Source organism: Drosophila miranda, chromosome XL (genome assembly GCF_003369915.1).
Source record: "Drosophila miranda strain MSH22 chromosome XL, D.miranda_PacBio2.1, whole genome shotgun sequence".
Taxonomy (NCBI): Eukaryota; Metazoa; Arthropoda; class Insecta; order Diptera; family Drosophilidae; genus Drosophila; species Drosophila miranda.
The window spans coordinates 24716504-24855830 of NC_046673.1; the positions used below are offsets into that span (position 1 = coordinate 24716504).

At 49.6% G+C, this 139327-nt stretch overlaps 12 protein-coding genes and 1 long non-coding RNA gene across 23 annotated transcripts; 9 read left to right on the forward strand and 4 right to left on the reverse strand.

Moving 5' to 3' along the window:
• Positions 1-9954: 9954 nt before the first annotated feature.
• On the forward strand, positions 9955-14854 carry LOC108164673 (cytochrome P450 18a1). Its single transcript, XM_017300526.2, has 5 exons — positions 9955-10888; positions 12158-12279; positions 12426-12855; positions 12975-13239; positions 13742-14854. The coding sequence occupies exons 1-5, from the start codon at positions 10495-10497 to the stop codon at positions 14148-14150; spliced, it is 1620 nt and encodes a 539-aa protein (XP_017156015.1). The 5' UTR covers positions 9955-10494; the 3' UTR covers positions 14151-14854.
• A 506-nt stretch (positions 14855-15360) lies between these two features.
• On the reverse strand, positions 15361-17921 carry LOC108164672 (cytochrome P450 306a1). Its single transcript, XM_017300524.2, has 3 exons — positions 17402-17921; positions 17188-17336; positions 15361-16865 (listed from the first exon to the last, which is right to left on the reverse strand). Exons 1-3 carry the CDS (start codon positions 17796-17798, stop codon positions 15486-15488), a joined length of 1926 nt encoding a protein of 641 aa, XP_017156013.1. The 5' UTR covers positions 17799-17921; the 3' UTR covers positions 15361-15485.
• Positions 17922-43569: 25648 nt separating this feature from the next.
• Positions 43570-45830, forward strand: LOC108159024 (zinc metalloproteinase nas-7). The gene is made up of 4 exons (XM_017291978.2): positions 43570-43793; positions 43862-44035; positions 44112-44548; positions 45642-45830. The coding sequence occupies exons 1-4, from the start codon at positions 43604-43606 to the stop codon at positions 45807-45809; spliced, it is 969 nt and encodes a 322-aa protein (XP_017147467.1). The 5' UTR covers positions 43570-43603; the 3' UTR covers positions 45810-45830.
• On the reverse strand, positions 45031-48793 carry LOC108159417 (serine/threonine-protein kinase fused). Its single transcript, XM_017292678.2, has 4 exons — positions 48413-48793; positions 46933-48326; positions 46289-46863; positions 45031-46217 (listed from the first exon to the last, which is right to left on the reverse strand). The coding sequence occupies exons 1-4, from the start codon at positions 48521-48523 to the stop codon at positions 45856-45858; spliced, it is 2442 nt and encodes an 813-aa protein (XP_017148167.1). The 5' UTR covers positions 48524-48793; the 3' UTR covers positions 45031-45855.
• Positions 48794-48813: 20 nt separating this feature from the next.
• Positions 48814-52802, forward strand: LOC108159409 (C-mannosyltransferase dpy-19 homolog). 2 transcript variants are annotated; one of them, XM_017292653.2, is made up of 8 exons: positions 48814-48897; positions 48959-49058; positions 49182-49443; positions 49529-49850; positions 49921-51390; positions 51466-51659; positions 51769-51894; positions 51972-52802. In XM_017292653.2, the coding sequence occupies exons 2-8, from the start codon at positions 49013-49015 to the stop codon at positions 52174-52176; spliced, it is 2625 nt and encodes an 874-aa protein (XP_017148142.1). In that variant the 5' UTR covers positions 48814-48897; positions 48959-49012; the 3' UTR covers positions 52177-52802. The 2 variants fall into 2 exon arrangements, with proteins under 2 accessions (XP_017148142.1, XP_017148152.1); XM_017292663.2 differs by lacking the exon at positions 48814-48897 and having other exon boundaries at positions 48904-49058.
• A 920-nt stretch (positions 52803-53722) lies between these two features.
• On the forward strand, positions 53723-56255 carry LOC108164717 (inhibitor of growth protein 3). Its single transcript, XM_017300601.2, has 2 exons — positions 53723-53939; positions 54007-56255. Exons 1-2 carry the CDS (start codon positions 53840-53842, stop codon positions 56139-56141), a joined length of 2235 nt encoding a protein of 744 aa, XP_017156090.1. The 5' UTR covers positions 53723-53839; the 3' UTR covers positions 56142-56255.
• A 183-nt stretch (positions 56256-56438) lies between these two features.
• On the forward strand, positions 56439-57667 carry LOC108159964 (glucose-induced degradation protein 8-B homolog). The gene is made up of 2 exons (XM_017293644.2): positions 56439-56776; positions 56945-57667. The coding sequence occupies exons 1-2, from the start codon at positions 56659-56661 to the stop codon at positions 57508-57510; spliced, it is 684 nt and encodes a 227-aa protein (XP_017149133.1). The 5' UTR covers positions 56439-56658; the 3' UTR covers positions 57511-57667.
• LOC108159958 (nucleoporin Nup35) lies at positions 57568-58778 on the reverse strand. Its single transcript, XM_017293631.2, has 2 exons — positions 58628-58778; positions 57568-58566 (listed from the first exon to the last, which is right to left on the reverse strand). The coding sequence occupies exons 1-2, from the start codon at positions 58776-58778 to the stop codon at positions 57752-57754; spliced, it is 966 nt and encodes a 321-aa protein (XP_017149120.1). The 3' UTR covers positions 57568-57751.
• A 206-nt stretch (positions 58779-58984) lies between these two features.
• LOC108159941 (rab11 family-interacting protein 1) lies at positions 58985-72028 on the forward strand. 5 transcript variants are annotated; one of them, XR_001775378.2, is made up of 7 exons: positions 58985-59376; positions 67121-67265; positions 67355-69417; positions 69926-70080; positions 70161-70321; positions 70771-71055; positions 71330-71992. XR_001775378.2 is itself a non-coding variant. In XM_017293597.2 (7 exons), exons 1-7 carry the CDS (start codon positions 59346-59348, stop codon positions 71334-71336), a joined length of 2598 nt encoding a protein of 865 aa, XP_017149086.1. In that variant the 5' UTR covers positions 58985-59345; the 3' UTR covers positions 71337-72028. The 5 variants fall into 5 exon arrangements, 4 of the variants coding, with proteins under 4 accessions (XP_017149086.1, XP_017149098.1, XP_033249375.1 ...); XM_017293597.2 differs by having other exon boundaries at positions 70771-70806; positions 71330-72028; XM_017293609.2 differs by lacking the exon at positions 70771-71055 and having other exon boundaries at positions 71330-72028.
• A 234-nt stretch (positions 72029-72262) lies between these two features.
• On the forward strand, positions 72263-73891 carry LOC108164716 (protein valois-like). The gene has a single exon (XM_017300600.2). The coding sequence runs from the start codon at positions 72359-72361 to the stop codon at positions 73490-73492; it is 1134 nt and encodes a 377-aa protein (XP_017156089.1). The 5' UTR covers positions 72263-72358; the 3' UTR covers positions 73493-73891.
• Positions 73892-75028: 1137 nt separating this feature from the next.
• LOC117194315 lies at positions 75029-76038 on the reverse strand. Its single transcript, XR_004474793.1, has 2 exons — positions 75449-76038; positions 75029-75396 (listed from the first exon to the last, which is right to left on the reverse strand). It is a non-coding gene; the product is annotated as an uncharacterized LOC117194315 (long non-coding RNA).
• A 446-nt stretch (positions 76039-76484) lies between these two features.
• LOC108164595 (tumor necrosis factor receptor superfamily member wengen) lies at positions 76485-88747 on the forward strand. 2 transcript variants are annotated; one of them, XM_017300422.2, is made up of 5 exons: positions 76485-76664; positions 82601-83183; positions 83259-83493; positions 87070-87249; positions 87766-88747. In XM_017300422.2, exons 1-5 carry the CDS (start codon positions 76495-76497, stop codon positions 87882-87884), a joined length of 1287 nt encoding a protein of 428 aa, XP_017155911.1. In that variant the 5' UTR covers positions 76485-76494; the 3' UTR covers positions 87885-88747. The 2 variants fall into 2 exon arrangements, with proteins under 2 accessions (XP_017155911.1, XP_017155912.1); XM_017300423.2 differs by having other exon boundaries at positions 76486-76975.
• Positions 88748-97677: 8930 nt separating this feature from the next.
• On the forward strand, positions 97678-110452 carry LOC108164975. 5 transcript variants are annotated; one of them, XM_033394404.1, is made up of 9 exons: positions 98337-98440; positions 99124-99180; positions 103597-103661; positions 103736-104664; positions 104726-104815; positions 104886-105810; positions 105955-106050; positions 106188-110191; positions 110248-110324. In XM_033394404.1, exons 3-8 carry the CDS (start codon positions 103598-103600, stop codon positions 110018-110020), a joined length of 5937 nt encoding a protein of 1978 aa, XP_033250295.1. In that variant the 5' UTR covers positions 98337-98440; positions 99124-99180; position 103597; the 3' UTR covers positions 110021-110191; positions 110248-110324. The 5 variants fall into 5 exon arrangements, with proteins under 5 accessions (XP_017156480.2, XP_033250295.1, XP_017156481.2 ...); XM_017300991.2 differs by lacking the exon at positions 98337-98440 and adding an exon at positions 97678-97845 and having other exon boundaries at positions 104886-106050; XM_017300992.2 differs by having other exon boundaries at positions 104886-106050; positions 110251-110452.
• Positions 110453-139327: the final 28875 nt, after the last annotated feature.

The window sequence follows — 139327 nt, forward strand, 5'->3', positions numbered from 1 at the left end:
AATTACTCAGGCAGTCTATGACGCAGTTGATGCGATTTGTTTTCGCACTCGTTGACCGGCCAATCGGCCATTGGCTTGATAGCAGCATTTCCCACCGAGAATGTCGCAACTAACCCTGGGGATCGAGTAGTGTAGTGGCGGTTGGGTTGTGGCACTGATCTGGCTCGCATTATCCTCCAAGTATTGGCTTCCACTCAATTGGCACTGGCTGTGCGCTATTGTGGGGTCAACGGTGGTGCACCCCCACAGCCACACACACCCCACACCGGAGCCTCGTGATTTGCGCCCCGTCTGCGAGAACGGAGCGACGTGCCTACGGTGAGTGAGTGAGTGCAGCTTTATGTTGTGCTGGGCTGTGCACTTTGCTCGGTCCCCGCCTCCATTGCATAATCCACTGATTGACAACGGTGACTAAGGGAGCACCATTTTTAGAGCCAGTACGAGTCTCAGTCCCAGTCTTGCACTCTAGAGCTATGACTCATGCGAGGCTTGCGAAATGCTTCCTAAATTCGCAGTTCCAATGCAATGGGAATGACCATCCGTCCAGTTCTCGCTGATGCATCAAATGGAGGCCCGATAATGGTGTAGGGGCAGGCATTTCCAGCAAACAGCCAACAGATTCGATTCCTTTGACCGTTTATTGGCCCCCCGCAGTGGCAAAGGGGCTTCCAAGGCGGCTTCCAGAACACAACCATCAAAGCCCGAAAACACCAAAAACTGACAAAAACAACGCCTCTAGCTCCCCCTGCCGACCAAGCCGAAGCTCATTTGCATGCTTGTAAAACCAAATAGGTCAATGGACATGAAAACAAGAGTAACCTTGAATGCCAAAATCTACCTATAAAAAATCTACCTATCAGAAGCAAAACGTAAACACTTCAGATACAGATAAAGATAATCGTACCCGCAGCCGTGGGGGAATTGGGATCGATTGTGATGTGGCACGGGGCGGGGGGGAACGCGCTACTGTCGTTCATCCACGCGGTCTCTGTTTTGTTCTTTTGGCAGTTTGATGTTCCTCTCGGATAGTTTTTACAATCTGCCTGATACGAGAAGTTTCAATGGAGCACGAACACTCAAGAGGTCCGATCTGGTTCCATGCGAGCACTATACCATTCAAAGAATGTGGCAAAAAACCCAGAGAACATTTCAGTCATGTTCATTTTGGCGCGATTCAAAATTCGAACGATAGAAATCTGCTGATGGCATTTCGCAGATGGCTGACAGGTCGGTCGTAATCCGGAAATCTACGACCGGGCTGGGGCTGGGCTCATTCACAGGTGCCAAATCAAGTATGCCCGATCTGCCCCGATCTGGCCAGCAGAAGCTAGCAGAAGCTTGTTTTGTTTTCGACTTTGGGGGGAAACAGGAATCTGAAATGAAATTGAATTTCATTTGTTTTGCCAAAAAAAGAATTTGCATTCTATACTTTTGTTATTATCAGTGGCCCGATCGCGATCGCTGCCTTTGATCATCGTGACGAAGATGGTGATGGAGATGGGGATGGGGATGGTGAAACCCCTCCTCCATTAGCCAAACCAATTGACGCAAATTGAGCGGACTTAGGACTTGGGCAGATACAGATTCTATACAGGCACAGGTACAGGTATAGATACATATACAGGTACAGGTGGAATATTTAAATTTATTCTTGAGTAAGTTCCAGCGGCAGGCCAGTTACCACCCCAAAGGTGCTTGAACCCACAGCCCCCCACCCGAGAGCCAACCCACACCAGACCACCCCATTCGAGCCCGCTATGGCGCAATAGCCAGAACAGCCACAGCCACAGCAGCAAGAATGATCAACGAAACCGCTTGAGATTGAAGCCGCATCGACGTGTTGCCAATTCTGGCCACTGAAGCTCATGCTCATGCTCATGCTCTTGCTCGAAACCGAAGCTCAGCTCAACGGAGCCGTTGATGATGATGATGATGACGATGACAATGATGATGATGATGCCTGGGCCGGAGCGATGTCAGCGTACGCGCTCAAGGTTGTTCGTCTATAGAGTGGCGCATCGCTTGGCATTATATAATCGGCGGCAGCTCATTTGGTAATTATAATGAGACTCTTTCGGACCCACCACCACACACCACACACATGGGGATGGGGATCACAACCGGGAATGTTTCGTTGAAATCGTTGGAATTTTTCGAACCCGTTCGAAAAGTCGTAGTCAAGACGCGCCTGCCCAGAGTTCATTGCCACCACCACCCCATCCATCTCATCATCTGTAGGTAGTATACTGAACATACTTTGCTGGCAGAACGAAAGAGCTTGACATCTGAGAAGGTTAGCGCGATCCACCTTCCCTCTCTTTGCTTTCTTTGCTTTCTTTGCTTTCTCTGCTTTCCTTTCAGTCAAAACAATATTTTGCTGAATGCCGATGCCCATAACCCGAAATCCCATAATCCCAATAAAAGATATACGAACAGAACTTCAGTGAACTTCCGAAGCTCCAGCTTCTGCTTCAGCTTCAGCCGCGTGTCGTACGTAGTAAACACGCACAGCTGAGAGATTGCGTAGGGCTGGGAGGCTCCCCCATGGCATGAGTCAGCCCCAGCCCCAGCTTCAGTCACCAGGCTGGCAACAGGTTGAACAATGTTCCGCCCCTGCCCGCCCTGCCCTGAACTTCCCTACCATTCTCCTCCGTTCTCGATCGCAGCCTCCGATCGGCGAGCGAGCGGGCGGTCGGGCCCTTTGGCTCTGACGTTTCTGTTGTTGTCGAACATTTTCTGTGTTTATCGATCGATTGAGAGCGTTCGGTAGAACACGAAAAGTCGCAGTTTTTTTGTTTTCGGTTTCAGCCGGGCCCTTACGAACCGATCGTCAACAGTCAACAATCGAACCGTTGATGGTTTAATGAACTCCACTCCCCGACTGTCGACAGCCGACGGCAGCACGCACATTCTGCGCATATTTACGGTCATGCTACTGTGGTTGTTCTTCTTGCCTCCTCCTCCTACCCCTCCCAGGGCCTCCCAGGCAACAAAGGTTACATCATGAAGAGCATACGATTTTCCAGGTTTGTTTCCCGCCATTACGACGGGTTCAATGAATTCAGAGAATTTTCGCTTTGAATGGGGCTGGAGTGAGTGGTGTGTGGTGTGTGGTGTGGAGCTCGTATCCGAGCTCTCTTGATTCAAGACAGAAATCTGAGCAGCTGGGAAACGTGATGGCAAACAGGAAGGGCCTACGCCAGCGAAATCTGCTAACACTGCGCTTTCCGGGTGGGTCTTTCACGCCCGCCATGAATGACTCCACTCCAGTCCCCAGTGGCCACAGTTTTTGGACAGGCACTTACGTAAAACAACATTTTTGCCCTTCATGGAAAAATAGCCGCTCACTAGAGGCTCGGGTACGGTACGCCAGGGTCTCCGTGTCCGTGTCCGTTTCCGAGTCCGGGTCAGGCTTCCATCTTCCAACCGAGTCTTAGTAGACATTCTGGCATATACATATAGACACATTTCAGAATCCGATCTTGAGAGACAGAATCTTCGCTGAAGTGCATCAAGTCTGTCGCGAGAAAAAATACAAGAAATGTACGTCTGAGATAATCCATATTCCGAATAGTTGTAGATCAGTGGCTCTCCCTAATGATGATGGGTTGATATTTATCAGCCATTACGGTTCGGTGTTCCGAGTAGCGCACCTGACAGATAGACAGAGGGCAGGCATGCCAGCACGAACCGAACCGAACCTCTTCACATTGCTGTTGTCCCCTCAATTGCCGTGAAATTATCAAGCTGTCTCGAGTGGTAGTGTTCTTTTTTTTTTTTTGATTCTGTTTCTGCTTTTGTCTTTCTGGGTTCTACCCCCCTCTCAAATTCTTCTGCGTCGTCACTCGCGACATCGCGACATCCGAGGGTGAATGAATGCGAGTGAATGGGAACTAATGAATTTTCAAGGCCAAAAGGATGAACTGAGCCGGGGGCGTGGGGGAAGAAACTCAAAAATATGTAGATGATACGCAAATCGATCGATCCAGCGCCGGAGGGACAGACGAACAGACGAACAGACGAACAGACGAACAGACGGGCAGTGGTCAAGATTTATGTTTGTTTTCGTCGCAGATTTCATAATATTCCACTCCATTCCATTCCCGTTCGGCAGAGTCCAGATCACAGGCACCCGACACCGACACCGACACCGACACCGTTCATGGGAAAAGGTGGGAGCGAGGGAGCATGGGAGCGAGGTGGAGAAGCGCGAGTGGCGCTGTGACGGTGGTGTGACGGGGGTGGCACAATGGCTACTGCGTCGTCTTCTGGCCAAGTTAGCCAGTAGCTGCGTTGTCATGAGGCTCTCAGTTATTTCTATATGTGGGTATCCGTTCATATGTATGTATGTATTTTTTCTCTTTTCTTCTTTGTTGTTTATGATTTCGTGGCTTACCAGGAATTCGTGAAGCTTTTTCAAGTTCAAGAGCACCATAACCATAAGCCATAGCCATAACAATAGCCAAAGCCCGATGAAAACAATCTATTTGCTGTTTTTGTTGCTGTTTTGCATATTCATGTGCCACAGCAGCAGCAGCAGTAGCAGCAGTACCAGCAGCGTGCCTCTGTGGGTGTCTGTGTGCTGCTTGGGTCTGCTCTGCTCTGTTAGGACTATTTTACGCATTCTTTGGCGTAGAACTTTCGGGAAGCACAGCAGGAATTATTTGCACCTGACCACTGAATGTTTTCGGAGCACAGAACAGCGCAGAACATTCCCCAGGCAGGGTCCAAGGGTTCCAGAGTAATCCCGAAACATTGTGGAGAGCTCTGCCAGGATTAACGCTATCTGCCACTGGCTCTGCCCCTGCCACTGCTACGGCCAGCATGCGAGAGTGCTTCAGAGCGACTTCATTGCCTGCATCATTTATTCATTAAACCTTAATTGTTTTTTTCTAATTTTAAATAGAATTAACCTTGGATGACATGCACATGCAACAGCAGCAGCAGCAGCAGCAATCGGCACATTCGAGTGGAAAGTTTTCATTTTACGATAAATAAAATATGCCATTGTTTGTCCTGTCCGTCCTGTTCTGTCGTTAAGCTGCATTTTGTTTAGGTAATCATAAATCTTAAACCATGAATACAAATCTCTATTATTCATACATATATGCCTGGTCTTTCGTCCTGCTCTAAACTGCGCTTCCCACACCCACACCCACACCCACGCCCACGCCCAAATATTCATTAGATGCATTAACGAGCAATTCCTGCATACATATGGAATTAATTGGCGAATAATGAGTATCGTATCCCTTAACAATCGAAATGCCTATTGTTTGGCTATTTCCGTACTGAAACTACTCTAAGTTCTCTCTGTGATGGATTGCAATTAATTGGCATGTGGGGAGGGGATATTCGTCAACCCCCATTCCCCCATCTCGAGTCGCATCCCGTTCGCATCCCAATCAACTTTTGGTAGTTAAGCCGGGTATTTTTTGGCTGAAGCCGGTGCTTGTTCTGGTGTTGGTGCTGCGGCAAATTTGTTATTTATTGCGTTTTGTGCTTAAGTATAGAATGCTGCTTTGTTCGGCTGCCCAAGGTCGCGCCGCGCACTAAAACAGCGCGGACAGCAGCGGAAGGAGGTGGGGGCGAGGGGGCAAAACCATTCTAAATATTGCATCACGAGTGGGAAGGAACACAAAAAGCAACGCGTGTGCATAGGCGATAGGCAGCCAATAGCGAAGAGGCGATACTCTCTCCGCCATCCAATTTCAGGCAGCGCGGCGCATAGGAGGCTCCGTTTTTGGTTGGGGATCCCATCCCACCCTTCCACTCGATGTCGATGCTTCAAGGAGCCAAGGGAGACCCACTGGAGAAGGGCTGGAGATTTTAATCGCAGAGAAGAGTATGCCGCTTTGTCGGAATGCGCCACACAGAACAGTGCACAGAAATGTAATCAGCATTGGAATACGAATAATGAAATAATTGCGTTCACAATCGCTGGCTGCGCCACAAGGGGGATAGGGGAGGTGACAGCAGTGAAATCACGTTATTTATAGTACATACATACACATGTACATACATATATGCATATCAAATTAAATCAAACAATGCGTACTTAGAGACACAAAGTGAGCAGGTCTCGTTATCAATCGGAAGTGTGGTCCCACAAATGATGATCAAATGATGATTTTTCTTATTTTCGACTCCTGCGTGCAGCGAGTGCGAGTGCACGCGTCGAGTGCCTCAGGGAACGACAGCCAGAGCGCCAAACCAGTCGTCAGTCGATAGCAGTAGTGGGAATTGCCCACGACGATTCCTGGAACCGATGACTGGTGACTGGAACGGAAGCACAGCACGCACTCGCCGTTTATCTGCTTGCAGGCTCCGCATCACCGCATCACCGCATCACCGCAGCACCGCATTCCAGACCTACTCTGGTGCCCTGCCATCACTAGAGCAGTCTTCAGATTTCCTGATTTTATACATATTTCTGCACTGAGTCATATCCTTGACGTAGACCCAAACCCAAACGCAAGCCCAGGTCCAGGCATTTCGTGACTGTACGCCCAGACCAGCGCCAATGGAAACTATTGCTGCCGCCTGCCGCCTGCCGCCTGCCGCCTGATGCCTGATGCCTGCTGCTTGCTGCATGCTGCCTGTTGCTGCTTGCCTGCGTCTGGCTCCACCTCCACCTCCACCTCCGACACCATCTCAACCGAGTTTCGCCTCTCGCATTGCGCATCTCTGCGGCATCTCGCCTAGCAGTCATTAGCCTTTCGGCAGCAGTTCCTGGAAACTTCTTCGGAGTCAAACCCAGCGCCAATGACCGCACTCAAGGCCATGGAGAGAGAGAGAGCACGAGGTATGATATGAAACAGTTTTCCTGTTCTCGTTTTTCATTTCTCTGCTCTGTTCGTTAATCCTTACTCCGCTGAGCGCTGCTGAGTGGACAGGTCCTGTTCCCCCGTGTCATTGACCTCCTGGGCCATTGTCTCTGTTTCAAGTGCTTTGTTTTTGATTTCCTAGGCAATATTTTAGCTCTACTACGACTGCGGCTGTTGCGGCGGATGCATCTCCGACTGATGTTCTGGCCTGAGCCACTTGAAGTGTCCTAGGCTGTAACTGGAGATCGAGTTCAATGACTGTATCTCACAATCTCGAGCCCAGCTTGTATCTGTACTTGTATCTGTACCTGTATCTCTGGTCTCTGGTTCGGCTGCAGCCATTGCCCTTCCCTCTGGGCTATGTTCCCTATCCGCTCCTTCCCCAATATCCAAATGGAATATGGACGGCATATTTTGGCTCGTGTTGGCCTTGATACTCGCAGCTCACATTTGGGACTGCGATTCTCGACAGGCCAAGCTGTGAGCCCCAAGATTTCTCTGGCGATCACTGACTTCTTTCTAACGAATTCCGATCTGGAAGTATCGAAGCATCCCCTCCCCCTCTCCGAGCATTATTTCGCTATGCTCGATGCCCAATGACCGATGACCGATGCCAATGATGGGCATCCTAATGAAAATACAAAAAATATTAGCAGATGCAAATTAGTTCATTGGCAGCATTCAAAGGCGATGCGAAAAGTATATAAATTGTTCAGAACAGAACCAACAACAGAACAAATACAAAAAGTATAATCTGTTGCAATTTGCATAAATATTTTGTTGAAATTTTTCTGGATATTGCGACCAGTCCGCAGCCACAACCGGATCATAGCTGTGCATTCAGCCTTTGCTACTTGGAAGTCAGTATTTGAATTCTGGAACACAATTGATCCACTGACAACGTACTGAAACAACATTCTCAAAAAGGTGTTGGAATTTTGTAATATGTAAGATACAGTGATCTCATAATTATATACCTTTCGATTACTGATGCCCAAGCATCCAATCTTCGATCCAATCTTAGCTTTGCCTCCGCCTCTGCCTCCGCCTCCGATTTCTCTTGAGAGTTTGAGAATGGGGTCAAAGGCACAGAAATTTCTAGGGCTTCCAGAGAGACACGACCACGACCTTCGCAACATCATTTTCATTCCGATAATGGTCTTGTCTTGCCTTGTCATGTGTTGTTGTCCAATATCTTGTCCAATCCAATTCCAATGCCAACATTTTCATATGCATATTCGTACAAATATTTCGAAATTTCTTGGCCTGTTGGCTGTACCGCTTTTTTCTGTGCGTATTTTCCGTATTTCGACGTCAATGCTGAGGGTCGGACCTTGTCCTTTAGCCAAAAGAACCGGCATCTTTATCGCTCTGGTCGTTTCTTTTGCTCTTGGCTTCGCAGATGAATATTTAAACCCAATCCGAACCAAAATAAAATCCAAATCAAACGAAACGAAACGAAATCGCAAGCAACAGAAACTTCTGCAGAACTGATTACAAATGCATGCATTTGAATTTCAATTTCGAAAATAAGATCTTTCGATTCTTCGATGGGACTGTGCAGCGGACTAGGGGGGACTGCGATGTTGTTTGTTTCAAATTATTATTAGTTACGTTTTGAGCTTTAATGCGTTACACATTTGACGTCAGAGTCAGATCAGAGCCTTAGCCCCAGCATCAGCACCAATTTTAATTGATTTGATTGAGTGTAGGGGAGTGGAGTCCAAATACAGCCCTAACCTGCCGATCGGATCCCAGTTTGCAAGCCATTTTCAAGCGCACCGGAGAAGAGTCTCCGCTCTAGGTCTTAGATAACTCGATGAAGGCTTCGCTATTGACCCAAAATGCAAATTTTGCATCGGAATTCTGTGTGTTCGATTCCGACAACAGATCAACAGAAGCCACAACAACAATGAGCTGCAGACAGTCTTTTGGTGAGACATCCACAAAATGAACGAGTGCAGCAGCTTCCGCCTTGTGGCCCGCGACAATTTATAAAGAAGTCAATTCACCACTGGACGCCAAAATTCAATCCAGATCAGATCGGATCGGATCAGATCAGATTAGAACGAATCGAATCGGATAAGAGCAAGAGCAGGTGCAGTGTGGAGTGCAAGTGTTGAAAGTGAGTCGTCTCCGTCTTATCGGAGCCATTCGTTTCATTGATAAGTCAGCGATGGGATGGAAGAGAAAGAGAGAGTGAGAGTGGAAAGAGCGCGGGCAAAAGATCGGAGCATGTGTAGCGTCGTCTCTCAAACATGTTGGCTCAAGCATGTTGTCTGCGGCTCGATGCTTGGAAACTTGTTGAACCGTTGGCGCTGCTTCGTCTGCAGAGCCCAAAATCAGTCAGCGAGTGGATGGTGGAGGGAGGGGGCCAGCATCAACGGTTCGAGCACGGGGAGGTGGGAGGTGGGAAACCGGGGGTCGGATAGAAGAGAGCCTTCTCTCAGGCTGACATGAGCACGATGTTGGCATCGGGAGGTGGGTGGTACGGGGAGGTGAGGTGAGGTGGGCTTTGATATGGCGGGGGCAGGGCGGTGAAATTGAAGCTGTAGCAGCAGCAGAGGATAGACAGACGGGTGGAGCCCGGAGCGGGAGCGGAGCGCCAGCTGCTGTTTCTGTGGCCGCTGTCGTTGCCGTTGCCGTTGCGGCTGCTGCTGCTTAGGCTGCGTTGGGGCTTCTTCAAGTTTGGAGTTCTGTCGATGTCAGCGACGACAGCGACGCCAGCAGCGATGCTCAAGCTTCGTTTTCTCTCGGCTCAATTCGGTTTCTCGAAGTCATTCCATGAAACGCAAAACTGAGCATTCGGCCTCTCTTTTGCTGTCTCACTCAAATTGAGTGTGATGACTATGCGTCCCAATACAAATAGTCATAGCACTCAAAACATAAGAATCCCACTCAAAATCCCAATCAACAACGCCAACGACGACAGCGACGCCAGCAGCGATCAGCGATCAGCGACGGCGGTGGTGATATTGGTGGGTATAGGGACTGTGCATGCCTCAATATTTCAATATCTCGGCCGCGCGGACAACGAAAACAACAAAGGCGCTTGGGGTTTGGGGTTTGAAGCCGAGCCCGAGCCCGAGCCGCGAGACAGAGCCCGAGACCGAGCCGCGCCGCCGCCGTCGATCATTCGTTCGGCGCTCTGCCGCTCGCTCGAAGCGGGCTCGAATTGTTATAAAAGTGGCAAGGACATACGGTCGAGCCATTAGTCGAAATTTATAAACGCTCGACGCGAAATCGTCTCCGGGTCTCCGTCTCCGACCAGCGCCCCGAGCACGCAGCAATTTTTAGTTTTCAACACCACCAAAGCAATTCATATATTGCGATTCCAAAGATTCCCAAAAAGAAAAGAAAATTTAATTATAAATCTTTTTTGGCCCAGACATTACTTGAGAAACATTTTTTTAAGTGCCAAGTCGCAAGTAAAATACAAAGTGACAGACAGACAAATGGCCGAGCAGTGCAACAAATAAAAGACACTTGAACGCCCGCCGCCCGCCGCCCGCCGCACTCACTGCAATCCTCGAGATCGAGAACAAGATCGCACACCAAAGCCAAGATCCCAGGACCCTAGGATCTCCGTGTGAGATCGATCACCGTGAGAAATCGTTCGTCCAGTCAAGTCCAAGCCAGAGGCTACAGAGGCTACAGAGGCGACAAGATGCTGGCCGACTCGTATCTGATCAAGTTTCTGCTGCGGCAGCTGCAGGTCCAGCAGCAAGACGCCGGCGCCCAGCACCTGTTGATGGTCTTCCTCGGCTTCCTTGCTTTGGTCAGCCTGCTCCAGTGGATGCTGCGGCACTACCGCGAGCTACGCAAGCTCCCTCCCGGCCCTTGGGGACTCCCCGTCATCGGCTACCTGCTCTTCATGGGCAACGAGAAGCACACCCGCTTCATGGAGCTGGCCAAGCAGTACGGATCGCTCTTCTCCACCCGTCTGGGCAGCCAGCTGACCGTCGTCATGAGCGACTACAAGATGATCCGCGAGTGCTTCCGGCGCGAGGAATTCACAGGACGACCGGACACTCCGTTTATGCAAACCCTCAACGGTTATGGTGAGTGTTAAACACACAAAATCTAAAGGACTTAAGACCTCAGACTCAGATACAGATACAGATACAGATACAGATACAGATACAAGGGGGAGTGAGCAATACAGAAATCGAGCTGTTTAATCTGAATGATCGAAAATCAGAAGGCCCTAAATCCCGGGCGACCTTTGGGTTACACTCTTTCGCTTAGCCAGCGGATATAACGCGGCACCTACCATATTTTACGAGTGCTCGTTCGCGTATTGTGGAAATGAGTCCCTTCGAGCTGAACCTTTACGACTGCATATACTACACACCACATACCACATACTACATAAAGAATCCCGACTACAGACTACAGACTACAGACTACAGACTACATATGAGATGATGGGGAGATGCACCTTTAGTTGAGGCTTACAGCCTCTTCCAGCAGGGAGAAGGAGTCTTGGGGCCCTCTGCCTCTGCCCCAAAGTGAAGGTGCAATTAAGCTCGAAAGTGCCACAGCCACAGCCGAAACAGCGAAACAGTGAAACAACGAAACAGCAGGTCGAAAATTGTAAAATAATAATACGACAAAATGTTTAATACTTGATTAACCGAAGAAATTCCGCGTGCATTTCTTTGTTGGGGCCGTTTACTTGATTTTATTTTGTCTTTCTTTTCTGTCTCTCTTCTTTTCGGCTTTTATTTGTTGTTTTTAATTTTGTATTTTGATTTCGATTTCGACTCTTTCCCTTTTTGTATTTTTGTATTTTTGTATTTTTGTTTTGTATTTTTTGTGTTTCGTTTTGCAGCTTAAGCTGCACTTATTTTATTCCAATGATAATGCATTGCAGAATTTTTCCCTTATGGTTGCCGATTCCCCATATAACCATATAGCCATATAACCATTTTTCTTTTTGTTTAATTTTTGTATTTTGTATTGAGTTGTGTTTTTGTTTTTTTGGGTTTGCTTGAGTGTTTTTGTTGTTCATTATATATTGATCTCCGGCTGGGATGGGATTTCTTTTCTGGTATTTCGTTTTGCTTGAACCCAAACAATACTCAAAAAGTAGGGCAACCATTACGACCCATCCTCCTCCCCACCCCCGGTCGCAGCAGAGGGGAGAGCAGAGCAGAGAGAAAGAGCCTACCTCAATTAAATGATAATAAAACACGACACGACAGAAATTACACAAATTAAGAAAAAGAAAGATAAGCGCTCTTCTGTGCCGCCTCCTCCCAAACCGATCATAAGACAATCACTCACCGCCTCTACCTTCCTCTCTTTCCGTCCTTTTCTGCGCGTAGGCATCATCAACAGCACTGGGAAGCTGTGGAAGGACCAGCGCCGCTTTCTGCACGACAAGCTCCGGCAGTTCGGCATGACCTACATGGGCAGTGGCAAGCAGCAAATGCAGAAGCGCATCATGGTGAGTGTACCTCCCGACCCCTGCACTCCCCCACAGGATACTCGTAGCCTCCCCCCTGGCGAACAGAACAGAAATCTCTAAAGATCCCCTTCTTCCCTTCTCTTCTGCTTCTCCCTTCTCCATCTCCTTCTCCTTGCTTCGTATAGACGGAAGTGCACGAGTTCATCGGGCATCTGCACGCGAGTGACGGCCAGCCGATTGATCTGTCGCCCGTAATCTCAGTGGCCGTGAGTAACGTGATCTGCAGCCTGATGATGTCCACACGGTTTAGCATTGACGACCCAAAGTTCAGGCGCTTCAATTTCCTGATCGAGGAGGGCATGCGACTGTTCGGGGAGATCCACACGGTGGACTACATACCCACCATGCAGTGCTTCCCCAGCATCTCGACGGCCAAGAACAAGATTGCCCAGAACCGGGCCGAGATGCAGCGGTTCTACCAGGACGTGATCGATGACCACAAACGCAGCTTCGATCCGCACAACGTCCGAGACCTGGTCGACTACTACCTATGCGAGATCGAGAAGGCCAAGGCCGAGGGCACCGATGCTGAGCTTTTCGATGGCAAGAATCACGGTGAGTGCCAGATCTAGATCCAGCCAAGAATCCCTGTCTCAGAATAACAACTCCCGCCGTGCAATGCCCTGACCCTCCTGAGCATCCTTTCACGCATATCCTTGCTCGTTTCCTTGCAGAGGAGCAACTTGTCCAGGTGATCATCGACCTCTTCTCCGCTGGCATGGAGACCATCAAGACCACCCTGCTCTGGATCAACGTCTTCATGCTGCGCAATCCCAAGGAGATGCGTCGCGTCCAGGACGAGCTGGACCAGGTGGTCGGACGCCACCGCCTGCCCACCATCGAGGACCTTCAGTACCTGCCCGTGACCGAGTCCACCATCCTCGAGTCGATGCGCCGCTCCAGCATTGTGCCGTTGGCCACAACCCACTCACCCACAAGGTAAGCATCCAAGCTCCCCAACCCCCAGTCCCCAGTCCAATCCACAATATATAAGCATCGGCAGCCCCTTGGAAATGCTTACGCACTTACGCGAAGTCCGTTCATTCACACCAAGATCTCTGATCTACGCTATGCCATGCGATTGCCATTCATTGTCGTGGCTTTTCATTCAATGCGGAATTTTCATTGTCCCCCTCCGTCTCCATCACCAGTGGCCACCAGTGGCGCAGTGGCCCACTTTCTCGGCACGCACTTGGCTTAGCAGATTAGACTTTAGGCTCCCAGCCGCAGCCGCAGCCCCAGCCCCAGCCCCAGCCCCAGCCCCAGCCCCAGCCCCAGCCCCAGCCCCAGTCCATGCCCCAGTCCAGCCACCAGCCCCTCATAGCTCGCGTGTGGTTGCTTTGCTGGTAATCAGCAACCACCAGCGATTATCAGCTGGCAGTTGTGGCACGCTCCTACTAATCACAATCTCCCTTTCCCCTCTACTTGATTCGCTTTACAGAGATGTAGAATTGAATGGCTACACCATACCGGCCGGCTCCCATGTCATTCCCTTGATCAACAGTGTCCACATGGACCCCAATCTGTGGGAGAAGCCCGAGGAGTTCCGCCCCTCGCGGTTCATCGACACAGAGGGCAAGGTGCGCAAGCCAGAGTACTTCATACCGTTCGGAGTCGGACGGCGGATGTGCCTGGGCGATGTTCTGGCCAAGATGGAGCTTTTCCTGTTTTTCGCCTCGTTCATGCACTGTTTCGACATTGCCCTGCCCGAGGGCCAGCCGCTGCCCAGTCTCAAGGGCAACGTGGGGGCCACCATCACGCCGGAGGCATTCAAAGTGTGCCTCAAGCGTCGCCCCCTGGCACCCACTGCCACCGATCCCCACCATATGCGCAACGTAGGCTCCAACTGATTGGGCGCGCGATCTGGATCGGCTTGGATCGGCCTGGATGAAGAGCACGGTTTTGTTCCTATATAAAAAAAACCACAAAACACACACTCACAAAACGCAAAAGCAAAAGCAAATGCCACCCACGAGAAGCACGTTAAGCCGCTTCCATCGATGACTATAGCTATTGCCGTATAAATTAGCTAGTAATCTGTCTTCACGACGTGACCCGCCTCCCCCGTGTGGCAGGAAGCCACTCGAAGGATCCTCGCGTGTCCATGCAGAAGAGAAGGAAGGCGCCAAGTGCCCGGATGCCCTGATGCCCTGATGCCCTGATGCCCTGATGCACCCACCATCAGATCGACGACTGCAACCAATTCTATTCTTTCACCCCCAAGAAGCTGTGTTCAATTAATTGTAATTCTACCCCCTAATGAATACCTTAGTTACGATCCACTATCGTTAATGTTTTTTTATTATTATTATTAATTAATATTAATTAATATTATTATTATTATTATTTGTATGCTATTGCTATTGCTATGTTTTGCTGTCGTCCAGCTGGCTTCGGCAACCTTAGCTGATGGGTTAGCTAAGGTTCTTGTTTATTTCATAGCATTAGTCCTAGCTTAATGTCCAAACAACAAAACAAACTGTGGTTTAGTCTTACAAGCTCACAACAAAATAGGAAACAAATCGAAAATAAATCAAATAAAATACAATTATACTATAAACAATTTGATCTTTCAATGAAAGCTGAGAAGAAACACAGAAGCTTTAACCTTTTCAAAAGAGGCTAACAAAAGCCATTATTCGGTCCTGAAACGTTCTGTGTGCTCACAACAGAACACAGATCGGAAACTATTGGAAAATGGGAGGAAAAGTAAAACGGAAAATTCGACGAAAATTTCCCATCCCTGAGTAACATTCTTTATCCTTACTAAGCATATTCTTCTGTGATAATAATTGAATTTTTAGCAAGCAAAACAAAGCGTCTCTGTTTTATTTTAATATTAAAATATGCAATGTTAAAAATCCCAACTCCCCAAATTTGCGGACACCAATTCGTGAACAACATTCGGGAATAGCCCCATTAGTAGAATATTCATACATTTTGTATTCTTTCCCATAGCATTGTATCCCTAGAGCATTTAATTCTGCTGTGCGGCCATTCCAAGGGAATGATGATTGTTCCGTGGTTTCTTATAGTATTTTAATGAAAACAAAACATTGATAAAGAAGGATAACTTCACCAATTAGCAAATATATTTCAAAAGATTCTAATTACAAAAAAAACACACTTATATGTATGCATAAAAGGGAAAAAGAGCCATCACTCCATCTCATTCTCGCCTAGCCCTAGGCCTGCACCAGTGGCTGCTCCTCCACTTGCAATTCCATGGGCGGAAGCTTCGTGAAGCGCAGCTTGTAGGGAGCGGGTGCCAAGGTGATGCCGCACTCGCCTTCCATGTCCGCATCGCAGCCGGGGACCATCTCCACGTGAAAGCGTCTCAGGATGCGACCAGCGAAAAGGGTTAGCATCATGCGAGCCAGCTCATCGCCAGGACACATGCGCTTGCCCGTCTGGAAGGGGACAAACTGGGGCGGCGCCGAGTAGTGTCCTTCGGCATTGAGAAAGCGATCCGGACGGAACTGCTCCGGCTCCGGCCACACCGCCGGGTCCATGTGAATGGCCCACTGAAGTGAGACGATCATGCTGCCGGCCGCGATCCGGTACTTTCCCACAGTGAAGTCCCGCTCGGCTCCGTGCGGAATGCCTAGCGGCACCACGCTGCGTATACGCTGCACCTCCGAGATACAGGCCCGGAGGAAGGCCAGCGGCTGCAGCTCCTCCAGTGTGGGCGTGGCACTTAGGGGAAGGAGCAGCTCGTGCAGACGGCGCTGGGAGCTCTGCTCGCGGGCCATGTAGAGCAGGAACCAGCGGAGCGTGGCGAGGGAGGTGTCCACACCGGCGCCGAAGAGGTCGGCGAGGAGATGGCGCAGCTGCTCGTCGCAGTATAGCTCCGAAAAGGGCACTCGGTTGATAAGAAAATGCTCCAGGATACAAGTAGGTTCATACACGTCGTCGTCGTCGTCCTCCTCCTCCTCCTCCTTCTGATCCTCTTCTTGCTCTGGGCCTTGCTTCTGTTCATGCTCGGTGACCCGGTCCCCTACTTGCTTCTGTTCTGCGTGCTGATTCGGATCTTGATCTTCCTTCTTTGCTGGGACTTGTTCATGGGGCACTTCTTGTGCTGCTGCTGCTACTTGCCTCTCCCCTTTTTGTTCTGTGCTCTGCTGCAGACTCTGCTCCGATTCAGATTCAGGCTCTGGATCCTGCTGTAGGTCCTGCTGTGGATACTGCTGTATATCCTGCTGCTGTTGGCGCTGGCGCTGCTTCTCCTGATATTGCTCTTGCAGCTCCTTAAGCTTATTCTCGCAACTCTCGACGATGCGGTCGTAGATGGCGTGCGTCCTGGACTTGCCTTCCATCAAGAAGCATATGTTGCGCCGATTCCACGGCAGGCGTCGCAGCCAGGGCAGGAAGTTGACCACGCCCGAGACGCCGATCAGCTTGACCCCCTCCTCCTGCAGTCGTTGCAGGTACAGCCAATCGGCGTCCTGCCGCTCGTAGGTGACACCGAAGACCAGATCGTTGATGATATTCCCAAGCGTGTGCTGGAGGGCGGGCACCGGGTCGAACTCCGACGAAGGACTCACATCCGCATCCGTTTCGTACAGCTTTGATGGAGAATGTGGCGCAGGCAGAGGCAGAGGCAGAGGCAGAAAGCGAACGGGAAAGAAGAAACGAATGAAGGAATAAACAAATGGAAAGCGGGAGAAGCAAAAAAGCACGCAAGAAATTAGCAAGTGATAGCCACAGCAGAAAGTGAATATCCACTCATTCATTCTTTTGGCATTCACATTTACACATTCCCCGTCGAATGAACACACAACACAGAATAATTGATCGATCTCACTGTGCCCAGGGGAAGGACCTGGACATTCGCCTTCTACATTCGAGGAACTGGCCGCTTAGTCACTCTTAGGCTTAGGCACTCACCTGCACACACTCGTCCACACCCCTCCCGATCCGCTGCTCGAGACGGCTTCGCGTCTCTCCCGGTCGCCGCGTCATCCCCAATGCCTTCAGCCAATCGATAAGCTCTCGACGCTGATGTTTCCAAATGGGACCCGCGGCGCAGATGATGCCTGCAGAACAGTCAGACGTTGGTCAGAGTCAAGCGCAAGGCAGATGTTCATATCCATATCCTTACCATATCCGCCCATGATGCCGTGTGTGAGGTAGAGCGGCGCCCGAGCCGCCATCACCTCGTGGCGGAAGAACTCCCGGACCAGGGTCACGTCCGAGAGTATCACTGCCTTCACGCTGCCCATGCGCAGTTGATAGATGCCCCCGTAGCGGCGGGCCAAAGCCTGCAGCGATTTGTGGGGTGCCCGGCGGCTTAGGAAGGGCAGGTAGCCCAGCCACGGCAGACCCCATGGCCCTGGGGGCGGACGTCCCAGTACTCTGTCGTACTGGTGGTCGCACAGCCAGAGGATGATCAGGATAAGCAGCCCGGGCACCACCAGCAGGCAAAAACTGTGTCCTGACAGGGGCAACCAGTCGAAGACGGAGGCGGAGGCGGAGGCGGTGGCGAAGGAGGCCGACATCGTGGATCACTTTTGTTTTCACTTGCTCTCCAACAGGAAGAGGTGGTTCAATCGTGGCGCTCAATCCCTCTCGAATCCAAGAAACGTCCAGTCGCCAGCAATGCTCATCATTTACTGGAATTTCTTTAGAATTTGAAACGAGTCTCGGCCAGAAATGCAAACGTCTGCGTCTGCGTCAGCAACGAGGAACAGAGGAACCAAAGAAACACAGAGGAGCGAAGGAAAGGAGGAACGGAGCAACGGAGAAACGGAGAAACCGGCGAAGGCCATCGCCGGCAACATCAGCAATATCTGACAATAACAAAACAGTCCGTCCAGAGTTCCGTTCGGGTTCGCTGCGGGATGGGCGGCGATAGAGAGGTTCGGCGGGCGGGATGTTATGGGATCTTCCAGGGAGCGAAAGTAAAATTTGAAAATAAAATCAATGCTGGGAAATCAGATGCACATACATTACACCCAACAGATGTCGCACACACGCTGAATCGGATTCGAAATCGGATTTGGAATCGGAATCGGACTATAGCGGCGGAAGTGATGATCTTTCCGGCTTAGATCTGCTAACAGAGGGTATTCAGCAGCCCTTCTGGCCTGGAGTAGACCGCCGGCCTTTACCTACGATCATCTTCGGGTAGATCGGGTAGATCGGGTAGATATCGGATTTTCCCCAGTCCTCATGAGAACATGCATATAGATCGGACACACAGCACACACCTCAGGCAATCAGAGAGACAGACATACATAGGTTGTGTGTACAGATATATGCATATTAAGGCCGATTCGATTTGGAAAGATACATTATTCCATTGGCTGCGGCTGCCACTGTCACTGCTCCCTTTCCATCGGCCATCGTCTATTTCTGCGAAATTTGCGTTTTTGTTCTTTCGAATTTCTTGCTGCTGCTGAATTTATTACCTTTTCGCCGCCTACCAGCGAGATCTTCAAGGGCATTCATCAGAAGATTTGAAAATGCCCACTGAAATGATTGCCTCAAGAGTGTCCGCAAGGGTTTCTTTCTGGACGTTATGCTGTTTCCTCAATGTCATGACGGGATTTTCCCTGCGAAAATTCGAGAACCTGTTACGGTTGCGGAATGCATAGATGAATGCAACGCGACGCTCGATCGATCCCTTGGGATCCCTGGAGCGGCAGGGATTTCCAGAATCCAGAACTGAGTCATGGCAGGCCGACAATGGGAGATGGAGCTATGCAAGTGGAGTTGACTGGAGTCAGCAAACAAGTTCAGGGCCAATGGCATGCGCTAAAATAGACCCGCAGGCCATTGACTCCTCCTCGCCATGCGACCGGCACAAAGGACCGACAGCAGCAGCAGCAGCAGCAGCAGCAGTAACAAGATGTACGACCGCCATGGCAACGACTCTGGAGCTCCATTTCCAGCTCAGATACAGCTTTAGCATTTAACTTTGAAGTTACCTTTACATTTTAATGACCCGCCGGCAGTGGCAGTGGCAGTGGCAGTTGCAGTGGCAACAGCCCCAACAGTCTGCCCTGCCAATGAACCGCAACTGCAACTGCCGCTGCATCTCTCGGCAAAGGGCCAGCCTGCTACAGAGGAGCATCGGGACAGCAGATGGAACTTGGCAGGGTGCGAGGGCGAGTGCGAGTGCGAATGCGGCAGTCGCCGAACCTTTTTATTGTTGCTGTCCAGAGCAGAGCAGCCTCTTGCAACCAATCTAGACACTCAATGCTCCTGAGGCCCAAAGGCGAGTTCAACAGACGACAAGATCATTGGCCTGCCAGGGCAATATCCTATCGAAAGGACATGAACCTGAGCGACGACCGACGAGCGGATGCTGGCTGTCAACGCCGCCTATACAGGGCCCCCGCACCCGCACCAGCCCCAGCCCCCCTCCTCTGACTTATTTTTAAACCTTTTCGCAATCGTTGGCCTGCCAAGTGGCCGAGTGGCCAAGTGGTACGAGTATGTGATCGCGCGTCTGGTCAATAAACCCAGTGGCAATGGTGGCACCCGAGGATGGTTCTAGCAGATGAATAAGAGAATGGAGATTGGATTGGAAATAGGAATGGGAATGGAAATGGGAATGGAGAGGGCTCATGCTGATTGCTGCGCAAGACGCAGTTCCCTCCGCCCCACCCTCCACTGGGCATGACTTGCACTTGCACTGATACAATATTGCGTCTAATCAGCGGATCGCACACGAAATTTTGGGATGGTATTGGAAATGGAATTGGAATTGGAATTGGAACTGGAATCGGGGGCAGCTATGGATGTGGGTACGGGTATGGTCGGACCCTACAGCTCACGTGGCGTGTATTCGCGTTCCCTTATCATTTCCAAATAGAGACAGACGGACACACATTGAAATATATACTCGTATATTTCGTAAAGCTATTTTTATTACAGTTGCAACAGATTATTGATATGAGGTACGGGACACTCAGCTCGACTCTCTGAATGGCGGATAGATGGCCAGGCCACACCTCCATCTCCATCTCCACCTCCACCACCACCTCTACCTCTGGCCTTGTTCCTGCTTCCCCTCTGCGCTTCCACTGTTTGCTTTGTGCTTTCGAAAGAGTCCAGCGCACATCCAGCCCCAAGCCGTACCCCATGCCAAACCATCCATTGACCACTCCACTCCGCTCCACTCCGCTTCGGGGAAAATGTGTCAAGGTAGTTTGCGTGCTTTATTTTTTAACCCAATTTTCACACTGCGCTCTCGCTGGTGATGTTTATGCCCGAGTGTAAACATCTCGTGTGCCTGTTCATGTGAATGTGCCTGTGTGTTTGATTGGCTTTTTTGTGGCGTTGCTGCTGATATTGCCGCTTCTAGTATGTCGAGCTATTTTGTATATGGCACACAACCTGCGAGCGGAATGGAATGGTACGAGTAATTCAAGCTACCCCCTAAAAAATGTGCTGCGTCCGATCATTTTGCGCCATTAATGGAGCATCTCCAAGGTTGAGCCCCAGAACCAGAACCGCAAGACTCATTCCAGAGTGCCCTTTCACCGGCTGTCAGCTATTTCCCACTCGGATTCCCACACACCCAGAGAAATAAAGTGCCCTGAGAATTCAATATTTACGCCATGCTATTTTCACCGAGAACGGATATTGTCAAAAGGTAAACTAATTTCACTTACATTTTGACACTAATATACGATCGAAATAAATTGAATTGAATATATTAAAGTGTTTTATACTTAGATTCGACTATTTGAATTCTATTTATTTTCTTTAGATTTGTATTGAAAAACCAAATATTTAATTGAAATACGGATGGATGGGTGTGTTTCCCCTTTCTAGTATTCCAGTTTTTTCTCTGAGTGTAGCTGACAGCTAATTTGTCCCTATGCCATGCCATTGTGGAATTTGTCGAGCTGGACGAAATAAAAAAAAGACACCGCCATATATGTACACACGTCCACACGGCGGGGATAAAGTCCGATCCCGTCCACCAGCCTGTAGACCAACAGACCCACACATGACCCAAAAGAGTGTGCGCTGGAAAGCTCCTACTCCTCCCCCCACCCCTGCGACAGATCCTCCTCCACCTCCATCAGACGTACGTACATATGTACATGGGGTGTCCAATTGCCTAATTAGTCGCTTGGGATTGCTTTATGTTTTTTGTGTGTTTGTATGTATGTGTGCTGTGACGACTTGTGATTTGTGTGTGTCTGTGTATTCGAGCTGCGCGGCTCCAGTGTTGGCGCTCGTTTGTTTGTACAAAGTGGATGTGATTGGCGTACGAAATCAAATACAAATTTTACAGATACCTTGACATCTTTCATAGACCAAGCGAGCGTTCATTTAACCCCTCAAACACAGCGCAATAGCAATAGAAATAGCAACAGCAGCAGTCGTCACAGTCACAGTCACAGCCAAAAGAACGTGCCAGTAGATTCCAGTAGCTGCCAGAATCTAAGAACAGCAGCACCAACAGCAGCACCAACAGCAGCAGCAGCGGCAATACAATTAAAATAATTTACATTTGGTCACATTTTCATTTCATTCTCGATTTCAACGGCCACAGCCGCAGCCGCAGCCACTGCTACAGCTACAGCCCCAGCCTCAGCCACAGTCTCAGCCGTAGCTCAGGTCTTTTAGCCGGACTTAGAAGTATCACCCAGTCAGAGGGTACCATGGGCATGACCAGACACACAGAGGGGAGAGCAGAGGAGGGAAGAGTAGATTAGTGATGATGGAGGGACAACTGTCCCTCTTCGTTTCCCCATTTCCTTCCCACTTCAAGGCCCCACATCCCATCGAATGTAGGGTATGGATGGGTCGAGTCGTGGCCAAGTGTTCTTAGAGCCAGGTTCTTGGGTGTCTAGAGTTTTTGCGGGCTGCTAGAATTAGCATACAACATTTTGAGCAGCAGCAGCAGCAGCAGCAGCAGCAGCAGCAGCAGCCTGAGTTCTGTAAGGTCCGGAGACTGAGGCAGAGACAGGCCGCCGGTCCGGCTGTTGAAGTCTGAGCAGTAGCCAGCAGTTCAACGGCTTTTGAGCCATTTTAAGAGCAATGCACCCCACGGCTGCTGCGGCTGCTGCTGCTGCTGCTGTCGCTGGTAGCGGGTGGCCAATGGCCATAGATCAGTTGCTGCTACTGGCTCAAAACCGACCCGATCAAAAACCTTGCGCATGAACGGATCCATGGACACACCAGCCCACAAGCCCACCGACCCACTAGTTGGCCGAGTCGGGGGCCTGGGCCCGGTCCAAAATCAAAAAATTTGTGAGCTCACGGAAATTTGTGTCCCCTGGCGGTTGAGTGTTGTTTTGCTTCTGTTTTCGTTTCTGTTCAGTTCAGTTTTTTTCGGTTTCTCATATGCAAGAAAATGCATTTCGAATGCAAAGTGGGGGCATTGGGAGGGGGATGGGGCGACGGGATCCGGCCGCGTGTCTAGCAGCCGGTTGCCGGTTGACAAATTGCCTCCTCAACTTGTTCTGACATTTTTATTTGAGAGATTTTGTTGCTGGCTCTACACACAAATGTGGCAACATTCTAATTAAGTTGCGCTCCACACATTGTTTCGACACCTGCCCAGCGCACACACACACACACACACACACACACACACACACACACACACATATGCCTGCCGCTCACAGATGCAAACAGTGGCTATGGCGATCTAAAAGATACGCGTTCTGAGGCAACATCGGGGTGCGTTTTGGCGCCTTAATGAAGTCATCGCAAAGAATACTCGAATAAGCGCATGTGACTCTATCAATGCGATCCAATATATGATTGCTGCGGGGATTTCTGAAATGTGATTTGTGATTTCTGATCGAAAGCGAAAGCGAAAGCGAAAGAAAAACCAGCCAGGGGGAAGTACATAGATCTTGGCCAGGGTCCAGTTTAAGCCATTAAGCCACATGGAAGTACATGGGAGTACTCTGATCGACACTGATACTGATCCCTCTGAACCATTAGCAAAGCATCCCCACGGAGTAGTCCCAATCCCCTATCCCCAATCCCAGTCCCAGTCGTCAACCAGTCAGAGCTGATAGAGAGCAACAGTAACGTTTTATGCTAATTCCAAGGTTCTGCATCGCTTGGGTCAACGAATCGAGTGGATGCCGCGTGCCGCGGCAAATCCAATCGAGAGCTGAATGGAACTGAATGGAATCGAAACTGAATCGAAGTATAATCGCTTATAACCAGCCCACTAATTATGGCATTTATCAATAGCTGATACCCAGATAGCCAGATACCAGATACCAGAGATACTTAAAACAGAAACCAAAATACGAGTAGCAGTGGAATTGGAGACGAGCGATGATGACAACGAAGCAACAGAGACTGAGACAGAGCCGTGATTTCATTTCATTTTTAGATTTCGATTTCAATTTCGATTTCCTATTGAAAGCGTTCATTGATCTTATGAGCTCTGCTCTGCCCTGTCTCTGCTCCATTGGCAGCTCGCTGGAGTTCTTGGATCTCTTCTCGGATGGGGCAGCCGGCAGCCAGCCACTAAAGCCACCTCTTACAACAAGAAATGAGAAATCCCCCAAGGTTGTAGCGTCATTGTGGCTCAGCAGAAAATTTATGGACATTTCCTACTGGGGCAGTGGAAAACATCCGAAGGTCAGTCGCGACGAGGGCAAGGGCAGGGCAGGGCACTGCCGGGCATTAGAAGATCGTGATGGAAAACTACCTACCCAACGCAGTCGCAGTCGCAGTCGCATCCAACCAATCGGATCGGATCGGATCTCTCTCGCGGATTACGCACTCGCATAGCTTCTATAATAATAATATGATAATTTCGAAATTGTAAATATGACTCAGGCCTTGGACTAGGCATTGGATAATGCCAGTGCCAGTGCCAGGATCGATCAGTCGATCGGTTGATCGATCGATCGATCTATCGTGCGAGCGACTTGCTGACTGACAAGCTCAATGAAACTCGCCGATTCTGATTCTGATTCTGATTCTGATTCTGACTGTGTAACGCTCCACGGACTCGCATTGAACGCGCTTTGAGGGCAGAGGGAGGCATAGAATATGGGGGTGGGGGTGGGGGTGGGTGGCGAGAGACGGGGGCGGTTCTACTAATGAGAGGGGGCGGAGATTAACGCATCTCATCTCGATCACTTCTATTTCCATTTTTCATTTACATGAATTGCGCTTGAGCAATTACAATGCCACCGATTGGCAATTGGCAATTCAATTACGGCGACAAATTTCGATTTAAATGGGAGGGAGACGCTTGAATAACTCAGACAGACAGACGGACGGATAGACGGCACGAGTCAAGCACGTCCATCCATGTAGATGGAGCTGCTCCTACCCTAGCAAGGGGGTCTCCATCGAATGGGGAGAGTAGATCGAGCTGCAGCCCTGAACTACGGGGAAGCACTGAACCTCTGCCGCTGCTTCTGGTGCTGCTGCTGCTGCTGCTGCTGTGACAAACATCAAACGACGGTCGACTGTCGACTGTTGACTGTCGGTCGGTGCATGCTAATCAGCATCAGCATGCAGTTGCGATTCAGCTCGATTCACGCCCCGCATGCAAATGCTGCAGCCGCAGCCCCAACCGCAGCCTGGACAGAATTGTGGTGGGTGCTTCGATGATTTTGACTGCTGCTAGCCCTAGGACCGTTGCCATTGCCCAATGCCGTAATGTCCCACAGCCCGTCGCAGACACGTGACCGCATCAGCATCAGCAACATCAGCAGCATCAGCATCACCATCGCTCCTGCCACAGCCGTGTTAGGTGCGGCTCTTCACACCTGCCACCGTGAGTGGGTCACGCACGCATCTCTGACTGGCCGCGTGCCGAGCCGACCGGTGCGTAATGCAAAGTGGCAAAGTGGCGCAGTAATTGATACATTAGGCAACCAGTTCTGCCGCTCCGCCGTAACGCCATACCGCCACACCACGATGGGGTTCCCATTCTTGGGATCGCATGGCCCTGGGGCTTCAACAATGTTGCATTAAATGCATAGACGCCACTGACCCCAGGCGGAATTTTATTGCAGTTGACCCCGCAGTGACTGCTGGGGTTGGGGCTGGCAGCCACTCCAGGTTTTCACTTGGTCGCAGAACTAAGGCTTCGATGTTGCCACGCTGCTTTTTTGAGGCCAAATTTAATAGCCACAACAGAGGGCACCGGCAGCGGCTGCATCTGCAACTCCATTGTGAAATGTAGAAAATTGGTATTGGGGCAAGGCTGGAAGGCGCGAGTCGGGAGTCGAGAGGAACGGAAAGTAAGAACGGCACCCAAGTGGCAGGCAGACACGAGTGTCCACTGTCCAGTTTCCAATATCCGAATCTCTGAGTCTGAGCTCGATTCTGATTTCTTAAGGTACTTTCCCTCAAAGTCTTCCCCATCTCTCAGAGCTTTACAGGGAAGAAAAGCTCCCCAAATTGAAGTGGAGCTCAGAACGCACATCCCGCGGATGAACGCCAAGAGGTATGCTACGGGTCCTATACGGGTCCGTATCGAGCTGCATTCAAAGCAGACTCCAAGCAGACAAGCTGGAAAGGTGGCAAGGTGGCAAGGTGGCAAGGTGGCAAGGTGGCGATGGCACTGACAAATTGCTGAAAGGCCATTAGCTGGCTCCGACTCCGAGAGGGATGCGTGTGTAATTGCCTCATAACGGTAATGGCCAAAGGTGCCATGGGGCAAGCTAATTATGACTGCCTCCCGTCTCAGGACATGGGATTGGGATTGGGGATCGGCTGGAGCAATGGAATCGGTGTTGGCGGTGGCGGTTGCGGTGGCGGTTGCGGTGGCGGTGACGGTGCAGCAGCTCTCGGCGACATGGTCAAATGACAAGTTGGTTCAGTGGGTCGTTCAACTGGTTGGAGCCGAGCTGCTGTTTTTTTTTCTGCCGCAAAGCGGCGGCTGCTACTTTTTGTCGTTGCCGCTGTGGCTTTGGCTGTGGCTGTGGCTGTGGCTGTTGCTGCGACTGCCGGTCGTTGACCGCTGGCCTACAACCGTAGGCTATGGCAGCAGCAGCAAAGTACCGCCAGCTCTGCTTCGCCGCCGCCCACACTCATCTGAACGTATGGGATCGAAAAGAGGGGCTTGACTCGGCCTCCACCAGCAGATACTTGGCTTGCATTCTAAGAGCAGGGCATTGGCAGGGGCCGGGGCAAGGGCAGGGGTAGGGGCGGGCTGGGCAGGAGGAAGCATTGATTTTGAAAAACAAAAAAAACTCTGTCATTAAGTCAATCTGTTTTCCGGTCACTGTGCCAACGACATTGTGTCATGCAATCCCAACACACATACACACACACACAGAGAGAGTCAGTGGCCGACACGGACACGCACACACGCACACACGCACACACGCGACCATCCGGAGTGAAGCCAAGCACTCGCTTGGTCGGACTCAATGGCGAGAGATCAATGCACTTAAGCGGGCCACTATGGAGCTGGAGCTCTAGAGCTGCGCCAGCGGGGGTAGGTGGGGCAAGTGTTGACAGTGAGGCGGTTGCCTAATGCATTGCAAAAAGGTTAGAAACAGCAACAACAATCCGGCTGGCTAGTTGGCAAGTGGCTTACCTACATTCCCAAATGCATCGGTGTTGGTGCGAATTCCACACACAATCAGCAGCAGCAGAGCAACATAGCCACAGCTACAGCAGCAGCAGCATCGGCGAGACGCCCCCACGGCAACTGCTTCTCCGCCGCTGCAGGCAGATCCGATCAGATCCGATCCGATCCGATCCGATCCGAGCATCAGCATCAGACGGGAGCGGGAGTTCATTGACTTTTGCGCAAACGCAAACGTAAACGCACAAGCCTCCAACTCCAAATCAATGCAATGCACAAAACGCAGCGAACACTCACGTAGGCCGTCAACTTGTCCAACAAGTTGGGTAGACGACAACATCGCTGCTGCCGCTGCAGCTGCGCAGAAGCAGAAGCAGTAGCAGTAGCCCCGGCAGAAGCAGAAACAGAAACAGCAACAGCAACAGCTAATGTTGTCGTCATCAGTGCTGGGACGTTGTTTGGCCCCCACTCCCTCACGTGTCCATCTCTCTGTCTCTGTCTCTCCCTTTCTCTCCGGCAGCTTTTGCCCAAGTTAGGTGGCAGGATAACAGCAACATCGACAGCGACGCAGCAGCATCTGCAGCAGCAGCAGCAGCAGCACATCCGCGACATCGACCATGCCAATGGCAGCGGCGTCAATGCGTCTCAGCCGCAACGGTCAATGACCGACCGACTAAAACACAGCATTGGTATCACATACGCAGACACGCACACACAAACACATTCGCTCAAGTTTCTTTCGCTGTCGCTGTTTCTGTTACTGCCAGCGTCGCTGCTGCTGCTGCTGCTGCTGCTGCTGCTGCTGCAACTGCTGCTGCTGTCACTTCCGAGGCGAGTGCATGGCGGGGCCAAAATCCTTGCTTCAATGTCAAGGAAGTTGAAGCACCAGCGCCAGCGACTTCCTTGTGCACACACAAGCACGCCACACGCCGCACACTTCCACGAAGACTCAATGACTCAACCCCAACAGCCAGGCAGTGGCAAAGTGGGCCCTGGCTGCGCGAACGCCGTACGCAGAGCCCACATTTTGAGGGAGTGCGCACGGGTCCCACTGTACGTTAGCCGCCAGGTGGGTTCGTGCCTTCCTTCCTTCTCCCTCCTTCGGCCCTCTGTCACGGTTTGGCCTCTCTCTGTCTCTCTGCTTTATCTTTCGGCCCGTGCGTGTGTGTGTGTGTATGTGTGCAAGAAGCATTTGAAATGTGCGCAACAGTGTATTCGTCGTCGACGCCGACGTCGGCGTTGCCGGCAACAGCAACGTTGACTTGTAAACAGAAAAGTTCGTAAACCTTTAAAAGTGAAAGTAAAATCGGACGTAGACCTACATATACAAATGCAGATCCGCGGCGACGAAGACAGCGCGATGACGGAGCTGGTGAGCACGGTCTGCGTGTGTGTGCGTGAGAGTGAGTGTTCCCGAGAAGCAGCAGCTGCCAAACCAGAAAACTCCACACAGAAAGCGGGAGCTGGCAGAAGAAGGGAGATGGAAGATGGGATAACACCGCAGTGGAGGTAGAGCTGGAGATGTTGATGGAGACAGCGACGAAGACGGAGACGAAGTCCATATGCGTTGGCAACGGGCTCGAGCTGATTCGACATCTCCCTCCCTACCTCCCTACCTCCCTACCTCCCTCCCTCCCGTGGGAGCTATCGCTCCAGAACATTTAGCGCTCCGCTCCCACTCTGTTCGCCATGCAAACGAAAGACTTCAATCGTACGAACTTGCCAAACACAGCCACAGAGAGCAATATGAGCGATATGTCGTGTCGCAATCAGAGATCTCAACGATATAAGGGCTGCCCTATTGGAACATCCCGTCTTGCCCCAAAGATTATTCAACTTGGGGACTTCCTCGTGATGCGCGCTCGCCAACCTTGAGGCCGCTAAACAGCAAGCACGCAGCACGTGCCGCATGCTGTCATGCTGGCGGAATCACAACAAACCCGGCAACGACCCCGATAAAATCAAAGACCGACACGGCAACGGCAACGGCAACGACAACAACAACAACAGCAGCAGCACGAAACTGGAACCGGGAGCCGGCATTGAATGAACTCCTGCGACAGCAAACCGCATCCACAGCAGCGGTAGCGGCAGCAGCAACGACAACTTCCTGTCGATACCGTTACGTATGCATTATGAGCAGCAACAACAACTGCAGCAGCAAAAAGCAGCAGCCAGAGAGAATGGCAGCAACAAAAATACAAAAACACAAGAAAACTGGCAAAAAATGCAAAGAAACACAAAAAATAACCATTACCCACCCCAACAATAATGCGTTGGGATCAAAAGTCAATAAACTTTATGCCGTATTCAATGAATTTTTCGACTGCTGCCGCTGCCGCTGCCGCTGCCGCTGTCACAGTTGTTGCCTGTTGTTATTGTTGCTGTTGTTTGTTAATATTTATTTTTCGGGTAACTTTCTCGCTGGACGAGCAGACAGGGGACAAGGGGATCGGAGATCGAAGATCGGGGACCAAGACCGTTGCCATCCGAGGGTCGAAAACTTTCATCAATCGATGGTCCAGCGCCAGCGTCGACTTCGATGCCTGCAGCATCAGAAAAGCCGACAAACAAAAACAAAAACCCCCAAAATAACACACACCGAACTGTGCAGTCAATAAACTTACAAAAAAAATCACACGCTGGATTGCGTTGACTTTTTGAGTTACATAATAAGCAGAAACGAAGCAGCAGAAACGATGGCGAGCAAACAGCGGGCACAAACAGCTGATCGCAGGTACGAGAGAGCGCAGGGTTTGTCAACCCCTGAAACTGAAAATCAAAATCAAAAATCAAAAACCAAAAACCACAAAAAAAATCCCATAAAAAGCGAATACAAATTGTCACATTTGTGTGGGTGGGTGGCGAGGCAAACACAGGGGAAGAAAATACCAAAGGGTCGTCGACGCCGCGACGCCGCCACCGGAAGAAGAAGCGTGCCAAAAATATCTAAGCGCCGCCTCCAAAAATATCCACCGAGAAGCCACCACACCACACAGTTTGATATTGTTGATCCGAAAGAGACGTTCATTGATCTGCCTCCCTATCTCATCTCAACACGATGTCCGGTCCAGGTCTGGTCCGGTCCGATCCGATCTTAGCGCCGCCCGCCGCGAGAGTTTAGTTAACTAACGAACCGCAACGGCGGCGGCGAAAGGCAGCGAGCGGCCCAGACGAGGCATTGAACGGAGCCAAGGCGGAAGCAGTCGGCGGTGTTGGTGTTGCTTGGTGTTGTCGTCACTTAGAACAGCTGACGGAACAGCTGAGCGGCTCATACGAGAGAGCAAGATGTCCCACAGGGGGTAGGGGGCAGAGAGAGAGGTACGGCAACGGCTACGGCTATGTTTTGTGGACTCTCTGTTCCTGGTTGCATATTTGCCATGTACCGAAAGCGGGGCCAAGCGGACAGCGACCAAACGCAGCAATAAACTTCAAAAACTTTGCCGGTCAACGAACCCACCTCATACGTATACTTATTCAACGCTTGGCTCAAAGCCAAGACAAACCCAGCAGCAGACAGCTTGCTGCCCAGTCGTCGTTAACGTGCAGTCGCTGTCGCAGTCGCAGCTGACGTTGCCGCTGCCGCTGCCGCTGGCGTCGCTGTCGTCGTCTCAGTCGTTGGTGAGCGGCACTTTTGCCAATCGCTTGGGCTGTCTGTCTGTCCGCTGCTGGAACTTCTAATCAGCTGCTCAGGTGCTCAGCAGCTCCCAGCTGGTGGTGGGCTAACAGCAACAGCAGCAGCAACAACAATTAGAAAGCCAAGCCGCGTCAAGAGCCCCGTCAGAGCCAACGTCATCGCCAACTCTCGCTTCTTCACTTTTTAGTGGGTCTCGGGTTGGTTTCCAACGAAACTTTGAATATGAAAGCAATCTGCCTCTCAGCTTTAGGTCAGCCGAATTGGAGCACGATCGGGGGACTGCGACTGCGACTGCGACTGGGACTGGGACGCAGAAAATATTTTACTCGAAACATCTGTGAGCTTGGGAGAGCAGCCGCAGTCAAAGCCTAGGCATACGAAAATATCATTTAGCACCCTTCTAGAATCTAGATACAGCCCCTTGGAAATCGATTTATGGCCAATAGAAAGCGTCTCAGGCATAAAAGCAGCAGCCATTGTCAGTGCCGCTTCATACAATACTCGAATACGTATAGAATCAAATTCAAAATCAGTTTGAGCTGGAGCTGATGCTGGAGGAGGCCGACAAAAACGAAAGCTAAAGTTCAAAAACCTCTAGAGCAGCAGCGGCAGCAGCACCCCCATCTCCAAGATTCTTTGTGGAACCATAAAGGTTGATGGGTTGTATGATGATGTCTTTTGGTTTCTGATTACTTATTGCCGGCGATGGGTAAATGGGTAGATGGGTAGAGTGGCAGTAAGCAGTATGAGGCATTTCACCTGGCGAGAGCGAGAAAGTTTCGGCTCGAATCGGAATCGGAATCGGAATCGATTGTGCACTGCCACTCTGCCACTTGGCGAAGACAAATGACACTCGAATGGGGTCTCGTCTCGGCATCTGAACTGAACAGAGCGGAACTGAACTGAACTGAACTGAACTGAACGATGTGTATCCTATCCTGTGCAGGAAGTCAATGGTGGGGATGGCTGGCCAAACGGGTAATCTCTGCCAGTCTCAGTCTCAGTCTCAGACTAGTGGCTTTCAAAATGTGCGCACAGGTGCAGCCGACCATGCGCCATGCGCCGGCGACTACCAGTAGAGGGTGGACTGGGAGTCATTGCACTCGCTGGCCAGAATGCCATTGCTCGACTGCGGAATACCCCTTCCAGCCCAGGCCCCGACCCCAATCCCGCCACGGTCACGCATCTTGCGTTTTGTGTGGGCTATAGACATACATCGCGCATACGCAACGTGGACTCGGAGTCGGACTCGGACTCGAACTCGAATTTTGATTAGAATTCGGTCTTGGATTTGGGTTCGGATCGATATACATATTATTCTCATTCTCTGGGCTGTTCGCTTGGCTAACTCGAGGCTGTGGCTGTGGCTGTGATGGCGGTGGCGGTGGCGACGAGTGGAGCTGCTCCCCCTGCTGGTTGCTTGACAAGAACTGCATTTTGCCTTACACCTTACTGCAACAGCAACAACAGTAACAATGTACACACATGCTAAGCATACATACCGGGTATATCTGTCTATCTGTCGCTGGGTGTGTGTATGGTGTATGCGTCTGTGTGTTTACCTGTTTTAAAAGACACTTTTTTAGTTTATTGAACTTTTGTGCACTTTGAGCGTCACCTCGCAGCACCTCCACCTCCACCTCCACCTCCACCATAACACCGCACCGCATCGGATCGCTCTCCATCGACTTCTCACGCGTTGGCGTTGGCGTTCACGTTCGCTCAATGAGCGGCAAGCGGCAAGCGGCGAGCGAGTGGCCAACAGCAGCTCCGCTATTGCGCATGCCTAGCCTCGTTCGGCGATCATTTTCATACCGAAATGGCCTTCAAAACGATAATTCAAGCGCTTAATTTGTATCCACACTCTTTGCAAAGTTTGTTCAACCCGCTCTGTGCTGTGCTCAGCTTCGCTTGGACTGACTCTGACTGTGACTCTGACTGTGACTCTGACTGTGACTCTGAATATGTGGAATGACTCGGAATGGAAATAGGAATGGACTGAGATAGTCATGGGATCCTGTCTCCTTACTGTTCCATGTGTTCCCCTTGGCAATGCCTTTCACTAGGTAGAAGACAGACCTGTAGAACGCGGCTCTGTCCAACCGTTTGCTGAAACTGACATATCATAAATCATCATAAGAGCCGTGCGACAGACTCAATGCGGATGTGGGTCAGTCAGTCCCTTGGCTTATTGCTGTCTGGGATCTAGGGTTCGCCAATCTTTGCGCTTTAATTACTCGACAAATGTATGTATAATTTCGTCCAAAAAATTTCTCAAATCCAAGATATCCCATCTGCTGCTTGTTAAACGGTTTCGTTTTGCTCACACATGTGGCAATATCTGGCACATTTCCAATATCCAATACCCTTTCAAAGTTACACAGTCACAACCCGAAGCGATTATTTAATTTAATTTTAATTGGAGAAAGTGCAAAGCCCCTTAATATATGTACCTATATAAAAAAAGCAAAAAATCACATGCACACACACACACACACAAACATAAACTAAAATTAAGTCGGCCGAAACCCAAAAAAAATTAAAAACCAAGCCAAACAAACAGAAAAAAACAAAAAAAATCAAAAAATCAAAAAAACCAAAAAAAAACCAATGAATACGAAAATGCTTAATCACTTCAAATTACAAACGCATTCGATGACAAATTATGAATGTTGACAGCGCCCCAAACCCAAACCCAAGCCCAAAACCAAGTCCAAGCCCAAGCCCTGGCCCAAACCATGGCCCAAACTCAAGAGCAGTCGGGAGACTCAACGACAAACAACAGCAAACACTCGCCAGCGCCCAACAGCCTAACAGCCCAACAGCCCAACAACCAGTTTTGATTTAAAAACCGAAAATAAATAAAATTAATGACCGCAATGGCAACGAAATGCAAATAAAACACAAAGGCAAACCAATCCAAGCCAAACTAAAAAAAAAAAAAAAAATTTCTACTTATGCAAAGTAGAAATATTGCCTAAAGAGCTGCCAGTGCCAGTGCCAGTGCCAGTGCCAGTGCCACTGCCACTGCCGGGGGCGACCCTAAAAGCATGTCACAATCTACTACCCGAAAAAGTGCCCTGTCGGTGGAGGAAGGGGGAAGAGGGGAAGAGGGGAAGGTACGGACTGCCTGATACCCTCTGCCTCTAGCTGTCCCGACTGTACCGATGCATGGTGGTATTTTTTGTCCTGGGATATAGAAGAGATCCGATCCTGCTTGGACATTGGCGATCCCGATCTTCCCACGTTCTTGTTGTTCTTCTGGGCTTACGATCGGATGGATATACCCTTCAAACAGGCAAAGGCATAGGCATTGCAGGCGCGCATCCAAGCACCAGTTACATTAATTTTTGTCTAATGATTTGTCTGTCGTTTTGTATCGTTTGGTTGGTAGGCATTTGTATTATGCAAAACATGGAAAATACTGAATTTTAAATCGTCAAACTATAGTTTAGTTTTTTAGATCCAGTTCGGCCGTTGATCTGGCACTTGGAGACGAGCTTGGAGCAGCTTGGAGCTACTTGGAGCTGCTGCTGTGGGGGGTGTGCGCTTAACGATATAATGGGCTGGGATGGATAGCTAGCTGCTGGGGCGTTGGTTGGACAATATCCGACAATCAAATTAAATTCATGCGCATTGTGCACAAAGGGCTCTAAGCCTTAATGCGGCCGCGCTTCATTATTGTTGGATCCGATCGTTTCGTTTCGTTTCGTATCGTATTGGCTCAGTCTTTACGTAAGGCCCTTGAACGTGCAGCGATCGTTAAGGTTAAAGCGGTGAAATTTTTTCTACTCTCTGTCCGTATGTACGTTTGTTCGTGTATGAGCGTGTGTTCAACCATTTTTTTTTTCTTTTTGTCTGTAACGACACTTGAATCTCTGTCCGTCCGTCCGTTCCGTCCGTCCGTTCCATCACTCAGTTAGTCACATAATCGATTGGGGGACAGGCTGTCCGATATCCAATGTCCAGACCTCATCAGACAGACATCCGACTGCTGAATAGGCTCTGATCCTCATCAGATACTGAAGCAGCGGCTCTCGGTTCCTGTGCCCTGCCCCCCACAATCTGATCGCGAAAACGGTCACGTGGAGACACGCAAAGGGCCCCTGTGTCACGTTGTGTAATATGGAGGAGACCCTCCATAATATGGGGGAAGCTCTCTGCTTATCACGCAGACAAAAGCTTAAATTACTCCCTTTCTGGGGGCTTGGGGCTGGGGACTGCGACTCCAACTCTCACGTTGGCCAGCTCAAATATTTGTGGTGAACATTTTGACCGACTTTTTGGCTGACAGTCACTGGAGCGTTCACTTCAGTTGGGCACTGATAGCAGCTGATAGCAGCAGTTCCGAACAAACAACAAACAAGGAATTCCAGACCGAAGAAGGCGCCAGAATCAGTCAATATACAGCCTTCCACCCCCACTGCCATCCCCACTGTCCTGCCACCGATCTAGACTGAATTGATAAAAACTGCAGATTCTTCTACGACGCCAGTCCACTCCATTCCCGGCAGGGGGGCGGGGCAGTAGGCAAACACTCGGATACTCGGATGACGACTGCGGAGAAAGTCTCGTGCGTGATGTGATGTGATGTGATGTGATGTCTGTCGTAGAGCGTACCGCGTAGAGCGGTAATGATAATGAGTATGGGGTCGGTCGGTCGGTCGGTCGGTCGGTCGGTCGGTAATAATGATGAATGATAATAATGATGACCAGACCAGACCAGACCAGCAGAAGCAGCAGCTACCACCGACCAGCTGAGAGCCAGCTGAGAGCCAGCCCAGAACCGTGAAAGGTTCAATAAACTCAAAAGTTTGCTAAAAAAATACACACACACAGACACAGACACAGACACAGCCAGACAGAGAAAAAAGAGCCGAAAATCCAAACCAAAAACCTCAGCTGCGGCGCATGCGTCGACCGAGCGACCGACCGGGCAGCGGCGGCACCATGAGGCAACGTGCAACGTTTGTGAAAGCCGCAGCCAGCGCAAAAGAAGCGAAGCAAAACAAACCCAAACCCGGTCCCCAGTCCCCCATGCCCCATGCCCCATGCCCCATCCCCATCCCCAGTCGCAGTCCCTAGTCCCAGCAACAGCCTGGGATTTGAGCCAGGCCCAAAAGTTGTAAGTGCGTTTATATTGCAATGCCGACGACGACGACATCGTCCAGTGGCAGTTCCCAGTTGCCAGTTCCCAGTGCCAGTGCCAGTTTGAGTCAAAGCTTTTTCTTGCTGCCACAGCCAAAGCCACAGCCAAAGCCACAGCCAAAGCCACAGCCAAAGCCGCAGCCTCAGCCGCCGTCGATGTGGCCGCCGTTGCCGTTGCTGTCGTGGCCGCTGTCGGCGTCTGCGCGACTGCGTTCGTTGACTTAACGCACTACTAACTCAGTGCCACAGTCACCGACTTTTGAAATGTGTGTTGTAAACACACACAGATACAGACAGCACACAGGCAAGCAGGCAAGCAGCCACACAGCCAAACAGCCACACAGCCACACAGCCACACAGGCATAACAACGGCCAGAGAGACAGAGCCGCAGAGACAGATACAGATACAAAGCCACAGAGGCACACACCACACAGATACACGTAGACAAGTGCCTGTGTTCCCTGTGTGTGTGTCTGTGTGTTCATTTTTCACCATTATTTATGCTAATGATCCACACATTCACGTTGTTGCTTTTGCTTTTGCTTTTGCTTTTGCTTTTGACTGTGGGCTCTGAGCTTTGCCTCTGCCTCTGCCTCTGGGACGGATTTGCACCTGCCCCCTGCCCTGGCTTCAGGCGAGCCCTCGTCTTCTGTGGCAATAGAAGTCCACACACACGACCAATTGCTGCAGCATCATCAGAATAGGAAGTCGCTGGGAAGCAGCTTCCTATCAGCATATGGATGGATGAATGGATGGATGGCCGCGTGTCAACACTTTCGTTCCATCTCAGGCAGTCAGCCAGCTTGTTAGCTGGACCATCCAAAGTGCTAGTCAAACAGCGTCCATGCGGATGCAGCATGCAAATGCTGCAGCTGAGACTCTGCTGCTGCTGCTGCTGCTGCTGCTGCTGCTGCCTCTTCATACGGAAGAAGCAACCACTGGGAGCGGCAGGCAGCAAGCAGCTGCCAAATTGTTGGCATGGAAGTGAAAGCATCTCCGAAAGTTGTTAAATATGAATGTGCTGCAGACTTGCACAGCGGGTGAGACTTTCGATCCGATCCGGGTGCCAGGAGAAAAGGGTGCCAGCCGTTTCATGGTATCGTATCTAGTTTGGATCGCATGGATGGAATACGATCGTCCCCCACAGAACAATCCAGAGAGACTCAAACACTCTCGCTCTTGGGAGAGCGCTTTTCAGCTCGAATTCATTTCATATTCAGAATATACATATTTAAGTCGGTTTGAGGCCTTCTTCTGAAGGTAGGTCATGACGATGCTTTCGCTCTCCCGCACGCACACATACACATACACATACACACATGCCGGGAACACAGGAGGAAGAGAAATTTCGCGCTTCGCCGCTCCGCTACCCCCCACCCCACATCTGTCCGTCTGTCTGTTTGTATCCGCCTCTCACGCCCTCTGAGCCATCGCCTCTGCCACTGCGCCTGTTTGTGTTGACCAAATAAAAACTGAAGCGCCGCACAAACCAAACAAAGCAAAAAACATTTCAATTCATCTCTCGATTCAATTAAAGCAAATCAAACAAACCCCCAGCCTCTATCCAGCACCCGGCACCCGGCATCAGAGGGAAAACAATTTTCCGCAATTTTCAGTGCAAATTGGCAAGCAATCAGCCACGCCCACTTCACACTGATTGTGCAAATGCAACAGAGGAGGCACAAGTGGCACTCGAGTGTGGCACGCTTTTTCCCCATGCCACGCCATGCCCTTTGCAACGAGCGGATTTGATCGAGCGGAAGAAAGCCAGCGCCCGCGGTCTGCGGCCCAACCCGATCTCATCATCTCACGATAGGCCTATACAAATCAGGGCCCACATACACATCTGGCCAAGAAGACAACGGTACATTTTTGGCCAAACAGAAAAAGCCGTAATACAGTAATACACACGACGGACAGACAGTGGGACAGACAGACGGACGGACAAAAAGACAATCGACAACGCAGCTCGACAACTTTTAAATTGCCCTCAAAAACCCGACTCCAAAACTCAAAATCTCAACAAAAAATTAAATTTACAAAAAAAATTAATAAGCGAGGGGCACTTAGAGGGGCCGCGGAGGAGGCAGCGGCTGCGGCAGCGGCAGCTCCGCATCGTAGACGGGGGCCCTCAACAACGACAAACCACAGCAACAAAAACAACAACACCGAACAAGCCATCGTTTCAGATAGGCCGTACAAATTTCTTTATGGTGTTGCCTGGCCCTGATGCTCCTGCTGCTGCCCCTGTCGCTTCCACTGCTGGGGCTGCAGATTCTCCGCGCAGCAGCAGCCAACAGTTTACGAGCCGCACCGCGAGTTCTTGTTTAATTTCAATGTTTCTGATTTATTTTGTTCTGTTTCATTACTTTTTCACACTTTAGAAAGTTTGCTTTGCTTTGCTTATAAATTTGCCTACAGCTGTCAGCCGATGCTGATTCGGATGCTGATCTTTCCGTTTCGGAAGCAGCTAACAGTGTCCTAAAAGTAAAAGTGGCGTCGCAGATGATGGACTGTGCATTATGGAGGCATTGTACATTATACAACCGCGCTACGGCATGTCCTCGTCCATTTCGACGTCCAAATGTTGCACCTCGCATGCAACAGTGCTACAGCGCGCACCACAGGCGGCAGCAGCAGTATGTTTATGTCAATTTTAATTCGAATTTGAATACAAGTAGGTGAAATGTCATTGAACTCGCAACCAGCACCAGCAACAGCAGCCAGCAGCAGCAGCCAGCAGCAGCACCATCAGCGGCACCTGGCTGGCTGGCTGGCTAGTGTTGCTGCCGCTGCTGCGTCAGCGCTAACGCCGGCAGCAGAAACAGCAGGGACAGGGGCAGCGGCAGCAATCATCCGGCATGAAAACCGCTTGAAAAGCGGCAGGATGCTCTGCCCCGAAGTTTATCCTGCTTGCCGCCGCCGCTTATCCAGCTCTTGCTGCCGCAGTCGCAGCTTCAGTCGCTGCCGCAGCTGGCTTCGCTGCCAGTGGCACTACCTCTGCCTCTGTAAGCAGCAGTCGTGGCCCCGCTCGAGTTCAATGCACTTGATTTGGCATACATTTGGCATTCGGCTTGTTATCAGACGCAACTGGTGGCAGCGGCGGCAGAGGTGGCAGCAACCACCGTGGCGGTGCAGTGCCTGCCTGTTGCCGATCTGTTGCCGAACGAACAGCCCGCTTTTGCATCGTCTTATCAATGATATATGTACATACATATGTATATGTATGTATTATATATATTGTTCATCATATATTTTTAGCTGAATGGGTATCTTGTTTTTGAATAGGGGTTTTCCTAACTGCAGAAATAAAATTCAACACTTTTTTGCTGTGGTCCACAGTGTTTCCACATTTTCACAAAGTTTCCCATACAGCCATCCGCCGTCCGGCGTCAGCCATTCAAGTCGTCGAGTCTGAGTGTGATTGCTATTTTTTGAGTGTGATTGTTATCATTCAGCTTCGGCTGACTTCGGGTTTGATGATTTCGTATGAACTGCTTCGTGTTTGACGTTGGGTTTGTTCGTTCTCTTGGCTCTTCACTCTCAAGAGAGCGTCAACACGCTAAGAGCGTAGCCGAAGAGGCGAAGAGCCCCAGAGACCGACTGGCCAGATCTAAGAGAGGGAGAGCAATCGCAGCAGCAGGCGAAACAGCTGATCGCCGGAGCACGCGGCGTATGCGCAATGCTGGCCCAGGGGGGCAGCCGCCGAAAAATGCACAAAATGGGGCAGACTGGGGTTCGGGCTCGGGCTCAGACAATGGCCATAGGCCGAACGATGGTTAGGTAAGGTGAACTTTGCTGCTCATTTGGGAGGCAAGTGCAACAGCAACAGCAACAGCAACAGCAACAGCAGCAGCAGCAGGCGCCACGATGTTTCAATGCCAAATGCCCAGAGGAGAGCCGTGTGCCACATTTTCAGATTTGGCACAGCAGTACGAAAAATACAAAAAAGAAATGATTGCCGTATGCAAAAAGCGAAATATAAAAGCAGCCGCTTGAATGGACAGTCACTGCAAGGCGGATGTGGCAAAGCGATGCTGCAGTTGCTCCTGTAATTCATGCACGCCAAGTTCGTTAACATTTTGTGGCAGTTGCGGCAGAAGCATAGGCCGGCACGTCAGACGAGGGGCACTCCCGGCACTCTCGGCACTCTTGGCACTCTCGGCACTCCGCACCGACTATTTCTATGTCTATGTCTCTGGATGTGGCAGTGGATGTGGTTTTGGCTTCACTCGATGCCACAGAAAATGTTCAAGTGAAATGTTCTGCTTTCGCTCTGCGGCAGCATTTGAACAGCCTGCCTCCAAGCACATGCTGCCTGCTGCATGCCCCATTCGGCTTCAGAATTATTTCCAAATTGCAGATATTATAATCTCTTTGGAGAGTAGAAAGTTGGTAATCAATCAATGGCGGGGATAACTTTCGCTCTGCTTGCAAATTGTTGCAGCTTTTCTAGCAAGTTCGTTGCCTAAGTCTTTCGTTTCGTTTCGCTGTGCGAAGCCTTCTCCCTCCCTCCATCCTCCCAGTGGAAATCGTGTGGAAATTGAGAGAAATTCAATTGAGCAAACCAGAACCCAGCCGAGTGGAAGATGGCAATCGGAAGGACTGTGGATGCCATATAGCATATCATATCCCACGTTCAAGATGACCATCAGCCTTGACCATGTGGCAGTTTGCTGCCACCCCTTTCTGGGTGGGGGAGTGGAAGTGGGGCCTGCACCAGATGCGTGCACAAAGACGCCTAATTAATCAGGCCCCTCGGGCCGCCCACATATGGGCATACATATACTTTCGCCGAATGCGTTTGCGACCAAAACAGAAAGAGCAGCAACAGCAGCAGCAGCACAAAACAGAAACAAAAACCAAATCCAAATCCAAGTCCGAGTCCGAGTCCGAATCCGAGGTACAAACACAAAAATCAAAACCAATTTCACCAATTAAACTAATGTTGAATTGACGGTAGAAATTTCTTGGAAAAGTCTACCCAGTCCGCCAGTCTACCGGTCTGTCCGGCGTGGAGTCCGTCCGTCTGCCGTCAGCCAACAACTCGACCAAAATGTCACTAAAGCGGCAAGTGGCAAGCAGCAGGCAGCAAAAGGGGAAGCAGCGAACAACGGCTGCAATATCGGAAAAGCACTTGCAAAACAAGGCAACAGCCACCGCAGCAAACTGCATCGAAAAATGTGTAAAATTGCAGCGTGCCAGCAAACCAGCAAACCAGCAGCAAAAAGCCAAAGCCAAAGCCAAATATCCAAAACCAAAACCAATCCCAAACTCAAGCAGAAAACACACAGCAGCACACAAAACGAGGCAATCAGAGTCGTGACGCCGCTTTTGCTGCCACATCCACAGCCACTACTGACACACTGACTGTTGACAACGGCCACTGTTGCATGTTGTTGTTGCTGCCGCTGCAAATTTGTGACCATGAACGTGAAAAATCAGCAAAGTGAAAAATAATTGATTCCGGAAGGAAACTGCCGCAACTGGTTTTGGGTTTCAGTTTGGATTTGGATTTGGGTTTGCTTTTGGCTTGTTGCTGCTGCTGCTGCTGCTGCTGCAACAGCAAGTGTTGCTTGTGGGGCCCGTGTGGCGCGTGTGGCGCGTGTGGCGCGTGATGATGTTGATTTCATTTTTGCTCCGCGTCTTTGGCTGCTACTGCTTCTGGGGGCAGCCCCCTCCTACTCGCTACTGTTGCCAATGCCAATGCTGCACTTTGCATTTGGTGCCGTAATAGTGGAAAGCAAAGCAGCTTTCCTGATGGAAAGCCAAACATTTCTGGTCTATTAAGCTTCCATCCATCCACCAGTGTCTTTGCCCTTTCTGTCCCTCTGCAGATTGGATCTCCCATTGATGGGATTGGACTCTGGATTCTGCATTGCGGAATGGATTGGATTGCACTTGGCATGTACCACAGCCGCAGCAGTCAAAGTCGCAGCAGCCACAGCCGCAGCCGCAGCTGCAGCCGCAGCCGCAGCAGAGGCAGCTGGCTGATATCTTGATGACAGTTTTGTGTCAGCCAAAAGGAAGTGGAGAAATCGGCAACTCTTGAATGATTTTTGGCGAGAAGTTAACCCCACCCCCCGAAGGAGGAGCTGCTAGTGCGCATTCCTGCAGGCTGCCCCTAAGCTGCTTGCCTCCTCCTCCTCAATGGCTGTGCAAAGCGACTCTTTCTGGGTCATTGGCGCAGAAAGTGACTGCCAGCCTTCGGCCAAAAGTGAAAAACAAACAAGAAGCAAGAACAAACACAGCCCATGTCCATGTCCGTGCCGTGCCAAGACCAAGAGCACTGGAAAGATCAGCATCTGCAACAGCAACTGAAGACCCCCCACCCCCATTGATGCATGCAACCATAATGACTGCAAACGCTCTCAGCACCTTGCAGGAAGTCAATTACCGCCTCTAGGAAGAGACTCGGTCTCGCTCCGCGGAGGCATCTAACTATGCATCTTCTGTATCTTTTGTATCTTCTATATCTATGTATCTACGCGGCTGCATAGTGGATGCCGGGGCCCGGGCCCTGCTTGAGCGCTTGTCTCAAATTTGCAATCTCTGCCGCTAAACTTTCTCAATTGAAAATTGCATTTGAACGGTGCTGATGATGACGCGACTGCGTCAGCGATTTCCCTCGAATTTTCCGCTGTGGATTCCGCTGCTGCTGGGCTGGGAGAGGAGGGAGGAGTCGTTGCTTTGCCAGCCGTTGACCGAAAAAAGTGTGTCAAGTTTTCGACAAAGATCAAGTACATCTCAGATAGTACGTCAAATGTGTTTTACAGTCGTTGCCCCCGTTGCCATTGCCGTGGCCGTGGCCGTTGCCGTTGCTACAGTTGCAGTTGCCACGGTTGTTGTATCCGCCGCTGGCCGGGCATTTCCAGTTGCCATGACCAGAATGTTCTCAAAATCATAGCAATGTGTCTTAGATTTTGGTGCAATTTCGTAGTGAAAGTGCAGCACCATCGGCTGCGGGCCTGCTGCCTGCTGCCTGCTGCCTGCTGCCTGCAACTAGTTGCAACTAGAAAGAAATGTGTGGCACTCACTCGCTGGTAATTGGAGATTGCAGATTGCAGCAGGCCAAATAGTCATAGTCGTAGGAAGCCGAATAAATTAAGAGAGAAACGAAAAGGAGGCAGAATTTTATTTGGCCTCCTCTTCTGCCTCCTTTGTCTCCTTTGCGTCTGCCTTCTCTCCTCGTTAGTGGGTTAGCGGATTCGTGTTCTTTGGATATTGTGGGTGCCAGTCCCAGCATCAAGAGTAGAGTTCATCGATGCTGCTGCCGCTGCTGCTGCCGCTGCTGCTGCGCCGACCCACTTTGGCTGCAGTGACTGACCGACCCACTGCTCAAGTGCTCGGCACCTATCCGGGTCTGGGTCAGAGAAAGGGAGAAGTCTCATCTCATCTCTGGTTTGCGGTAAGCGTTCACTTTTGCCACTGTCACTGTCACTCGTATCGACTGGTATCTGGCATCTGGTATCTGGTATCTGGTATCTGTATCTGGCAGATGCCACCTCCCATCACATCCCATCAATCGGTTCAAAGAACTTCTTCTATCCGCTGCAGGCAGGTGAGAAGCCACCTCCCTCTTTCTGCCACGGGCAAGAACCAAGAGCCAGTGGCATGGGCGCCGTCCAGAGGGGCGGATCGGTTCGGTTTGGATCGGGTGACTGTGCTATTTTCATATGCGCACACCGTTGCCACTGATAACCCAATATCCCAGTTAAATTTTAAAATCCAAAGCCGTAAATGCGGCCAATTTGAATACGCGGCGCCGAAAGAGAGAGCACAGCCAGTGCTCAAAACACGCCAGTGACAATAAATCCGTTATGCATAAATCCAGCGGCTTGGGCTTGGGCTTGGACTTGGGGCTTGGGCGTGAGCGTGGGCGGTTCCCAAACCCCAAGCCCCAAAGAGTACGCGTACTTTCGATTGAAATTGCCCCAATCGACGCCGCCCTGAGCGCTGCGTGAGCTGGGGCCCGGCCCAAATATAAAAGCGACAGTGCGGCCCAGCCGGCGTTTCTTTTGGCCACACAATGCCGAGAAGCTCGCTTATCACTCGCTGCCTGACAGTGACACTGATACTGACAGTGACACTGACCCTGGGCTCCTCCTCTGAGCTTGAAGCGGGAATGGTAAGAAAAGCAGCTCGCCCTCGCCTCAATCCGACAGTGCCACCCGCACCGCGCTGGGGCGCCAATATGCAAATGCTGCGCAGGCACAACAGTAGGTCCGGGGACTGGGGGGGAAGTACCAGAAGATACCAGCCGCTAATAGGGAGGGAACTCTTTCAGGTGCTGCCTTCAACTTCTGGACGGAGGAGAGCGACACGAACATCTGGGAGCACTGCGGCCTCTTCGAGGGCGACATAATGCTACACCGGGAGCTGCTGCGGAACGGGCTGCTGAACGAACGCTTGACCTGGCCCGAGGCGGCCATACCCTTCTACATTGATCCGCAGGATTTCAGTGCGTGCATTCGATCTTGAAAGAATATTCATTCCATTGATTTGAATTGATTCAAATTGATTCATTGTTCAAACAGCTGCCAACGAGACGATGGTCATACTGAAGGGCTTTAAGGAGTACCACGAACGCACCTGCATCCGCTTCCGGCCGTACGAGCAGGGCGATAAGCACTGGCTGATGATCAAGGGCAACTACTCTGGCTGCTGGTCGAGCGTAGGCCGGCGGCAGGGAGGTCAGGTGCTCAACCTGAACACCCCCAAGTGCGTGACCCACGGCGTGGTGGTGCACGAGCTGCTTCATGCCCTGGGCTTCTACCACCAGCAGAGCGCCACGGAACGGGACGAATACGTGAAGATCAACTGGGAAAACATCCTCGACGGGCATGCGCACAACTTCAACAAGTACGCCCGGACGCACATCACCAACTTCGGCGTGGAGTACGACTACCAGAGCGTCATGCACTACAGCTCCCGAGCATTCAGCAAGAATGGTAAGGCGACCATTGAACCACTGGTGAGTTATTCCTCTTATTTTTCTTAGAGAGCATCAGTCGCAAGTCAGCAGTCAACAGGAGATATAACTTGTGCTGCCCAGCTTCCCAGTACAGGACAGCTGCAGAGCTGCGATAAAGAAGGAAATAGATTTATAGCAAAAAAATTCAAGTCGAAAAAAGTTACCTACACTCAGAGAAAAATGGCAGTGAACTTAAAATTAACACAAAAATTAAATATAAAAATAATAGTAATTTTTCAATTCAAAGCGAAGAGGCAATTGTCATAGTCGGAGATCAGCTCCGAACTCGAGATATTATTCTCCATCGATAAACCAATCAGTTGTTTGATATCCTCATTTCTTATCCGTGCAACCACAATGTGGGCAGGACCCGCTAGTTTTTTTTATAGAAAGCCGATATATTGTATGTTTGTGATCTAAACTTCAATACCTTCGTTTGGTATGCAGTGTGTCCTTGGACACAATGTATATAGGCCAAATACTTTCATTCTGAGAGCTTACTTTTATCAACGTTAAGCTTCCATTAGTCGAATATTCGATTTATTTTTGTTATTTTAAACAAAATAGGATTCCAGTTTGCTCGCTCGTTTTTGAAGGCGTCTTCTATATCGTCCTTTCATCATTTTCCGCTTCGCTGACAACTTGATCCATTAATTCGGAGTATATTATATTAAACATTAAAAAATAAATTACTTCTAATATCTATTTTCGAATCGTATAGAAATCGGAAATTATTTTTCTGATTTCTATAATCTAGAATCCCTACGATCTCTTATTTATAACATAGATGTATGGGTATAATGGCTTTGCTACGGGAATAACAGATGGTTGAATCCTTAGTTATTTATACTAAGTCGCCACAAACCTATCCAAAAGAGACCGCTCTTTATATGCCGATTGCTTAAAATCTAAATCAGGGGTATTCTATAGATAGCAGAGAGTTAAGTAAAACCTATTCGTAGAGGAGCATCGCATAGAACGATGGAGGGGTCACAATCATTAACTGTTTTAGAGATTCCTTTTGTATTCCTTCGCTTTTTTTTATCCTATCCTGTTGTCCCATCTGTTTTTAAGTCTTACAATTTTCCTGCAGGATCCATACGCCTCTCTGGGCCAGCGGCGTGGTCTCTCCGACAAAGACATCTCGAAGCTGAATGAGATGTACGAGCAGGACTGCAACGAGGGATATCTGCTCAATTTCGACCGCTTCGGGAGCTACATCGACGAACTGCTCGACTACTTCCAGGACGTGTTCGGCTAGGACGGCTAGGGCTAGAAAGGATTGATGGAAATAAAGCAGTGGGCTGCTAGGCCACAAAGAAACTGAATTGGCTCAGCTCGTCCAGTGTCTGGGCAGACTCTATGCGGAGGGCAGGGCAGAGCTGCTCGTCGGCCAGTGCCTGCAGGGCGCCCCTCAGGTCGGCGCCCCACATGCAGTGCACACCGCGGAGACTGAACCGGGCCAGCAGCCGGAGCAGTTGGCAGGCCCGCTGGCGCAGCAACTGATGGCGGCTCTGGAGCAGCGTGGCAAAACGCAGTCGCGGATTGAATGCTATCTTCTCTACCAGCTCGGCGTTCTCGGGCAGTTCGCGTAGCACGCAGCTCATCAGCGCCAGCATGCAGCCCGCCAGCCGCACCGAGCTCGAGTCCGAGTCTGAGTGCTTGAATTCTGTAAAAGATTGGATGTGGATTGGGGATTATTTGCAGGGATAGGCAAGTAGCAGGATGCAGAATGCGTACCGTGGGTGAGGAAATTGAGAAAGAGGTCGTTGACCCCCAGAATGGCCACCGCATCGCAGAACTGGCTGAGGAACTGCTGCTGCTGATGCACCAAGTGGCATACCAGCTCGTACAGACTGCAGGCAGTGCTCATCTCCTCGACGCTCAGCTCCGGGATGCTGCGCATGGTGCGGCTGAGGGAGCCCAGTGTGAGCGGAGCAGAGGCCGCCGAATCCGAGAGCTGGCGGTGCGAGAGTAGCAGCTTGCAGGCGTACATGAGGTTGGGCACGAGCTTGACGTCCACATAGACATTCCTGATCAGGTCGAGGTCCACCAGCATCAGTGGCTCGGCCAGCACGAAGGGCAGGGAGAGTAGCTGGGCCACGCTCTGCAGCACCTTCGGAATGGCCTTCGAGTTGCGCAGCGGCGCCACGATGATGCTGACAAGATTGTGCTGCTTCAGCGAGTCAAACTCCCCGTCCAACAGCTCCTGTATGGAGCGGTGCAGAAAGGCCAGCCACTCGTCGTTCTCAATCGGTGGGCTCTGCGACTCGTCGCAGCTGTCCCAGCCCGGCAGAAGGCAGGGCGGGGTATTGCTGCCAATACAGACATAGGACACAGACACAGATTAGAATATTCGTGCACTCATGGATCTGTTCACTTACTCGCTGCTCAGCTTTTCCTCGTTGGTGGAGTGCATCGATTGCTTCAGCTGATCCTTGTCGCGAGATTTCCTCTCCTGGGCCGTGAGCATTTCCGTGGTCTTGCGGTGCGCCTCAGAGTCAATACTCTGGCCGAGACGCAGCGAGAAGTTCTCCAGGTTCTGGCTGAGCTTGCGCTTCTCTAGGTCCTTGCTGCGCGACGACTGCCGCAGGTTGAGGGCAGCCTTGAGCTTGGCGGCCACACCCTTGGCACCTCCACCTGCACCTGCACCTGCACCTCCACCTCCACTTGGAGCAACCGCTGATATCTGCACATCAACGGGAAAGTTGTCGTTCAGGTGGTTTAGTATCATATTGGAGTTTCCGCTCACGAAGCAGGTCTGCGAGTTTACAAGCGGACCCCCGGCGGCGCCACCATCTGCAGAAGTGGGGGAAGCGGTGGTCATGTCCCTGAAAGAAACATCTGCAAAGGGAACGAGCACGCGATGCCCGTTGTCCTCGACGTCCGTTTCCAGCTGCTCGATGTCGCTGGGGGCAATGGCGTTGATGCTGTCGCGGGAGGTGCTCAGGTTCTCGTTGGCCATGTCACTAAGATTCAGTGCCGCCAGAACATCATTCAGGTCCGCCGTCCTCTGGCTGGACTGTTTGACACGCCTGGGTTGGTCCTTGACGGCCGCCTTGGGATTGATGAAGGGCGAGGCCTGGGCAGCCTCTGCCTGGACCTCGGCTATGTACAGCTTGCCCTCGACAAAGGGATGGCAGAGCAGCTGCGTCCAGGAGATGCGCATGCCGGGGTCCTTCTCCAGCAGGCCCTGCAGGAAGGAGCGGCACTCGCTGCTCAGCGTGCTCGGCCACTTGACGTCCTCGTGCTTGATCAACTTCACCAGATGCAGGATGGAGGTGGCGCAGAAGGGCGGCTGCCCGGCCATGCTTTCGTAGGCAATGCACCCGAGAGACCACATGTCCGCCTGATGGTCGTACGGCTGCTCGGCTAGCAGCTCGGGGGCCATGTACAGCGGTGTTCCCTTGATGGACGTGAGGACATGGGTGCCCAGGGTCATGTTCCGAGCCAAGCCAAAGTCGCAGAGCTTGGCGTGCATGTTCTTGTCCAGGAGGACATTCTGCGGCTTCAGGTCGCGGTGCAGAATGCGATTGGAGTGCAGATAGTACAGGGCCGAGACCAAATGACCAATGACACGGCGCGCATGCTCCTCGGCCATGGCCCCGTTAAAAGACAGGTACCGATGAAGGTCCATCAGCGCGAACTCTGTTACCACGAACAGGTCAAACTTCGACTCGAAAGACTCGATCATCTCGATGACATGCGGATTCTTGAGGCGCGCCTGAATGTCGCATTCCCTGCGCAGGTTCTTCAGCTCTCGATTCGATCGCCCACGCTGGAATAGCAGCAGAGGGTGGGGGTGGTTACTTGTTGCATCCCACTCGATGCGCGGGGGCAGAGGCGCACAGGACACGCACTTACCTTTGAAATGACTTTGATGGCCACCACCTTTTCGTCGTCTCGTCGCTGCGCCTTGTACACGCAGCCGAAGGAGCCTTGGCCCACCAGCGAGCTGACCGCGTAGCGGTTCATCGTGTTCCTTTCAATCTAATTAAATGTTTTTATTTGCAATCAATAGTTGATGCCGCCCCCGCTGGAGCAGTGTGGCCAGATGTTTGGTACTGCACTCGGATATGGCAACGGCAGCGATGAGGAACAACGGGATATCTGAAAATATGGCTCAAAAGCTATAATACCATCATAAAGCCCAAACATTGGAATCACGATCATTTGGTAAAATGGTTTTAGGACACCGGAATCACAATTCGCAATTCCCCGCAGCAGTTTTTCATGCACAAGTAGGCGGAGGACAAAATCGATAGCGAGGGATTGCGAGTGAGTATCGGCAGGTGGGCCACCTCTAGCGCACAGCTGATTTTTATTTTGTGTGTCTCTCAGTTTGGTTGGTAAGGAGAGGCGGCGGTATTGTGAAACAAATAATGATTGATATATTGACACACCACACAGATTCTGCAGCGACTCAGTAGTAGAAGACAACGAGATAACCGCAAACGCAGCACGATGCGCGAGCCCAATCTGTACATCATTCTCTCCACCGCGCTAATTGGTAAGTCAGTTGCACCTCTGCTCAATCAAAAGCTGCGGCCGGCCTGGGCCTTTGCCCCGCCACCACCTCATTGCAGCGAAGTCAGCCGAAGGTAAACCTTGATTTTTCCCTTTTCACTGGCAGGCTCGGGATTCTTCTTCCTGTATATGCAGCATGTGCGCGTAATCTTTGAGACGCGCACCAGCATCCATACACTCAATCAGCTGGAGCGCGAGGCGCTGCTGCGGCGCGAAGATGCCCTTTACTATACGTTCTACAAGAAGCTAGTCGATGGTCCAGACTTCTGGCACGGCTACGAGCAGCTCAAGAACGTCACCGACATTGAGTATCCGAACAGCGTGAATGTACTGCAACGCTTCTACGTCCTGCCCGAGCTGGTTGCAGCGTAAGACACACACAACACCACTTCCGACCCCGCATACTCATAATCTAATCTTATCTAATCGAATGTTTCTCTTGTGGTGTGGCAGCTACTTCTTCCACCTGGTACGATCCGGCTACAATCCCATACTCCAGCCAATGCAGTTCTACTTCGAGTTCGTTTGGCTGATGGGTGGCGTCACCCTGCTGGTCCTCTACCTGTACGGGACGCTGCTCAGCGAGAATGTCTTTGGAGGCATCTACGGGGTTATCTCGTATCTGATGTTCCACAGCTTCGTCTCGAAGATATACGAGCGGCCGGTGGCGCGCGAGAACTTTGCCTTCCCCTTCATATTCCTGCAGATGTTCTATCTGTGCATCTGCATTGGGCGTGTCATCCACAGGCAGAAGCACAGCTCGCGTTTGTTCATGGTACTGTTTGGCCTAACCGTATGCTCCGTATGCATATCCTTAATGATCGATACTGATCCGATTCTTTCAGATATTTGTTTTGTCGATGTTCACCGCCTGCGCTTTGCTCTCCTGGCAGTTCTCCACGATTATTTTTGCCACCCAGATCATGATCGTGATGACCTCGTGGAACATCAACACGATGCCCACGAATGTGGCCAATGCGTTCGCCTTGGACTACTCGCTGTCGCACCTGCTGGGCAACGCGATCGCCTTCGTGCTGTCGCATGGGAACAGCCAGCTGCTGTTTACCTGGCAGCTGAGCGTGTCGACAAGCCTCTTCCTGATCACGGTGGTGCGGCAAGTGCGGAGTCGACGGCACGTCAACGATCCGCTGCAGAGCGACTACTTCTCGTTCAAGTTCATCCTGCTGGCGCTAGTCTTTGCTGGCAGCATGCAGGAGAAGCTGGTGGACGTGCTTCGGCGAACGGGGGTGAATGTGCAGGACAACAACTACGTGCACTACTGCGACCTGTGGGCCCACTGGGCTTTCCAGGTGAACGTCAACTTCGTGACGAACCTCTCGGCCTGCAATCCGCTGTATGCCCGCGTCGCCTGGTCGGAGCTCTGGCAGCTGGTGAAGACACTGATCGTGAAGCCCTACTGCATGTACGGCGTGGTCATGCTAGCCATGTTCTTCCGGAAGTGGCGCAAGAGCAACGTGCCGACGACAGCCAGCCAGGAGCAGCGGGAGCGGGCCCGCAACTACGTACTGGAGGATTTCCTCGAGGAGCACCACGTCTCGATGACCGACATGTCCAACAAGCAGACCGAGCAGCAGCTGCAGCAGTGCTTCAAGATGCTCGAGAGCTGCGACCACGACTACGAGCGTTACAAGCGCAAGAAGGCCAAGCTGCAGCAGCAGCAGCCTCCTGCCCGCGACGACTTCATAAAGAACATCAAGCGGCTGAAGGCCCAGATCCACCGCAACAGCGACAAGCAGCGCAAGGAGCGGCAGCAAGGCGCGACCGCTGCCACAATGGATACCAAAGAGGAGGAACCACTCGAGCAAGAGCCAGACCAAGATAAAGATCAAGAGCCAGATCATGTTAATACAGAAACAGTAGTCCACGAAGCTGACGAAGTTCACCATGAAACTGATGAAACTCAGCCGTCCATGTCCGCCACCGAAGAGAAAGCCATGCCGGCGCCCGGAAACGGGCGCCAGAAGGCGCCGGGGGCGGGAGCGGGGGCGGCGCCCAAGCCAAAGCCAAATGCAAATGCAACTGCAAAAACTCCGTCACGCCGCAGCAGCAGCAGCGTGGTGCCCACAGCCAACACGCAGATCTTCAACATGCACTACATGTACAGCTTCCTGCAAATGCTCGTCTTCACAATACTCGGCCTGGCCGTGCGCAAACTGTTCTTCCTCAGCTTCACCCAGGGCTGTGTGATAGCCCCCACCATATGCTCCAAGGTGTGGTACCATCGCCAGCGGAACATATTCTGGTCCGTCTCGCTGGCCGTCTTCCTTCTCAGCATGTTCGATCCGGGAATGGTGGTGAGTACAGCTCCTCCCCTCGAGCCAGTACCTCTCTGTCCCAACCATTTATACAATATTTTCATGTGTATGCAGAACATCCGCGAGGAATACTTCCCTACGAAATATGAGCACAACGCTGACGACCTGGAGAGCATGCTCGAATGGATCAAGCTAAACACGGAACGCGATGCTGTATTTGCCGGCCCCGTGGAGATCATTGGCACTGTCCATCTGACCACCAGGCGACCCATCGTGAATCATGCGCATCTCGAGATGCGACAAATGGCGTAAATACTCCTTCCAACACCCTATCTGTCTCTATCTCTCTCTCATTGATGTGATCCCTCCTACTCCTACATTTATTCCTACTTCTATTCCTACTCGTTTGCCGAACAGAGACCGGACAGAGCACGCGTACTCGGTGTACAGTCGACAGCAGTCGTCGGATATCTATAAGCAGTGCGCCGAACTGAAGATCCAGTACTTGATCATATCACTAGACGAGTGCACCAACGAAGTGCGGTAAGTGCTTCTATTTCCATCCATCTGATGATGATGATGATGATGATGATGATGCTGATTCTAATACGCATTTGTAGCGACGATTGCGATCTGTTGTCGATATGGGACGACAAGCAGCCGGCGAATCGCAAGTATCCGCAGTTCTGCCACGAGCTGCTGCACAAGCAGGTGCCAAGCTTCCTGAAGGTGTACACCAACGACAACTATGGAATCATCAAGATGTTCTCGCAGAGCGTGCAGATTATCCTGAAGCACGTAAAGATGCCCGAGATGGCCATGTGAGGTCGGTCTCGCTTCGGCTGGGAGGACTGGACGGGTTGGGTTGGGGAGGGGGAGAATCGACTGTGTTTTACATAGATTGTGACTAGGAACTAGCATTTTATTATGTATGAGTACGAGTACGACGAGTGTGAATGATTATCTATTATGTATTATGTATAACGTTTACGTTTAGTATTTCTATGGTTTGCATCCGTTTGCAGCCTTCTGCCAGCCCCAGTCCCTGATGGATGGATCGACACCAAAAGATAGCAAAGCACCTGGATGGTGGATTGCATTTAAGCAGCTTCGAATCTATTTCGTTTGGATCATTCCCTTGTGCCCTGTGCCCTCGTGCATAAGTTACTCTAGCTCTACGGACTACGACTCTGAACTTTAAATACTTTCGTTAAGTTTAAGTTTATGCTAAGCTTTTTACATTTAAATTTACGACAAAATGAGTAGACGTGGGGGACGTGGACACGCGCTGTCCAGAATGTAGTATATGGATGGTATATGGTAAGGAGTAGGAGCGTAGCCCAGCCGTGCGCCGAACTTAAACCCAAAAGCAGCCACAAAAAATGTATTTGCCTGGCAGCAACAGCAGCAACAAGTATAAGATTATAAATAAAATTGAAAATACATACCTATATAGATGTGCTTATTGTGCTGACAAAATGTTATGTGAAACTCTAAAGGAAATAAATATATTTTTGTTGTTTGGCTTTAGTTTTAGTTGCATTTAGTGTCCATATTTTGCGGCAAAATACGAACAATTCAATCTCTACTTCAATCTATTAAATTAGCATCCATATATTTGTCAGCATTTCTCTTTGGCGCGCACCGCTCGCATCTAGTCGATAGTATCGACTTCAAATCGGTTATGGCTCTCTTTTTCGCTCTCTTTGAATCGGTAGCACCATGTCTAGCTCACACACCTTGCAAATTGTATACTTTTTATAGTAGTTTTTTAGTATTTTCCAGTATATTTTAAGATGAGTTATGGACCCATCTTCTTGTCCGATGCACCAATGTATAAACCGTGTAGAAATGCCACTTAAAGCCATGTCCCAGGCCATATCGAATACAAATTGGTGATCCGCATCGAATTCATGATCATTTTCCATCAAAATCTCAATTTGTTCAATACTGTCGGAAAAAAGGGCATGTCAAAAAGTGGAAAACGGAGGCTTTTCACACTAGCGCTTCCATAAGGCTTATACTTTTGAAACATTTATCTTTTGGTGTCTCGTTTGGTAATTACATACAAATGTAGTTAATATGTAGCAAACCTGTCGTTAGCGTGTAGTTACAATGTACAAACATTAATTTATTGGAAATCATTGTTGACCGTTTTAGCTTATACCTTATTTTATAAGCAATGCAATAAAGATGAAAACTTGCATTTAACCAGTCTTGTAGGAAATTAATTTGATAATCAAATAAAATTGTGAGTTCAGAGCTGAGAGTCTTAGCTAGCTAGTAATATTCAACCGAATATCAAAAACGAGGCAGATGATGCAGCTTCAACACAAATATTTCGTCAGTATATTTACGGTATATTTGATAGCTTGCGACAGAGTTTCGGTATATTTCACACTGCCTGTGAGACGCATTTTTTCTTTCAGAGAATAGAAAAATCGAAAATATTATTATTTGGGGGTATTTAAGAAAACAAACAATCATCATGCTATATCTGGAAGACTACCTGGAGATGATTGAGCATCTGCCCCAGGAGCTGCGCGACCGTTTCACAGAAATGCGAGAGCTTGATCTGGCCGTGCAGAGTGGGTAACGCAGAAAAAACAACACCCCACAAATTTTAAACATCCCTTGCCTTCCTTTGATATCCAGACAACATGGACTCGCTGGACAAAAAGTCGCACTTATTCTTCAAGCAGTGCAAGCGCGACGAGCTGCAGCACGAGTCCATGGACACCGAGTTTCACAGCCTGCGCGCCGAGTACTTCAAGGTAATGGAAGACGCCGACGAGAAGGTGGCCATTGCCACCCAGATACACGAGCTCGTCGAACGCTACCTACGCCGCCTGGACAGCGAGCTCTTTAAGTTCAAGTGCGAGCTAGAGGCCGACAACAACGGCATCACCGAAATCCTCGAGCGGCGTTCCCTCGAGCTCGACGGCAACTCGACGGCCGCCACCGCCCTGCTGTTGAGCATGAACCAGAAAGAGAACCGCTATTACGGGGCCAGCTCCATTAACAGTGCCGCCGGAATCATCACCAGCACAGGCAGCATTGGCACGGGACCGACCAACTTTGGCCTCGCCAGTTCTGGCGTTGGCTCTGGCTCCGTCACTGGCGGCAGCGCCCTCACCAGCCTTGCCACCTCCCATCTGAGTAGCAGTCAGCGGCATCGCAAGCTGGAGAAGCGTCGCGAGACGATCTGCACCGTGCCCGTACCGGAGAAGCGGGCCAATCTCAACCACTCGTTGCCCACCGTCAGTGCCGCCTCATCCTCGGTCTCGGCAGCAACATCTGCGGCCGCTAGTCTGGCCGTTCATCCCGCACATGCGGCGGCCGGCAACCACGTAACCAACAGCATCACCGCCACGCACCTCACTCTGCCGGTGGCCGTGGGAGTCGGAGGTGTCGGGGGTGTCGGAGTTGTCGGAGGTATCGGAGGTGTCGGTGTGGTTGGGGCAGCCAGCAGCAGTCTGGGCAACAGCTCGCTGGTCAGCAGCGCCTCTGTAGTCCAACGTCAGCTGCCAACGAATCTCAGCCAGCACTCGGGTCATTCGGGTCATTCGGGTCATTCGGGTCACTCGGGTCACAGTGTGATCAACAGTTCGGCGGTGGCCGTTGCAGCAGCCCTATCATCGACTGGAGTAGCAGCAGCTCCAACCCATGGGCATGGCCACGGCCATGGACACAGCCACGGACATGGCCACAACCAAACCCACAGTCACAGCCACAGCCACAGCCACAGCCATGGACATGGACATAGCCACGCACACGGTGCGCATACGACACAAAACAACACAACAGTCACGTATAATCTGCAGCAATTGGGCGGAGGAACAGCGGCTTCCAGCGCCATTGCGGCCGCCGCCAGCCAGGCGATCGTCGCCACCCAGCAGATGCAGCAGGGGCGACGCACGGCGAGCCTGAAGGCCAGCTACGAGGCCATACACGGGGCTGGGACCAACACCGATTTCTGGTCGAACGCCGGACAGAGCAGCCTGCAAACGGGAGGAGCGACAGTGGGTACGGGATCGGCACTGGTCACGGCTGCGGGCGGAGGAGGCGCCGCCGCATCGCACCACCACCATCAGCAGCAGCAACAACACCATCACGGCAGCCATCATCACCACAGCAGCAGCAGCCACGGTAGCAGCAGCCATCACCACCACCAGGACAAGAAACAGAATAAGAAAAAGCTGAGTGCCACCATTGCCACGATGCCCGCTTCAATTGCTGTGCAGACGGCTCTGGCCGGCTCTTCTTCGGGCAACTCCATTGCTTCTTCGTCTTCCTCCATGAGCGTAGACTCCGTGGACATGCTCTCGACTGCTGCTGCAGCAGCCGCAGCAGCCGCCGTTGCCAACGCCAGTATTTCGAGCATGGGTATGCCTCAGCATGGTTGCTCACAGGCCCTGAACACGCAGGCCGCTGGCGGCATGAGCGCCAGTCACGTGACCACAACGATGGCCACCAATGTGAGCAACATGGCATCGGCCATCGGTCTGGCCTCCACGACGCTGGTGCCGGGCTCCAACCTTAACATCGGCGAGATCGGAATGGTCCTGGAGCAGCCGAACGAAGGCGAGTGGTCGTATGATCCCAACGAGCCTCGCTACTGCACCTGCAACCAGGTGTCATACGGCGACATGGTGGCCTGCGACAACGACGCCTGTCCGTTCGAGTGGTTCCACTATCCTTGCGTGGGAATCACCCAGCCTCCAAAGGGCAAGTGGTTCTGCCCCAAGTGCACCGCCACCATGCGGCGCAGGGGCAATCGCAAGAACTGAGGCTGACTCAGGTTGCTGGCGCCCTTCCGTGGTAGGGGGTGGCTGCGACGCTAGAGTATTTCAATAATGTCTACCAGAGAATAAATCGTATACAATAAAAAAAACTACATATGATTATAGAACGTAGCATTAAACAACAATAAACAATAGCAGGTGCGCAAAGGAAGAATAAATCCCGAAGCTTGGTAGTCTCTTTGGCCGTGACTTTAATAGCGGTGACATTTTCAAACTTCCCTCTCCATCAATCGATAGCTATCGATAGGATGCGCGGCCAGAGTGGCCACCTGGTTTCTGCGCAGTTCAGTCTGCACTGCCAGCCCCGACCTAGGTTTTCTTTTGTGTTTTGCTTGCAACCCCCACCCACGAAAGAAAATTTTCACTGTCACTCTTCTTTCTGGTCGCTTCCGCAGCAGCTTTGTCCCCGGAGAACAACAGGAGATCCAGTGGGCTTTACGTACAGCCAACGACGGTAGCCAGCAACGGCCTGAAAATTGTGAAGATACGCAAAAGCAAGAAAATGAGCTACAATGAGAAACCCGAAGCCATCAGCAAGGAGGAATGGCTCCAGCGCCTGGAGCAGTTCCCCTTCAAGCAGGCGGACATGAATCGCCTGATTATGAACTACTTGGTCACTGGTAAGGAAAAGGAAACTACGCATCGCATCTAAATTCCACATCCCACACATAACTCCCGCCCACGCGTTTTGTGCCGTGCTTGTACCATTGCATCGATTATTCCCGTTTTCTCCCGTTTCGTTTCGTTTCATTCCGTTTCCCGTTTTGCCTGTGGCTGCTCCCTTGCAGAGGGCTTCAAGGAGGCTGCCGAAAAGTTCCAGCACGAAGCCGACCTCGAGCCGAGCGTGGAGCTGAACAGCCTCGACGACCGCATCCTCATTCGTGAGGCGGTGCAGGCGGGCCGGGTCGAGGAGGCCACCCACCTGGTGAATCAGTTGCACCCCGAGCTGCTAGGCGGCGACCGCTACTTGTTCTTTCACTTGCAGCAGCTGCAGCTAATCGAGCTGATTCGCGCCGGCAAGGTGGAGGAGGCCCTGGCCTTCGCCCAGAGCAAGCTTTCGGAGTCCGGCGAGGAGGCCATGTTCGAGCTGGAGCGCACCCTGGCCCTGCTGGCCTTCGAGAAGCCCCAGGAGAGTCCCTTCGCCGACCTCCTCGAGCAGTCCTATCGGCAGAAGATCGCCAGCGAGCTCAATTCGGCTATCTTGCGGTGTGAGCACAGCGAGGACTCCACGCCAAAGATGATGTTCCTCTTGAAGGTCATCCTCTGGGCCCAGTCCAAGCTCGACAGCCGCTCCATCAGCTACCCTAAGATGAAGAACCTCGAGACGGCGCACCTCGATCCCAAGGAGCAGTAGTAGTCTCTTCGTTGCCGCCGCCGCCGCCGCGCAGTTAATACACACTTCTATTGTATCTTTTTTTTAAATATGTATGTATGTATGCAGTATAGGATTTACGCAGTGTTTAAGAAGTAAATAAGTTAAAGGAACGGGCCGTCTCCTGGCCACAAAAAAACTCCAGGGGAGAGTGCATTTTCTGGGGAAGATCTGGATCTGGGGAGCATCCGAGCCGAGAAGGGGCTGTTCCTGCTCGAGCGCCTCACCAGCCAAAGAGGAGATCCATGGCCTTGTCAACCAGCCCATTGCTCTTCGTGGGCATGTCCTTGGTCTGCACAACCTTCGCATCATTCTGGGCCAACTTGTAGGATTGCTGGACAAGGGGACGGATTTTGGGCGATTTCGGGCTCTGGACCTGCTCTCCACCGTTGAACGACGTCGACGACGACGCATTGCAGTTTTCCTTGTCGACAATAGTCCTTTCCGTGCACCGGGTGACGCCCACCATGACGTTGCCGCCGATCACCTTCTCGTTGAAGTTCAGCGCCTTGTCGCTCTCGATGCGCGAGGAGAAACGCACGTGCATCCAGTTGCCTTTTTTCGGGGCATGCGACACCTCCATAATGGTCCCGCAGAGCGTGAAGTGTTGCAGCACCATGGAGCTGTTGCCCGGCACGTAGCCGAAGATGGTCACCCAGAAGTCGCCGGGCCGTGTGGTACCACCGCCACCGCCATTGCCTTGCAAACCGACCATCGGCGAGGAGAGGCTCCGAATTGATGCGTTGATGGTATTGTAGTTGGCCACGTTCGAGTCGTTGTTGTGGTAGTCCTGGTTCAGGCTCAGGTTCTGCGACTGATTCAAAATGCTCAGATGCTGGCGGTGCGGTGTGTGCTGCTGCTCCCGAAACGACTCGAAGAGTCCCTGGGTCGGCGGCCCGGCTTGGTGCAGGGACACGTTGGCCGAGCTTGAGCCATGGCCTCCGGACCCATGTGGACCACCGCTGCCTGCCGGACCGAAGAACGTGTTGATCCCGGAGCGGTTGAAGTCATGCGAAGATGAGCTGGTTGGAGATGTCGCTGCAAGGGGGAAGAGCTCCAAGTTAGGGTTTATCAATGCCGGAAATTCGAGGCCACTTACCGAAGCTGACGTTGTAGCGTCCCGGCTTTGGAGAGAGCGTGCTCTTGTGCGGCGTCATGGTCTGCGGATCCCCCATTAGGAAAGGGGGCAGGTACTGGCCCTGGTTGCTGTTGGGGCTATTCACGGGACTGCCTAGAGTCATGGGTTCCATTTTACGGGTTGGCTTAAACACAACACAAAAAAAATATACACAAATTTACAAAGTTGGCCGCCGAAAGTTCAGGATCTGATCCGCCGCTAGTCGCTAATCGATGGTTTCAAAAGTATCGATAAGTCAAAAGCAGCTCTGCGCACCCAATGCACGATAGTGGCCGATATCGATAGTGTAATCGGTGCTTGCGCACCACTACCCGTATTGACATTCAATTCCGAAAAATTTTTAAACACAATCGGTCGGGCACGCGTGTCTTTGCGCCTTCTTGCCTTTCTCCTTTTTTTTTTAACTCTTTAAAAACAAATTTACATTTTTCCACAGTTTCGTGGTGCGTGCAGGCAACACAAAAACAAAAAAGACAAATCGTGTGCTCTGCTGTGGATGTGTCAAACGCCAGCCATTGTTATTTATGTGTGACAGAACATAGAAATAGAAAACAAACACACGACAACTCACGCTTGCAACAACTAAAACATAGGACATAGGCGTCACACTGGTCGAGAGAAGGTCCTGGGAAAGTAAACAATTTTCAGTGCATCAACACGCAGCACGATACAGAGTGCCATGTGGAGTCCCACACACTGCAATGTAACGGGTAAGTGGGTGATCAGATCCGATCCGATCCCAACTCCGACAGACACCCGTATTAGTCGTTGTCGTTTGTCGAGTCGTGATTTTGCCTCAATTTTTTTTAGTATGGCAAATAAATCGCATTAAAAATTAAACTCGTTTCTGTGTGCGTGTGCTTGTGTTGGTCCGCTGCTTGCATTTGTTCCTGCATGTGTGTGTATGCTTAAATATTGTCATGACGGAGAGACAACAGTTAAGTCGTTTCTGTTGTGCTCTTGCGAGGCCTTCAGTTCAGTCAGCTCTTGTACCTATTCCGACATCTTATTTGAAATTTCACTTTTTCTATCCCCCCTCTGTCTCCGGTGCTCTCTTTCTACAGTTTGCCCCATTACTTTTGGCTGTGAGAAGCCACCTCTGGCTCTGCTTTTCGTGTTTTGTTTCTATCAGTGGAGTGGAGCGAGTGCTAGTCTGATAAGATTGTGTCGGTCCGTCCGTCCGTCTATCCTTCCGCTGCTTACTCATAGCCCAGAGAGCTGCTGTCATAGGGAAGTCAATTCGCAACGAATCTCCTCTCTGCTGATCGATCATTCGGAATGGTTAATGGCTGATGGTGATTTCTCTCCCCCATTCCCCCTGTACCCACATTTGCTGATTCGCATTCTTGCGCATACACCTCTGCTGCTGCTTTCAATGCAGCCCTGCGCTGGTGCTTATGTTTTCATTGTTTTGTTTTTTCAGGGCTGAATTCCAATGAGAAATTTGTGCAAAAATATTCAAGCGCTACTCGTGACCAAAACAGAAAGAGCTGTCGCTCTCTCTCTCTCTCTCTGTGTCGCGCTTGTTCATAATTACGAAAACAAATATCGAGTAATTAACTACAAGTAAAATTCACAGGGGTATGTGTTTCAGTTTGTTTCTGTGTTTGTATAAAGTACATACACATATGTACATATGTACATACATATGTACATATGTAGATAAATGGCCCAAGCAAATGATTCATAAATTGTTGCAAAAGCTTCAGGAACGTAAACTATGCAGATAGTCAGAAACAGGTAGCGCACAATGTGAGATGAGCTTCATTTCGATAAATAAACACGCACAGTTAGCAGGTGTAGTGTGTGGGTGTGAGACATTGAAGCTGAATCAAAGTTTCACAAATAAACAGTTAGTTTGATAGAGAAAGAGAGAGATGTCAGAGCGGAAACTGTAGCTAAATATGTACTTATGTATTTATATACATACATATACATATGTATGTAGTATAACAGGGGAGAGATCGGCAATGGAGTCTTTGAGCTGCTCCCACGTCTGCCTTTCCACCTTGAACTTGTCCACCAGCTATCAGCTCTGTTCTCTGCGTCGTCTCTTTCAATCATGTCTGTCTTTTTGTCTTCTGTTGTCTCTTTTCGCCGTTTGCACAGTTCTCGTAGCGGCAGCAGCAGCAGCAGCAGAGCATTGGCGTCACACGTCGAATGGCAAACAAATCAATCTCTCTCCCCCCTTTTGCTGTTGTTGTCGTACGTTGGTTTCCTTCGTTAGGTCTTGTTTGTACTCTCTCTCTCTCTCTCCCTCTCTTTGCACACACACACACAGAGTGGGACTTATCTGTTCTCGTGTCAATATTTGCACTCGAGATGAGCGCACGCCTCGGGCTCGGGGAAACAGCTGTTTCGCAGTCTGGAGCTTTTGACGGTTTTTGAAACAGAAATCCCGTCGCTCCAAACTATTAGATCATTCGACATTCGAGTGTAAACCCTTCCCGCTCCCCACAAGGAACTTTGTCCGCCTGCTTTTGGGGGAAGTTGCGGCCCGGCCTTCTTATCGACTCTGCGCCCATGGGCGGCGGGCCTCCACCTCGAAGTTGTCTAATTGCGTGCGTTATTTTTATCCGTAAATTCTTTGCGGTCACTCACTTGGCCACAAGCACGCACACACACCTGAATTTTTCCCGAGGATATTGTGCAATGCGGCGGGCAGCCAAGCAAACCCAAGTGAACACATTTCCGTTATTAATTTCGATTTTGTTCGGATTTGTTTTGCCACGTTTCTGGTTGCATGGAGCACCATCTCGTCCATCCGTATTGAGAAAACGATAAATGCAGGAATGCGTTGTTGTTCTTGTTTATGTGTTGGTGTTGGTGGGGTGGATCGATAAGGAAATTGTTCTGATAAAGACCCTCTTGAAGAGGGAGAGAGAGAGAGAGAGAGTGCACTTTGGTCACGTAAGAGGGGAGATAGCGTCCTTAGATTGCTCTGATTTATATGCCCATCGCTTCCTCTGTGGCTTCCCGCTCCCTCCGTTCCCTCCGTTCTCTCCGTTCCCTCCGTGCCACTTCTTTCCGTTTCTACCACCACCACCCTGCTTTGTGGACCGTTTTAATGTTGCTCTCGCGATGCACTTGTGCGAAACAGTTACGTTTCATTGCCCGACCCATTTACTCGTGCCATTCGCCCAGGGGAGAAGAAGGATAGACTGTGTGAGAGAGAGGGAGATAGACAGAGAACAGATGGAGGGGAAAAACAGGTCTGGGTTCGCATCTCCGACTCTGCCTCTGACTCTACGATTGCGGGTCTCCAATTGATTATTTTCCAGTTTGCGTTGACTTGTAGCTTGTGGAGCTGCTGGCCACATTCCTTGGGGCCAATTGCTGCCGCCAGCTGCCTGCCTGGGCAACGGCACCAGCACCAGCACCGCCGGTAGCCATCTCCCAGCTCTCACCTCTGCCTGCTGTTCCCCTCATGCATATGCATTCTGCCACTGGCTCCGCCACTGCGATTGGGATGGGAGCAGACGACTCAAGATACTTTTGCCTCTTTGCATTTATATTTAAAGCATGCAATGATCCCCAATACCCCAACCCTCCACCCTCCACCCTCCATCGTGTTCATGTCTTTCATTTGGGGAGGGAAAAACTATGTTTACAATTTCAAAATTGCGCCTTGTCTTCGCTTCGGCCAACAACAACAACAACGGCAACGAAAACCGCACAACCACTGAAAAATGCAGCAAACGAAAGAAATTGTTTTTGCATAAAAATAATAATAATACTAATGCACGAGTAAATAGCGAGAATGAAATGCGAGCCTCATTGGGGGTGGGGGGGAAATACCCCCCGAAAAGCCGTTCCCATAGCTAGATCCATGGTGCATGATTGATATGTTATATTGGAATCGTCTCTGTGTGGTAAAATCTTTCCGTTTTTCCGCTGCAGACATTTTCAGAGAATCGTCATACCACTTTTCAGGGAATCGGGCGGGGGAATTATTCGGTATACATTAAACTTTGATTTTATTCGAATTTTCGCACGATTTCGACCATTTTTTGTTGCTGTTTTGCTGTTGATGTTGCTGTTGCTGTTGCAGTTGCAACATTGAATGGCATTCGCTTAATTATTGGTGGAAATGCTGCAGTGTTTTTGTATCGGACTGTGCGGATTAGGCCACAGTTCGACGATCCCTGTGGAAAGAGCTGGCACTTGCATGACTCTCTTGGCCTGGCCGACCAACGTGTTCCGTCGATCTGAGGGGCGACCCAGGGCAGGGCACGGCAGGGCAGGGCAACCCCAGAGACGAGCAGAGCAGTGCATAGCAGAGTTCTGGCTTCAAAGTCGAATGGAAAATTGATCCTAGTCTTGCCGAAGAGAGGGTCTGTCAAGTGCGGAATGAAGTTGCCTCATTAGCATGCGTGTGGATGCCTCCGAGGAGCATTGGCCTCCGGCGGCAGCACAGCACACTGTTGCCGTCGTCTGCTTTGTGTCTTTCTCTGGCATGCTGGCATGCTGCCACGCCCCCACACACATACACGCGTACAAAAAGAGGTAGCCCGAAAGCAGAAAAAGTGGAACATGAAAAGAGTCTCTCGGAAAGTGCGTGCTGGGAATTCTACATTTATAATGGGGCAAGGCAGGGAATGGGGGATGGAGAGATGGTTGGTTAAAGTTCTCTCCTCTCCTCCATTGTCCGCTCCCTATATAGCCATTTAGACTGATCCGATCGGTGCCCTATATTTGTACGTGTGTATCTGCGAAAGAGAGGGAAACTACAGATCATGAAAAATTTGGTTTCCTCATGGAGGAAAAATATTATCGCCATGACTCAGAGATGGCATGATTTGTGTTCGGAGATGAAGAAAACCGTTTTCCCATACCTTTGGATATTTTCTCTTTGGGGAAAATGAGTGGAGAATTGTGGTTACCTGCGGGTGAATTTGTTGCGGGGAATTACGGCTGTGGTAGCCCCAGATGCAGAAGCAGGGGAGAGGCAATCAAATGGAGAGCAAACGGCAGACCAGAGCTGAGCAGAGACTGAGAATGATTTCATTGAAATTAATTAACCCAACAGTTGACCTCTACTCACACATAAACACACAAACAAGCAAAAGCTACAAAGGTTAACAAAATGCGACGACAATGGGCCCACGACGACAAAATTGAGGTGCAGCCGACATCTACCTATCTATTGTTTCTATCTATTTATCAAACAATAGTCGTCATCGACAGGAAAACGGAACGAAACCTAGCTTATACATAGATCTTATGTATATGTTAGTTCTTATCCATACGATACGATGATCGAGATATGTATTTTTGTATATTCAAACTTCCCGGGGGGACAAACGGAACACTTGAGCACTCCACTCCACTGGTCGCTGTCAATTTCTCTTTTTGCTGAGCCGCCGTTATTTGTGGAGTTTTCGGTGTGAAATTTGGGCCACAAGAGCAACAAGAAAGAACGATGAGTGAGTCACCTTCCTCGATAGATATCGCTGTAGTGGTGCGGGGCTCCATGGGAATGAGTAATCGATGATTCCTGACCCCTGCACAAGAACAAGAGATAACACTGGAGGGGTTTGGACTGGGACTGGGACTGGGACTGGGACTCGTGTTGTCTTGTATTTCTATGTTTTGCTAGATAATTGCAATTGGATCAAATTGTATTTTTAATACTCGTAAAACCTTTTGTTTCCGAGTAGGTAATGGCTGAGGAATGGAATACGAGTGCTTATTTCCGGGAGATACTTATTCGGGGGGAAGGAGGATCCTCCAAAATGGAAAGCAATTCGATTCGACCTTCTCGTATGAAAGCGCTCTCGTTCCCCCTCCCCCACCCGAGTGTCTCATCAGTGTGTGTGTGTGTGTGTGAGTGTGGGAGCACCTACGTTCGTGGATGACGCCAGCCAGCCAGCCAGCCAGCCAGCGAGTCGTCCCTCTATTTGCTCTCGGACCAAACAAACTCTCAATTACGAAACCCCCTCCCCGTCCCTTCCCCTCGCCACTGCCTCTCGCGAATTGAATTGAGGAATGAATGAGTGCAAAAAGTGGTTGGGCTTCTGTTTTGGCAGTACTTTTATCGCGTCTCTCTATCAGATCGAAGCATTCACAAAGCTCTGGGCTTCGCAGCTCGCGGCGGCCCACATTGCTCCGCACCAGGCCGGGTCCCCGTGGCGCGACGAAAAGCGAAAACTAAATGCTAAATGCGCAGCAATGCCCCCACGTCTCGGCACAGTGGGCCGGCATTAATCAGTTGGTTTGATCAGCTCAGCGCATACATTCGACAATGATTCGAGGAGAGTGTCCGACCGCTGAACAGCACTCTTGACCCACTGTGCGGCGGCTGAGAGAGGTTGCCAGAAAAGCGGACCAACTTAACGGTGGATCGCGCCTCGCCCCTCCCTCAGCCCGTTCCATCTTCTGCCGTTTCTTTTTTGGCGCTGTTTACCATGTTTATTTCATTACCTTTTGCCATTTGCCATTTAGCATTTGGCATTTCTATTTTCGGGGTGGGGGGACGACGCGACGCCTTTCCATATTCACATACATATGTACATATGTAGGCATGCACTCATTTGTGTGTGTAAATATGTACGTCTGCTGCTCATATAAGAGTCCATCGATCTCTGGATTTGCATGTCTCTCGCGCTGATGAGCCACCGCTCTCGAAATGGCGGAAAATTGCAGCCGCCACCGCCGACGCCGCCCGGCGGGTTATTGACAGCCATTGAAAGCCCATCCATCCATCCATCCATCCATCCATCCATCCATCCATCCATCCATCCATCCATCCATCCATCCATCCATCCATCCATCTTCTTGTCTATTACAGTTCACTCCGGTTACCGTTGGTCGGCGAAGGCAGTGGGAGGGAGAAAGAGCAAAAGAAAGATTCAAGATGAGCATGGGGCCGGGGCCGGGGCCGATTATTGCTGTCGATCGATAGTCTCTGCGAGTTGTTAGGGGGAGGGGGAGTTGCGGAGTAGCTGTAATGGGAGCGGGCATGGTGGATTATCTATGGCGCCTAGACTTCTTGTCTGTTCCGGATCGTCTTTAACCTCAATTACGAAGACGAAGCTAAACAACAAAAAAAGAGTGAAGAGGAGACAGAAAACTTCCCAAATTGGCTTAAGTTATTCCCGCGACGCGAATTTGCTGGCCAAAGCAAAATGTCTGCTAACGGGCGGCAGATGGAAGGAAAAACTGTTAATGCGATAATAATTATGAGGCGGCGTACCCCCCACCCTTCGGGCCCCACACAGTCTCAAGAGGAGATGCAGGTGGGGCCTGCCCCTGCCCCTACCCCTGCCCGAGCCGCCAAGTGTCGCTCCCCAAAATCCTAACGGAAATTGGAAAAATATTAAGAAATCTGCCATCTGCCATGTGATGCTACTCTTCTAGTTTACATGCCACACATGCTTACATATGTATGTACATATGTATGTATGTATGTACATGCATGTATTTTACAGCGACATATTCGTGTCTGCTCATGCACACGGAGGTAAACTCCGCCGCAAACGCTTTTCACTTTGCCGCTTTTGCCCCGTAATTGTTTTTGTTGTTATGAAACTTTGGCGCAATTTCTCCGGATAGACGGAGAGAGGGGGGGAGCGACATCGGATTGCGCAAAAGCATGATTATGCTCCGTAATTGAGTAATCGAATAATCGTGGGACTCCTCCTCCTCCTCCTCCTCCTCCTCCTCCTCCAGCCATGGGGAGCCTTTAAAAAGTTCCGCATCTGGAGTTCATTCCATTCTCGCCATTCCCGCCACCGCACAAGCCTAAAAATAGACTCGTTCTGGCCCTTTCTGGCCTGGCCTGGCCTGGCCCGAACCTGTGTGGCTGTCTGAAAGTCTGTTCTGGCAATGACTTAATTTTTTGTCGCCCTGCCATCTGGCTGTCGTCTGCCCTCTGGCGTCTTCGTTTTCAATTTAATTTCCATTTCCGGCAACTGTGCAGAGAGCAGAACACACACACAGCGGAGGCTCGCAATTGGATCCAGAGTCAGAGCCAGTGCCAGTGCCAGTGGCACAACCAGCGCGAGGTCTCTGCCGAAATGATGGCAAAAATCTAAGCCAGCGTTTTTCGCAGCGCCCGCTCGAGTGATTCACTCCCCGAAATAGCACTGGAAATGGAAATGAGACCCGAAAGCAAACTTAAAGTTTCACTCGAGCGCCTCGTGACCTCGAGATTCGGCATCCGGCAGCGGGGCAGAGGCTGAGATATGAAAGCCACGCAACCGCACGGCCACCGCACAAAATTTGGGACCAACTCCCACTCGACGCCCCACTTCCATTGGCATTCGCATTCGCATTCCAAGGTTTCAATCCCAGCATTGTTTTCCACCCAGCGACGATTCCTCCAGTTACATTTATGCATATATCTCTTTCTCTCTCTCTGCACGAGATGCCATTCCATTCCATCCCATCCCAAATCCATAATCCAGTTGATTCCGATTCAGATCTAATCCCCTTTCTCCCCTTTCGTTACAGTGCAGCGAGCGAGGGGTCTGCTCACCAAGGGGAAGAATGGCACCAACAACTGCTTCGTCACAATCGCCTTGGGTAAGGAGAAGTACCAGACGTCGGTCAAGGACAAGTCGGAGACGAATGTCAACTGGAACGAGGAGTGCGAGCTGTAAGTGGGATGACATCCCTATCCAGATCCAGATCCAGATTCCTATTTATGCTTTATACTTTATCTTGTCTTCTCTTTGTTTTCAATAGAAAAATCCCCGATCAGGGCAATCGGGCAGAGCTGACGCTCACTTGCTTGCACCGCAATAACCTGGGCATCGACGAGTTCCTGGGGCAGGCGACACTTCCCCTCAACGAGATGGACGTGTACGACAGGCCGCGCTCCAAGTGGTTCAAGCTGGAGAGCAAGCCGGGCAAGGAGAAGAAGAACAAGGAGCGCGGGGAGCTCGAGGTGCGCATCGGGTTCGTGGTCAAGTCCGGCTCCCTGACAGACCTCAGCAAGAAGGATAAGCACAAGTCTTCCATCGGGCAGCTGGCCAGCTCCGTGGGCGGCAGCCTCCTCTCCATCGGCAACGGGGAGAAGCGGAAGAGCATCAAGAAGCTGGCGGGGTCGCTCAGCTCCAAGTTGCATCTGCGCAGCAAGAAGAAGCACCCGGACGCCGGCGGCGACGACAACAGCTCCTTCAGCGGCTCCTTCGCCAGCATAGGCACCCCGAACAGCTCCACCGGCGGCCAGGGGGGCAGTGGCCGCCGCCGAGGCCAGCGTGCGGGCGAGGCCGATCCCGGCGTTATCAGCGAGGACGAGGACGAGTTTGTGTTCGATAATCTGTCGCACAAGAGCTCCGGCAGCTCCCTGAACATCCAGCGGTCTGGCCTCCAGCCGCCACCCACCACCATGGGGGGAGGAGCGCCTAACTTTGCACCACGAAACCCCTCGCCCCTGCTGAGCAATGGCAATGGACTGGGCAATGGTCTGGCAATCGGGAACGGCGTGGGAAAGGTCCATCATGGAGGTAAGCCCAACAGAAAGCCAGAGACGCTCGATGAAGATCCGCCCATCGATTCGGAGATGGAACAGCTTGAGCTCGATTTCAGTGTCCGCGCTCGCACCCTACCGCCTCCCTCGAAGCCGCCGCGCATCCCCCAGCTCCAGCTGGAGGAGGGGAAGGACGAGCAGTACCAGCAGGAGGCTGTAAAGGAAAAGGAGCAGCAGCAGCAGCAGAATCAGAAGGAGACGAAGATGGGAAGAGAAAATGAGATGCAGAAGCAGAAGGATAAGGATAAAGAGACGACGGAGAACGACAAGGATGAGTGGGCCACGAAACTGTACGGTGGCCTGGAGATCGGGACCAGTGATTCCCTCAAGCGCCGCAGCTGGGAGTCGCGTGTTCCGCTCCCTGCCAGCGTGGATGAGACACCGCCACCGCTCCCTCCTCCATCGATGTCCTCGTCCAGCTCCTCGGACAGCGATGCCGACGAGGAGGAGCCACTGCCCAAGCCCAAGCCCAAGCCGAAGACAACCAAGGCAGCTGCTCCCCCAGTTCCGGTTTCGGTTCGGGCTCCAACTTCTGTCCCAGCCTCAGTCGCAGTCGCAGTCGCAGTCCCAGTACCATCTGTGTCCACTGTGACCTCCTCCTCGCTCTTCTCCCCAGACGTGGAGCAGCGCAACTTTGACGAATTCAACGCGAGCTTTGCAAAGTTCGAGCAGCGAAATAGCACAGCCATCTTTGCGGATGAGCCAGAGCTGGAGGATCTGGATGTGGATGTGGAGGTGGTGAAGCCTAGCCCCACCCCCACGACCCGCCCGAAGCCGCAGCCTCGTTCCCTGGTGGATCTCAAGGCGGAGGCGGAGAGGGCAGAGAGAGCAGAAGAGGAAGCGCGTCAGCAGCGCGCCGAGGAAGACGCCCGCCTGGAGGCAGAGCTGCGGCTGAATGAGCAGCGGCTGCGCGTGGAGGAGGCGGCCCTCAGGCAGGAGCTGGAGGATGAGCAGCGCCAGAAGGAGCTGCTGGAGGAGCAGCGGCGGCGCGAGGCCAAGCGGTGGGAGGAGGACCAGAGGCTGCTCAGCTTTGCCAAGCGATCCACGTCTATAGAGGATGCGGAGCAGCCGCACCAACAGCGGCACATTCAGATGGCGGAGGAGCAGTATGGCGAGCCAGAGCCAGAGGCAGAGGCAGAACTAGAACTAGAACTCGAGCCAGAGCACAATTTCCTAACGCCCGAACAGTCACCCAAGGAGTTTCAAACAAACGGCGGCGGCACTGGCAACGGCAGGGAAAAGCGTCTGGGAAAGTTCAAATACGGCAATAAGCGAGGTGAGCTGTTGTACCCCGAACCGAACAGATCCGAACCGATCCAAACCGATCCAAAGCAATCCAAGAACAAGACAATCCGTTCCTCTGTTCAAGTGTTCCTCTCAATCTACGGCGGACAGGCGGGCAGGGAGTGCGATAGGGTGCAGTGCGACAAGCAAACGCTGGCGGATCCCGAAATCCAAAATCCAAAATGAAACCGAAACCGAACCAAGCTATTTCCAGTCAACGCTCTTGTCATTGTCGCGCGTCATTCTCCTCTGAAGCGTCATTTCCCCTTATCTTCCGATCATCCCATCATCCTTTATATCCTTCCTCCTCCGTCCTCTTTGTCCTGCTATCATCCTTGTTTTCTGTTGTTTCTGTTTTGTTCTTGCATCCGCCAGTGATTTTGCATTGGAGCTTATGGCTCCGAGCACCCAAAACTCCCCCACTCATCCGCGTGTCCTGCCCCGAGAAACTAACAAACTAACACTCCCTTTTTATCTCTCTCTCTCCCTCTCCGACACAGAAAAATATAGCAACGACAATGGGAGCAACTCGCCGAGTCCCAAGTCCTCAGAGCGAATCATCATCGGCCACGAGAAGTCCGGGGGATCGCACGCGGAACGCCGTTCGGAGATCTCGGCACAGCTGGCGAAGAAGTACGAGGGAAAGTCGCGGGAGGTAAGCTCTCTCTCTCTCTCTCTCTCTCTCTTTGGACTCTGCAATCTCTAATCTCCGATCCGATCTGATCTGTTTCGCAGGAGCTGATGTTGATTGCCAATGGCATGGAGAACGAAGCTCTGCTGCAGCGGCAGCGCGTCAAGGAACTGGAGGATTATCTGGACAATCTGCTGCTGCGAGTGATGGAGACGCACCCGAAGATCCTGCAGAACCCCTACTCGCGCACCACCTCAGCCAAAAGGTTCGTCGTCCCTGCCTGTGGCCTTGCCAAAGCCCGCTCCTGTACACTGCATTCATTCTCCTTAAAGGGCATCCGCCTGCCTTCTCTTCCTTGGAGGTAAAAGGAGTGCAGGACGATGCTACAGATCGAAATTTATACATTTTTTTTTATTTCAAATTGATTTTGTTTCCAAGTTGGTTTCCCTTTGTACCAAAAAAAAAAAAATGGAAAAAAGAACAATCCTCCCACGGGGACCTAAAGATCTCCCGGATCTTTCACTTGCTCTTTTTCTTGTTTGTGTCTAAGCCAACCACCCACCTACCCACCCACTCGTAAACCCACCTTTCACCTTCCACTAGTCACTATCCACACACACACACAAACACACACGTGAATGTTCTGTTCCGTTCGTTACTTCTGTTTTTTTAACCGAATGCATTTTTGTGATTTCTCTCCTCTTTTATATTTAGTTATAAAAACTACATCAATATGAATGACTTTCTAAAGTAAGTGGCCGACGCCGCCGTGCATGTTGCAAAGTTGCATTTAAGTAGCACTTAACCACCACGACCCCAAAAAACAACAACAACTACACCACAACCAGAACCACCAAATGACCCCAACAAAACAAAAAAGTAACCACCACAATGCGCGACACAAAGAAGAAAGCAGACAACCAGAAGTCCCGGCAGTACACCCAGAAGGAACCAAAAAGATGGAGCCTCAGCCTCCACTGATGTCCAGTCGAGGATGAAGTAAGCGTCCTGTCTGTCGCCCAAGTGTTTGTTGCACATTATCCATACCAAGGGGGCCACGATCCCCACGCCATCTCTCAGTCTCTCTTGTCTCTCTGTCTAACATCTCGCATCTCTGTTTGTGGCTCTCCTCTCTCTTTCGCTTAACTGTTGTTGGTGGTCTTCTGATGGTTTCCTTCTCCTTCTCTTGTTCGTACTGTTCGTAGCATTCATCGGTTCTGATTTTATCCGAACATCTGTGATATTAATCCCCGAATTTGGTTCTGTCTTGCAGTGGTTGAGAGTGTCGTCGCAGCAGATACAGCAGATTCCAGTAGCCGCGTGGCGGGTCCGTGGATAAGTTGCAGTTGCAGTTGCAGTGGCGATTGCATATTAAATGTAAATCAATGAAACACCAAGTTGCCTTTGTCGCCAAACAGCGAAATTCAAGTGCTTTCTTACACTAATTTAAGTACTCCTCGTATCTGAGAAAAAGAAAAACTAAATTTTACACGTAATCACATAGATTTTAAGCAGGAAAAGAGGGACACAAGGGGGAGGCGATGTATTTTTAAAACTGATAATTGAATTGATTCCCCTCGTACTCCGAACATAAACTATAAACCATAAACTAAATTAAATTATTTGTACCATATACCATATACCGATGTAACGATCGCTAGAGACGGCAATTTTTGATTTGTTTTACCCCAAATTGGATTGTTTGTCCCCATCGATTGATCGATTGATTGAAATTATCCCAAAAGTATTTGTTTTTTTTGTCTGTCTGTTCTTATTTTTGTTTCTTCCTTTTATACATATGTATGTCAAATTTTGTAAGCGGAAGCGGCGCTACCCTTTTTTAGTGAAGTAAGCCCTAAATTATTTATGTTTTAGCGATTAAGTGAAAAGAGAAAGAGGAGTCGCTGCAGTTGAAATATATTGATACATAAAATGATTTTACCTATTGATATATACACCCCCCAAACCAGAATAAAAACATTTTTAATATTAATATACAATCACCAAACTCATTCATTCTTACCTGATCTTGCTGCGGAAAGTTGGGTATTATCATGATACCTTTACCATATTTTGCATTCCTTTTCCCTTCTGGAATCGTCCGAATCTTTAAAGTTTAAATAATTATCGTTCTGGCGCCCTCAGACGATAGTTAGGGTTGCATTCGGGATCATCAGCCGTAATATAATCGATAAACGCCGGCATACAACGCTGTTGTTTTTGCACATCCACTAAATGGGCGCGATTTTTCCATTCCTGCTTGTTTTGTTGTTTAATTAAATTGCTTTAACTTGCTGTAAATATGTTTCCGCAAAAATTATCAAAAGTATACCGTACGCCTAGTGACCATCAGCCACCGGCAGCCAAAAACCTGGCCGGCAACCTGGAGTATCCAAATCTTAATGCTGCCGATGTACGTGCACACCCGGCCAATATTTCGCCCCAGCTGTACGAATGTTGGGACAGCATTGCCATTAGTGAGGAGAAGGAGTATGTGCTCGCCACCAACCGTCGCCATGGATGCGATTGGCGGGGTATGTTTTTTGGCTACTCGGAGAGTAACGTCGGTCACATGACCGTCGACAATGCGGACTTCAAGCTGCAATCGGATCACACCGTCAACATTGTACGCTATGCGGACAACAATGTGCTGCTGGTGGCTCTGGGAGACACACAACTGCAGGCATGGTCCACACGCTCGACCGTCTATAATTCGAAGGAGCCTTTCTTTCTTTTCGAACTGGACAAAGCCGTTGCCCACAATTCGCCGATTAGCCACATGAGCGTGTTCAAAGCGGATCCACAAAAGTGTGTGTCCGCGTGTGCCAGTGGGGACATGAAAATGTGGTCTATTATCGATCTGAAAAGCTTCTATCACGCTCGCGTCTCACATTCAGACAAATTTTCGGGCCTGGCCACGCCCGCTATCACTGCCAGCCAGTTCGTTACTTGCGATCGCAGTGGATGCTCCCGCCTATGGGATGCCCGTGCAGGATCGCCCTCTTCGACGATCCTCTTCAACGACGCTGCACGTGCGCTGAGCTTCACTTGCGCCGCCTGGGCCGCTCCCTCAGAGCTCCAGGGCGAAAATCACGTATATCTGGGGGACTTTGATGGAAATGTCCATATCGCGGACATTCGTGTGCCATGCAAGCTGCAGGAGACGATTCAATGCTTTGAGAGCGGCGTTGTGTCACAGCTCGAGATCAATGGAGCTCATCTGGCGGTCATGAGCAATATGCCCGCTTCCGTGAAGATCGCCAGAGTAAACGGAGACGGGAAACCCGAATTTATCTACACCAAGGAAAACATCCACAAGCGCCAAACGGACGCCATATGGACCGATTCACGCACACTCCTCACCGTTGGACACGGCCGCAAAATGGCCATTCATCAACTGGAACTCGCCAACTCTGCTGTCGATTGCGGCGACTAAACCTGTATTGCATTATCCCTACATTTTTGACGACTATTTTTAAGAATGATCCGTAAAAGCGGACAGGAATCACTCAGCTTTATTTCTTCATTATTTTCGATGAAAACGGAACTTATGTTTTAATCGTTTCTTATAAGAGTACAGACATATGTATATTAATCATTTTGTTCAGTCGCAGTGAATGCTCCCTCAGAGTTCCAGCGAAAGAATCACTCAGTTATCATTTAGCAACGAACACAGCTATGCTCTACAATATACCTGTGATCTGATCCCTCAGAGCTCCAGTGCAAAAACTATTTAGTTGTATCTATTGTGCCTTATTGTAAAGAGTCAAACAGGGCTATGCTCTAAAATAAAGTCTGATAAACTGGCTGTTTACATCAGGTTCAATAAAACTAACCCATGCTTTAATCTTTTTATGAACGACGGATGCGCCCCCTTCTACTTATAAGATGGCTGTGGCTTGGATGGCGACTGATCTGATATGGGCACCTGTGATTGGATCCTTACAGCCACCTTAAAAAACAGGTGCTGGTCATAACAAAACGAATAATGTCTACAGAAATCGCAAATGTTTCAAGTAAATGTTTATTAAATTGCAGAATATGTAACGTAACGATAACAATAATGATTAAAATTAGTTTTTGCGTCTGAAATTAATTAAGGAAATAAAATATTTAAAACATTCTGGAGTTCTGATTCTGATACTATATAGCACTAACGCAGTATATAGATTTTCTAGTTCATACACCAACATATCGCAAACGAACTTCCTGGACTAGATCCCAGATCTTCGAATCTGGCGTTCGGTTACCGCCACGTCATCATGAGCCATGCTCCGCGGGTGATTCCGCCCTAGCTCCTCGTCCTCTCGGGTGTCCATAGGATGTGATAGTAGATACAAAAGTCATTCTTCTTATTTATTTATTTATGCCAAACTAAGTTTTGATGAATAAAACTATTGGAAAAAAAATCACCCTTGCTGTATCCTGTATGCGGGAAACTATCCCGATTACAAAAAGGCGTGGCTCGCGCAGATCCATTCACAAATAGCGGAGAAAACTAAACTTTTTGAGCGAGGAAAATGTCCTTGATACTTGATGTGTGGCCCGATCGGGGCGTGCCATGGCCCACAGTGATCAGAAAAATATCCTTGATCCTTGGCAGGACTCTCCCGACCGGACCCAGTATTTTTATCAAATGCAAATCTTGACTTCGAAATTGAGGCCGATTTTTGGAAAATTTAATGATGTAACCATCATGATTTTGTGCGAAAATCGTGAAAAAATAGATGTCCTTTTTTCTGATGGCAGTCGATTGACAAGACTTTCCCGATCACGGAAAGACATGCCTCGCCCAGATCGGCCGTCCTATTGCAGAGATATAGCGTGTCCCTGAGCTCATGAAGTCCTTATCAAGGATCAAGGACATTTTCGCCAATCAAAAATATGTAGTTTTCTTCGCTATTTGCGAAGCGATTTGGGCGTCGCACGCCTTTTTGCAATCGATAATCCCCGATAAAGGATACAGCAAGGATGATTTTTCAATAGTTTTATTCATCAAAACTTAGCTTAGTATAAATAAATTAACAAGTGAAAAACATTTGCATCTACTATCTAAACTAATGCACGCGTATGTCCTAGTCTAGCTGCCCTCATAGCTCCTCCCTTGGTTTCCATAGTCAAACTCCTTGTTTTCGATGCCCAGTTCGGAGGATGCCGATGGCTTGTAAGGTTCGGATCATACATGGGGTGCGCTTCTGTCCTGTTGGGATACGATTCTCTCTGCATGGGATAGGACTCGTTCTGTCTCGAATAAGCCTCGGTGCTTGGATGGGTCTCCCTCTGGCGGGGAGAAGTCGCATACGACTCGGCTTGTGGCAAAGCGTTGGGTACATAAGTCCTCTGTGAAAGAAGATATATTTTAAAATATATGCACAATAATATATTCTTTCACCTGCGCGTTTTGAAGCTGTAGCAAATCCTGGCACCCAGAAAGTTCGCGAATTTCGCCTCGTGCATCTCTCCTCCCGCTAGGATGAAAGGACTATTGCTGCTCAGATCTTCACCTATAAACTCTTAGTGGGTAACATCGATTGCCCAGACCTGTTTAGTAGGATTGGCTTGAGCACGCCTGCAAGGAGCCTTAGGACCCATGCTCCCTTTGTGGTTGATCTCCACAATGCGCCAGCACAATGCGTTGCCAGCTAGGATGCTAGGGGAAAGGAGCCATCAGACGGTTAATTATAGATTTTTTCCTATTTCATTTGTAATTTGTAATTCTGGATCAGACGTCTGGATCCTGACGATCCTGGGAGAGTTGGCCCCTTCACCGATCTGGCCCTAATTGTCTGAGATATAGCCTACCGAAGATTGGCATATCATTGAAATTTTGGTTTCTTTTGTACGCTAAATCTCTGCAATAAGGCGGCCACGATTTTCGCAAAAAATCATGATTTATCCTTAGTTCTAACAGCAACGATATCTAGCCAGCCAGAAGCACATCCTATGGACCTCCCAAGGACGAAGAGCTACTGCAGAGTCACCTTCAAAAGAGAACGAACGATTGTTTAAGGAAATCAGTTTAAGGAGTTTAAACAATACAGAACAAGGACAAGTCGCTATTACTGAAAACAGCATCCAATTTGATTAGTTGTTCAACAACTTTTCAGTGTAACCATGGGCAAAGATCATATATTAAATTTAAATAGGCAATAAACAATGTATTCAGTCACAATACTTATAGAGTGGAATGAATAATTAATAAGAATTTATTCCCAGCGCACTAACCCTCATTTTGCAAGTTAAACAGCCGATATCGTGATTTTCTCTTGGCTGCTTATTATCGTCGGAACGGCAGAAGTGCTTTAGGAATGCTGCACCTAATATGAATATATCCTGCGCGCGTGCTGCCACCGCCTCGACCGATATATCGATAGAATCATCGATCAGGCTTACAACTCAGCTCTATATCTGGTGGTGTACCTACGCGCCGCATTTCGAATGTTTCGCGTGGATGGGTGGGTGCATTCATCATTCAGTCATTCATTCTTCTCGATTGCACCGGCGCAGACGAGCCACGAACCGTGCGGATCGTTCACTATTCAGCTCATAATTTTTTTCGAAACCATTCTAACCGGACGCCCTTTGAAGGGACCCCAGAAACGTGAATTGTGCGTTGAAGTTGCGATCGTAAGATATATACATATATTTTTTTTCGTGTTGCCCCATAAGTGCGAAACGAGTGTAGCGGAAATTGTGCAACTAATTGATTGATCGCCTGACGATTGCATTGATGGATCGATATACGCAAGTGTGACCATAGCCACCAGCCATGTCTGCAGATCGGAGGAGCACCAACAGCAGCACCCACATCCCAATCGGATCCGATCCCCGAGGAAAATAGTATGAAAATATGAGGCACGCTGCTGATTGTAGGCACAAACAAACAAACAAACAAACGAGCGAAAAAAGCGACAAAAAAGTGAGTGATTTATTCGACAGCAGACCCAATGCCCCTCCATCCACACACACTATCCACACACACATGTATCTACCAGAGAGGAGATACATATGCATATGTTCATATGTATGTATCTCCACGAGTACATATATGTTCCACAGAACAGAACAGAACAGAACAGAACATTATGTTTTGTGTGTTATGGTTTATGGTTTTGTGCCTGGTTCGGATTCGGTTCGGTTTCGGAAGCTGCCGCCGTTGATGATGATGATGATGATGATGATCTTCGCCCCACTGTGATGAAGGAAGGGTGATGGGGGCAACGCAGACGCAAAAGCAGACGCAGACGCGGACGCGGACGCGGACACACCGAAATGGAATGGAATTGAATTAAATCAAATGATAAAAAATATAAATCGAGTGTAGAAACAGAGGCAGCCCTCTGTGCCGTGCAGCAGAAACAAAAAGACAGAAAACGACAAAAAAAGAGACGAAATCGGATTCAGAATCAGAATCAGACCCTGCCGCCATATACCCCCCTATAGTCGTCTGACAAGCGACGAGATGAACTGATGATCCCAACCAACCAGCCAGCCAGCCAGCCAGCCAGAGCGAGGCAGCCAGGCAGGTTCTGGCTCTGATTCCGACTGACTGAATGACTGACTGCCTGACGCTTGGCTGTACCATTATTGAGGGGGCTGCTGGCACAACAGACGACGCACCAAACTAATAACAAACTGGATATATGAATGTATGAATGTTCGAGTGTTTATGTAGATATATTTATGCTGCCATAGAAAACACAGCAGACCCCCCCTCTGATCCTCCGGGTCACAGCGACGAAGTCAGCGGAGGGAAATGGAAGGAAAAAGGGTATAAGTGAGAGTCTGCACATGTTCTTGCGATGCTGATGCTGCTCCACCTTGGGGCTGCCTGTAAATAAATACAAAATACATTGAACTCTGCCATTACTTACATAACGAGACAGACCCCTCTCCCTCCTTTCGTTTTGAGATGTCAAAGTTCTGTCCAATGTAAAAATAAGTTCTATGCAGATGCCCCCTGATCTGTAAGCCTCAACTGTACCCGTGAAATCGATTCGAATTCCATTTTAAAGTTCTCCCCACAACCACATTCAAACCACAGTCCCCCCCTCGTCCACACTCGATAGCGGATGGATCGGGGGGTCGGCCGATTCTCGCACATTTTGGCATATAATTGTATTTTTTCAGGGTTTTTTTTTAACGCTAATTTTTCAAAGATGATTTGCAATTCGAGTGAACGATGCGAATGATGCGCTGCTTGGCCCACTGCGGTGGGGAGTTTCGATCGCGTCACAGTTCTGTACACAGAGAAATGCTTTCAGAACAGGAACTGCTGTTCTGTGGAAAGTGTGTCTCTATTTAAGCAATTGTTGCTCCTAAATGCCGCCGCTTGATCAGGTTGCGGTTTTGGATCTTCTAATTCTGCTTCTTGCTCTTTGCTTCATTGAATCCCGGCTCTGCCCCCCACCATGTGCCCCATGAAAAGTGCTTAATGGTTTTGTCGCGTTTTTCTGAATTTACACAACAAACAGAGACAGAAAACGAGAGACAGAAAAAACAAACAGAATCCAGAATCATAAAATTCGTGAGCATTCATTCTGACAGTTTAATAAATGTCTCTCAGCTTCTCGTTTTCTCTGCCTCTTTACCACCTCTCTGCCTCTCTTTCACTCCTAATCTCTGCCTTCATTTGTGCGATGGATGCTGCCTCTTGCCTATTGCCTGTTGCCTCTGCCGCTGCCCCTGGATTCTCTGTGGGATTCTCTCTGCTATGCTCTGCTGTGTCGAGTGGGCGGGCGGCGGCTGCTGTCAAGCCTCAGGCCTCAAACCTCAAATGGAAAAAAGAAATTTTTGACGAAAATCTAAGAAAATTCCGACTTGGAATTTCTGAAGACAAATTTCCATTGCGTACTTTCCAATTTCCAGTAAAATGGAAAATTGGGCAATGTGTCTGAAAGATCCCAAAACCCAGTTTCCGATTCCCTGTTCGAAATTCTGCAACTAACCTCAGAGAAAATTCACTCTCTCGTTCTGTTCTTGTTCTATAATTCTTTGTAGCCCCCCCACATATGTATATGTATATATTTTGAATCCCCAATTTGCTGCTGATGCCTGATCTTTCTGTACACTTTCCTACACTCTCTGTTTTTGCACGGCGAATGAGAAATTCATTTTAAATTGCAAGTTAAAAATACACGCGATTTCCTCTCAGCTTCAGGCTCATTCTCACCCACAGCCTTACCCTCATCATCACCCTCACCCTTAGTGGATTTTCCTATTCGTACGAGTAGGGGCTCTCTGGGCGCTGGGTGATGGGTGATGGGTGATGGGTGCCAACAGCCAACCGCCAACCGCTGCTGTCGCTGTACCTCTGATTTCTGCCTGTTTTTTTGGACACTTTTTGGTAATTGCATTGGAAATGCGGCCAACGAGGAATACGACACGAATGACACCCAAATGCTGCCCCAGATGTGATCTGCCCCTCTGTCTTTGGCTGCCTTTGGAGTCGGTTCTGAGTTCTGGGATCCCATTTAAGTGACCCATTTTAGTGGGCATGCTCCTCCTCCTGCTCCTCCTGCTACTGCTCCCACTTTCTCGATCTCCGATGCGAGCCTCAGCCTCAATTAGTGGCAGCATCAGTACAAGAGGAAAAGAGGAACGCAACATGATTTAAATTGCTGTCACTGTCAGTTGTTGTGTTTGTCAGACAGCGGCGACAATAGCACCAGCAAAAACAACCGTGGCACGAGCTACAGAAAATGAAACAGAAACAGAGAACAGAGAACAACAGCCAGCAGTCGCAACAAAACGTATCTTATAGATACAGGGCGGCACAGTCACACAGCCACACAGCCACACAGCCGCTGACATAATAATAATCCTACAAAAGTTGCTTCTTTCTTTCGAAAGAAGGATGCTACGATGCTACTGCTGCCTCCATGTCTGTCTCTGGTCCCCATCCACCCATCCAGCTATCCACCATTCTCCATTCTGCTGCTATTCCGAGATCCTCTTTTGGCCAGAAGTCTGCCAAATGGTCTAGAAATGTTGGGTGTGTGCCGACCCCAAGTTGGATCTTCCGACTGTTTTTTTTTTGTCTTTGGTCTGGGTCTTCTTTCTGCGTTCTTCTGGCTGCCGTCGTATAGAGCTGCCTTCTACTGCCACTCACTCACTCTGCTGTCTGTCTGTCTCGTCTATCGAAAAAACAGAAGCTGGGCCGAGAGTAGGCACCAATTGGCGATCGTTTTGTGATCGTTTTGTGGTCGCCATGATCTACTTTTGAAATTTTAAATACATATATATTCCATATTCAGAAGCGATTCTCTGGCCGAGAAATCACTATATTTCTTTCCCATTGCGAATTCACTGCACGAGCCACACATGAAAATATTCTACGGTTTGGAACGTGCAGAATCATTCGAATGGATACGAGATATGCCGCGAGAGCTCTTGGATGAAATCCATCCTCCATTCTGCCCCCAGTAGACCATCGTTTGGTCACGTTTTAGAATAGTGAGGAGGAGGACGAGGAGGAGGAAGAGAAGGCGGAGGCTCTTGGCAAAGAAAGCTCTGCTTCTAGGGAGAGCGGGAAGTAGCCGGAACTTTGCAACGAAATAAAATCTAATCATATCGAAATCAAATGAGGTTTTTATTGAGGGAAAACAAAGGCTTACGATACAATCCGATACGACCCGATACGACATATTTGGAAATGGGACGGAGGAAATGCCTTATGTGGCTTCTGGTTTCTGATTTCTGGTTTCCGATTCGATATCCATTTGAAAGCCAATTGCTGACCGGATCCCCATCCCTCCACGACACTTGTTGTTTAATCCCCATGGAATGGATATACTTATTGGGGAAACAATACGTCGTTTTCATGCTAATTAGCCTTGCTCCGTGCCACCGTGCCACTGGATTTCCATATCGTGGAGCATGTTCGATTGTCAATTGATCCGCCAATTTCACTCGGTCGATCGATTGATCCATCATATCTATCTCCTCCTCTTCCTCTTCTTCCTCTATCCTCCCTCCTCCCTCCCTTCTCTTGCAACATCAACCATTTTCCAGCCATGAACCTAACCCGCAGCACTCGTGCAGCACTTGCCACGGCCACCGCTGCTGACATGCCCATGCACATGCCCATGCCCCACCCGCTGGTTATGGCGACCATACGTGGTGGTCATACAACTACGGTAATGGTTGATTTTAATTAAATATTTCTTCTTCCTGTTGCTATTGCTATTCTGCTGCCGATTCCCTCCTCGTTGTTCCCTCGTTCTCTCGTTCGCTCGTTCCCTCGGGTTACGCGTTTGCGCGGGCTGTCATTGCTCTACGCTGCTCTACGGCTGAGGGTAGCTTCCCGCTTCCCCCTTTCCCCTTTCCCCTTACCACGACCGCTTCCCAGGGAACAGAGCGGACAGAGCGGAAAAGTGACTCCCCCCGAAAGAGTTCGTGAATGAGTTATGAATGGAAGTGATTGCTGGCAGCGGGAATCAGTCAGGGGAATGGTAGAGGGAAAGGGGAAAGCGGGTAGGAAATCTTATAATGAAGTCCCAGGAGAGGAGCCCTCTCCCTTAATGGATATTTTGGAATACTCGAACGAGATGCGACGAGACCTCTGATCGTCGCAGTCTAGGAACCCCCCGTCGAGCGGAAGTCAGGAGTGGATGGACCTACTATGTGTCTATACCAAAACCTCCTACTTTTTTCCCTTCTTCTCTTTCCCTTCCTTCCCTTCCTATTCCTTCCTTCCTGCTGTGGCTTGTCCGTCCCGTCGCGTCGCGTCGCGTCGCGTCGTATTCGCTGCATAAATAATAATTGTAGTGCCTCTTCCTTTGACTTCTATAAAATAGTTTGAATCGTTGATTGTCAAGGAAGGAATCGAATCGAATCGTTCGGTGAAGGAGGAGAGGGGAATCTTGAGGGAGGAGAAAAGAGCAGATTAAGAAAAGAAGAGAACAGAGAAAAGAACATAAACACAAGAACATAAACAGAGAAAGAAACTTAAAAAAAAATACGAAAAAAATCCGAGACTCTCTTGAGCAATGAACCCCCAATGGGGGGAAGCCGTCGCCAGGGCGGGACGCGACTGTCGAAGGCAGAAGCAGAGGCAGAGGCAGAGGCAGGGGCACCCCCCATTAAAGTTGATTGCAAACTGTACGCGCATTTATGATCGCAATCATCATGATGATCAGTCGCTACTGCTGCCGCTGCTGTTGCTGCTGCTTCTGCTACTGCCGCTGATGATGATGATGATAATGATGATAGCAGAGATGGCGTCGTCGTCGCATTATCAGCAGCATTATCATTATCATGACGACGACCGTTGGCCGTTTATTAGTTTGCCGTTGCGCGAATTATTTTTATAGGCGCTGATGATCGTAGAACACAGAAACACAGAAACAGCAACAGACAGCATCCCACCCCACACTCAAAGGAGGGAGGGATCGGAGAGGGTTCTGCTGGAGATCTCCAGCTGTGGATCCAAGTGCCCCACGAGGATGGGATGCGTATAGGGGATGGTAGCCTGGGAAATCCGAATATTTTCTCATGAAAAGCAGCAATAAAACTTATATTTGCCCCTCTTTCCTTTTTGCAGAATGATGCCGCCAAGACTGCCCCATAGCTCTGGAGTAGCGGCAGCAGCAGCAACGAAACGAGTAACCACGAGTAGAAGTATTAGCAGCCACAACAACCACTTCATCCATAGCAGAAGCACCACCAACACAACATTTCACAAGCGCCGACGGAGGCGACATGACATCAGCAACGCCACAGATGCAACATCAGATGCCACTGTAGCACCTGCCCCTGCCAGGTGCAGCATCACGTGGAGAGCGCCTGCCATCATCCATTTGGCGCTACTTCTTCTCTCCACCACCTGCTCCCTGAGGACTGTTGCGGCTTCATCAGCATCTTCTACATCATCATCATCCGCAGCTACTACATCCGCGTCCGCTTCAGGATCTGGATCAGCATCAGAAATCGCCTCCAGCTCCCCCTGCGCCCCACAGCACTGGTGGGACCCGTTGCGGGACAAGTGCACCGCCTGCACCGTCTGCCTGGGCGAGATGATCCCTCTCCGGCCCTGCCAGCTGCACACGAACACTATCTGCGGCTCCATCTACGACTTGAAAATCGATTGGGTCGTCCTCGCCAAGACGGAGCCCAATTGGAAGGAGGTAAGACCAAAGACTATTCCCTAATGGGCTAATCCCTAACCTTGATACATGTGTCTTTCTTTCTTTTTTTGGCAGCGCCGAAAGTCCTCAGAGTATGAGCACTTCGAACAGGATGCCCCGCTGCAGCATTTGACCCACGAGCAACTGCAGCAGCTGCACGAGGAGGCGGCCGCTGCCTGGGTTCTCGACTGGCAGACGGGGGTCCTCTATGTGGCCGTCCTCACCTGCCTCATCTTCTTCTCGGTGGCCGCCTGCATCCTCATCCACCACATGCGCCAGTGGCGACGCATGGAGCGGCGCTTGGATCAAGGTGCGTTTTTCTATATATTTTTTTTGTCTCCCTCTCAAATTTTGGTGTGCTACTTCAATTTTCTTTGGACTTTCTCACGCTCTCTCCCTTTTTCTTTCTCTCGGGGTATATTGATTGTTGATGCAAAACATGTTGCATTGCCCCTCTCCACAAAGGGTCTTTAAATCCCAATTCTCATTCCCATTCTGTCCATTCCAATGCCCAAATCCCGGCATGCTTCGCATTCCCAAGTGCGTTCGCTGCGCATCGCATTGTTGTTAGTGCGGCAAAATAACTGCCGCCACCTGCCCCACCTGCCCCTCAACCACAACAAAGGGTAGCCCTAGTGTAAGCCGCATACATATTTATAAGTCGACGGACCCCAGAACACGACACTTTGATGTATGTCTGCCCCCGCGACACCCTGTCCGCTCAGGGAATCTAAAATCTCTGCATCGGGATCGCAGAAGTCTCTGTCTACGTCTCTGTCTTCGTCTTTGTCTCCGTCTTTGCCTCTGTGTCCGTCTGTGGGCAGACTTCCAGCGAATTATTGCACGAGCATCAGAGAGGCTCGGATCGGATCAAAGCTGTGTTCAGAGCATATTAACGAGCAGCGAGCCGCGAGTCAGAGGTGAGCGCGTGAATCGAAGCCTCCAATGGCTCCACTCCCAACTGGGGGACTGCGCCTGTGCCGCCGCCTGCTGCCAAAGTAGAACGAATCGTCAAAATATTTGGCGCATGTGCGTCGGAGTCGGCGTCAGCAACGACAACGACGACGCGATGAGCATGCAAAAAATATAAAAGAAGCGAGAGCGAGGGCGAGGGCGAGGGCAGGCACACACAATTAGCAGGCACTGTGGCTCCATATTTACTCGTATTTGGATCTTCTGGCTGTCGCTCTGGCAGCCATGCCACCACTTGACCGCAACGACAATCGAAATGGCGACTAATTGCCCCAGAGGCAGGAGGCAGACACGAAGATAGCCACAAGACACAAGACAGAGGCAAAGCTGCCCTCCGTTTGGCCCTCGGGAGAATAAGAGCACAGAGTAGAGGAAATGGGGACATGAGAAAGAGGTGGAACTGAGGTGGTGTTGCCCTTGACAATGGGTATTTCTTCTGCCACTCGAGGGATGGAGTGAGACTGCGAAGATCTCTCTGAAGACATCAGACTCTGCGATGGAGTGCTGTCCAATCAATGCTAATGGAAAGACCTCCCCCTAGCTCCCTTTGGCCCGCCCTTTCCTCGAACTTTCCCCCAGGACTTCGTTCTGCCATGTGCTGTGTAGGATGTAGGCTGCTCTCCAGACGGGGACCACATGTTGCAGCCACACATACTCGCAACAGCAACATGAACAGTATTAGGCGCAACAACAGCAGAATTCAGCTAAAAAGAAAAAAAAAACAAAAAAAAACAGCAATTTTGAGTGGCAAGATGAACTTTCCACCGTTTTCTACTCCGGCCGTTTTTTGCGGGAAATTTATGGCGTGTTTTGATACGGAAAACTCTTGTTGTTCTCCGTGTAATCATAATTCAGAGCGTGTCGACGTCCTATGGCCCATGTCCCACGCACACAACAACCCCCCGAACACCCCGAACGAAAAGTAAAAAGTGCTGTGTGTCCAGCGGGGAAAATTTATGGAGCTGCAGCAGTGGCAGCGGCAACGAGGGGGCAGAATCGGAATCACTTGCCGCGGTTCTTTTCCTCGCCGGAAGCAAATCTTTTTTCTCAGGTAAAACTATCGGTCCCGTCCCCCTTCTCCGCTCAAGGACAAGCAGCGGATGTTTATGTGAGGAAATTTGAAAATCATGTCACAACGCCGGAAAAACATGTTTCCATGTCATTCCAGCAGGCAGCAAGCAGGAAATGCCCAATGACGGAAGGGGAAGGAAAAGACAGCAGGGAGAATACGAGGAGAATTTGGTGATCATCGACAGATGAAAATAGTGCGACGGGGAAATGTGTGTAGTCGAGGAGAGTACACTTGAAGCTGGAGTTTCCCACTCCGTCCACGTCCGTGTCCACGCCCACGTCCATGCCCTTTTGCTGATGTGCCCTGCTTCCGCCTCGAGGGATCTATAAATATAAAGTTGTTGTATAGATCCATCCCCCCCCCCAACCCATCTGACTCTTTTCGAATGATTGAACATCGACCAGCTGCTGCCACTACAGGAAGTTGTTGCGGTCCCGAAGGTGCCACTTCAGCAACGGCAATGGCAACGGCAACGCAGAAATTGATACTGTAACAGGCGGCATTCAAGTGCAATGTTGACAATTGCCCAACCCATGTGCAACCGCAACCTTCCTCCGACTACAAGAGAGACTTCTTCCACATGTAAGTGTGGCACGCGCTTATGGCTTTCTTCAACATAAGAGGAGACCCATCGAGTATGGGCGATATATGGGCGACCAGGAGCAGGCGATAAATTTTGCAGCACGAGGCAACTGCCAAGATCCGCTGGAGATGAAAATGTTGCTCAAATGTTGCAATGTCTGTGTTTCCTCGCTCCGTTTCCTCGATGTTCTTGGCGTTTTACAGCTCGCATCCAAAAATAGATCCCGACATATCCATTCGGGAGAGGTGGATGGGGACGGGATGTGGATGGGTATGGAGATGAAGATCGAGTCGAAGTTGAGAATGGGAAATGGGTCGTTTGTGCAATTCGAAGATATGTGGTAGGGGCATGCTATGAGTTGCGCCTACTCGTTGATTATCTGCTTCCTAAGATTTCGATCAATCGAAATTTCTTTTCAACTTTGATTGTTATTGCACGGGGGAAGGGGAGGCGAAGTGGAAGTCCACTTTGGGAGTAGTAACCCGTTCTTCTATTTATTTCGTGCTGCTACTGCCACTGCCAGGAATCAAAGTCTTCTATTCTTTGTTTCCTGGCCTTTATTTATTAATCAGCTGCCATGAGAGAATCTCCAGAGCCAACGGAGAAATGGTTTTCCATGGAAAACGGAAAGTTTTCTAAACAAAACTCTGGCACACGCACCACACATATGCCCCTCGGTCTTCCTCCTTCCCATGTGTGGTACTCGGTTCTCGGTTCTCGGTTCTCGGTTCTCGGAGCATTCACCATGGGGGCACCCACAGATTGGGAAATCGAACTGCGCAAAAATTCGGAAAAACGGTGGATGCTGCCGTTGTGCCGTTGTTTTTCCTGGCATTGCTTTTCTTGGCTCTGTTCTCCGTCCGAGGCGAGTGTTTCGACAAGATTTTATTGTTGCTGCCGCTCGGCAGCGATTGTTTATAATAAAAAAAGCGATGGACGAAAAGTCAGCCGAGATCGAGAGCATCGCAAGCGACGCCGTTGGGCAATGGAACTTAATTTTCGGGCTGCCCGAGTCTACCCCCGCATCAGACGATGCCAGGGGTTTATAAATAAATGATAAATTATCTGCAGCCACCACCCACCGCAACCCACCATGAGAGCGCCTCTTGTTTACAATACATGCCGAGCGATTTCCTGCGCCATTTAATAAATATTGAAGCATTGATCGGTCCCAAGGCCCTTCCCTTGGAGTCGATTAGAATCCACAGCGCCGCATAGTAATCCCTGGCTCATTTCCTTCTCTCTCTATCTTTTTGCAGACGTGGAGGAGCTGTCGACGAAGTTGATGGCCAAGCTGGCGGAGGTGCAGAGCCTGGACGGAGGAACCTTTTTCATTGGCAACGCTGACGCCTTGCGTGGATTGCCCGCTGCCGCCGCCTCGCATGCGGCCTCGGCGGCGCAGTCGGGGATCTTCCAGCCGCAACATGTGCTTCTGCCTGGTAAGTGTCCTTCGAGGCCAGCAGGCACTTAAGGGGCTTGGCGGGTGGCCGGTCGGTCGGGCGGTCGGGCGGTCGTCAGGATTCCGATTCAATAGACCCCTTGTAACGGCAGGAGTCACAGCGGAGGGATTCGGATCGGACGAGCCAGTGGGTGGGAGTCATACAAATTCCATGCCCTACCATGCTCCTGGAAGTCTCTTGGGGAGGGGGGTACATGATATGGTGTATGCAATTTGCACATAAATCGATATCACTCCTGGGCGGCGACAATAGCCGCTTAATGGCCCCATCAACGTCCGTCCAGTGCTGTAGTGCTGTCCCACTGTCGATCGAGTCCAGTGCTTCGGGGTAGCCGAAATGCAAATGGGAACGGAATCGGGACTACGACTGGGATTGGGATTGAGATGCGGACGGAATTTTAATGCTGCTGGAGGGGGAGCTGTCATTCAATTTTGACAGCCACGCTTGTGGCCTGCCCAACTCATTGCCGCTCCTTTCCCTCTTTTCCTGTTGCAGAGAAACATCAGGGTAAGCATCAGGAGCGACGGATTCTGAAGACCCTGCAGCCCGGTAATGTCTACATCGAGGAGAACAATGGGGGCATGATGGGCATAGGTGCCAGCTCCAAGGGTTGATCGGAGAGCACGTACTATCTGGGGAGTACCAGAGTACCAGAGAACCAGAAACCTAACCGGAAACGGGAAACAGGAATCCGAAAACCGGAAAGAGACCACAGGACACACAAGCATCGGAGCAAGGGAGAATAAATGAGTGTACAAACAGCCGCTTAATAAAATGGGAATCGAACTATTATTATTTTTTCTATTATAATTATTAATATTAATCTTATTGTAATGATACACCCTTTTTTTGTCCTAATATTTAATTCAAATGTTATGTTGACTTGTTTGTAATGCGAGGAGGAGCAGGAGCAAGAGCAGGGGGACCCTCTCTGGGCGAAACTTGGCGAAATGTTTTGTATATAGAGGAGTGGAATGTGGCATGTGGCATCAAATATAGGTACATATATGATTAACAAATTCTACTTAATGTACATATAACGGCAATCGAACTCGACGTGCAACGGAGGGGAGCGATAATAACGAATGGGGAAAGGAACGGAACCAAGCAAATATCGGGAGCATATCCAGTTAATATATATAAATAGATACTATATATGTAAAGTCGTGCAGATCAGATCCCAGATTAACCCACATACGATTATAGTACATACGCATATCAAAATATAACCAACCCTAAGTCTAATATCTAACGAGAGCTGCGCTAAAGAATATCTAATATTTAATTCGAACAAGCAGATCGGAGAGGCGGAGAATCGGTTATCGAGCTAAATGTAACGCCTAATGATAATGATAACGATAACGATCATAGATAATAATGATAACTAATGGTAATCGAAGAATCAAGAAGTGTATTATGATCTATTGTAAGTGCTATCAATGTACAACAACAATAAAAAGTTCTATGAATCAATCGACCGACGTCTTTGTAGTATGTCATATGTAGTTCGAATAAGAGATCTTCTAGGGGAAATACAGAAGAGTGCATCATCTGATGGGGCATCGCATCCGATATGGGCACCACAGTGTCTACAGCATATAGCATTCAACCCGCCTTCTAATGCAAATGTCATAGGTACGCGAGACCAATGCTCCGTTGCTCGGCGGGGCGATTGGGGAATAAATGCCAGGCTAGGCCAGAGATGAGGAGAGGCCTAATGGCAATGCCGGGGCGGGGAGGCCAGGAAACGTCTTTCAATGGAAATGAAAATGGAAATAGCCCGTCGCTGCTGCTGCTCCTCCCCCTGCTCCCTGCTTCCTACTCCCTGCTCCTCCTTCTATCCAGCGTTGGGTGCACTTTGCATTTCGAATTTGCATGTTTCGATAGAATTTGTCTCCGAGTTAACATTGAAAATGTCCAGTCGGTGGGGGGCGGGAGCTAGCGACTGGGTCCGCCAGTCCGTACAGAATGCCTTTGCATTTATTAATGTAATGCTGCTTGTTGTTTTGCAGTTACACAATCTTAAATGATTGTTGTCGCTACTTGTGTCTCGTACGAGTACTAGTATTGTGCTTGCTGTAGCTATGGCTATGGCTATGGCAAATGAATTTTGTATAAGTACAGATACGAGGACGAGTACAAGTACGTACCGACTGAAAAACGCGCAAAACACTTCCAATGAAAAGCCAGATCCACAACATCAACATTGCCCATTGGCCATTGGCCATTCCATGCACGGACCGCGAGAGTTTCTGATTTCAGATAGTTTTTGCCGTCCCCCGTCCCTGTCCCCGTCCCCCGTAGCGTCCCGGCCGTGATGGCCTGCCAGCAGAAATTAATTAGCCGCGACGTGGCATAAATTAGCAGAGAGAGAGAGAGCGGCAGGGCAAATGGAGAGAATGCAGAGTGGTGCTGTATATCTGAAGGATAGGGATAGGGTGTAGGAGTGGGTGCTACCCGAAACCCATTCCATTCCAAATAATCCGCCATGATCTGGAATGTAATCTGTAATCTGTATCTTCCATTCTTAGAGGCGCCGTCAGGTCGGATTTCAGCAGCTCTCCGCTGCGTGAGTGCTGTGGCACATGCCACACTCATTTAGGGTATGTATTTTTAACATGCAACGTGCTGCGGTGACTGCATTGTCACAGCTGCTCGATGCAGAGGCAGAGGCAGATGCAGATGAAGACGCACTTGAAACTGATAAGTCGTAAAGAACGAAAGCGGAAGGAAGTGAGCATTAGCGCTAAGAGGCATCTGCGGTAGTGGGGGCACCACCACCACAGGCAGCTGTCCATAAATCTATTAATCCATAATTCCATATCGCATATCCATTCGGTGTGGGGATCGGTGTCGAAAACGAGTATATATTTTCGCCGCCTGAATGCGGCTCTTCTCTTTTTTTTTTTGTGAGGACGTGATTCCAATTGCTCAATGAATCAAAAATAGCGCCACAGCAATTGAATGGAGAATGGAAAATGCTGAATGGTGAATGCCGAATACCGATTATACCGAAAGTTGAATGGATAGTACTGGAAGGGGTACTCGCAAGGCCGTGCTCTGTGGGCCGTACTCAGGGATCAAGGGAGGAGGAGGAACAGCGCCCCATCGTTGGCGGCGTATTCGGCGTAGGCAAAGTGCTGGACATTGGAATGCACACGTCGCTCGTTTTTGGATTTCTGGCACTTAGCCATTGGGCAACCTGTCCAAATCTGGCCAACCTGGCATTTGATACGCTTTGGATGCGAATTTGGACTTTGTGATTGTCCGCTGTTTGGCCCGCTTCCGTTGGCCGTTGGCCGAGAAACGTTGCCGAGCTGGCAACAGGCAACAAGCAACAAGCGGCAGAAGCAACAGCACGTCAAATGCACAGCGGAAATGCGAAACGAAAAATTGCAAAACGATCGCCCAGCACCATTACGGAGCGGTAGTGGGGCGGTAATGGAAGCAATTTATGGGGAAAACCTTCAATTGCGTATTCCGGAAAAGCGAATGGAAATGAGTTTCCCGGCTGCACCCCTCATTCGGCCACTACCGCCATGGTTAATTGGAAAACCTACAATAAAGTAGAGAACTTAGGAACTTGAGAACTTGGGACTTCCCACGAGAAGGACTCCTGTCCGAAAAAAAATTCTTGAAAAGAATATGTCACACTTTAAAGCCATTCTGACTATGAAGGAGTATTCACCTTGATTCATATTGAGTATGGTATGTAATAAACCTATTTGAATGGATACGCTTTCGTTCCATTCTGCCGCAATAATTGATCTGAAAAAATGAAGTGCGTTGGGCCAAAAATTGTTTGTCCAGCTAGCAGCTCTGCACATGGTTAACGTTTTGTGCATCAGATATCGCAGGTACTCGGCCTCCAAAAAGTCATCTCTTTCTTATCCTCTGTTTCTTATCCTTCCAATGACATCCCAATGGTGCCAATCGACTGCTCTACCGGTCTCGAAAAGATATACCATGCCCAGATCAACAGCTGTTCAGCCGAGACATAGAATTACGAACAAACAAGCATTTTAGTTTTTGTACAGAAAAAACTTTAAGGTGATATATCTCAGGAAGGATCTATTTCAGGATCGCGAGGAACCAGTCTGTCGATCTCGCATACTACACCATGACTTTTCAGGTCAGGAAAAGACATGCAAAGATTTGCAATGCAAAAAGTATGGGGCGCTATATCTCGGGCAGTATCTTTAAACTACCTGAAGTCAAAGTGAGAGCAAACGATGAGGGAGATCTGGCCGACTTCGACGACACGTACAAGGTGATCCTTGCCACGTAGAGATCGGCCGCTGTTCGGCAGAGATATATGTATGTACATATAACTGCCGAAGGAAAACTGAAAATGAAACCAGACTTCAAAATGGACGAGCAGGTACCAGGCTATACTAGCCTTCTGTTTTCCGTCGGGACAAATAATTGTTTCAGTGGGACTAGGTAATTTTAAATATTAATAAAAGGCCAAGCGAACGAATTGATTTACATGATAACTACACATTTGCTACATATTAACTACATATTGGATGTAATTTTGAACAGAGACATCTGAAGGGGATGTGGACGTTTGTTTAAATACTAGAATATACTCACAAAATAAAAATAAAACATACCGTCGACCCTCAGAATATACCAAAATGCGCCATCTGTTGGTGTTATTAAGAACTCTGGAGTTACAATTTTATAGTGCAACAAAAATCCGCTAGAATTACATATTAGTATTATATTATATGGATACTATTTATTATTAATATGTATTAATATTATTAATAAGCTTAATATTGATATTTATACCCGATACTCAAAATGAGTATTGGGGTATATTAGATTTGTGGTAAAAGTGGATGTGTGTAACGTCCAGAAGGAATCGTTTCCGACCCCATAAAGTATATATATTCTGGATCAGCATCAATAGCCGAGTCGATTGAGCCCTGTCTGTCTGTCCGTCTGTCCGTCCGTCCGTCCGTCCGTCCGTCTGTCCGTCCCCTTCAGCGCCTAGTGCTCAAAGACTATAAGATCTAGAGCAACGATGTTTTGGATCCAGACCTCTGTGATATGTCACTGCTACAAGTATATTTCAAAACTTCGCCCCGCCCACTTCCGCCCCCACAAAGGACGAAAATCTGTGGCATCTACATTTTTAAAGATACGATAAAACCAAAAACGCAGAATCGTAGAGCATGACTATATGTTCTAGAGTGTAAAATCTCAACCAGATCGTATAATTATTATAGCCAGAATCAAGAAAACAATTTCATTCTTTCTCGCTCTGTCTCTCTCTAACACACAGGTTTCATGGTCGGTTTTGCCAATTGCAAAATATGAGTTCAAGGATCTCAGAACCTATAAAAGCCAGAGCAACCAAATTTGGTATCCACACTCCTGTGATATCGGACCTTGACCGTTTCGTGTCCAAATTTCGCCACACCCCTTCCGCCCCCGCAAAGGACGAAAATCTGGGGCATCCACAAATCTCAGAGACTATTAAGGCTAGAGTAACCAAATTTGGTATCTGCACTTCTGTTAGATCTCACTATAAAACGTAGACTATAAGATCTAGAGCAACGATGTTTTTGATCCAGACCTCTGTGATATGTCACTGCTACAAGTATATTTCAAAACTTCGCCCCACCCCCTTCCGCCCCCACAAAGGACGAAAATCTGTTGCATCAACAATATTGCACATTCGAGAAAACTAAAAACGCAGAATCATAGATAATGACCATATCTATCATATTGCTGAATCTGGATCAGATCGGATCATTTTTGTAGCCAAAAGCAAGAAATCAATTTTCTGTGGCTAGGCAGCGCCCGACGTCACGCTCAGACTGATTTTCTGTCTCTCTCGCACGCACTCTTTGTCGTGTCGTTTAAGATTAGCGGCGTCTGCCGGAGGAGAGCCATACTGACTTAGTATCGGGTATAAATGTAGAGTTGCGGTGTCCGCAGCAACTCACAACGTTCCACCTCGTTTCCATATAATACTGTTCTATATGATAATAAAGTGATAGTACTATACCATACTATTATACTAAATTATACGAATTATATTCCTTAATTAAGTCTCCTCGTCTTTGTAACCATTAGTTATCGTAGTGATAGAGGGCATCCGCATAGTTACCAGTGGATAGAAAAGTGAAAACAAGGAAATCATGACCTTTGATTTTTCTTTTATGGTCCATATCATAGGTGAATTCCAGCTGCTGGGCGTATTTAGCCGCTATGTGGGGCACCATCTCTTGCTGGTCATACCTGTGCGCCGGAAGAAGAGTCTGATCCCATTGGAGTTAGGGCTCGCGCACACTATAGCTGAAAGCGGAGCTGAAATCGGAGCTGATAAGCTCTGAAAAAACAAACACACTGCACCGGTGCAAGTGCGCACATTGCAGACTGAGCTGAGCTGAAAGCTGAAAAAGCTCGCTGAAATCAGCTCAGCTTAGTTTGATCGATCAAGCATGTTTGTTTTTTCAGCAAGCTGATTGCTGATTTTGTTCAAGTGTATTGGTTCATAAGTGATCGAAAATGGGCTGCAAAATATTGCTAAGCGAAATTACGGTTAACCCAGCGCTGGGGAATAAGCGGGATTATTAAAAATATTTAAATAATAGTTTTATTTCTATAATTTCTGGAAGGCAATAAATTGGGCAAAAAAGTTTTATTATTATTTACCATTTTCATATGTCAATAATAAATATAATATAATATAATCCTCAAGTCCTCAAGTACAGTAAACGCTCGAAAGACATCACAATTTTTATTATTATACAAAATAAATAATAATTGAAAAATGTAATAATAATTCGTAAAATAAGAGTAATACGAGTACAAACACAACGGAAATATGGTTAAAATACACGGAATTAAAAAAAAAAAACGAAGAAAACTTCCGTCTGGCTACTGTACGTGCTGTGAATTAATAATTAATGAACAATATAATAATAATAATTATAATGATATTTATTGATGCCATTGAAGGAGATGGACAAAGGGAGGCAGTGGCTTTCAGCTTTCAGCAATCAGATCAGCCGACAATGTACGCACCTGCAAGCTGATTCTGCCTGAAAAAAGCTCTCAGATCAGCTGAGCTTTTAGCTCCGATTTCAGCTCCGATTTCAGCTCCGATTTCTACACACGGCCGATTCGTTCTGAGCAGCCATCAGCAGCGTCATCCAATTGACATTAACAACATGACCATCAAATGGCGCCACATGGTCGCCAACAGGAACCTCTTGAGCATTTTCCCTGAGCTGGCGGCCTACCTGTGTTCTTGCTGCCTCCTTTTGTGTGCCTCTGACGTATCCATTGTTTAATTGCACGTTGCGGCACGCAAAATTAAACAAAAACTCAGTCCTGCCGTGGGGGATATCTTCCCTGGATAGATAATGAAGCGGGTGATGGTGGATGGGAGGATGGAAGAGGACCCACAGCTCAAGGGGCTGGCTATATTGCAAAAAAAATGACAAACACCCGCCGCCAGCTACTCAGCCACACCCTCCTCCTGCTCCTGCTCCTCCTGGGAGGCGGCAGGGAAAAAGTTTTGTCCCTGCTCCAGCAGGGCAGTAGGGTGGTGAGTGTCATATCGCTTGTCTATTGTTCCCAAAAGTGTTTTTATTCTGCCAAGAAGTTCCAAGGCCAAGCTGCTCCATCCTTTCCGCCCTTCCCTCCCCGTCTTTCCGTGGAGTCCTTGCCTTTTTCACAGACTTTACGTTTGTTTTATTATCTTTTATTATTTTCTTCTCAGTCTTTGTCTAATTTCGGTTGTTTCGTTGTTTCTCTCTTTCTGGCCTTGTTCTCCCCCTGGCCCTCCTGGTCCTCCTGTTCCGTCCTGCTAAATTGGCCGTTAAGATGCTAAAGATGCGGATTTCGGTGATTTACCAAGTTGGTCGCCAGTTGAGCCTGGTCCCATTGTTCTTCGCATGTCGGTTTCCTTTCTGGAATATACATAGTTTGCTCTCGGTCCCTGCCATGCCCTGTCCCTTAGAAGCAGATCCCATTTAATGTGTATTTCTTGTGTGTTTGCGGCGGAAATCGCGCTAATTTCGCCACCTGCTTGGGTCACCGCCTTCTCCATTTAAGTTTTTGGGAGGAATGGTATGCCACATAACGGTAGTTTGCGGCAGGGCGACGATAGATGGGATCAGATTGATTGCGGCCAGACGTAAGAGTGGGTGTGGATTCCATTCCAGTTTATCGTTTAGGGTTAAGCGGGGGAATGATGTATCCAGCAGATGCGCTTCTCTGATGGGGTCCCCATTTCGCTGCACTCGACGAGAATCCATTTCCCTTATCCGGGGCCACACCAGATTGAGGGAAAGGGAGAGAAGGGGAGGCTTCTCGCTAAGCCGAGCGCTTAGGCTTCATTAGCTGCGTTTTTCTGCGGGCTGCATTTTCCATTTGTCGACCCTTGGCTCCGCTCCTCTCCACTCCACTCCCGTTTTCCTATTTCCTATTCACCCTTTCCTCTACGGTGGACAGTGGACGGTGGAGGTAATGTAACGGTGTTGATTTTCACACGACGCAGCGTGAAATTAGAAATCAACAACATGTCCTGTCACGACCACGCACTGGCTGTGGCAGTAGAAATCAGAGCGCAGAGCGGTGATGGGGTAACTGGATACCGGGTGCCAGGGTCGGGTCGGATCGGGTCGGTCCAGGTCAGGTGTCGTTTTTTGCAAATCAGTTTGGTCTGCCAGCGCTGCGGACTGCATTTTGACTGCTGCTCCTGATGTTCCTCCGCGCTGCACTCTCTGCGGTTCCGGCTCTCGTTTGTCGTCTGCCGCTGACAGACAAAATTAAAATGTCTCTGAATGCAAGTGTCGTGCCCCAGCCATCCTACTGCCGTGCCCCACAGCACCGCAGGGTGGAGGATTGGCCTGTCTGCGTGTCACTTAATGACCAATTTGGCAGGCCCAGTCGGGGACACGACTCGAATCGGAGCGTGGGGATGGGGATGGGGATGGGGATGAGGATGGAGATTCCGCCAGCAGCTGTTGCAATTCGCGTTTCGGGTTTTGTCACCGCGCTCCTATTCGCATCCGCAGCCACATCCACATCCGCCCTGGCATCCGCATCCATCACGTTTGACTTTCGCTGTGATAAATCTTCAAGTCACAGAAATTGGCAAGCAAACAGCAGCAGCAACAACAACAACAACAACATCAGCAACAGCAACTAAATGGGGCTTGATAAGCACAAATGACAACAGACAGACAGCGAAGCGACAAGGAACAAAAACGGCTAAGAGAATTACAACATGTCGCAGCTTGTACGAAATTTGAATAAATTTCAAATTCGTTCCCCGCGAGCCGCCGACGCTGCCGACAAAAGTTTGCGCTCGGCTACAATTAACTTTTAAGTATGCCATTTCACAGATACCACAGATATCGCCGCGATATAAAATGCTATATTTCGTGCACGGTTCCACCCCAACCCTAGCCCCGATCCCGAGCAGAGTACAGCAGAGCAACCACCTCCCTCTCTCCACCCAGCAGGAGTACGCGGCTGAAGTTGAGGTTGCCAGCAGCAGTTGAGAAATAATTTCATGCAATTTATCATGTCACAGGGAGCACAACAATGAGCAGCGGCAGTGGCAGTGGCAGGGGTAGGGAAAGGGGATGCAGAACGAACTGCAAACACTCTTCTACCCGAAACCTTTTACTGGGGCGGGGCCCAGGTCGAGAGCAAATGTATTCAAACGAAAGTGCGTGCGATTTCCGTTTCCGCTCGCACTTTTGGCATCCATATCGAATTTTTGCATAAATACCGCAAACGGTGGAGTGGAAAAGAGTGGACAGGGGGAGACAGCCTGCTCTCTGCTAGTTAATCGCCGACCATTTATCTTGCTTAATGAAATTTGCGAAAAGTCAAATCAGGCCCAAAGAACAGAGAATCTTGGCCGTTATTAGCCACAAACTACAATAGCCCCGCTGCTCATCCGCAGCTGATCCTAGGGATCTGCGACAGAACGGGACAGGACGGGACAGGACAGGACAGAACAGGACAGTTTCTCTGATGTCGTCACGTGGCAGGCCTTGAAGCAACACCGATACCCACAGCCGAACCACCACCACCACCCCGCAATGGCTCTTGTCCTTGTTGCCATTCATGACCCGCGAGCGTCACGTGCGCAATTAAATTGACGCATTCTTGACGGATTCTCCACCCACTCGCAGCCATTCTTCCCTTTTGACTTGGGCTAAAGAGCATCCAGGGAATTGGCCATTGACTGGAGAGGACTCCCACTCCCACTGCCACTCCCAACCACAGTCCCACTCCCGTGCTACCGCGTTGATATCATTAATCAACATGAACAAGATTTCATTCCTTTGTGGCTTGCCCTGAGTTCTCCTTTACAATTGTACAAAGCTTTGATAATAATTTCAAACTGTTGTTGACTATTGTCATATACTAGACACCGGAATTATTTCACTTTATTACAAGCAGCTATAGCTACACATGTGTGTAAATCGATTGATTATATTTTTTGGACAATAATTTAATGGAGGAATAAGCGAATACGCACAGAATGCAGCATTGAATGGATATTTAAAGAATCACAAATATTGTTTGCTGGTAAGTCACGAGTATTTTCTAAGAAAACGAGCGGCAGCGTTGTAAGATACAGTATACTGGATGGTTAGTGACCTTAGAGGCATTCGGGATATACCGACATACCGATATAAACAGTGAAACAAAATTTTGTACAATTCGAAATAGGTAGTTTCGGATCTGTGAAGCTATTGCAAGTGAATCAATCACGTATTCTTAAAATAGTGAAAGCAGTTCAGAAGCTTGAAAATGGTTTGAAGACAGTTCACAAGTTACCCATATCCCATGAGGCGCACATGCGTTGTTTAATTAGGTTTTACCTATTTTGTTTTTGATTTGTAAAGCTGCGACTAGTAAATCAATCACATCTTCCTCTTATATTTTCTGACAGTATACATGAGGAACACTAATCTGATACAAACTAAAATATCTGGCAGCACTGTGAAGTGCACCGGCCTTGAGGTTAGATTAGTAGTAGTAGGCTTTGCCTAATGCCGAAACTTGACTTCTTTCAGCAGTTTGTTTTTTCAGTCATTCAGTTTTCGAGTTTCGGTGTGCAAAGAACAAAAACGTAAATTTGTGAATCTTATTTTGTAAAAAACACCCCTGTAAAAAGCGAGTGAGTTTTTATTTTCTTCTCTTTTTTTTTTGTTGTGTGTACGTATGTGTGTGAATAAGTAGAGATTTTAACCTGCAAAATCTCTGCGATTCGTAGAAATGTCCGTCTGTCTTCCGACAAAAAGGCGTTTCGTGGCGTGTCTTCCTGGATGCCCAGGGATCGCGTTGAAAAGGAGCGAAGCGGAAGGGAACGGCAATTGCTTACAGCTTTTTCCACACAAAAGTCTTGCGTGTTTCAATGCATGCGTATGTGTGCAAGTGAACTTGTATGTTCAATGCATGTGACAGCGTGCTGGCAAGCGTACAAGAGTGTATATATACGAATAAGTGTACGTGCATGTGTCTATGAAAAGCGAATTTTGAACACAAAATTCGAAGCGTCTTGGTGTGTGTATTTCAAGAATTAACGGAGAGGCGAGTAGGGTCCGACTGGCGAGGATCGCTCAGCGCTCGAGTGTGGAAGAAATCCACATAGCGTGTGTCTTTGTATATGTGTGAGTGTGTGCGAAGAAAATCGTTTTGCATGAAAAGTATGTCAGTGCTTACAATGTTTTTTGAAATATCGGCATAAAATACTGCCCTGTAGTAGGCCTTGCAGAAATTGTGCATTGAAAGTTGAATGTCACATTTTTGATAATTTAGACTCAGTTTCAACTAATTGTCGTATCTGAATTTTGTTTTCAGGAGGAAATTAAACGACGAAACAACGGAAGACTGATCAGATTCAAGCGCTTTTTCCAGGTGAGTCTCCCCGTCGTTAGTCCTCACTATTGCACTCTTTGACGGCTCTCTCTCTGCCCCTCTGCCTCTCTGCCTCTGTGTCTCTGTGTCTCCGTCTGTCTGGCCACGCGTAACCGTAACTAAACATTTGCATTAGGCAGCAGCTTCCCAAAGTGGTGGCCGCAAAAACCGCTAAACAGAACAGAAACGGCGGCAAATCCAAACAGTTTAAATGACATTTAGAGAGCATGTCAGCGGATCAGGATAAGGGATAGGGGATTCGGCGGGGATTGGAGGATTTTTGCTTGTCGGTTAAATAAATTTTGCGGCAAATCGCAAAATCGCCAAAAGGGCAATCCACCCGATCCCTCTGGCTCCTTCTCCTCCTGCGATCCCGCAATTGGCAATCGACGCCACAAATCGCGTTTTAAACCCTGCGTGCGATTAGTTTAATTGCCACCGGGGGATGGTATGGGATGGGCTTGGGATGGTTGCGGATGAGGAAGAGGTTGGTGGTGCAACAGGACAATGTAACATTTGCATAGCGGCGGCTGACGCGGTCGCGGTCGCCAGCACTCCTGCGTCCTGCCTCCTGTGTGTGCCTGTAGTCTGAGTCCTGTGTCGAGTGGAGACTCGCGCTTAATGCGAAAATAAGGATTAACCAATGAAATTTATAAATGCGCCAGCCCCAGAGCCTGCTCCAGCTCATGCTGCTGTGCATCCTTGCCCCCGCTGCAAATTGAGTGCATAAATTGACCGCACCATCCGTCCGGAGTGGAGAGGATGGGGATGGGGATGGGGATGGGACAGGCCAGGACAGAGCAATCTATTTTGGATTAAATCAAATCGAAATAAACGATTTTTAATGGCCTGCCACTGTGGCCAAGTGCTGCTCGCCAGTCCTGCCTGCCCTGCTGGAGCTGTTGGCCCTGTCTGCCCCGTGTGGCACAGTGGCAAAAACGAGGTCATTAATTATTTCTTCAAAAGCAGAAGATAAGCCCAGCCAGGACGAGGCCCGGGCTGCAAAATTAACCCCTCCTGCCCAGTCCGCTCCCTGCGGCCGACTCGCATCCTTTTTGGCGTTTTGTGTCATTAGCTTAAAACAGAAACGAGAGGCAAAGCCAAAGCCAAAGGATGCAGGACAATGGTCAGTCGACGCACACGTACGCACGTCCTGTGTAACGGTTGTTTGTGGCATCAGCCAACAGCTCCAGCGTTATCCCCGACTCGACCTCGACGGCGGCCGCATGTGGCACCAAAAGATTAATTAATCTTTAAGGACTCATTGTGTGCTGTGTTTTTGCCAAGAGCCGAGAGCTGAGACCCCAGTCCTCGCTCTCCGCTCATTAGGACGCTCGGACATTTGGAAAGTTGGACATTTGCATGTGCAGCGAAGCAAAATAAATTTATGGACCGGACCATCACCCTTCTAGGGCAAGCGGAGGGCAAAAAGGAGATTGAAGAGTGGAATGGAATGTAGAGCTATTCTTAGGATGAGATCCAACTTTAACTTGTCCGCTTTTCGAAATGTCCTCTGTAGCACTGTCACGGACATAGACTCCGAGCTCCCATCCTTGAGTCCTTTCTTTGCTAAGCTCAGCATTTGTCACATTCCTCCACTCCCTTTCCTTCTCTCTCTCTTCTGCCGCACCCCCTGGGAGCCGTCTCAGGCATTTATTTTGATTAGCCATTGACATTCATTTCTATTTGTTGGTTTCTTATCGTAAGCCGCATCGCCATCGCCATAGTCCTCCCCGCCGCACATCATGTTCATCTTCTCGGAAGAGAGTGACCAGCAAAGCCGCTCAAAGGCGCTGCGCTGCTCATTTATCCATCCATACATCTATGTGTATGGCTGTGGAGGTGGAGAGCTCTATGGGCCTAGAGATTTCTGTGGCGCACAACAGAGGCATGCCACGCATCGGTGTCCCATCCAGCGGGGAATGGAATGCTTCACAAAGCTGTGACGCTTGCTCCACGTATAAAATATTTACGGCTGATTATTCGCCAGGTTAATGTCTTTCCAAATGTGTGTGTGTGCGTATTAAGTGTGAGGCAGGAATGGAAATGGGGAAAAGGTGGTGTTAGGTTGGGGGCGGGGGGCACTGGGGGTTACCAAAAGTTATCCTTTGATGCGCTCGGGCAGCATTCTCTCTAATTTATTAGCCAGCATACGTGAATTATTGCTGCGTCTGAGAGTTTTCAACTCTTTGACTTTGATTGGCAACTGGGGATTGCCTTGTGGCAGCCCCAGCCAGCTGGTGGGGGCACAGCGTTAACTGTGAGGCGGCTCAGAGGCTGAGCGGGACCAGCTTTAAATCAGAAACTACGTGTGACAAGAGAGAGCATCAAGAGATCGGGAATCATGCAGTTGGAATCGAGGATGTAGAGCGGGAGCACCTTCATCCACCTGGCTGGCTCTGATCACTTTTTCGCACTTTAATAGTCAAAGTTTATGGACATAAAGAGAGCGCTAAGTCGCGTTCGGCACGAGCTCGGTAACTAGACAAACACTTTCCGGATAGTCAGTTAGACAGACAGACAGACAGACAGACACACGTGGAAAGGAGTTGCTAGAATGTGCGGGCTGTTAAAATGATTAATGATGTGTGCGCGGCATGTACGTTAACGCCCCAACACACACACACACAGTGAGACACACACATTGTGGCAAGAGAGGAAGTTACCGGGACAGATGTTGTCATAAATAAAAACGAAGCTGAAAAGAAGATGAAGATGCCCCACGGCTGGAGACGTCGAAAGGCAGGGCAGCGCTGTGGCATGAGGCATGAGGCCAGGGGAGGGGCTCATGTAAATAAACATACATGTGGGCGCAGTTATTTATGCATGTGTGGGTGTGAGGCGTGGGCGGGTCTCTGTTCAGGCCACATTAATGTCAAATCAGGCGCATAAATTGCGTAAAACGCTCAATTTATTAAACGAAGCATACTTTCTGAGGCGTCTGCCCTGACAAGTGTATTTGCCAGTTAATAAATGTCGAAATAACTGGCTGGGAGAGCCACTCCCATCTCGGAGAAGGAGAACAAGAAGGTGGGGAACTGATTGCATATTTAAGTGGTGCCTTCGACGCCTCTGCGCATCCTTTTCTCACGGGTCCGCATCCGCATCCTCATCCGCGACTCATGTTTATGAGACTGCTGCTGCCTTGCCGAATCTGATTTTGATTCCGATTCCGACAATGGCTCCGAGTGCCAATTGTTCAATTCAAAAAGTGGCCTGGATGATGGCAATTGCCATCAATCGATTTGGCTTATTGTGTTGGGCATGCGGCGTGGGGCATGGGATACCCGGGACCAGGGATAGTGACAAATACAATCACAACAGTGGAGATTCAGATATTCCCCGCCAAAGGGCTCATAAAAATTGTAAATCGTTTTGGCTTGGATATTTTCGGTCGAAGTCGGCCAGCCACATGCCCTAGCTGTCCGTGAAAGTCTTTTCAAATGTGTCAGCAGCGGCACCCCCCCCCCCCCCCCAGAGAGCTTTGCCAAGTCGCTTTTTCCCCGGCTACTCTGCACGGGTTCTGCTTGTTTCGCGTTTTGTTATCCTTTGCAGCTCCACAGTTGCACGGACGACGACGTGCTGGGCTCTCTTTCCTGTCTCGCATGTGTGCGTGTGTGTGTGTGTAGGTGTCAAGGGTGCTGTCCTGGCCTCGAACCCGCCCCATTCCCCAAGCCCCCAAGCAGGATTGCATATTCCGCTCCTCACGAACATGAGCGCTCGTTAAACGGATGAGTTAAAAGTCAAAAGCCCTAAAGGATTTTATTTGAATTGCGGTCTCGGCGGCCGCCACCGCCACCGCCACCGTTCGACGTTTGCCCGTGTTCTCCGTTTGCTCCGTCTCTATGGCTGTCTGCGTCTGCCTCCGCTTTGGTCTCTCTTCACACCTCCCGCAGCACGGCGGCACCCCTTTGTGTGCCATGTTTTATTTAAAGTTTATCTTTGCTGCCTTTTTTCCTCCCCCGCTCCACTCCACACTCCACTCTGCTCCGCTCTATGCTGCTTCTTCACGCTAATTTCGCGCCAAGGCAGTAAAAAATATGCGCAAAATAAAATGTAGAAAAATATTTTGGCGCAAGATGGAAAACAAAAGGGTTTGCCATCGGTCCACTTGCCATCGGTCCTTTTCTCCTTTTTTGGCCTTCACCTCGATGTCGGCACGTCGCCGTTTCCAAGCCGTGCTGAAAAATATTTGAAATAATTGCAAAAATGGTTTCACAGCATCAGTGCCCCTCTTGAGAGGCAGGGTGTCTGTGGCATTGCCTTACAAAGTAGAGTATCGTAAAGGGCGATTTCTAATGCGAGGCACGTTTGAGGCTGTGCGTAAATTCCTTTAAACAGGAGCAGACGCGTATCGCATTCAGCCGATGTTGGGTAATGAAACCATTCCGATTTCCTATCCTCTTTATTCCTTAGCATGACTCAACCGGTGGACAGCTCTTTTTCGTACTGGTCAACCAACCCAGGCGCCGGAGCAACAAGTCAGTATCCACGTGTCCAGATTCATACATCTCATCTAACATCTAATATTCTAATAATCTAATGCTAAACCCAGCAGACAACTCTCGTCCATCACTCCTCGGGACCACAGAGTCCAGTGGGCAGATGTCGCCCTACGCCCCGTCGTTCTATCCCGCCGGCTCATACGCGGCCCAGCTGCTGGCCCAGGCCCATAAGCCGCAGGAGAACGGGAGGAATGCGGCTATACATGCACAGAACCGCCACCAGGAGCGGACTACCGGCATGTCTAGCTTCTTCGATTCCGCCGCCTTGTCGGGCGATGGTCCACGAGCCCCCCAGTCGAGCGGAGGCCCGAACAACTACCCCCAGTCGAGCGGTGGTCTAAGTAACATCTTTCCACGTGCCCAGTCGACGGGCGTACGAAATGACAACCCAAGTGCCCAACCATCGGGCCACAATTCACGGGCCCAAACAATTAGAGTCACGAATCCCTGCTTGCCGATTACTCGCCACCTCTTAAGTCCGGAAAGAGAGCCGCGCTGGGCAAATGCTACTCTACCGGCGCCAGTCCGTCCAGAGCTGGCTTCTCCGGCTCCTACTCGCACGCGATACTCGACAGATGGCGATCACTCACTGCCCTTATCCGCAGTACCCCGTACTGATCCCACCGAAGAGTACTGCGCCAAGCTCCTTAGGAACCTGCAAAACGAGTCCTCGAGTAACGCCGCTTGGGTGGATCCAAGGATGCCAGCAGCGAGGCCGCAGTCCTCGATAACGCCGCCGACGGCTACGGCGACGGCGTACTATCCCCCCTTTGAGGAATTTGTCGCGCAGTTAGACAATTGGGACGTAAGGCGGGAGGAGTTCATAGGAACGCTGCGGAATCTGATGGTGCGCGCCAACGACTTGTTGAAGCCATTGCTTGGCGGCCGCTTCAGCCAGATGACACCCGAGCAGATCGCCGCCTACACCTCTACCATCATCAACAGTGGGCCACTGCATCCCAGCCTGTTCCTGCCGTTCGTAAGTGGCCACCATCATACAGGAATAATTACCTTTAACGATTGCCAACCCCCTCTTTTAGCATGCTCAGCGACCATGGGAGGGCGACGGCCTTGAACTGCCTTCCAGCCATCCACACAGTCTGACGCCCGAGGACTTGGCCCTAATCAGAGTAAGAATCAATCTGTAGACAATCTAAACTTGAGGGGGTTTTCTAAGGGGTTCCTCCTCCTCCCTCATAGGCTCTTTGCAGCAAGAAGGACGCCACCACACAGACAGAGTACGATTGCCTCTGCATGCTATTGGGCTTTCCGGGGATCCCGCCGCTATGTCGTCCCGAAGCTGGTCCATTCACGGGACCGCCATTGTTTGAAATGACCCCGAACGGGCTGCGTCTCGCTCCATTGGGTGATGTATCGCCACTACAACCGATCCTGAACTTTGCATCCGAAACTGGAGCAGGAACTCCTGGAGCAGAACTTGGAGCTGGGGCAGGGCTTGAGCCGGGCACGGGATTCGCACCTGGAGCAGGATACGGACAAACCGCCGGATACGGACAAACCGCAGGACTCGGACCTGGAGAAGGGTCCTGCGGACCTGGATATACTGATCATATTTTTGGACCTGGAGCAGGATTTGGACCTGCCGCAGGGTTCGGAACTGGCGCAGGACTTGTAACTGGGGCTGGATTCGGACCTGGAGCAGATATGGCATCCGGGGCAGGACTCGCACCAGGTGCAGGATATGGACCTGCAGCAGGCGTCGTACCTGGAGCAGGATTTGGACCTGCAGCAGGGTTTGGAACTGGCGCAGGACTTGTAACTGGGGCTGGATTCGGACCTGGAGCAGATATGGCATCCGGGGCAGGACTCGCAACAGGTGCAGGACTTGGACCTGCAGCAGGCGTCGTACCTGGAGCAGGATTTGGACCTGCAGCAGGGTTTGGAACTGGCGCAGGACTTGTAACTGGGGCTGGATTCGGACCTGGAGCAGATATGGCATCCGGGGCAGGACTCGCACCAGGTGCAGGATATGGACCTGCAGCAGGCGTCGTACCTGGAGCAGGATTTGGACCTGCAGCAGGGTTTGGAACTGGTGCAGGACTTGTAACTGGGGCTGGATTCGGACCTGGAGCAGATATGGCATCCGGGGCAGGACTCGCACCAGGTGCAGGATATGGACCTGCAGCAGGCGTCGTACCTGGAGCAGGATTTGGACCTGCAGCAGGGTTTGGAACTGGCGCAGGACTTGTAACTGGGGCTGGATTCGGACCTGGAGCAGATATGGCATCCGGGGCAGGACTCGCACCAGGTGCAGGACTTGGACCTGCAGCAGGCGTCGTACCTACGGCAGGACTAGGACTTGGAGCTGGTGCATGGCCCGTACCACTAACAGGATGGCCGTATGGTAAGTATCTTTTGAGATTTCAACCTGATGCGCACATGTGCGCATGTGTACGTGTATATATATATAAGACTTAGTAACTACATTATCTCATATATGTATGCTAATATATGCCACGTTGCACCTCTTTCTGCCTGCAGCTGGTGACACGCCTCCGCAACCTCATCAGATGCCTCCACCCTATCCTCCTTTTGGGCAAGCGCCGGCTACCCAAGCGCCATATGGATATCCCAACATCAACATCAACATGCATCCGAGTTCGAGTTTGAATTCGAATCCGAACGCGAACATGTATCAGCTACAGCAAATGCCACCGCATATGTATCCGCCTGGTCCGACATTTACGAATCAACAAATGAATTTCCCTCCCCCGATAATTGGACCAATGCCGCCACAGATGCATCCGTCAACGCATGCAAATATGTACCCGCACATGGCTCCGCCACCTGTGCCATTAAACACGGATGCACAAATGAACTCCATCGCGAATCTCCCTCTCTATCCCTACCATGACCCATACATGAACAACATCGTGTACTTATATCCTTACATGGATCCTAATGTGCAGCCGAATCATCCGAGCCCTCACATGCAGCCACCACCCATTATTTATCATTCATTCTGTGGACATCCATTTTGGGCTCCACCTTCAATGGGCAGACCGATGCTTTATCCAGATCCTTGGATGAACGCTAGTGGTCACCGTTTTGGTTACCGTTCCAGCCACGGCCACGGCCACGGCCCCTTCAATGGAGAACAGACCAGACATGGATCATACAGCGGACATTCCACCAACAAGAAACGCGACCACCATCGCCAACGCTTCCAAACGCCACCTAACCCACCTGTGGAAGAAGACCCCACCTCGGATTTGACTTCCGAAGCGAATTCGGACTCGGACACCGTAGTGGGAGTAGAACCAATGTTAGATGGCGAGGTAATTCTAACACTACGGATGTCCGACAACGTCGAGACCATAGAGCAGTGTAACGACACCGCCATAGTGGAAATCGCTGCCGGGGCCAGCGAAAGCGCAGGGTCGGATGGGATCTGCCCAGGATCTTTCAGTGGGGTGATCACAATCCAGCATATTCCAGTCAGTAATACCAATCACCAGATCGACGACAACGTGAGCTCGAGCAAAGACACCAACGAGAAGAGTTCTGTTTGTGCCTCCGACAACAATAAGCCAACAGACCAGCAGACGCAGGCCGAAGGAGAGTCTCGCAGCCAGGAAGGTACCCCTGCCAACGTGAATCTCGATGGTACACGGTTCATGGGCTACGCCGTACGCACCGTCAGTGGGGACGACAACTCGGAAGAATCTAATCCCCCCCCGCGGGCCACTCCTGCCACCCCAGCGAACGTTCCCGTACCACTTGAGCCGATCTCTGTACCGACGAACAACACAGGGCACGACTCTCCTCAGATGGAGCAACCGAATCGGAATATGCTGCCCTGCGCCAATGTGCCGCCGACCGTCATTGATGAGCCGCAATCATCACCGACCCAGGTGGCGGGGTCCGTTGTTCCGGCAAGACTAGTGAGCGGTCAGGACTCTGTAGCTGGAGAAAGTATGGGGACTCGCCCAACCTGGCACTCTCCTCCTACTTTGGATCGCAGCGAAGAGTTCATCGGCCCCAGCTTTGGGGGCATCAATTTCACCATACACGACATAAATCCACGCAGAATTAGCCCAACTGCCACCACAGAAGGCGACTGCATCAACATACTCAGCAATCTGCGAAACTTGAACTACCTGCCCGATCCAAACGATAACATTACCAGCAATCAGAATGAAAATCGACATGTGGGATCGAACATTAATTATACTTCGGATCCAATGCAGATGACGTCCTCGATGCCTTTGCCGATTACAACTTCCAATTCCAACGTGTTCATGCGAGCCCCGCAAAACCCCAGTCCCATAAATCGTATGATGCGGATGCCGCTTCCAACACCAACTGCTGAATCCAATGTCATGCGATTAAATAATATGTTGCCGATGCTGATGCCTATGCCCCGTCCAATGGAAATGTCTGAAACTGATCTCAGCGCCGTTTTCATGCAACCGAGTAGTCTGCTGATACCGGGGCCAATACCGGCTCCGTTGCCCATTCCCGAATCCAATAACATGGTGATAGATGAAATGTCCATGATCCCGCTTCCGCTTCCGCATCCCCAATCCCATATCGCTGTTGTGTCCAATAATACAGGCGAGAGAGAATTTTTCGTGCAAGCCACAAGAATAATAGCCCCACTTCCGCTTCCCATGCTTAGTTCCACGCACAATGCCATGGCGATCCCGGAAAATTATCGTGGCGCAAGCAACGATGCCGTGCAACCCGACATCTCTACGAATCCTTCGATTCCAATACCAATACCAGTACCTCACATGCCCCTTCCCAGGCCCATTGTCATGTTAATGCCTGAAACGGATCGTAGCGAAAACAACGTGTTCATGGGTGCCGAGATGTCACTACCGTTTCTGATTCCCCCACGAAATGGAATGGGGATGCCATTGCGTCCGGATCGGTCGCCTATGCGTCGGATCTTCTACCAAATGGCGCACTTGCACAACCTAAATATTTTGAATTTGAACGGGACTGTGCAACCTCCCTCGAGGGAAAATTTCAACACAAACTTGGGCTTTGGCTTGAGTCCGGGATTGCCATTGGATATGGACGTAGGTGTCGTAGAAGCAATCGTAATTCCAGATATCGACGGACCAATCGCCCCCGCAACAGAATCTCCAGTCAATTCTACCCATCTTGACCCAATGCTCCTGCCGGTGTTTGAAGAGGAGCAGAGTGGTAGTGATCCATCCTCAAGTGACGAGATCATCTTAAGCACAGAGTCCTCGCCCAGAACCATCTCTTCTAGCTGGACGACTGAGGAAGAACGATCCATCACCGGCACAGAATACCTGGATATCAACGGTCCCACCAATACCAAAACAGAATCCCCAGTGAACAACACTACTGACAGCCCAATAGAGCAGACGATTGGGGGAGATCATTACAGCATTGATCAAGGTGCCAGTAAGGAGTCAGCAGAGCACAGCCATATTGGTGAACACTTCAGGGAGAACTCAATTGCAATGGGTCTGGCGTTGCAGGAAAAGGATAGCAACATTGTTCCGGATTTAACGCTAATGCCTTCGACGACGGAAGAATATAGGAGCAGCATTGATCAGGACTTGATATTAGTGCCTTCGACGATTGAAGTATATGGTAGCAGCGTTGATCAGGACTTGACTCTAATGCCCTCGACGACGGAAGCAGATGGGAGCAGAATTGATCAGGACTTGACATTAGTGTCCTCGACGATTGAAAAAAATGCGAGCAGCATTGATCTGGACTTGACTCTAGTGCCTTCGACGATGGAAGAAGATTGGAGCAGCACTGATCAGGACTTGACATTAGTGCCTTCGACGATGGAAGAAGATGGGAGCAGCATTGATCTGAGCTTGACCTTAGTGCCTTCGACGATGGAAGAAGATTGGAGCAGCACTGATATTAACGAACCCTTCGCCACCGCAACCACAGTTGACGGGACGCTTTACAACCCATCTCTTTTCAACGGATCTATGATAAGCACCGATACCGGAACAGAATCCCCAGTGGATATCACTACTGACAGCCCACTAGACCAGACGATTGGGGGAGATCATTACAGCATTGATCAAGCCGCCAGTGAGGAGTCAGCAGAGCAAAGCCATATTGATGAACACTCCAGGGAGAACTCAATTCCGATGGGTCTAGCGTTGCAGGAAGAGAATAGCAACATTGCTCTGGACTTGACTCGAATGCCTTCGAAGACCGAAGAATATGGGAACAGCATTGACGAATCCTCAAGCGAGAGATTTACTCCGCCGGAAGAAAATACCAACATGGATAAAGCAGTAAATGGAAACTGCACTCAAGACTCCACAGAAGATTCCACGGCTAAAAAAGATATCCCATCCCAGTAAAGACACGTCTAAACCAAAACTTAACATCTACAGACTGAACAACAAAGCGAGCTTACTAAAGCGGGTTACTATATTTTTAAGTTTATTTTCAAAATTTGTTTGTAGTTTTTGTATCTCCATTTGGACTCGTACCACAATATGCCTTTTTATCTGGTGCACTACCCACCATAGGTAAGTTCTTGAGCTCTTTTGTTTAACTCTATACCAACTCCGATAATAAATTTCAGCAGCGACAAAAAAACAAGCAAGATCAGCTAGATCCAACCTTTGAGACTGGCACCAGGGACCTGATCCACAATCGACACTCAAGACTGTTCAAAAGAATCTAAATTTGTGTAAATTTGTATTTATATTAATGTATTAATGTATCGAAACATTTGCAAGCCTTTAGAATAAACACAAGACACCTAGCCACTAACAAACCATTCATCTCTTTTTCTTCTCCACTTAATGGTGAATCATTTCATATTCATATAACGGAGCGGGAATTGCATGTCGCGTATTACTCGGGCTCAGATTCTGTACTATTTCGTATGATTATCCTACGCGTATGCGGAACGAAAGGAGCGAAACGAGATGATGAACACGTTTCACGTTTGGTGGGGTGGTGACACCCCTCACCACCCATACAAGGAAATATCTTTTTACGCCATGGAGTTCTCAAGTGGAACCCTCGCCAGGAAAAGTGTGGAAGAAAACTTTGAACCCTTTGAACTCGCGGACGGAATTTCCGATGCAATGACTTGGCTCGGCTGGGAATGCCCTCGAGCTGAACTAATCGGGCTAATCTTTTACGCTGCTTGCATTTTAAAGCGTCCACGGGACCCTCTCTGGCGGAACTCCACTCCACACCGCGGACCGGGAGGATGTGGTGGTCCCGCATCCGTGAATTTGGCATGCATGCTTACGCCCGCTTTCATGTGTGCCATGCGCTGCACTCACAGGGGGAATTTGAATGTGAATGTAATTAAATGCACAAGTCAAAGCAAATACGAAACAAATAAAAAATTAAAGGGTAAACAAAGCGCCATTGTTATGAGCCTCAGCACAGTGGAGGCTGCCTATCAGAAACGAAACGGAACCCTGGTCTAGGCTCCTCTTTAGATCCCCGCCTCTGTACGAGTGCCCACTTTCCGTCCGCCCGAGAGAGCTTTGCAAGTAGCAGTAGCCCACAGTTTGACCACAAATTTAACGCTTCCCTGAACCCCAACCGCATTGGCTACATTTTTAATCTACAATTAACCGCCGCTGCGGTGGGGTGAGCGATTGAGGTTGCATTCGGGGTTTGTGTTGGAGTTCGTGGTCGCGGTCGTGGTCACTGGCCAGTATCAATATTGATTCTATTAATTATAAAAACATTAAGTGGCAGCCAACAAATGTAATTAAACGCATTAAACAATTGCAGTGTGCGAGTAATAGCAGAAAAATACACAGACCCAACTGTGGATACTGCCAGCACACCCAATACCAACACCAATACCAATCGCGCAATCTCAATCGCAGTCGCAGTCATCCAATCCCAATCCCAGCCAGGCTCCAATGCTCTACAAATGCTCGTCCATTGCTGATGCACCGCGATAAGCACGTTTTCAATTCACACAGCACCGCACGGCACCGGAGGAGCAGGTGGAAGCTGGACATACGGATGGCTCTCAGCGGAGGTCGGATTCCATTTGGTCTGTGGAGGGGCTGTGTGGGGCGTTGGGGAGGTGATCGGATTGTCGCACATTAATGACGAAATTATTGTTTCAATTGCTTTCAACTGTTGTCAATGCAAATTTTATGCAAATACTTTTCGCGTCCGTTTTCCACCGTCTACTGTCCACTGTCCGCTGTGCGGTGCTCGGCGCTCGGTGCTCGGTGCTCGGTGACGGTGGGGCTCTCTTTTAAATGCAATGTCATTATGGCCAATAAGTCAATAATAATTATTGCCTGCTGCTGTCCATTGTTTGGGACTCGCGCTCCTGCTGTGTCGCCATCCCATCCTCATCCCCTTCAACTGGTTCAGTATGACCATTTCGGAATAGGCGTTAATTACTTTTATCTGCACATTGCCAAACAAACAAAATAAAAGCAACGGCAACAGCAACGACAACGACAACGACAACCACAAAGGCCACGTTGAGGGATTGTGGCTCATAAATTCGCTTGGCATATATATTTATTTATAAACAATTATTATTATTGCTATTGTTCACGATTTGTTGCCGTTGTGGCTCCGACTGCGCATAAATTAAGCGCCACAATTGTTATGCAAACCCATTTTCACTTTCTATACGCTTTCCCGGAGACGTACCGTCGCTGCGGCAGGGCATCAGACTCCTCCGAGAACAGTTCGATGGATAGGATACTGGTGTTCCGATAGGGTGTTCTAGTCTTCGACAAGGCCCTCTGGCTGATGGAACTATCCCCACTCTTCGGTTTTAATTTGAACTTTTTTTTATAGCGCCACGAAATATTTATGCGCTAATTTATAATTACAGCGAATGTGTTTGTTTGCATTCTAAATTGGACAGACAACGCGCGAGATATTGGGAGGGTGGAGGAATTCAAACACCATCGCCATCCGCTGAAGCTCTCATGTAACTCAGTCAACAGCGAAGAAGTCATTGTTCTGGCAGAGAACGGAGATTTTCTCGGAAAGCCATCTGCAACATTTGGACTAGCATAGTCTTGGAATGTCTCCAAGGGTCATATAATATATTTAATGCTATGAATTACTTGAGCGCTTCGCATCCTTCCTTCCTCACTCAGCTACGGCTTTTCGCCTGTTCCACAACGATGATACCCTAATGCTGGGAGAAGCATCAACAGCGTCCCACACACATACGAGGCGACGAGACTGAAGTGGTACGTGGTCGGTCCTCGCAGTTGCGTCCTTGCCGCAGAGGGTCAACTGTTGGGGCTGTCCGTGCTGTACATTGGGGGGTATTCCAACACGTTGCTGCTTGGTCAGCCACATGCACTTAATTGCTTTATGAGACGGTCAGTAGCATGTTATAGACTTCAATTTGATTTTTCTGCGCGGCGAGAGGCGCGAGGGAGTGCAAGGAAGCCCACCGAAGAATGGGGCATGTGTGTGTCTGTATGACCCTGTGTGAGAGGCAAATGAGACATTGGGGATCAATTATTTTTTGTGCAGTACAGGAGCTGGGCTGGAGGGCACATTGCCACAGGCTAGAGACGTCGGCGACGAAGCCGTTGACCTCAAACGATATTTTAAATGTTGATTTTGGTATGCGAAAGTTTTTTAATCATTTTGATGGCTCCTCATTGCCCTGATGATAATGATGATGATGATGATTGCGATGACGACGATGATGATGATGCTGATAATAGTAATTGAAAGACGAAGGCGAGTGGCATGGTTACTCCGATTGGGAACACGTCACTGCTCGACAACTTTTTTATGTCAGTTCTTCGCACTTTTTCCACCATGGTGCGGAAAGAAAGTCGAAATTTAGTCGAAAGTCGGCTCTTCCACACCCTTTTGTGGCTCGTATTGGATATTTGAGGCATACCCGGCTCTCGGGTCGAGGCATTCCGTATACCCCAGCGATACCTCTTCAGGTGAGGAAACTTTTCCGGGACGTTGAAGTTTGTAATGGCTTTTGTTTGCGACCCACGCACACAAATCATTGCAACCCTTACCACCTCCATGTCAGAGGACCACGTCCACCCCCGGAAGCTCCAGAGGTGGAAGTTTCCATGGCTTCCATGGCGAAGAAGGTCTTTTGATACAAGTTTTCGGCAGGCATTCCATTTTTTCTTATTCCTTGTACACTGCGAGGACATGTGCATGTCTGAGCCGGATTCCTTACGGGGTATTGCAAACACTTAACATAATTTGGTGCCCCCATGGCAATCGCTGGCTGAGTGTCTGCCGGGGCAGGGGAGACTGACCAGTGTCCAGGACAACGCCTCGGACATGCCAGAGACAGAGAGGGGGCCATTCACATTCACATTCTGATTATATTAAAATTGTTGCACATCATTTCATTTGATTTGAGAAATGTCTCGTAAGTCTTTTCACGGCCCGGGGGATAACTAGAGAGGGGGAAGTTTTGGAAATTGGAAAATGGGCAAAAGTATGAGAACTATTGCCATGGCCAGGCAGCAGTACATATGAGGATATCCCATTTTAAGTGGAGAGGCTACTCCCATCCCATCGCAACGAATCTCATCCCCCTCTTACTATTGCCCTTGGCCCGGATCGATGTGAGAGTATGAAAATTTCTTCTTTCTTCTCAGGGTATGTGTGCATTATGGGGTACACGGTATTTCCATTTTGCCACTTAACTCAGCCAAAGTCAATTATAATCAACGCCTCAGTCTGCACCCTCCACCCTTCCAGAACTGGGACAAGGGAACTAGAGCTTCTTCGTCCTGACGCAAAAAGGATTAAAAAGCATCAGGCAGAAATGCTGGGAAGGCAATGGGGGACGATGTATGGGTTAACGTTAACTTATGCAAAAGTGTTTTAAGACTTTGGCTGATTGCCACCCAATGTGGGGGGGATAGCTGCTGGCACTCTCTTGCAGAACTGGGGAGGAGGTGCAGGAGCGGTAGATTGAGACTGAGGCTTAGAACGGGCTGGTAACCTTCCCGATATATGCATATGGATGTCTTAATCTGCTCGGCAGTCAGAGCACATTTTCGTTAGCTCTTTTGCCTGCCAGCCAGCCACCTCTCTCTCTCTCTCTCTCTCTCTCTCTCTCTCTGTCACACATACAGCTCCAGCTGTATCCATTTCTCATTACCGTCCATAAATATCGCACCGAAAGTGTCAGTTTTCGCACTAGCCAAACGCAGTTCATGGCCTGCAAAAAGGATAACCGCAGTCCAGTTCTCTCACCTCCCTCTTTGATGATGCCCTGATATCCACCGCAAACTTAATTGCTTTCCTCCGTTCAGCAGCAGCAGCAGCAAAGCTGCAGTACCAGCAGTTTGGACTTCTTAATGTGTCCCAGGTCCAGTGCAGCGGGAGAGCAGTCGCTCCATTTCTGCGTTCTGTGTTCTTATCGCGGCAGGGCCAAAAAACCATCAACAGCATCAACTGAGAGTGAAGAAACAGCCCAGTCCCAGCAGCCCAGTCCCAGTCCCGCTTCTCCATCTCCATCTGCCCAGATTCAGATTCAGTTTGTGCTTCTGTTTCAGTTGCGGTCTGTGGAACGCAAATTATATGCAAACGAGCTTAATATCCGGCCAAACAGAGCCACGGCACACACACCCAGTAGCGCATCGGAGGGGGAAGCAGAAGAGAGGAGTGTCCTGACCCAGGCATACTCCGTAGTTGGCCCCATGCCCATCCCCATCCCCCTTCCTATCTCATCGCCACTCCAGCTGGCTTGCTTTCTGCTCCTGCTCCTTTTTGGTTTTTTGCAATTTCTTGCCATTTAACATCAAGTTTCAGCGCATATAACTCACTTGCAGTGATACATGGTCCCCGTACCCGTACCCGTACCCGTACCCGTACCAGTACCAGTACCCGTACCCGTACCCGTACCAGTACCAGTACCAGTACCAGTATTCGTATCCGTGTCCACTCCCAGCCAACTTCCACTCCCGCTCCTCTCTGCGGTAGTCAACTGATAATTTCTCTGCACTCGACTGATAACAACATTTAATTTAATGCCCGAGGTCAGCAATATTCCATTTATTATTGGATTAAATTCGGCAGAAAAGTTTTTTGCCCAAGCCAGGACTCATCCGGAGAGTGGATCGGGGACTGGGAAGTGGGGAGTGGTGTGGCACGGGGAGTGGTGATACGGGGGTAGTAGGGACATGCGGATGCGGATGAGGCCCGTCCACTATCAGGGCGTTTGGGATAAGCGGCTGTGGCAGTGCTTGTCCTTTTGTTGGGGATATAAATTGTGTGTGCACGGATCTTGCATCGCAGTTGTTGTTGGTGTTTCTGCTGTATGTGTGTATATTTTTATGTGGCACATGCCCCTCAACGCTGGGCACACACTTGTCGCACTTGTCGTCGTTGTCCCGGCATGTCCTGGCATGTCCTGACTGCTGCTGCTGCTGCTGCCACTGCTGCTCGTCCTGCCTTGCGACTAGACGACAGGAAATGTATTTAAACATTTTTTATGTATCGCTTTTTTCTCTGCGTGCCCCATGAAATTTGCATGAGAGCCTGGCTGCCTCTCGGCCTCGCTGGCAGGACTGAGTGACGGGCAGGACGACTGGCCCGGCGAGAAAGAGCAAGGACCTGCAGGCGTACTGGGCTAGTCCTCGCTCTAGCCGGCCAAATGCCCATAAGGGATTAGCTGCAAATCGCAGCCACGTCTTTCGTCCCCTGGTCCCTGCTCCCTGCTCCCCCACTCTCTGATTTCCGTTTTCATGTTTTCCTCTTTACTGTTTGTATTTTTTCCTGTTTTTTGTTGCCTTGTGTCCTGTCCGAATTTGTTGCAAAACTCATTTAAGCCAAGTTATGTGGAGTATGTAAATTGTTTTGGCCGCTTACCGATGCTGCGATATGTGTGTATGGGTGTGTGTGCCATCGTTATTTTTTTTTAATGAAACTTAATTGTTTTAGATGCAAAGTCATCAGCAAAAGGAGGGTAATGGAAGAGGGACGAGGACAGGGACAGGGACAGGAACAGGGAAAGGGACAGGGATTGGTAGTGAACAAACAACATAACGGAAGGAAGTATCTCACTCGAATCGCAGTCAACCATAAAGCCCAACCAACACACACGATGAATTTATGCATGAAATTGTCGACGCCCGCGTCCTGTCCCACATGCCTCCACTTGCTTTTCGGGATGTCTGTGGCCTATCGAAAGGAAATTGAAACAAAACCTCATTGCAAACAGTCAAGGGGTGGCTGGGCGGCAGAGTGGAGGTGGAAGGCAGAGTGGAATGGCTTCTGTTGCAGTCAGACATCGCACAATTTCAACTTCCGTGTGGATGAGTGTGTGTTTGGATGAGTGTGTGTAAGTGGAAAATTCCCATTCGCAGGACACTTTTTGCCCAAACTGATAACAGTTCTCGTCTGCCACCGCTACCGCTCCACCTCCTGCTCCTGCTCCTGCTAATGTGTCACATGGTAGAATGCGGGTGCCAGGATCCATTCGCCTCTCTGTGTGTATATGTTTGCATGTGTATATGTGTATGTGTATATGTTTCTGTATATGTATCTGTATCTGTATCTGTATCTGCGTGTCCTGTCTGCTCTGTCATGTCCTGTTTGTCTTGTTTGTCTCTCAGTCTGTCACCCTGGCCTGCATCATCCATTCCACCCATCCCATCAATCCCCAATCTGTGCTGCTGCCTCGTAAATAGAGCATAAATGGTTAATTCAATCATCTTTTTCGTCTGACAAGACGAATTACATTCGCAGTCGACAGCTTTAAAGTCAACAGGAATCAACACGGAATCAAGGGAAGCGCGATTGTTTGCCTTTTATTGCTACTTACTCTTCACACATTTCCATTGGTGGCATGGCATGGGGGGAGGTGCAGTCTTCGGCAACTAATTGAGTTATTCAGGGTTGAAAATCAAACTGAGTACCTGGCAAATGCACAAAACGGCAAGTGCATCAGATCATCCTGACCGACTGAAAGTATCAACGGGATGGGTTTCTCTTGCTGGACAGCTTTCTTGCCACTGAGCGACTCCGAAACTCAATAGACAGGACAGACAAGGACGGACGACCGATAGACCCGCACATCCCAGGTCCTTTCAAGCGAATCGCATTAAGGCTCATTTGTTTTGGCAGCTGTAGCCACACTCACCTCCTGCCTCCCGAACTGCCAATGCTGCCACACAAAACCATGAGCAACAATGAACACTGAGGAAGAAGGAGCAGGATAAATATACAGATGCCCTACTCTAAGCGAAGCATATAGGTTGGATCCCTTACTCCGCTACTGAAGAGCTGGGCCGAAAGGAGATCACCGATTCCTGGAGACACTCGCTTTGTCCGCTGCTGCTGGTCCTGAACCTGCACATATCTGGCTGCTTTCGGCTTTCCTCAACCCTTTGCAAATAGGATGCCATACGTGGTTTCCTGATAACATCAGGCTGGCGGATGGCTGTCCTTGTCTCCTGCCCATCCCTGTCCACCATCTTCATCACACGTTGCGCCCACAAAAAGTTTCCTTCGTGGCCAAAAGAAAGCTGCCGGGATGGGGATGCGGCCGTAAAGTTCTCAACAAAAGTCTCAAATTTGTTCCAATGTAAACTGTCGCTTGGCTGGGCGCTTATCAACAATTGCACAAGATGGAGACGGAGTCCGGAACCCTATAGAAAACAGAGACCGGAAGACGCAAGACCAAAGAAGGAGCCCTAGAAATGGGGAGAGCGTCGGCCAAGGCTGGAATAGTTTTAAGCTGCTTAACAGCTTCTTTGCATGCGCCGAAAGTTTTTGGACGTTGGCAACTTGATTTAGTGCTCTCTGACCTCAGTTTAAATATAAACAGCCGCGTCCACCCACCTTCAACCCTCTCCCTTTCCTCTCCCACAACCCTGTTCGAGGAAGGACAAAAGTTTGCACTGGAAGTAAAGACATAAATGGGATTATGATCTTATCACGTGCCCAGCAGCCAATGCAGCATTCCCATCCACATCCGCAGCCAAAGAACATCCTAACCCAGACATATTCTGGTGGATTCTAATAACACCTTCGGTGCTCCTGTTGGGCCCAACTTCATCCTCGAAATTCAGCAGGAGCTCCTGCTCCAACTCCAATTCCGATTGCGACTCCTTGGACAAACAAGTTTGCGGCGCAGCTTTGTCAAAGATTTATTCCTTGAGGTTAGGCGACGGCTGTCCAGGCCCCGGCCCTGCCCTGCCCTGCCCCTGCTATGGACCCAAGAAGCAACATTTTAGTTTGCAACGACTTAATATGGAAAATTTTAAGTACATTTGGAGACAGAGTGCAGAGCGATGAAGGGCAGGCAGAGGAAACTTTGGTGGTGGCAATCTTTAATTAAGAGCGGATTAGTTTGGACATGGGTTCGATTTGCCTCAGACAGTGGACTGACTCTGGGAAGACCAAAGGACTGCTGCTCCTTCCTCGATGCTGCTGCTGCTGCTGCCACTTGCAATCTTTGCTGTTTTTCGGTTTTGCTCTGATTTGCATCTGCGGTTTTGCAACCACCAACAGCTGGCTTCATTAGTTGGCCGCCGCTCCACTCCATCCACTCCATCCAGGAACCCCTCGTCCTCCACCTCCTCCGCCGCACGGCATCAGGCCATCTTGTGGCAGACTTTTTGAGTGCGCCATTAAAATTTAATGCTTGTAAGAGATCAGTGGGAGAGCAGCCAAATGGCATCCTCTAGTTTCTTTCCAGATTCCCGATTAGCTGTCAGAAGTTGTTCAATTTAATTTCACGCTCTCCATGCCTTTCCCCCTCCCCCTGCGCCTGTCCCATTCTTTCACTCCTCCATCCTGACCTGGCGCCATCTTAATGTTCGTGTTGCCAATTTTTTCATCGCTTCCTCCAACCCAACACCCAATACCCTGCCCACTCTGCAGACTCTACTTCCAGTTCGCTATCTATCTAGTTCGCTTTTTAATGGCTTTGGGAAATTGCACGCGCCGTTTACGCGCTCGTTAGAGAAGCTCCAGAAATGTGCCCATCTCTGTACATTATGGTTATTGATAAGCCAAGAGAGGGAGTCGCTCTGGCTGTGCCACGCAGGGTCAGGGGGAAGGCAAAGCCATCAATGAATGACGAGCGAGGCAAGATGCAGCGAGGGAGGCTGGGTCGGGGCACGCCAAGGTTATACAATTAACCCGAAACCCATCCAGACAATGAGGCAATTGGAAAGTCAAGTTTATGGAATGTGCGCTTGAATAGGGTGAGCAGATGAAATCGGAACTGGCCAGATCTTATACCATTTGTAATAGCAATATTTGGGCTAAAACAACTAAGACTTCGGTCCGTCTTTCCGTAACGACACAATCTTTCTTTTCGTGTTATAATGAAGCCTTATGTCTGTTTTCTGTTGCATCGAACTGAAACACAAACAAAGGTTCCCTTTCCCATAAAAGTTGGTGAAATTCCTGCACTCGGGATACTTGTCTATGCAAAGTGCCACAACAACTTTTCTCTGGCTCCACACTTGTGAGCCCATTGACAATTCCAGTTCAAGTTCTAGCACCAGTCTCCGTCTCCTGCATCAGCTCCGGCCCGTCGCCTTCGCCATGTCCCCTCCTTCGACCTCTTCGTGTGTGATGCGGTTACAAAAATGTTAAATACTTTCTTGTCATTTTTACAATTCTAATTATGCAGCCGCCGAATTACAACTTCTGGCAACAGCAGCAGCCTTGATGATGATGATAATAGCGAGCACTTGGCATAATGAAGGGATGGCGATGAGGAATTTAAAGCATGTGTATGTGAGGGCTGAGATTGTTCTCAGCATGCATAAAAAATAAGCAACAAGAACGACGACAGTGGTAGTGGTAGCAACAGAAGAGACGGCGACGGTGACGGCATTTTAAAACTTTTACAAATTAAGACGAGCAGCGGAAGATGGGCCTGGGCCCACCTCCACCACCTCCACCATCCACTCCAATACCACACTGACGATGACTATTTTTGTCTGGGCAGACTCACCCTTACCCTTACCCCATGCAACATGGTACACCGCTACAGAAGCCATCCAGCTCATGCCACCACCCCGTTCAAGAACTTCAAGCGGAGCTCATGTTAATCAGGTTATGATAATTATTTGTAACAAATTGTAGCCAGCAACGTCGCGAGTGGCAAGCAGAGTGGGAAAGGAAGTGGGGGCATGGAAGGTGGGGCTTGCAATTAAAATGTGTAAAATCTACAGTGCGTCAAATCGGGGCAAAGCTGGTGGAAAACTTTATGAAAATGACAAGGCAGTGGCAGTGACACTGGCAGCACAAGCGACATTTTCATTTAGACAATTAAAATTTAAAGTGGCGTTAAATTATACAGGCATTAATGGGCAATGGGGCGTCGCTGCTTTAAGGGGGGTCGGTTGCTCTAAGCCTTGAGCCTTAAGCTATGTCCAGGCTGGGGACCCAAAGAGTGGCTCCTCAATTATTCAGTGGCACTAGCACAAAAAACTTTTCCGACTCCGACTCCTGCTCATCGCGTGTCACTTTGTCAGTTCTGTAAGTTGTAAGTTTTGCACTCTGCTTGACACTCACCTTATCTGTCAAAACGGGTAAGGGGGGGGGGGGGGGGGGGGGTGGGTGGTGAAGGACACATATTTCAGGGGAAATGAACTGCCATTCAAACAGCTAACCATCCAAACATCCAACCACTATCCACTCCACTATCTCTCGTCACACAAGTCCTACAAGTCAGGCAACTCAGTCAAAGCCAAACCGCAGCTCGAGAAGCCATCCAAAGAAGTTCGCATTCTCCGTCTTTTGATAGTTTTCCCAGAGGGAGGATGGGATGGGAGGATGACTGGGAGGACTGGGGGCAGCTTAAGTTACAGGCAGGTGCCCGCCCGATAAAAGTTTTGAGTTGACAATTAAGAAATTAAGTTGCCACTTAGGCAAACTGTCAGTATCAGTTTGACAAGCAGTCACAGAAAGATACGGATACAAGCAGCCAGAACTCCGGCTTTCAGTCGGATACATCGTACACCGTGCATCGTACACCAGCACTCAGCTACAGCTAAACTATTTTCCCGTGGAAGGGTATTTTGACTATTACTAGCAGGAATTTTTTCCGAAAGATCTGCCTTTTCCTTTCACTATCAGGAGAAAGAGCACTCATGATTCGTTCTGGATCAGAAGGCCTTTCGAGTGGGTGGTACTTCGCTTACATTATCAACAGACTAACACCTTGCCAGGTAGCTCCATCTCCAGCTCCATCTCCATCTCCATGCCCATGTGTGATAGCTCTGCTCTGCGCTGCCGTTACCATTACCGCTGCCACTGCGGCTCTTAGCTATAAATGCCACTCATAATTAAATCAAATGTTTGTCTGTCTTCTGTGAAACTTTTGCCACTCGCTCTTTTGCGTGAAGCTTAAACATTAATTTCCTACGTGCCACGCCCCACTCCCCACGTCCTCCCCCAAGCGGTAGTTGCTGTTTCTGCGGCTCTTGTTACTTTATCATTGGCAAAAGGTAAATAGAAAGCGGCAAAGTTTTTCCCTGGGGGTAGCTTTTCATATGCTCCCACCATACTCCATCCATCGCTGAATTATTCTGGATATGGATGTGGATTCCCATTCTCCTATAGTTTCCTCTAATGAGCGTTTGCATGTGGCAAGCGTATCATTTGTTGCTGCTGTAAAATTCTATCCTAATGTCTTCATATGTCTCACTCCTCCACATATGGCAATGCTCCTGCGTGTTCGGATGCGTTTGGCATGCCAAAATGGCATTAGTCACACACAGAAAGAGCCGGGAGCCACGAGTCACGAGCCAGGAGCTAGGACGCAGAGGCTGGGAGTGAGGTAAAGGTAGAACGGGTAGAGAGATGGAGATACATTTACACAACAGCATCATTTAGCAATTCACCTCGATCCAGTCTTCTCTTCTTTAGTTAGTAGTTTCCAACAAGCGCTCCTGCTCCGACTCCTGCTCCTTCTGCGGATTGTTCACATTCCCCATCTGCAGTACCCACTGCGTCAGATTCGGAGTCAGAGTCAGAGTCGCAGTCAGTCGCTGACATGGAGATGCCGTGGAGCATTTTTGATGTGGCATATGAATTTCCGCGATTTGCCGGTGGATGAGATGCAGCTTTGTTCCTTAAAGTGCCCGATGCGCATATCAGAAATGTGTCTCCAATGGCCACGCAACTCCATTAGCCCCCATCTCAATCTCTGCTCTCAGCTTCCGAGCTTTGACAGCGGAGCACAAGTTAAAAAATTGAATAGCGAGTAAATGTTTGGCAACTTCCGGCTTAAAATGGCCATCCCTGGAGCCATTTTGACAAATCTACGGACCAACAGGGAGCCATAGCCATAGCCATAGCTGGAGGTCAGGAAAGGTGGAAGAGAAAGCTGCATAATGGATGCGGCGATAAAAGCCAGCGACGGGCAACAAAGGCAAACATCGAGTGAACAGCCAGAGCCAAGGCCAGAACCATAACCAGAACCAGTACCATGTAAACGATACCTAATTTCCGTTGCATGTCGCTTGGTGTAGGGAGGAATGGACTAATGGCAGGTGAGGTTATGCCCAGGAATGGTAATGGGAAATGGGAAATGGCGAATGTGCGATGGGAAATAGAAGATGGACTGGCGATGCCTGTCTTGCATTTTATTAACAGCCCTTTGGACGCTTTCCCGTTCAACGTTTGGGCGCAGTGAGCCGTGAGCTTTTATAAACTTATCTCATAACATTAATTGTGGTCAACACTTTTTGGCCATTTAACCCAGGCACACACACACACACACAGCCACGCACACGCACACGAACACGTATGTAGGTATCAAAGGGCAAGGGTGTGGGAGAAAGCTCTGCTGTGTGTTTACATTGTCAGTGATTTATGCAACTGCGCCACATGAGCCATAAATACCAAAATGCCAAAACTTTTCCCTGACCAGGTGGAGGTCGGAAACAGGGACAGCGCCAGGACCGCAGAATGTGAAGAGTGGGTGAGGGTGGAGGCGAGTGTGTGGGCTCCCAAGTGGCCAACTAAGCGGTCAAAGGATCTCCAGCCATGCAACGAGTCGCACAAAGGGCCAAAGTTAAATATTTAAGCAGGCCGGAGCAAAACGGAGAAAACAAGTCAATTAATTTGAAAGGACTCGCGCAGAGACGCAGAATGGGAAGGGGAATGAGATTGAGAGTGGCAGGGGGAGCGAGAGCAATTGAGAAAGTTCGTGGGCGAAAACATGACATAAATAAAAAGGCACCTAGCCCCATTCTCCATCCCCATCCCCATCCTCCGTTCGCTGATAATGCCCATGACTATGATATGCCATTATATCAATCGCATGACGCAACGGAAACGGAAACAGAAACCGAAACGCAGGAAGAGGCGAGAAAAACAAATATCGCTGCATACTTTTCGGCGACGTCAGCACTCGAGTGTCGGAACGGAACAGTTACAAGCTCATTAAACGATTCGCAGCCCCGGGTCAAAGGGTGTGTGTGTGTGTGTACGGTGGGAACAGCAACAAAGAGAGAGAGAGAGAGCAGGAGAACCGTTAATTTCTTTTTATGAACCAGCTGGGAAACATTTCTGAAACATGGCCAAAGGGCGACGAAACAAAACTGAGCACCGAGCTCGGGCAGCAAAAAATTAAGAAAATAAAACTTATCCTCAAGATAAATATCAGAGAGCTGGCCCCAGGCCCCGGGTCCCAGCCTCTCCACCGTCTCCAATGATATCCTGCTCCAGCTAAAGCAACAACTGAACAACGGAACAAGGAAACAAGGGAACAACTGCTGTAATCAGCAGTTAACGAAATATAAAAACAAAAAGGGGCATCAGCGATGGGAAACTGGGGACTGCGGACTGCGGACGGCGGACAGTGAAAGCTGTTCGAGTGCTGGACTGCTGGCTGTGCGCTAACGAGCAATTAGATTTCATTCTAAGCTGGGGAATTAATTGCAGTTCCTTTCGAGCCAGCCCAGCGGGAGACCCAAGCAAGGACCCAACCATACTCGTACTACCATTGCCATATGCTGTCCTCCTTGTGATTCATTGAGAAAATGGCCAATTGGCGTGAATGGCGCTGGGAATGGGTCGGGGTCCGGTGCTCGGGCCTGGGTCTGGGTCTGGAAAGGGCTCATCTTCACACTACTTGACAACGTAAGCACCTTTCGGAATTGCACATTAGCACATTAGCTCGAGACCCCTTCCCACTCCATCACTCCCCTCCCATTCACAGAGCCAGAAACACTCGTAATGATGCCCGGCTTTGGCCACAGTTTGGGACGCTCCTTGTGATTAATTTTTTATTGTGTGTACAAGTATGTAAGGGCTTGCACAGCCGCAAATAATTGGGGCTGGCTCGGCCATGAGATTTGTACTAGATGAACTCTCGAGTTGGCTTAGACGCTGGCTTGGCCAAACGAGCACCTAACGGCCTATTGAGCCATAACGAGCTTGCCCCAATTAGTGGTGCCGCCTCCTTCTGGCCGGTGGCAAAACTATAACCATGTAATTCGCGCCATGTGCAAAAGGATTCCTCGTTCGTTCTTCTTCCCTGCCTCTCCTTTCCCCAAACACACCCACAACTGTCGCCAGCAATTTGAAACAAAATATGAGAGATACTTTAAATCCTTTCCTGCCGCCTGGCGCTCCTCCGAGCTATCCCCGCGACCGCCTGCGATGTCGGATATCGAAGTCATTTAACCAAAAAGCGATTAATCTATAAACACATAAACAACATGCCCGTACCGTCTACAGCCGTCTAAAGGGAAAAAGGGAACGAAAAAAAGCAGCAAACACACACAAAAAAAATGGATGAAAAAAAGGCAAAACCAAACGACGGACACTGAAAAATGGCCAAAATCAACGGGAAAAATCGAAAATCGAGCATCGAGTATCGAGTCTGGGTTGGTTGGGTCCGGGCCGGGCCGCCACCGCCGCCGGCTCCATGACCAATTCAAACTCTTTATTGGATTGGCGTTCCCTCGTTCTTGGCCCCTGTATCAGTCCCTGGTGGTGGCCCTCTGCTGGCGTTTTATGCAAATGTTTGGCCACATGCAGTGTTGGAGGCGATTTCCGGCCATGTGTGACAGTGGCCAGTGGCTAGCGGCCAGCTCGGTGGCCAGAGGAGGACCACGCCATTCTGCCATCCTGCCAGCCATCCAGCCAAGCAATAAAAGTAGCGGCCGCCGTCGTAAACAAAAAGGAAGCCACGCGGGAGCTTTGGATAGAACATCGAACCTTGATATACCCTCATGGGGTGCGGTCCATGGAGGATCCTGCTGCCCGGTGATCTGTCTGAGAGAAGTCAGCATCTATCACGTATTTTCCAGCACAGTGACGTCCCCTTTCTCAACTTATCTTCACCTTTGCGGCACTCCGGTTCATCCTGCAGTGAATCAACACTCCCAGGATGAGGTGGCAGATTGGGTATATCCCTCGGATTCAGACTCTCTCCTGATGCTGCTCCTCTGGCTGTGACCAGCGACCATTAAACGGTATTTGGCCATTTACAATTTATGAGCATCTGCCCCATCGACTGCCCTTCAACGGCTGCAGATCCGGTCAAGGACTGAGGCTAGTGGCCGGCGAAGGTTTTTGCTGCTCCGCTCCTCGTCCGGGCTGATCAGATGACACTTGCATCGCCATTTCATATGCACGCGATTATTGCTAAATGACTTTGGATGACAACAGCAACAGGAGCACTCAAGCAAAGGAAAGCCAACTCAAACAAAGGACATCAAGTATGGTTTGAACTCGCCAGGGAATTTACCGATCCGATATTGAAATGATATGTTCTTGACTTCATGAGTCATATACACATAAGTCGTTAGTTCATGAGTCGTGGCATAGCGGTATACCGAGTATGCGGTACGCCTCGGGTACTTTTATTATTATTATTTTATTATTATAATGCGGAAATCGAAATTATTATTTTTCAAATTCATTTTAATTTTGAGAAGTGAATGCTGGAAAGTAAATTTAAATGGAACGCTAAATGCGCCTCAAAGGATTTAAGGTACTGAAGTAAGCAGAAGTAAAGAGAGAGCAAGAGAAAGGGAGGGAGAGGGAGAAGAAGTGAAAGGGAAGACAAGTCAAAAGCCGGAAATATTTGGGGAAGCCAAACAGGGACAGTCGAGGCGGAAATCACAAAATAAGCAAATTGTCTGGCAAAATAAAAATTACTTCCGCAACGCACGGACGAGCTGTCCGCGTCAGCGGTGTCCTTCAGGACCTTCGACTGCGTACTTGTTGCATTTGTTTGCGACAGCCCGAGCAGCAGCCAGCGACAATTTCAGGACCACGAAGATATATCCTTTATAATCCTAGGCTTGGAATTTGTCAAAGAAGCTTTCCCGTTTTTAGTTTCCTTCCGTCTGTACTCGCCTGCAGACTCTATTCGCCCACGGCCACATCCAAGCAAGGATTGCTTGAAAATCTGAGATAATTTCTTGGCTCCCCAACAACATCTCCCAATGAGGTTGGAGAATTTATTTGTCATTGAAGGCGGAATGTGCAGTTCCAAATTGGGCGGAGCACTGGATCCCATCTCCCTGCATCTGCCTGGGATTCCTCTGCCATGTAATTATAGCAATTCAACTGCTTCCACTGCTTCTACATCCTTGCCACATCCCTGTTCCCATTACCCAGTACACAGTGCGATGACTGACAATGGAAACCCTAGCACTGTGCTTTGATCTAACAAACAAATTGGGGCACAGGTGTAGCGGGGGATAATTGTGGCGAACGGTAAACAAGCGAACGCCAAAATGGGGAAAAGCACACCCCAGCACACCTCCAATTATGGCTGGCAGATGAAGGGGGGAGGATAAGGCGAGGAAGGGGACTATTAGCACCCTCCTCCTTGTCGGGACAGAGGAAAAATTCTAATGAGTTGCCTGGCAGCCTTTGGACATTGAAATGCGAGCGCTGAAATGTGTTCGTCCTTTGTTATTTTAACGCCTCACGTTCTGTAGAGATTTCGGTGCGGGACGAGAGAAATACATGGATGGGAGATGCAGGAGGATACATGTGGGTGTTTGTCTTGTTTTTCTGGTTTATTGGGCTAATTCAATAACCAACAAAAGTGAGACAGGCATCCAGGCAGTAAAAAACCCGATGCCAGGCTTCATCGAATGTGAAGCGCAGGATGAGACGGTGCTGGAGCTAAAGCTGGAGCTGAAGCTGGAGCTGGAACATAGCGAGATGAGGTTGAGATGGAGGGTTGCTGCTGGCTGAGCGCACACACACACACTCACACGGGAGTTAGCCGTAATGCATGACAGTTATCTGCCCACAGGATTTCCGTTTTAGATCATCACAGAGAAAACACAAAATACACACACAGGCACATACACACAGAGAGAGAATGTGCTGGCAGGAGGAGCCCTCCTGGTGAGCGAGGCAGAAGCCTGTCGAGGCCATTGGCTGGTGGCTGTTCGCACTCAATCCGATAACTTTGTCAGCTCGAATCTCGGTCGAAGGAATACGGCAGCCGCAAGCCGCAAAATATTATAGGTGTGTGTGTGTGTTTTTTGTGTGTGTGTCTGTGGCTGAGTGGTGGATATCCTTGCCACTTTCAGAGGAACGGCAGCAGCAAGAAGGGAAACAGAAGCAGGAGCAGGAGTGGGCTGCCTCTCAAGCCCGACTTGAGTCCGGCTCCTAAGCCGAATACCGGCCCGACCATCCCCCTGAAGTCTCTTTTGCATGTGTTCTAATTTGGCAGGCACTAAATCAATTCCAAAGGACAACCAAGCCAACCATCCAAACACCTCCAGCCCCAGCCTCATCCTCAGCCCATCCGCCCCAGAGGGCACACTCACACACACGAGTTTATAACTTTATCGGGCATAACGAGTGCATTATCCTGGCACAGCCTGGCACACGTTCCGGCCTCCCCTCACACTCACACTCCACTCCGTCATCCAGCTCCGTGTGGGTGGGGGTTGTGGGTTCTGTGTGTTGTCTTGTTTTGTTGCGGCATTTAAAAATAACTTTAATGGAAAATTTATCGATCAGGCAGCATGCCTGCTGGCAGAGAAGGACCTGGGACCTGGGATATGGGATATGGGAACTGGGACCTGGGACCCAGCACCCGGTGCCGGTGCCGGTGCCGGTGCTGGTGCTGGTGCTAGTGCTGGTGCGGCTCCTGGCATTCATGCTCTTGTTGCTGATCCCATCCTGGAGATAAGCAACGCACAAGCACAAAGCCAGCAGCAAAAATATCGTGTGTAGGCAGTAAATCGCCTGAAAAGAAATCAACAAGGATATTATGTGCCTCGTCCTGGTCCTGAATGAATGCCCAACTGACTGCCACCTAACCATTTGGCAGGTTGTTTCTCCCCTTTTGTTCCGCTCTGCTCTGCTTTTCTGTTTATTTTGAGAAAATACATACAATATTAAGACATTTTAGTGCCGTTTTCACTTCATTAGTTTTGATTTCCATGCGATTCGTTCCCAACACAGGCAGATAAAGACATCCCCAACCGATATGTGGATGGATGAATAGGAACAATAGACTCTGGTGGAGTTTGTCGGGAAAGGGCTAATTGATACATCTGGGATCTGGCATCTGGCTCCAGCTGGCGGAACAGATTCACGCTCGGGCCTTAGTGCCAGTATTTTTATAAACTGCTCCCAGCTGGCAGACAGCAAAGTTCACACTTCCACACTGGTGCCTGCTGCCCTCCATCCACTTTGGAGCCACTTAATTATGCGACCGCCATCTTGGGAGAGAGCCAGAGCAGACGAGAGGGGCAGTGCAGCGGCAACAACTTGCAAAACTTTCGCCAAAGAAAAACTCCGTGCCGAAGTAGCTCTCCACTCGCCCATCCCTCTATCCCTCTATCCCTTGGCTGCTATAATCATGGCGCGGGAATTATGAAATGTGCTGCGTAACAGTCTGCTGGAGGAGATGGAGATCCGTGGCTGTTTTCTCTTGCGCGCGCAAAACCATTAAGCTAATGTACTCCTCTGTCTACGAATGATAATCTCAACTGTTTTCGATGGAGAGCAGATCCAGGGATGGGTGTCTGCTCAGCCGATGACTAGTTTCTCAATGCTTTCGTTCTGTTGTCCATTCATCTGCACCTTCATTCATCTGGCTGTCCATCGCTCATTCGGGGCGAGGATGGGGATCCAGTCAAAGTCCGTATTCGAGTCTGACCAAAAAAGGTAAACGGATGGGCCAGGGCCAAGCCCAGGACCAGGACTAGGACCAGCATCAGGACAAGACACTTAACCTAATAACAAAGCAGCGATGGTGCAGGGAAGAGATGACAGAACGTTAAGTAAACGCCATTTGAAACACTTGAGGGGTGAGCAGGAGGAGGCGGTCTGAGACGGACAAAAAGTTTTGAAGAACTCGCATAAAACTGACAGGCGCAGGACTCGACAACTCCTTGGGCGACTGCGTCCAATTTGATGAAGACGTTTCCGTGGAGCTCGAAAAAACCGAAAAATTCCGCGACAATGACAACAAACAAGACAAAGAAGCGCCACCACCCCTCCGCCATCCCCTATCCACCGTGAAGTTGGGAGCAGGGAGAAGGGGACGCGCCAAACAAAGATGCAAATCCGCTTAAGTATCTTGCAATGATTGCCGTCAACGAGGATGCCTCCAAAAGTGGGTCGGGGAGCGGATTGGGAATGGGGGCCAGTACAAGATGTGAAAAAATAAAATTCGCCCTCGCTCTCTCTCTATTGCTGCCTTGTCTCTTTCTCACTCTGGCGAACCACTTAAAGTGATCAAGAAGGATTCACAGTTTGTAAAATGGAATTTTATGGCTTAGTTAAGGACGCAAAAGGGACGACAGGGACGAGGGGAAAGGACGAGGGAGGAGGCGCGAAGGCAAACCGAAAAGGAAAATATTTTTGCGCGGCCGAAGGGAAAAGTGAACAAATCACACCCCATTACAAAGGAGTCGCGCAGCAGGGACCAGCAACCAGGAGAGATGCTGCTGCCACATCTCATAGCCAGCGGCGGGGCCAGGACACGCACTTCTCCGTGGGAATGGGGGGGGGGGCTTGGGGAAAATCCACGGCAAAGACGAGAGATTCTCTTCTTTCTTTCTTTTTTTTGTTCTTTTCCTCCGCTGCTGCCACAGATTTGGAGCGGCTTATCGCGCGACTTCATTTGAATATTTCGCCATCGTGTCCTCGTGGATTGTTCCTTTGCCTTGTCTTGGGTTCGGCCCCACTCCCATTCCCACTCCTACTACCCCTCCCCCTCGCTCACTTTGTTTATGCATTTGTTAATGTTGTAACGGAGATTTTTACGAGTGGAGCGGCATAATAACAATAATGAAAAGCTATTATGAGCCAAGAGGATACTCTCGTAATGCCAGCCCCGGAAAAATCGAGTCGGCAGTTCGGCACGCCCACGCATCCAGCCGGCGGTGTGGGTGGCCACCACGTGCCGCCTGGTGGCGGGGCTCGTGCCATTTGGCCATATTAAGCGAATTAGACGAGACTCAACCACGAGCGAATGGGGCGATAAAGGACCAACTGGGAATGCTCCAATGGAGCCGCAATGGGGCAGGGCTGCTAGCTAAATGAAGACTTCATAATTCGGCTTTATAGCCGCTAATGGCAAATTAGGCGACACATTTCCCGCCGAGAGTCCCCGAATCCACGAGTCGCTGAATCTTTTTCAATGCTCGGAGTTTTCTTTGCCTTTATTGAAATTAATATAGAAAAATGAAACGGAAAGTGAAAATGGAGGCTGCCCTGCACACGATCAGCTGTGAAGCCGAGCCTCAGGTATGCTCAGGTTGGCCCCCTCCCAAAGGACTTCGAGTCTTTGTTTTACCGCGGCTGGGAAATTCTTTTGACTTGGGAAATGTGCGCATGAATAAAATTAAGTTGATGGCGTTACCATTTCCATTTCCGCTTCCTGCCTCCAACCTGGAGTTGCAGATGAAGCAGGAGCTGGAACAGGACCCCAAGAGCAGTGCCCCCCCTTCGGTGTTTCGGAGTGGCTCTGCTCCAAGCTTCGAGACTGTGAAGTGAAGTGCGCATGAAAAGCCACTTGAATGCCATAAGAATCATTAAAAAACGTTTGTTTTTCTGTTTATGGCCGAGAGTGGATTTTGTGGTAATGAAAATACTCTCCTACTCGAACCAACAAAGAACGGAAACAAGTGCCAAGAAGAGGAAAAAAAAACAACAAACACACACACACAAAAAACCGAAAGAAATGGAAACGAAGGGAAGGGAGGGGAGGGGAAGGCAAGGAAGAAGGAATAAACAAAGGCCGAAATGAATTAGACAACTTAATTATAAATGAACTGGGAGGAGCCAGCCAGACAAAGGATTTGCTCTGGCTCATTGTTGTGTCGACGAGGCCTGCTCTGCTCCGGCCTCAGCCTCGGCCTCAAAATCAAGGTCTCCTCAAGGAGTCCGTGCCCTGGCGCTCTCCGGCAGAGTTGCCGAAAAATTTACAAAATTCTGTTTACCCACTCATTAGGCGGAAGGGGGCGAGAAGAGTATGAACGGAGTTGGAGTTGTTCTCCAAGAACAACAACGGAATTAACAAGTTAAACAGTCAACGAACTGACTCCGCAATGAATGACGAATGCCAAATTGAATGCAATTACCAAGATAGGTAAGAGTTCTGTTCTGGGCTCTGCTCAGAGTTCTGCTCAGGGTAAAGCAATTTGACAAGGAGGGCGGCCAAATGGAATATGTGGACTGCCGGAGGGGATGAGCTGGAGCTGGATCGAAAGCCGATGCCTTTGTTCTTAATTGAGTTTCTTCGATTATTTCTAACGAGCCGGAAAGTGCATTAATACTTGAGAAAAGCACGAAATGCAAATGCTTTAACCGAATCCAATTGAATGCAAGGAGAGAGCGAGGGGAGGGGAGGCTACTGTACATAATAAGATCCACTCAGATACAAGAAAAGGTTCCGTTTCGCATTCTGAGTGGCATGAACAGAGAGGGAAGAGCAATGAACCCAGTATTCCGCAATAGTTTCATCTATGTAAAGGACTACACATACAGCTATAGTATGTATATATTAAGGATATATGTATCCCTATCCAGCTGCAGCCATTCGATGTTCAAAAAGTACGGGGCGGAGCCAGAAGCAGCAGGCCACGCCTCTGCAACATAAAATCGCCGTTGTCATAAAAATCCCTAAAAGCGGCAACAAAGCTCCGCAAGTGGGAGGAGCTTTCGCTTGCGCCGTGTTGGCAAAGAACGAGAGAGCCAGCTCAACATAAACAGAGAGGGATAGAGATAGAGCGCAGCATGAAGGAGCGAGGCATCACTATAAAAGTTGCATTTTTTTGCTTACTCCTCTCCTCTCCTCTGTGGCCCGTTGGGGAAGGAAGAGGGGATGGAATAGAATGGAATGGAAAACTTTGCAACTGACATTCGAGTGGATGCCAGAAGCGGGGGAAGCGGGGGCAAATGGGGCAGACAAAAGTCAGTTGCAAGTTCTGTTTATCTAACCGTTTGTTTTTTTCTCCAGCCCCTCGCCCACACAAAGGAATCAAGCAAATAAACACATCACTTACATCACCAGAGAGAGGGGTACGGGTAGCACCACCCAAGTGTTTGTCACTTTGGGGACATGTGTGACGACGACGATGATGAGAAAGGAGACGATGACGGGAAGCCCCGAGCCACAGAAGGAGCTCAACTCTCGGCAAAGCCCATCAACATCATCTTTGCACAGTCATCCTTAGGCATTGTTCAGGCCAGAGCTCGGGAGGAGCTGAGGAGCGCCTGCCGCAGACAGGCCTACAAGTCGAGAGGCTGTGAAGACCCACACAGACCCCCAGTTGTGGCAGCTGTCGCTGTCGAGAATCTCGCAAGGCGCAACACGTTGCCCGAAGACGCTGCAAGGTGCCTGCCTGCTGCTAGTCTGACTTGATGCCTTGCCAAGGTCCTCTCTCCGTCTGGGCCGTAGTAAATTACTTTTTGTTTATCAAGCAGCACACACACACGCACACACGTACGATTTGCATAAGGATGTGCTTATGATGTGCTCGGATTAGGGCGCAATGGACTGAAGACCGAGGCTGAGTGGGGGAGGGATTCCTACTCCTCTGCAGGAATGGCTATCCTATCTAGACATCTACATAATATTAAGACAAAGCTCGTTGAGCCGTAAGACGATTTAATCGAGCTGAAATAATGGACTAAGGCACCGGCACCGGCACCGACACGGACACGGACACGGACACGAACACACACAAGGCTACGCTCCTGTCCTGTCTATTGTCTATGTATACTTGTTGAAGGATCCGCCTGCCCTCCCCCTTAACGTCTCTGCCGTCATGTGGCAGAAGGAATAGAGGGTCCCCGGAACGTGGAATGCAATGAACCGAATTTGATGCCCCTATCGAATTTATGGCTTATCTGATTTCCAGCAATTAAAAACAGGATTTCAAGGAAAACAGGACTCTCCCTCTCTGCCAGTGTCGCTGGCTCTGTCTCTGTCTCGCTTGGAAGCGCTTTAATGCAATCAAAACATTTATAAAGCTTTAGACGCCGCCGCTCGTTCGCAAAAGACAAAAATTCGGTGGTTGTTGTTTTAATTAGATTTCCAAGGCTCAGCCCAGGAGCCAGGGCCCAGGACGATTCGACTGTCTAAATTGCCACAGCTGTAAGGGGTTAACGTTCACGTTCACGTTCCCATTCCCTCCAGCCCCCACCCCTAACCCCTTTTAACCCTCTTCTGCTCTTCTCCGTTGCGGCCGGAAAAGTGCCGAAGAGTGGACCATCCTCGTTCCTTGCACATACTGCCGTTGCCTTAGTAGGCCGGAAATACCCCTGACTTGCAGGGTATCCTGCAGGGTACGCAATAATCTGCCTCTGGCAATCTCGACGCTGAAGTGTGCCGCACTGCCGGCGTCGCTGCCAGCAGGAGCAGAGCAGAGGCAAAGCCAACGCGTTGCCGCTTAAATTAATGAAGAAATAAAGACGCACGAGATTTACGCGCTTTAGGTGAGTCCAGATGGGAGGGGGAGGGGGAGGGGGAAGGGAAGGGAAGGGGCAGGAGGCAGTAAGCAGAGACGGAAATATGCAGAGAAGGATTCATGAAATGCCGCACAACGGCTCCCAGGGGCACGATAAAAATCGAATTAATAAGAGTTGAGTATAAATGAGCCTGGAAATGTCAAGCGCAGGATTTCGCAGAGCCACGGAGGCACGCACAATGCCACATTTGTATACATTATTATTTTTATTGAGATTCGTCTGAGATTTCCATTCAGTAGATGTAATTAGCCCTTGGCTGAAAAAAGGCAAAGGGTAGACACCCGCAGAGTCGAAGCAATGATAGCAATGAGGGACATAGTGGCAGAGACAGAAAGTGAGCGAGAGAGAGCGTTTCGATTACGGGCAGGCCCAAAAATGTGTGTGTGTGTGCGCGTGTGTGGGAGGAAAGGATAATTGACGCATCGCAAGTGCATGTGACAATTCCGTGTGCCACTCGTCCTGCGGTCCATGTTTCTCCCGTTGTCCAGTGTCCGTCTCTCATAATGCATCGCCTGTCGCCTGTCGTCGGTCGCCTGGCCGGTTGTGCCACAGGTGTTTAGGCTAATAACCAAGCCAGTGCCACAAGCCGTTTATGCCAATGAACACAAATTACGCACGCATGGATCTCACACGCACACAGCTAGACACAGACACAGGCTCGTACACATACACTGAAAGAAAATGTTGTAGTACAATTAGTAAAACTCATTTAAATTGAATAGTCGCACTTTAAATACAAATATAGTGAAATTAAATGGAATCCACTTGGATTTAAACATTAATTTATTAGAAAGTAGAAAGTATTTATTTAAATATAAAACACTTTAAAATAAATATAATATTGTTGGAAATATATTGAATCTGAATATGAATATATGTATAACATAAACAAATGGAATATATTCATTTAAAATGTTCATATTACATTCCAAATTGAAGTGGCTGCATTACAATCTAATATTTCCCCTCTCAGGTGCTAATTAGTTCAGGCATAAGTATTTAAATCTGAATTTCTGGGCTTTTTTCTCTGGGTGCACATGTGTAAGTAAATTATGACAAATGTCCTTGACAGCGTCGGCGGACAGTTGCTGTAACCCTTTACGGCCCATGGCTCCGTGTGACATGACATGGATGGGGTTGGAGATGAGAATGAGGGCCGAACACATTTTGTGGCAGCTGTATCTAACAACAACATGCACACAACAAATTACCCATTTAACACAACACCAACACAAGAACAGCAGTTGCATCGCGGTGGAAGAGGGGGAGGCAGGGCGAGGCAGGGCGAGGCATGGCTAACCCTCACCGAAGCAGAGGTGTACTGCTTCGATATAGCAGCATCTTAACAGTAAACCCTCGAAAGAAGAGATACATATCTGCTTATACAGGTCCCCTCATATCCATATCCATATCCATCGCCATCGCCATCTCTATATCCATATTCTGCCTTCTTTCCGAAGAGTGTCCACAGTGTCGCCTCGAAACAATTTGGAATTTTCCCTCTCTCTTTGCTTGTGTTTATAATTATTCAATTCAATTAATTCCGTTTACGCCTTTTGGGCCAGACCCGACTCCAAATCCAGATGCAGCTGGCGCTGGCCCTTTGCTCGAGGATGCGTCCATCCCTGTTCCTGTTCCTGTCCCTGTACCGGTCCCGGGCCCAGTTCTCGGCTCGTTGTCCAGCAGCCATTTCCGCTTCCGCTTTCCACTCAGCAAGGCGCTCATGTGTGTCCTGTGTCTTTATCTCTGGCCCATGCCACGGTGCGGATGCTTTTTGGGTCAGGATCGATGTCAGCCTCGAGTGCGGCAACCTCTGCCTCGGGGTCCGACTCAGACCCGCCCTGCTGTGGCTGTGGCAACAATTTTAGCTATCCGGAGCACCAGGCCAAGGGTCCCTGCCAGGCCAGGCCGGCCAGATAGGCCTCGTGTCTCCGTAGATTGCACATGGAATTCCTGGCATAGTTATGTCCCAAACTTTTGTCTGGTTTTGCGTTTGCTTTTGTTTTGCGGCCAAACGGAAAATGAAATCCTTTTGATACCGGCAGAAGCTGGAACAGGAGCAGCAGTGCACAGGGGAAGGAAACAAACGAATTTCATTTATTTTTTAATAAAGTTATATTTGTTGTTAGCATTAATCCTCTCAGTAATGCTTTTATGCTTGTTTTCGTGTTTGTGCTTCTGCTTGTGTTTGTCCATGTCCAACAATGGCCGTATCCGTTTCCGCTGGCCGAAAAAAAATATTTCAAATTGCTCAAAAAAGCCAGAAATACTCGTAAAGGGAAACAATGAGAAGTGGCAGCAGGCAAGAAATACGAGAACCAAAACGGACGGAGGCTGCAAATAGAATTATCGTAAAAAGTTTTTCCAGTTTTCGCATCCATGAGATATGCTCGATGCGTCTTCCATGATGTGTGTGTGTTTGCGAGCATCCTTATCACTTCCGTCATAAATTTCATTTCGCTTTATTTTTCTATTAAAAACTAACAGAGCAGCAGAGCAGCAGAGTAGAGGAGTAGAGGAGGCGGGGCTCGGAGCAGGGGACCTTCTTGGGTCTTTGCCCATAAATCAAAAGAGAAGCCCAGAAGCAGAAAAAAATAGAGACACTCGCACCACACAGCACATGGGCCGGCCACTAAATCGCTATACTCGTAATATGAAAAATAACAAAGGGCAAACGGCAAACGGCAAACAGCAGCTGAATATCTCAGCCGATGCCCCTCAATCCCCCAAGCCCAGTGCAATCTGCCACGTGCTACGTGATCTCGCCACACACGCATGCAAATGTGGCAACATTAGAATTTTCAACAATCCTGCCTGCCCGCCAGGAGCCGCAATAAAATCGTTGTTTTTATTCTTTTTATCTTGGCCCCGTGGCTTCTTTCTTGCTTCATCTCCGACTGCAGCATCGTTTGTCATTATTCAAATTCCTCAGACAACCCACACGAGCCAGAATCCAGATCCCAATGAAGCTGTCGCTGGCCCATAGAGGCGGGGGAAACTGTCGGCGATAGTCCCCGAGTTCCAGAATAGAGCTCCCGCACGCACGGAGTTGTCAAGTGGCAGTGACAGCTTTTATAATGTGACAGGCCTCGAAATTAAATTAAATGCTAACTTCAACAGCTCTATTTAATGTAGATTGGGTTCCCTTTCGGAGAATAGCAGCATGAGCTCGGCAACTACCCAATCGGGGAGTATCCCACAACCGATTTGGAGCCATCTTCATCCATTTATTCTGCAGAAGACCACACATTAGTGGAATGCGCATCCCATGAGCCCTTAGCCGGACCCGTACGATATCACGATGGTCTACCTGGAGAGGTAGAAGTACTCGCAGAGCTTTTACTTCGATGTCGGTCCCTAGTCATACAAAGGAATACTCATTAGGGTCTAGCTTCATACGACTCTTTTCTCTGTTGGAAATGTGACATTTTCGAGATAAAGTTTGTGGCACTTTTGCGACTCGATTCCGAATGTGCAGCAATAAAAAGCAGCGGGAGGAACAAATTAAATGTGCCTCTTATCTCACTCAAACTTCAAACACATTATGCAGACATCCACAGGGTGGGTCGCTGGGGGAGCGGGGATGTGGCACAAACAATACGCAGGTATCATAAGCGCAATCAGCGCCCCGCGTCCCGTGTCCTGGGTCCCGTGTCCCGCGACACACAGCAGCGAGAGAATTTTTGAATTGCTGTCATTAAAATGTTGACAAAGGCGCAGAAAGGTGTAAAAGCCGCAGTGTGATGGGGGGGCGGTGGACAGGTACCGGGATTCCCCTTTCATTCCTGCTTCCCCAACTTGCCACTTTCCACTTGCCACTTGCCACTTGCCCCATCTGTAATGAGTTTTGTTAATATGGCGGCCACAAATGGGGCCATGAACATTCATATTCGCCATCTCCGCCGCATTCTCATTCGTATTCCTTTTCCCATTATTTTCCACACACAATATATTTAAAGCATTTTACACATTGCATCTGACAGGATGATGAGCCCCGGAAAACGTAATTGTTGGGGCACAGCAGAAGATCGACCTCGCTGTACCCTCGCTGGCGGATGTATCAGAGATGTATCAGAGAAGAGGCTGCAGGGCAGGGCACATCATCCAGTGAACGGACTCTCTTTTGCTCTCGCTTCCCTCTCCCCTGTGTGAGCAAGGGCAACATTCCGGCAAGGTCCGGGCCGAACTCAAGTGCCACAACCCCACCTGTCCCCGCTCAGGCGGCACAAGCGAGTGTGACCCTTGAAAGCGCCAATCAAGTGGCTGGGCTACATGCGTAATTTGCACGCCAAGTGGCGGACGGACCTCACCTCTCCTCTCCGGGCCGGGCCATGCCGTGCCTCCTCTTGGCAGGGGCAGCATCGTCTGGTAATTAAATTTTGGTACAGCCGCATAGCCTGACAAAGTGTGAAAATCATAAAAAGCATCATGTATACGCCGAGTGGTCCCCAAAAATGCTGAACAATTCACACGGGGCGCGCTGGGGCTAATTAAGCGCTCGGCCTCATCTCGCACTTGAGAGCAGCAGCACACAAAAAGGAAGGACTCTTTGCGTCGTTCCCTTGAATAGGTGTATGTGTGTGTGATTTCCATATTTTGATAATTTTTGATGATGTGCAGCAGTCAGTGGTAGCAGTAGCAAGGACTGGCAAGAACTGGCTCCTGGAACGAGCAAAAATGGTGGTGTTAGGCAAACCGGAAATTAACTTAATAATGACTATTTTTGTTTGCGTGTGTGTGTGTGTGTGTGTGTGTGTGTA

Bases quoted from the DNA above. Each gene is read 5' to 3' on its own strand.
- LOC108164673 (XM_017300526.2), top strand. From the start codon at position 10,495: ATGCTGGCCGACTCGTATCTGATCAAGTTTCTGCTGCGGCAGCTGCAG. The intron at 10,889-12,157 runs GTGAGTGTTAAA...TTCTGCGCGTAG, and splicing joins GCAAACCCTCAACGGTTATG to GCATCATCAACAGCACTGGG. The intron at 12,280-12,425 runs GTGAGTGTACCT...TGCTTCGTATAG, and splicing joins AAATGCAGAAGCGCATCATG to ACGGAAGTGCACGAGTTCAT.
- LOC108164672 (XM_017300524.2), bottom strand. From the start codon at position 17,798: ATGTCGGCCTCCTTCGCCACCGCCTCCGCCTCCGCCTCCGTCTTCGAC. The intron at 17,337-17,401 runs GTAAGGATATGG...ACTGTTCTGCAG, and splicing joins CGGCATCATGGGCGGATATG to GCATCATCTGCGCCGCGGGT. The intron at 16,866-17,187 runs GTGAGTGCCTAA...TCTCCATCAAAG, and splicing joins GTGTGGACGAGTGTGTGCAG to CTGTACGAAACGGATGCGGA.
- LOC108159024 (XM_017291978.2), top strand. From the start codon at position 43,604: ATGCCGAGAAGCTCGCTTATCACTCGCTGCCTGACAGTGACACTGATA. The intron at 43,794-43,861 runs GTAGGTCCGGGG...GAACTCTTTCAG, and splicing joins AATGCTGCGCAGGCACAACA to GTGCTGCCTTCAACTTCTGG. The intron at 44,549-45,641 runs GTGAGTTATTCC...ATTTTCCTGCAG, and splicing joins AGGCGACCATTGAACCACTG to GATCCATACGCCTCTCTGGG.
- LOC108159417 (XM_017292678.2), bottom strand. From the start codon at position 48,523: ATGAACCGCTACGCGGTCAGCTCGCTGGTGGGCCAAGGCTCCTTCGGC. The intron at 48,327-48,412 runs GTAAGTGCGTGT...CTGCTATTCCAG, and splicing joins CCATCAAAGTCATTTCAAAG to CGTGGGCGATCGAATCGAGA. The intron at 46,864-46,932 runs GTAAGTGAACAG...CTGTATTGGCAG, and splicing joins GAGGAAAAGCTGAGCAGCGA to CAATACCCCGCCCTGCCTTC.
- LOC108159409 (XM_017292653.2), top strand. From the start codon at position 49,013: ATGCGCGAGCCCAATCTGTACATCATTCTCTCCACCGCGCTAATTG. The intron at 49,851-49,920 runs GTACTGTTTGGC...CGATTCTTTCAG, and splicing joins ACAGCTCGCGTTTGTTCATG to ATATTTGTTTTGTCGATGTT. The intron at 51,660-51,768 runs GTAAATACTCCT...TTTGCCGAACAG, and splicing joins CTCGAGATGCGACAAATGGC to AGACCGGACAGAGCACGCGT.
- LOC108164717 (XM_017300601.2), top strand. From the start codon at position 53,840: ATGCTATATCTGGAAGACTACCTGGAGATGATTGAGCATCTGCCCCAG. The intron at 53,940-54,006 runs GTGGGTAACGCA...TTTGATATCCAG, and splicing joins GCTTGATCTGGCCGTGCAGA to ACAACATGGACTCGCTGGAC.
- LOC108159964 (XM_017293644.2), top strand. From the start codon at position 56,659: ATGAGCTACAATGAGAAACCCGAAGCCATCAGCAAGGAGGAATGGCTC. The intron at 56,777-56,944 runs GTAAGGAAAAGG...GCTCCCTTGCAG, and splicing joins TATGAACTACTTGGTCACTG to AGGGCTTCAAGGAGGCTGCC.
- LOC108159958 (XM_017293631.2), bottom strand. From the start codon at position 58,778: ATGGAACCCATGACTCTAGGCAGTCCCGTGAATAGCCCCAACAGCAAC. The intron at 58,567-58,627 runs GTAAGTGGCCTC...TCCCCCTTGCAG, and splicing joins ACGCTACAACGTCAGCTTCG to CGACATCTCCAACCAGCTCA.
- LOC108159941 (XM_033393484.1), top strand. From the start codon at position 59,346: ATGTGGAGTCCCACACACTGCAATGTAACGG. The intron at 59,377-67,120 runs GTAAGTGGGTGA...CTTTCGTTACAG, and splicing joins CACACACTGCAATGTAACGG to TGCAGCGAGCGAGGGGTCTG. The intron at 67,266-67,354 runs GTAAGTGGGATG...TGTTTTCAATAG, and splicing joins TGGAACGAGGAGTGCGAGCT to AAAAATCCCCGATCAGGGCA.
- LOC108164716 (XM_017300600.2), top strand. From the start codon at position 72,359: ATGTTTCCGCAAAAATTATCAAAAGTATACCGTACGCCTAGTGACCAT.
- LOC108164595 (XM_017300422.2), top strand. From the start codon at position 76,495: ATGTTTCGCGTGGATGGGTGGGTGCATTCATCATTCAGTCATTCATTC. The intron at 83,494-87,069 runs GTGCGTTTTTCT...ATCTTTTTGCAG, and splicing joins GGAGCGGCGCTTGGATCAAG to ACGTGGAGGAGCTGTCGACG. The intron at 87,250-87,765 runs GTAAGTGTCCTT...TTCCTGTTGCAG, and splicing joins GCAACATGTGCTTCTGCCTG to AGAAACATCAGGGTAAGCAT.
- LOC108164975 (XM_017300991.2), top strand. From the start codon at position 103,598: ATGACTCAACCGGTGGACAGCTCTTTTTCGTACTGGTCAACCAACCCA. The intron at 103,662-103,735 runs GTCAGTATCCAC...TGCTAAACCCAG, and splicing joins CCCAGGCGCCGGAGCAACAA to CAGACAACTCTCGTCCATCA. The intron at 106,051-106,187 runs GTAAGTATCTTT...TTCTGCCTGCAG, and splicing joins ACTAACAGGATGGCCGTATG to CTGGTGACACGCCTCCGCAA.